The 120,965-nt window shown below is 62.5% G+C and overlaps 4 protein-coding genes and 3 long non-coding RNA genes across 13 annotated transcripts; 3 read left to right on the forward strand and 4 right to left on the reverse strand.

The window, feature by feature from the left end:
- The first annotated feature begins 327 nt into the window (after positions 1-327).
- Positions 328-17,928, forward strand: SLC6A18 (solute carrier family 6 member 18). Of its 3 annotated transcripts, XM_059173578.1 has the most exons (12): positions 328-527; positions 4,920-5,060; positions 5,734-5,871; positions 6,453-6,634; positions 8,193-8,303; positions 9,126-9,238; positions 10,122-10,250; positions 11,461-11,617; positions 12,111-12,315; positions 12,636-12,795; positions 13,823-13,985; positions 14,949-15,227. In XM_059173578.1, the coding sequence occupies exons 1-12, from the start codon at positions 368-370 to the stop codon at positions 15,135-15,137; spliced, it is 1,848 nt and encodes a 615-aa protein (XP_059029561.1). In that variant the 5' UTR covers positions 328-367; the 3' UTR covers positions 15,138-15,227. The 3 variants fall into 3 exon arrangements, with proteins under 3 accessions (XP_059029561.1, XP_059029563.1, XP_059029562.1); XM_059173580.1 differs by lacking the exons at positions 13,823-13,985; positions 14,949-15,227 and adding an exon at positions 16,661-17,928; XM_059173579.1 differs by lacking the exon at positions 13,823-13,985 and having other exon boundaries at positions 14,949-16,649.
- A 135-nt stretch (positions 17,929-18,063) lies between these two features.
- TERT (telomerase reverse transcriptase) lies at positions 18,064-38,035 on the reverse strand. 3 transcript variants are annotated; one of them, XM_059173574.1, is made up of 16 exons: positions 37,807-38,035; positions 36,387-37,680; positions 33,227-33,422; positions 31,795-31,975; positions 30,684-30,863; positions 30,188-30,346; positions 27,693-27,788; positions 27,086-27,171; positions 26,076-26,189; positions 25,668-25,739; positions 24,751-24,939; positions 21,831-21,957; positions 21,448-21,509; positions 20,208-20,332; positions 19,428-19,565; positions 18,064-18,984 (listed from the first exon to the last, which is right to left on the reverse strand). In XM_059173574.1, exons 1-16 carry the CDS (start codon positions 38,023-38,025, stop codon positions 18,881-18,883), a joined length of 3,342 nt encoding a protein of 1,113 aa, XP_059029557.1. In that variant the 5' UTR covers positions 38,026-38,035; the 3' UTR covers positions 18,064-18,880. The 3 variants fall into 3 exon arrangements, with proteins under 3 accessions (XP_059029557.1, XP_059029559.1, XP_059029560.1); XM_059173576.1 differs by lacking the exon at positions 26,076-26,189; XM_059173577.1 differs by lacking the exons at positions 18,064-18,984; positions 19,428-19,565; positions 20,208-20,332; positions 21,448-21,509 and adding an exon at positions 26,944-26,965.
- Positions 38,036-38,142: 107 nt separating this feature from the next.
- LOC131831538 (uncharacterized) lies at positions 38,143-42,887 on the forward strand. 2 transcript variants are annotated; one of them, XR_009353676.1, is made up of 5 exons: positions 38,143-38,332; positions 39,029-39,173; positions 39,456-39,832; positions 40,448-42,488; positions 42,684-42,887. It is a non-coding gene; the product is annotated as an uncharacterized LOC131831538 (long non-coding RNA). The 2 variants fall into 2 exon arrangements; XR_009353675.1 differs by lacking the exon at positions 38,143-38,332 and having other exon boundaries at positions 39,040-39,173; positions 40,451-42,488.
- Positions 38,986-40,200, reverse strand: LOC131831539 (uncharacterized). Its single transcript, XR_009353677.1, has 2 exons — positions 40,025-40,200; positions 38,986-39,242 (listed from the first exon to the last, which is right to left on the reverse strand). It is a non-coding gene; the product is annotated as an uncharacterized LOC131831539 (long non-coding RNA).
- Positions 42,888-50,223: 7,336 nt separating the features above from the next.
- CLPTM1L (CLPTM1 like) lies at positions 50,224-64,551 on the reverse strand. Of its 2 annotated transcripts, none has more exons than XM_059173581.1 (17): positions 64,154-64,551; positions 63,878-63,978; positions 62,867-63,056; positions 61,421-61,569; positions 60,427-60,505; positions 58,287-58,404; positions 57,969-58,063; positions 57,129-57,213; positions 55,928-56,031; positions 54,490-54,555; positions 53,861-53,911; positions 53,163-53,245; positions 52,595-52,629; positions 51,971-52,026; positions 51,850-51,894; positions 51,077-51,192; positions 50,224-50,700 (listed from the first exon to the last, which is right to left on the reverse strand). In XM_059173581.1, the coding sequence occupies exons 1-17, from the start codon at positions 64,313-64,315 to the stop codon at positions 50,616-50,618; spliced, it is 1,620 nt and encodes a 539-aa protein (XP_059029564.1). In that variant the 5' UTR covers positions 64,316-64,551; the 3' UTR covers positions 50,224-50,615. The 2 variants fall into 2 exon arrangements, with proteins under 2 accessions (XP_059029564.1, XP_059029565.1); XM_059173582.1 differs by having other exon boundaries at positions 61,421-61,566; positions 64,154-64,550.
- A 7,586-nt stretch (positions 64,552-72,137) lies between these two features.
- Positions 72,138-73,716, forward strand: LOC131831542 (uncharacterized). Its single transcript, XR_009353678.1, has 2 exons — positions 72,138-72,427; positions 72,691-73,716. It is a non-coding gene; the product is annotated as an uncharacterized LOC131831542 (long non-coding RNA).
- Positions 73,717-79,919: 6,203 nt separating this feature from the next.
- On the reverse strand, positions 79,920-114,172 carry SLC6A3 (solute carrier family 6 member 3). Its single transcript, XM_059173583.1, has 14 exons — positions 113,868-114,172; positions 112,582-112,713; positions 106,873-107,098; positions 100,041-100,179; positions 99,106-99,240; positions 95,006-95,109; positions 93,828-93,952; positions 91,193-91,305; positions 89,944-90,072; positions 89,163-89,262; positions 86,757-86,857; positions 85,399-85,566; positions 84,427-84,498; positions 79,920-81,222 (listed from the first exon to the last, which is right to left on the reverse strand). Exons 1-14 carry the CDS (start codon positions 114,151-114,153, stop codon positions 81,199-81,201), a joined length of 1,854 nt encoding a protein of 617 aa, XP_059029566.1. The 5' UTR covers positions 114,154-114,172; the 3' UTR covers positions 79,920-81,198.
- Positions 114,173-120,965: the final 6,793 nt, after the last annotated feature.

A 120,965-nucleotide genomic window follows, 5' to 3' on the forward strand; every position in this document is an offset into this window, starting at 1 on the left:
CGTGCCGTCACGGCTCTGCGCCACCCCTCACGGTGACAAGTGAGGCTACAGTCGTCCCGGAATCAGAGGGTTGATTAGGAAGTCAGTGGTTTTTATGAAACAACTGAATGAGCCAGTTTGGGGAGTTCTGGCACGTCCCCGACAGGGAACAGGAGGCCCTCACTGGATGCGGGCTGGCCGTCAGCCTCGGGCACCAAAGGAGGCACAGGCCGAGGGCGTGGGGTCAGGAAGGGACCACCTGGGTGAGAGCCGGAGCCCAGTCCAGGTTACCAATTAACTGGCTCCACTGGTTTTCCTTTAAATCGTGAGACCACACACGGAGGTCTGGGAGGGTTCCACAGAGCCAGGGCAGGAGCGAGCAGCGGGCATGGCGTGGGCCGGGGGAGCAGACCCACATGGGGACGGTCGCGGGGACAAGAGGCCGACGTGGGACAACAAGAGCCAGTACCTGCTGAGCTGCCTCGGCTTCGCCGTGGGCCTCGGCAACATCTGGAGGTTCCCGTACCTGTGCCAGACCCATGGTGGAGGTGAGCCGTCCCCGCGAGCCCCGCGCCGGGAGCCCGTGCAGTGGAGGTCTGGCCCCTGGCCGCCCCTTCCGGGGCTCGGGGAGCTGCCCCAATACCGCTCTTCACAAGGCTCCCTGCGGCTCCATGGGGTGCGCACGGGCCAGGCCGCCCACCCCCCCCACATCGGTGCCCAGGCCATGGCACTCCCTCCCTGCACCAGAGTCCGTGGCTGTCACCCACAGCCCCGGGGAGTGGACCCTGAATGGCCCCCAGGCCAGGCCGGTCCTTTTCTGGGGTGCGACCTTGGGGCCCACGGGGTCTCAGTGTCAGGTCAGCTTGCTGCCAAGCTCTCCTCTGCACGCGTAAGGCCTGAGGCCTCCAAAAGCCCTCTAGGGCCGTCTTCCCGTATCCACCAGGCCCCCAGGTGGAAATGGGGGTGCTGTTCCCTTCGGGGGCAATCCCCTGGCCCCCACCAGGAACAGGTCGGTCAGAAGTGAAGGTCTGTGTGTGGCTGGTGGGGAGTCATCCTGGCCCCTTGGCCCCCCGGCCGTGCTGGGTACACAGGGGTCAGGCCGCACTGGGGGAGTGTGGGCTGGGGGTCTGTGGGAGCCGCCACGGAACAGAGCGGGCGGGAGGCAGGGCCGGGGGGGAGTCCCTGGTTTATGAGGAAGCTGTTTCCTGGAAGTCTATTCGGTTTTCCTGCTTATGAGAAGTTAGAGGAGACATCTCTGCAGGAGCCGTTGCCCCGGAGGTGTCAGAGCTTCCACGGAGGGGTGGGGCCGGGCGGGCACGTGTGCCTTGGGTCGTGCCCCGGGCCTCCGAGCTGCCGTGTGCATCGGGAGAGGCACATGCAGACGCCCAGAAGTGACCTGCACACTGGCGGTCACTCCCGGTCAATAAATGTTGCTCTGACTGGAACCGGTTGGCCGTCACTGTGCTGCATCGTGCAGGGACTGTCCTGGGAACGTGGCTTCCGGAACCCGTGTGCTGGCGTGGCCTGGCTTGAGGGCTACGACCCGGGCACGGGGCACCAGGACCAGCCCATCACCACCTGCACTCGCAGGCCGGGGGAGGGAGGACCTGCTGTTGAAATACTCCTTTTAGACCCTATTTCCGGGTGTGAAGCCCTTCGTGAAATGTCATAGAATAGTCAAGTTTCAAAGCTCCCCTTTTTCCTAAACAAGCACTCTCCCGAGCAAACGACCTTTTCGCCTCACGTGGGTCACTGCTGATAACCTCGACCAAGAGATGAGCGGAAACCCTGTTGCATTTTCATTCCGCGCCAACTCATGACCCGTGGGTGAATATTTTCTCTTCTCAGTGATTACTCAGATCTCTAGGCTTCTCTTTAGTGATGAGACTTAAAAGGCAACATTGTAGCAGAATTGGGGGAAACACTCAGCACACCTGCAGGGCGTCCTGTTCCGTCTCCGCAGTTCCTGGGTGCACGTCGGCACCCACTGTGCAGGTGGGGATCCCACCAGTGGCCGGCGCAAGGCACCTGCCAGGGCCCAAGGTACCATCCCAGGAGTCATTCATGACCCTGTCCATGGCAACGCGCTTGGGGCACCCAGTAAGTGGCCTGCGATCTCCGCACGGCTGTGTTGCGACCTCGGCACCCATGGGTTCCATGGAGCTGGTGGAGTCGCTACGTGATGAGCCCAGTGTGACGGTCCGTGCAGCTGCCCAGCGGGGTGCCCGCCCTGGTTCTGCAGTGGCCGTCGCCACCCCCCGCAGGCTTCCCAGGCAGGCTGTCAGTTCCACGGAAGACGCCCAGGTGTCACGGGCATAGTGTGACATTTCCAGATTGTCTGGGGCCCAATGTCCATCTTGGCATCACCGAGTCGTCCCGGCCACAGAGACAATCCCGTGCCCGCCCTGGTCTCCGTCCTTCGTCTCCTGTCCGGGCGGTCTTGGGGGCCTCGCTCCGCGGATCGTCAGCTGTGACAGGCTCCGTCCCAATCAGACAGATCTTCTCCACGTCTTCTCAGCGGACGGGGCTGGGTGTCTCCCGCTCAGCTCTGCTCGGGCTGGCCGTGCTCGGGGCTCTCCCTGACCCGCAGCCATTTCGCCAGCCGCCCTCCCGCCCGGGAGAAATTCCTTTTCTCTCTTCCTCTGACACCACTGCATGAAGGTTGGGCCCACACCGCCCAATTCTCCCAATCCTAGCTGCATTTAACCTGTTTCTGCAGCAAGCGCGGCTGGACGAGGAAGGGCTCGGCCCGCGGTGCTGTCGCACGGCAGAACAGTGTGTCAAGACCCGGGTCCCAGGTCGCCCACGGCATCCGCCCAACCTGCAGTCAGTTGGGAGCGCCGACAGCCCTCTTTGGGTCAGAATCTTGTGGAAGGGCTCACAGAACCCATGAAGCAGTCCACTCGCTGTGCCGGGTTTTTGTAGCGAGCACGGCCTGGAGCAGCCACGGGCAGGGACGCACAGAGTGAGGGCGTCGGAGCTCCCCGCCCCCCCTCCAGCACCTCCTGGGCTCCCCTGCCTGGAGCGGTCCGAGCCCCGTGGCCTACGGTTTTCACGGAGGTTCCATTCTGCAGGCGCCGGTGATGGAGTCACCAGCCCGGGTGATGAGCTGTCTCCGGGCCTCCAGCCTGGCCTGGAAGCCGAAGCGGGGCTCCACATCCTGCCTCTCCAATCGCGTGGCTGGGTTGTCCGGGGACCGGCCGCCTCCTCCAGAGGTTTTTATCCAGGTGGCGGTTCGCTTGGGTTTCAGATGGGGCCACAGCGCCCGGAGAAAGCAGTAGTCTCCATCTGTGGCCGCAGAGCCGCTCCCTTCTCTTCTCCCGGAAGCAGGGCTGATTCGGCTGCGAAGAGGAAGGCCCCTCCCTTCCCCGGCACTGCTCCTCCGGGTGTTCCGCCTGGGCCCACGGACTGCGACCCTCCCCGCAGAGCTGGGTCCGTAGGTCCTGGCCGGCCTGAGCCTGCAGGGCCCTTCCAGGCAGCAAGTCACACGCCTGGGACCCAGAGCCCCTGTCTGATGCCCAGACACCCACTCCCAGGCTCCGGGCAGCTGGTCCCCTGTCCCTACCATGTTGCAGGTGTTTGCGTGAGGCCCAAGGGGGGCTGGGAGGTGCACACACCTGCGCGGGACCCCACAGAGCGAGGTATAGGTGGGGTGGGTGGGAAGAGCGCAGCCTGGGGAGGGGTCCCGCATCTGGACCCTATCTCCCTGGCCCGTGGCTGGCCTCTCTCCCAGCCAGGGGCTCCATGAAGCGGTCTGGGCTATATTCACAGCCCAGCACCAAGCCCCTGCCCGCAGGTGCCCTGCTCATCCCTGGGGCTATGGCAGCCCTTGAGGCCGCCTCCCAGAATGCCCTGTCGTTCTCTTACACTTCTTACGGTCTGGCCACGACATGCATGACACCAGCAAGCACTGTTTGTCCCAAACACCGGCATCCTGTGCAGAAGCTGATGCGGGCTGAGGGACTACCTGTCCTCTCCCGGGCCCTGGCTCAGGGTCAAAACCTCTGAGCGAGATGCAAAATCCCAGGGAGACCCTGGCCTCATGGAGGCCGGGCTGGCACCAGGCCGGTGCAGGGAGACTTGGGGAGCACAGTTGCTGATGTGGTCCGCCCTGTGTGTGCGGGGGGGGTGGGTGGGCAGTGGACCCACACTCAGCAGTTAACTGGGAGAAAACGCAGCTCCTGACCGCACAGCTCTCCCTTCCCCCAGCAGTAAGGGAACACGCACCTTCCTGTAGGGTGCGGGAGCCGGCACCCCACACACGCCCCTCGGTGGGCCCCTCGGGGCTGTGGGCTCCTGGGGAGGCCGGGCCCTTCCCTCCTCACACCTGTGGCCTTTCTCCCGATCCAGCCACTGCTGGCTCCCTTGGGGACCACAGAGCCTCCCACCACCATGGCTACAGGTGCCCACCTCCCAGCCTGGATGCTGGCTCAGGGCTGCAGCCCATGCCCAGGCACGGAGAGACGAGTCCCAGCCTCCGTGCAGGCACAGAGCTCCAGACACTGTTTCAAATGTCCTCCCTCTCCAACATTCTGCCAGGAGCACAGACCAGCCCCACATTAGAGCAGGGTCCATAATCGGGGTGCGGGGTGTCCCTCTAAGAACAACACTGCCCCCAGAGGCTCACGGGTGGGATGCTGCCGAGGGACTGGAAACAGCCACAGACCAGGTGCCTGACGCGCAGGCCTGTCTCCCCCAGCCCAATGCCGCACCGGGCCGTCGCCCACTGTCCACTGACCATGGTATCTTATTTATTTATTTGACAGAGAGAGATCACAAGTAGGCAGGCAGAGAAAGAGAGAGGAGGAAGCAGGCTCCCTGCTGAGCAGAGAGCCCGATGCAGGACTCGATCCCAGGACCCCGAGATCATGACCTGAGCCGAAGGCAGCGGCTTAACCCACTGAGCCACCCAGGCACCCCTGACCATGGTATCTTTGCAGGGGCCTTCCTCATCCCCTACCTCATCGCGCTGGTCCTGGAGGGGATCCCCATCTTCTACATCGAGCTGGCCATCGGCCAGTGCCTGCGGAGAGGGAGCATCGGGGTGTGGACGGCCGTCTCACCCTACCTGGGCGGAGTGGGTAGGCTGCCCGCCTCGGGCCTGGAGCTGCTGGGAGGGCGGGGCTGGGGGCCCCGTGGCTACCTTGCATCAGCTTGTCACTCCAGTGCACAGTCAGTGGCTTTGACCCTGCCGGAGAGGGTCCTGGACCTAACAGGGTGGGGAGGTGCATGTGGCCGCGTTCCCGTGGGAGCTGAGTCTGCTCATGCTCTCAGCACACCTCTTCCAGGAGGCCCGCTTTGGTTCCCCCAAAGCCCCAGGAGGTGCAGGGTGCTGGTGGGGTGAGCTCAGGGCGCAGGAGGGGGAGGCGGCAGACCCAGCCCCATGGAGCAGCAGCGAGCTGTCCCAGATCGCCCACGCACGTGTCCCTGCGGGTGTTGAGCCCACACGCCCTGGGAGCCTGAGAGTGTCCGGCGAGGCCTGGACAGAGGGAGGGAGCCTGTGACACGCACCGCACGGGGGCTGCAGCACTGTGTGCGAGGCCCGCTGGGAAGCCCATGAAGAGGCAGACCCCAGCCCAGCTGTGGATGGAGCCACACAGCCGTGGAGCAGACATGTTGCCCCTGTGTGCACGTAGCCAGCTGTGGGCCACCAGCGGGGTGGGTGGCCTCGGGGGGACAGGGAGCAGGGTGGGGTGCCATGTCTGGAGCCTGGCAGCCGGGGCAGGGGGAGGCGCTGACCGCCGCCTCCTGCAGGGCTGGGCTGCCTCACCGTCTCCTTCCTGGTCAGCCTGTACTACAACACGGTCCTCTCGTGGGTGCTGTGGTACCTGCTCAACTCCTTCCAGGACCCGCTGCCCTGGAGCTCCTGCCCACTGGACATCAACCGCACAGGTGGCACGGGTCGGGGGGTGGCACCCTGCCTCATGCGGGCCCTGCAAGGGCTCCCTGGACGGCATACCCGGAACCCTGCTCTCCCTACCCTGCTGCACCTGACCGTGGGTGGGCCCAGGGCCCCCAGGGACCCCGTGTATTCACAGCCCGGCCACGTGCATGCCTGCCCAGCAGCGAGAGGCTGAGTGGGCGGGACCTCGGCTCCTGCTGGATGGGTCCAACCCTCAGCCATGGTCTCAGCAGAGGATAGTCTCACATTCCGGGAAAAGCCACTATTTTGTGCTGCTTCACGAAGCTGTGTTAACCCTACTTCCCTTCCTGCCTCTGCTGACAATAACTTGGCCAGCCCAGGGGCAAGCCCAGGGGCAAGTCTGGGCCTGGAAGCTCCCTATACCCACCCTCTGGCCCTAGTTGTGCGCCCTGGGCAGTGGGGGGCACAGGTCCTGCCTGGTGTGCCCGGTGCTCAGGCAGCAGCCCTGGGCTGGGTTACTGCAGACTGCACTCCTGGGCAGAGGCCTTCAGAGCCCACAGCCAGGCCTGAGCTCTGTGGCCAGCCCCTGAAAGGAGCCTCCTGGTTCCAGCGTTCGAGGCCGAGTGCCAAGCCAGCAGCACTGTGAGCTACTTCTGGTACCGGCAGACGCTGAACATCACGGCCGACATCAGCAACAACGGCTCCATCCAGTGGAGGCTGCTGGCCTGCCTGGCTGCGTCCTGGGCAGTGGTGTACCTGTGTGTCATCAGAGGCATCGAAACCACAGGGAAGGTGCAGCTCCTCGGGTGGACCCCATTGCCCACTCCCTCCAGCTCGGCGTTCAAGCATGGGTTTAGAAGCTGTGCTGGGAGGGTGCAGATGTGAGGCTGGTGCACTCCCTGGGGATGGGTGCCTGTACCCGGCCACACAGTGCAGACACCGATGGGGGCGGGGGGAGGTTAAAAGAAATTTAACCTGTTTGGGTCTCTAGGTTTTAAGTGTGTTTCTCTTGATGTGCACAGAGGATCCTGAGTTTCTGGCGATCCCTGCCCTTGTTTGGCTGTTTAGACCGTTTACGTTTAGTGTGACAATCAGTGCAGGTTCTGCCGGCTGTCCTGTGATTGTTTCCTGCTGGTCCCTTTGGTTCTCCACTCTGGCTGCTCCCATTTCCTGGGTGGTTCTTGTGACCCCGCTCTGTCCATCTGTTGGCTCGTCAGTGGTAACGGTTCTCCCCTCAGGGCTGGATGAGGGGCTTGGCCATCGGTCCTTCTGGGAGCAATGCCGTCCATGGGCTGAGGCAGGAGACCCTCACTCAGACTACACTGTCTTCCTTGGCTTTCCTGCCACCGGCTCACATTTCACGACGACGGTCTGCGAGCAGCCAGTGTGTCCTGGCGTGCTTGTCTGAAACAGTTTACTGTCTCTTGAAGAGACATCAGTGACAGGGAGAAATGTGTCAATGGCTCCTCGCGTAGTTTCTGTGCAGGCCTGGGCCTCCGTCTCGCACACCTGCCTTCACCGTGCACCCTCCCCTCTCCTGGGGCTCAGACAAGTCCCTCGCTATGTGTGTCCTCCCGTTCGACGTGGGTGACATCACCCCTTACCTTCCCCACCTGTGGCCCCGACACACGATTGTGGCCCTTCTGCCCATGTCCGGGCGTGGGCATGTGCCTGCTCATCTCGGCTGGCATGTTACAGTTACTGTCCCGTTAGCGTCTTTGTGCTTGGGAGGACCAGAATTACTGCATGAGACCAAAGCAACCATTAGGCCCGACAACCCACCAGAAACTCCAGAGACCCCTGAGATGGAAGTCCCTGCAGGGCGCCGGGATGGCGGTCAGTCTGTGCTCAGGGACTGGGGCGGCAGCGAGGAAAGAGTGTTGTCCTGGGTTTATTCTGAGCAGACCCCACGTGTGCAGACCCGTGGCCACACCTGACGCCAGAGGGGACTCTGGTCCTATGCTGGGGAGATGGGTGTGGGTGTGGGTGTGGCCCCAGGGCCCCTGTGAAGTGGCCGGCTGTGGGCACTGGGGTGGAGAGGAGGGCTGGCGCCTGGGAGAGGTGCAGTGTGGGTCAGAGGGAGGCTCGCCCGCCTGGGACGGTCAGTGCCTGCCCCACAGACACAAGTGTGCACGTGACTCCACTCGTGCCCATCCCCAGGAGTGCCAGACCCTCGGGGCCTGACTGGGGCCCACACACCCCATGGCACCCTTGGCCCCCCCACTGGGCTGGAATCCCCGATGACGGATGGGGGGCCAGCCACAGAGGCACCTACCACACAGCTGCCTCTTGCGGGTTTTCTGCGGAGTGGATACCCCTGAAAAGTCTAATAATTTGGTCTTTTTTAAAGGCGATTTATTTCACAGCCCTGTTCCCTTATCTGGTCCTGACGATCTTCCTTATCCGAGGACTCACCCTGCCTGGGGCGGTCAGAGGCTTAATCTACCTGTTCACTCCGAATGTAAGTTGGTTTGAATGGAGTCCAGGCTCCAGGCTCCAGGAAACAAACGTGTCAGAGGCAGAGCCCAAACCAGCTCCCTCCATCCCCTGGCTGTGGGAATGGCCACTAGGCAGAGGCCAGGCCGCCCAGGGCCGTGTGCGGGTGAGAGCAAGGACGTGGGTGGTTCGGGGTCCCAGGGAGAAGGTCAGGGTCAGGGCAGCGAGCAGGAGGACTTGACTTGTGACATGGATCCCGAGGGATGTTGCTGGTGGAGTTCAGGAAAGAAGCCATCTGGAGGCCCAGATGTCCCACCCCAGTGCCCTGCACCCCAGACCTCCGAGGACCTTGCGAGCTGCTCGCGCTATACCCAGCAAGCTGTCACAGGACCTGGGGGCCCACACCCCTCTTAGACCTTCACACACTCTCTAGGACCCCAGCATTCTGCAGGAGCTTCCAGGGGCTGCACAGCAGCAGGAAGGGGGCACTGGCTGTGCACATGGGTCTGCCTGGGTCCGTCCCCAGCAGCAGAGACTCCAGGCGCTTCGAGTCCCTCAGAACCCCCAGGTCTGAGAGGAGCAGAATAAACACAGCAAGTCAGGCTGCTCAGACCCATTTCTCAGCCCTGAGCAGTCTGTTGGCCGCACTCCAAGCCCACGTGGACAGGAGCTGTGGACAGGAGCTGTGGCCCGTCACAGAAGAGCGCGGCTGCGCTTGCCGAGGGAGCTGCCCTCTCGGCGGGGGTCCTCGGCTGCCCACACACCTTCGGGGGAGTCGCCGCACGGGAAGCCGGGGCGGGGGGTTTCCGGGGCCGGTGGGTTCTGTCAGCGGCACAACCCTTCCCAGGTGCAGACTCTCGGGAACCCGCGGGTGTGGCTGGACGCAGCCACGCAGATTTTCTTCTCCTTGTCCCTGGCCTTCGGGGGACACATCGCTTTTGCGAGTTACAACCCGCCCAGGTAGGGACCAGGCTCGGGGTGGGCTCCCTCCGACATGGGGCCGGGCCTCCCGTCCCGAATCTCTGAGAGAGCCGCGAGCCCGTGGGGCATAACGTCCCATGTGGCCTGCTGTGAACCTGTGCTAAGAGAAGGCTCACGGGGCTCCTACTGCCGGGCCCCCACGGCGGCCACGCATGTTCCGCGGAAAGAGCCTGTAGAGTTAGTCCCAGGAATAAGGTCTCACCAGGGGTGACACCAGCACAGGCAGCACAGTGTCACGCTCGAGGCCAGAGAAGTAGAGACACAGGGTCCATCAGCTCCCTGGTCACTTGAGATGGATGCGGGGCCCACACGGGGCCACCTGTGGTGAGGACCCCGGGTGCTGGGCCCCGAAGCACCACCCACCGCCTCACAAGTCCCCGGGGCCGTCTGAACAAGCGGCGTTCTATGTGGCAGCCAGAGCTTCTCCCCTGCCAACATGCAGGGGTGGGATGGGGGCGCGGGGGGCTTCCCAGGCCTGCACCAGACAAGGGACCACCTCAGCCCCCTCCACATAACTCGTGTGGAGCTCGTGTCAGCAAAGCCCACTCCAGGCTCCATGAGGCCCCACATTGTCCTTAGCTCCTGGTCTCCAGGCCTGGGGGACAGGGTGGAGGCTGAGGCTTTTAGACCACCCAACTTCTTCAGCTGGGGGGGCGGGACAGGCCTGGTGGGGAGGGGGTCGGCCGGCAGGGAGGGGTCCACGGGGAGCGGCCATGGAAAGGGGTCTGAGACCATCCTGAGACGTGCAGGGACAAACCCAGAGCTGGGGGTCGTGGGCATGTAGGCTCTGTGTGGGGGGGGTCCTAGGTGGGGATGTGGGGATGGCCCTAAGCACAATGTGCCATGCGTGTGTGTCTGCCAGGAACAACTGTGAGAAGGACGCGGTGACCATCGCCCTGGTCAACAGCATGACTTCCCTGTACGCGTCCATTGCCGTGTTCTCGGTTTTGGGATTCAAGGCAGCCAACGACCATGGGCGCTGCCTGGACAGGTGAGCATGGCGCCCTTGGCTCTGAGGGCAGGGTGTCCACGGTGCACGGACCTCAGACGCTGGCTGCCGCTCTGGGGCCACTCAAGCACCGTCTTCTCCCCAGGAGTGGGGTGGAACAGCTCCAGAGGCCCGCGCCCCCCGCAGCCTGGAGCCTGACCCCATATGCAAGTGGGGTCTCTGGCCGACACTGGCTAAGAGGAGGTGGTACCGATCCCACACCTGTGTCCTTACGAGAGACAGGGAGGGACACACAGACACACATGGGGGAGGCCGCATGAGGAGGCAGAGGCCGGAGAGACACAGCCACGGGCCTGGGGACACTGGGGCACCAGAATCTGTTTGCTCAAAGGCTTTCAGTCTGTAGCTCCACCACGAATGCACAGGACACAGAGGCTGTCAGCATCTCGGAACGGCTAAGGCCGGCAATTCTGGTTTGCAAGCAGCCCTCCAAAGGTGGTTGAGCAGGCCCTGTGAGGCACAGGCTCGGCCCTCTGTGACGGTGCCCAGGGCAGCCCCCTATCAGCCGTGACACCTGTGCGAACACACTCAGGCCATGCTCAGGCCACGCTCGGGGGTGTGAGGGGAGAGCCTGAGCAGACGCACAGCCTGAGCTCGGGCCCTGTGGGCCATGTGCACCCGTTGGAATGTTCTGGAGAGGCTGCGGGGCCCACATGCTGAACGGCGTGGTCCCCACTGGGGAACGGCAGGGGCGGCTCTTCCAGCTCTTTCCACCGAGCACCGTGCAAGAGTCTGTGCTCACCAGGACAGCCGGTACTCGGGCCTGCACGGGCTCCCCGGCCCAAGCCAACGGAACAGATGCTTGTGACCGCACAAGGAGAAACCAGAGGGCCCCAGACCCGGGCCCCGGGCAACTTCCCAAGGCCACGAACAGCCCCAGAAGCGCCACGAGTACTCATGTCAAGGTCACAGGAGATTTCAGCAAGTAGGCAAAGGAAGAAGTCCAGGGCACCCCGGGCTTGTGTGAGCCGCGAGCCTTGAAGCTGAGGAACACCCGCTGGGGGTGGCAGGCGGGGGCTATCCGGGGACGCTACTCTGACCCGCTGCGCCCTCGGGGGAGCGTCCCCTCCAGGCCAGGCTCTGTCCCTGCAGCGAGTGCAGCCCGGCCCTCCCGAGGCGCCGGTGTCCTTCCAGGTGTTTCCGGGCTGCAGCGCCCGGCCTAGCGTGCCCTCACCCGCCCGTGTCTCTGCAGAAACCTCCTTCGCCTCCTCAACGCGTTCGATCTCCCCGACCAGAGCATCTCCAGGGACGACTACGCCGCCGTCCTCGCGCACCTGAACGCCACTCAGCCCGAGAGCGTGGCCAGGCTCCCCTTGGAAGTCTGCCAGCTGGAGGACTTCCTGGATAAGGTACCCGCAGGGCCCAGCCTTGTTCCAGAAGGCTGCAAACCTTGTCCACAGAGCTGGCCTGGGCTGGCGTGGCAGCTGTGAACAGAGGCTGCAGACCAGCCATGTGCCTCTGTGGGGCTGAGCTTCCAGAAAGCCCGTGGCCGCAAACGCAGTGTGTCTGACGGGGACCTGCCCGGGGGGCTGGGGGCCAGGCCGACCCAGGACAGTGGGTGTTGCTGGTGCAGAGCTGGGCTGTGGCCAGTCGGGCAGCTGCGCCCAAGGAGGGGCAGCCGTGAACCCCTGGATGTGGGCGTGATACCCCTGAGACCCGCACCCCAGGCCTGCGCCCCCCCTCCGCGAGCTGCATGGCGATAGGGGGACGGGTTCCTTCCCTCAGAGGCATACCTGGGCTTGCCGTGTAGCCAGAAAAGGGCAGGGCCACCACCTTGCCCCGGCGCTGGGGGCGAGGGGTCCCTTGTGGGGTCAAGCACGAGGCCCCATGCACATGTTGCAGAGCGCCTCGGGCACTGGCCTGGCCTTCGTCGTCTTCACGGAGGCTGTCCTCCACATGCCGGGCGCCCCCGGCTGGGCCGTGCTCTTCTTTGGGATGCTGTTCACCTTGGGCTTGTCGTCCATGTTCGGGAACATGGAGAGCATCATCACACCCCTGCTGGACATGGGAGTCGTGCGCAGATCTGTCCCCAAGGAGGTCCTGACCGGTGAGCAGCCAGCCAGCCCGCCCTGTGGGCCTGTCCCCATGTCCTGCAGTCTGTCCACTGCTGCCTGCTGTCCAGATGTCGCCCCTCCGTGACCGTCCCAGCGGGAGCCCACGTCTGGCCTTGCTACCCCTCAGGGCCAGTCCCCACGGCTCTGCACTCACTCAGCATCCCACAAGGGGCTGAGACCATCCTGAGACCAGCAGGGACAGACCCAGGGCTGGGGGTCTGGGCATGTACTGTGTCCTGCCCACGGGCACGACGCTGGGGGAGCCAGGGGCAGGGCAGTGGGCTGAGCCGCGGAGGTGCCACTGTCCATCCAGGCCTGGTCTGCCTGCTCTGCTTCCTCTCGGCGACTTGCTTCGCGCTGCAGTCGGGCAGCTACTGGCTGCAGGTGTTCGACAGCTACGCCGCTCCCCTGAACCTCATCATCTTCGCCTTCTTCGAGGTGGTCGGTGTCGCTTACGTGTACGGAATGCCCCGGTGAGTACGTGTCCCCTGGGGCTGCCCTCCCACTCCTGGCGCTCCCCCCAAACCCGGCCTGTGCATGAGGCTCCCGCACCCCGGCAGCTGCCTGCCCGGGCTGCACAGGACAGGGCAGGACCATCTGAGTCCCCCACCACCAAACAGACACGGGGGGGGGGTGTCCCCATGGTCCAAAGCAGCTGTGTGGGGACCCGGCCCCACCTCGTTGCTTGGGCCTCCAGCCCGTCGGGGTGGGCGGCAGACCGGCCCGTCTCCAGCCTCGCACGGCAGACCCCTGCGGCCAAGGATGGGGCAACTCTAGGGCACTGGGGGGCCTCTTGTCCTGACCCTCTGAGGAGGCCCAGCACATGCCCTGCCCATCCCCACCTGGGCTCACAAGTGCACCACACCTGCCCCCTCTGTCCCTCACCTGTCACACCTGTCCTCACACCAGTCTCACTTCTCACACCTGCTACTCCTGTGCCCCTGCTCAGACAGTCCTAGACGTCTGACCCTTTTCCTTGTCCCCTCGGGGGTCCCGGGCAGTCCCAGATGCCAGGGCATTCACCGCTGCTCTGTGGGCATCGGGGCCATGGGCTTGTCCTCTGGAGAGGGAGGGGTAAGAGGCAGCCGTCCAGTGGGGACTCGCCCAGCAGTGAGGACAGAAACAGTGAGCCCTGGGCACAACCAGCCCCGGGGCGTCAGACGGAGGCGCTTAGGAGAGGAGCTGAGGAAGGGCTGTGAGCTCCTGCCGGCTCCTGGGCATAGTGGGCATAGCTCACGCCATGGCCCAGGGTGGCTGCCGTGGCCCCTGCGTGTCCTGGCCTCTTCTACCCCCAGACCCTAGCAGAGACTGGACACCCCAGGAGCTTCCCTGCCCAGCCCTGTGTCCCAGCAGGATGACCTTTCCACATCATGACCCAGGAAAGGTGTCGGGCAACAGAGTGCTGGGGACAGCCCCTGTGGGCCCTAGCTCAGTGACACCGGCTGAGGCTGTGGCAGAGCAGGTTGGTGGGTGAGCTCAAGCCCAGTGTCTCTGTGACAGGTTCAGCAATGATATAGCCTGCATGACTGGGAGGCAGCCTGGGCTCTACTGGCAGGTGACCTGGAAGGTCGTCAGCCCGCTGCTGCTGCTGACCATCTTCGTGGCCTACATTGCTGTCCTGGCCTGGACGCCGCTGAGCTACAGGGCCTGGGATCCCCAATACGTAGGTCCTCTGGGGGGCACTGGGAGCCACTTTGGGCCTGCCCTGGCCCTTCCCTGGTGCCGTCTAGGACCCAGATATCACCCTAAGTGACCTCGTGGGCCGCCAGATGTCCAGGGTCCCCTGGGGGCATCAGAGCCGACCCTGGCAGGGACTTGGGCGAGGCTCAGTGGCAGGAGGACTGAGCAGCCTCCAGGTCCCCGGGGCAGCTCAGCTGGGGACGAGGCCTCAAGACGCGCTGCTCAGGTGCTGCGGGGCCGCCCGTGCGCACCTGCTCTGGTCTGAGTGGAGGGAAGGTGTGTGTGTCACCGGGCTGCCGCTGGTGTGCTCCGAAGAAAGGGAGCGCAGGGCAGTCTGCTGCCAGCCCTTCCCTGTCCCCTGGGCGGCACCCTGAGCTGCGGGCACCCCACCGACCTGCCACCCGTCCCATCCCTCCAAACCTCACTGAGCTGTCCCTTCTCGGGAGCACAGAAGTCATTCGTTCCAAGCCTCCTTACACAAGTGGCCCCACGTCGCCAGCGGTGGGCGAGGGAGGAACGGCACCATGGTTTTCAAGAATTTTCATGACAATCGTCCCGTCAGATTCCCACACTCAGGCCTCACAGTGACCTCAGAAGAGACACCTCACGTTGGGGGAAGATGCCACCGTCTCTTATGGAGCGGGACACGGGGTCCAGCGCCGCCCCGAGGCTGTGCAGCCCCTCAGGGTGGTGGGGGGCGCTCCACAGACAGCCCGATATCAGGCCTGGGTCTCAGGGACCCCGTCCCCACGAGAGGCTCAGCCCCAAACCTGAACCTTTGGGTCCCCACCTCCTCGCTGCCACCGCACCCACCCCCACCCCAGACGGGAGCCTCAGTCAGGAAGAGGCCGGGGGAGGCGGCCGACATGACTCAGGGCCTGCGGCCGAGAGTCAGCCTCGCCTGTCCCTTCCTCAGAGGCTCACCTATGGCCTCGTGTCCCCACAGGCATGGTTCCCGTCACGGCAGGAGAAGTTGTACCCAGGCTGGGTGCAGGCCGCCTGCGTCCTCCTGTGCTTCCTGCCTGCACTGTGGGTCCCGGCTGTGGCACTTGTCCAGCAGCTCGCCAAGCGCAGACAGAAGCAGGACACCTGGCAGGACGGGTGCCCAAAGCTGCAGGAGGGAGGGGCCAGCTGAGGGTCGGGCTGGGGGTAGCAGGGGGGACTGGCCTATGAGCCTCCTGCTGGCAGAGAGCTGGACCCCATTACACACTTGCCCAGACCTTGACCTGTGGCTGCTGTTTCCCAACCCCCCTGCGTTCCGCCGACCCTGCTCACCGCACAGCCCAGATCAGTGACCACAGTCCACGCTGTCCCTCTAGCCCCTAGGGCCCTGCCCTCTGGGGTGACACACGGAGCTATCTGTGGGGCCGCATATTGTGCCCAGTGAGTCCACATAAGGGCTGAAGGGCAGGCGGGCCCCGAGGCCACGCGGCTGGCAGAGCAGCCCGAAGAGGCGCACGTCACAGCTCTGCAGTGGGGCGCATGGAGGCTGTCCCCGCGGCGGACGGAAGGGCAGCCCCTTTCTGTGCCAAGACCATTTGGGGCATGGGCGGGTCTGTTGGGACCTGTACGGACCCTCTCGGTCAGCCGGAGCCCGGGTCTGTGTCGAGACCCAGGCCTCCTGTGTGCAGGGAACCCTCACTGCGTCCACGGCCTGGCTCCTCCCGCCCCAGGACGGGGCCTCCCCGCACGAGCACAGGAAGGTGCTAGACGCTCTCCTGACCTTATTGCCGAGAAACACCACTGTTCTTTAAAGATTTCCTCAGAGACTCAAATGTGGGTCAAGAAAGTCCAAAAAGGCTGATTCTCTCTCATCCGTGAAGCAGAGATCAGGTCTCAGGGGCTGGCCCAGACACACAGGCTTGGTCTTGACTTGCCACAGCCCGAGTGCACGCTTCATGCTGCGGGGGTGAAACCGTGGCTCGACGGAGAACGGAGCGAGGCGCTGTCCACAGTGCTGAAAGGCCGCCGTGAGCCTGGTCCATACGTGCTTGCTGGGGCTGCCCTTGTCCAGGCCACCCAGACCCCGGGAAACAGAAGCTCCTGCTCCAATGTCCCTCTCAGAGGAGCTGAGTATTAAGATGAAGCGAGCCCAAGAACACCCCCCGAAGTGTGCCCCGAGCCCCGTGGGTAGGGTGAGCCATGCTATGACCCTTGGCTTGTGGCTCCTTCCTCCAGCAAAAATCCAGCAAGGCCGGTGAGTCCTCGCCGTGTCTTTCCAACACCGTCTCCTCATGCTGGGGTTTCCCTGCGCGCAGCTGGATAATTTAGGATGATCTCCCCATCCCGAGGTCAACTGATTGGCTCCCTAACCCCACTGCACCCACAGTCCCCTGTGCCACATCAGGGAGCACTCCCAGGCTCTGCGGTCAGGGCAGAGGCACCTTTGGGGCGTCATTGTTCCACTTCCCACGGTGCCTGGGGGATTCTGGGCCCTTCACGGCGTCCTCACAGGTGAGCAAGGTGTCCAGGTTCACGCACACACCTGGGGGATGGCAGGTGAGGTCCTGGGAGCACCAGCACTCAAGCCACTCTTCCTCCTGCCACGGAACACAGCAGTCAGCAAGCCTTCCAACGCGCAGCGCAGACCCAGGAAACACCAGAAAACTGGGGTCTTTTCCTTTGCTTTAAAAATCTCATTTTCACTCTTCACCTGAGGAGGTTTAGCCGTGTGCATACTGATTTTAAGGAGATGAACCAGAAAGGGTTCTCAGCGAGCTGAGCCCGACCAAGCACCAGTCCTCTCGGGGCTTCGACACATCAGCAAGAAGGCGCGATCCTGAGTAAGACGCTGACAGAACGTCTGTACCCGAGAAACGGGACTCAAGCTGGGGACAGATGGACGGCTGACCTCTAGGGTCTGGTCCGTGACACGAATGCCAGAAATGGGCCCCTGGGGCCTGGAAGCAGGTGGGGGCCAGTGGCCGGTCAGCTCGGGAGCCTGGTGTGGGGTCCCGGCGGTGTCCCCATGGGCTCTGTCCGCGCCAGCAGGGCAGGTCAGCCCTCCCTGCTTCTGACAGTGGAGGCACCACTGCGGCCAGGCTGGCGTGCACGCTGGGTGGGGCCCGGTTCCGCTCGGCTCATCTCTGCTGCATTTTCCACCCACTGCATTTACGACCGCTGCGTGGACTTGGGTCCTCCATAAATGTGTCTGTGCAGCCCCTGGGACGCGGTGCCCTTCCCCAGATCTGCTGAAGCAGAAATCTACTTGGGGTGGAGGAACACCTGTGCAGTTCAAGCCCCCAGGACGGCTCGGGCTGACACCCACCTCACCGCCCAGGTCAACCATGAACACCTGCCTTTTCCATAGAGTTCTGTCTGGGTCACCCCACTGCTGCCTGGTCAGGCTGACCCTCTCTTGCCACAACCTGTGGGGCCGCTCACTCCCCCCAAGATCCTCCACCTAGGCCCCCACCAGAGCCGTGGCCTGGGACCCTGAGCAGAGCACCACCCCCCAAACCTGGCCCTTCCTGCAGGCCCTCACTGTCCCTCAGCCTGGGGGCTCCCCGGTGCGTTAGCAGGAGCCCCACTCCTGCTGGCTCGAACAGCCGCTCCTGCAGAGCCCGCCCCACGACACCTGTTTCCCGGCCCGAGCCCTGCTGGTCGATGTGTCCAGATGCAAACACGGCCTCTGGGCTGAGGTGATGAAGGGGGCACACAGGCACGATTGCCTGCACACGTCTGGGGCACAGGAGCGGAAGACCAGCAGCCCGGGCGGGGCCAGGGCTGGACGCGGGGCAGTGGGCTACCATCTACCTCCCAAACCCTCATGTTGCGCCCCCACTGCCCATTCCAAGGAAGCCGCCAGGAGAGCCCCGGACATGGAGAAGCCAGAGAAATGTGATCACTAGGAGACCCAGGGTTCTGGGCTTCAGGCCCTGGCTGCCCAACCCCTCCCAGGGTCCACAGTAAGGCCAGAGTTCGCCGTAGACGGGGCGGGTGCTGGGCGGGGTCCTTCTGACTCATGGTCTGGCTGCACCTGCCCCAGGAAGACCCCTGGGAACCCCAGCAGACCAAGGACCCCTCTCATGATGTGTAGACACAGGCACAGGTGTCTGTAATTATGGAAAACAGGACAGACGCCCACGCAGGCTGTGTTTAATACGAACGCGGAAAATGGAAGCCTCTAAGAGCAAAGCCTTGGCGTGTTCTTTCTGTGGCTCCCAGGAATAACCGGGAGCGGCAGGTCCAGGGGGAGGAGGCCACACGGAGGAGCACCACCAAGATGACACAGGGCCACCGTGTATGGAGCAAGAGCTGGAGGGGAGGAGTTGGAAGTGGGGGTGGTGGCAGGCGCAGCGGGCCAGACACTCAGGCTCCAGGAGGCCGTGGGGGGCAGGGCAAGGTCACAAGGATGGGCGGGGTGGGTCCAGCCCAGAACAGCTGACTGGGCCCTTGGCTTCTGGGCAAAGCTGAGCAGGCACAGACTTTGGACGCCGTGCGGGGACGGCTCGGGGCACAGACCGTATGGGCCTGGGTGCTGGACAGGCAGCGGTAAGGAACCACACCCACCACCAGGCGCCCTCAGGGACATGTGTGCAGACTCGGGGAGTCCCCAGCCAGGGGCAGGGCAGGGTGACAAAGGTCCAGACAGGCTCGGCTCGCCAGCCCAGTGCTCCCGCCTGCCCTCTCCTGGTGGTCTGTGCCCGAAGAACACAAGGAAACCACTTGGATGGGGAGAGGGTGCTGGGTAGGCTCTCCTCCCCAAGGACGTGGGGGCAGACCTCTACAGGGGGCGCCGGCCAGCAGCTCAAGTGTCAGGGACTCAGGGGAGAAAAGGTCCAGACCTGAAGGTGAGCCGGCAGCTCCCACCGCGTGAAGTCCCAAGGCCCGGGCTTGGGGGTCTTAGAGGTCTCTCTGGGCTGCGCGGACAGGTGGTCAGTCCAAGATGGTCTTGAAGTCTGCAGTCAGGCTGGGGTCAGCCGCTGCCTCCAAGGCGGCCAGTGTCGCCCTTGGGAGCTGTCGGCACAAGTGCCCTTGGGCTGGAAGGGGACAAGTGACATGAGAATGCCCTGGAAGAAGCTGACCTTTGCGCAAGGCCAAGGTTGGGCAGGTGTGGTCCATCCCTGTGCAGGCCAAGCTCGGGGGGCTGGGTGGGCTGGGGTGTGCAGGACAGACTTCCTGCTGGGGCACCCCCTGCCCATGTTAGGGCAGCCAGGGCAGAGGCCTAGGGACACAGGTTGCGAGTGTAGATGACAGCCAGGCCAGTGGGGCTGGAGGGAGTGATGTGGCCTTGGCCTCTCCCCAGACCAGGGTCGAGGTGTGGGGAGGTCGAGTGAGCAGGGAGGCATGCGAGGCCCCAGGGTGAGAGCCTGCGACCCAGGGCACCTGCACCCACCATGGGGGCTCCTGGACCCACCCACCGCCACGCAGACGTGGGCGACGTTGCTTGCGCACACACAGCAGACGGGGCGCCTCCACTTACCTGCCCGGAGTGCCCCCAAGAGACACCGGTAGGTACCACTGTGACGAGCGAGCTTGAGCCAGAAGGCCTGGAGGCAGAGCCACCGCGCAGCCTCGGAGGGAAACAGGCCGGAGGCGCCCTTGGCCCCCAGGGACATCCCTGCGTGGGGGCGTGGCGGGGGGATGTGACATAGACAGACAGGCTAAGACCACGCCCGGAAAGACCATGTGCTCCGAGGTGCCCGATGCTGCCTAGGGTCCCTGCAGCCCCGTCCATGAGCCGGGGAGCAGGGGCAGAGGTCGGGGGTCAAACGGGCAACGTCAATTCAAGATCAGCCCCGAAACAGGCCCCAGGGAACCCTGACTCCGGGCGCTTTGGTCCTGTTCTCAAAAGCAACCCACACCAAATGAAGTAAAACGGGCCCGAGGGTCGTGGCGCGGCCTGAGCTACAGACCGGCCAGCGGCTTCCAGGATGAAGCAGAGCAGGCCAGGGATGGTCCTCGGGATGCCTGGAGGAGGCCGGGCTGCAGACCGGCCGGAGCCTCGCCTCCTCTCCACTGTGGGCCTGGATCTGTGCATGAGGTCGAGGGCACCAAGGGGGGGCAGGGGGTGCTGACACCCCCAGGCCCGACGGGCGAGCTCCCGGAGCCCGCAGCCGCGCCGCGCCGTAACCGTAAGCGTGCCGGGGCCCATACACTGCCGGGGCCCATACACCGCCGGGGCCCATACACTGCCAGCGCCACAGCCGACCCCACAAAACCCATCAGCCCGCACCCAATAACCCCGGCCCTCCGCGCACACCTGTGTTCCTGGCTTTCAGGAGGGAGTAGCAGCGTGACGCGGTGTCCGAGATGATGCGGAGGAAGAAGGCGGGGTTCTTCCTCACCGGCTGGTCAAATGGAAACTGGAGCACACACGCGTGGAACCTGACGAAGGGACGCCTCGTGGCAGGAAAGCCCTGGGGCTGGGACGCGTGCGTGCTCATGCCTGCGTCCGTGTGCACGTGTGTCTGTGCGTGTGCGCATGTGTCTACGTGTGCATGTGCTCCTGTGTGTCTGCGCGTGCCCGGGGCCACAGGACAAGCCCCTCCCCAGGTGGCTCCTGCTCTCGCTGACCACCCGGGCCCCTTCTGGAGTAACGGGCTTGTGCTTTGCTCGCCCAGCACCTGACTTCACACGCACGGGAACCCGCTGAGGTGGGAGCCCTGTCCTGCCAGTGGGAGACCACAGCCAGCTTTGGAAACAAGAGTGCACGACTTTAGGTCACACAGACTCGCCCAGGCTTGACACGGATGCCCGGCCCCTTGTCCATCTGTCCTGACTGTGGCTGGAAGTTAGCGGCTCTCTGAGCAGCCAGAGGCAGGTCTCCCTTGCAAACCAGACCAAAGCCTGGCTTTGTGTCTGAGGCGACGGCAGCCACTGTGACACCTGGGTCAACAGGGTCCGAGGTGACAGTGTCTCCCAAAGAGCTACAGGAAGGCACGAGCAGGGCAGGGCCCCACAACTGCCCAGCCACGCCCCACTTCTCAGCAAGATGACCTGGAGCCATCCAGGGACCAGGAATGTTCCAGAAGCACATGGGGCCTGAGATGTTCTCGTTACAGGGACAGGAATGACAACTGGGCTGTTTGGGGGCCACAACCCTTTCTGTGGGGACATCAGAGGCTGCGGGCCCTCCCGTCCCTGCCTAATCACCTCCGCGACCTGAGCCCTGTGGCGTCTGCCTTCCCCTCTGCACGCGGACTGCCTGCACCTGCCTCGCACCCCAGGCCCCTGCAAGGGTCCTGGTCAGTGCATAAGAGTGGGGACACCCAGGCCACACTGGCCACCCACTGCTGCCTGGTGACGGGACCGACGCGTCCAACCACGCGCGGTGCACACACACACACACACACACACACAGCTGCAAGTCTGCAGTGAAAACCCGGCAAATACCGCATCCTTCAATCCTGGGACAGCAGAGGGCAGGGCGCACGGCCAGGCTGAGGGAGGGCCGGGGCCGCCGCAGTCCTGTGGTGTGGCCGTGTGGCCGGGGAACCCACCTGTAGGCCTGCAGCAGGAATATCTTGTACATGTTTGCATAAACCGTGCAGACGCTGTTCACCTGGTCACAAAGACAGACACGTTGCGACGTCTGGAATTTAGATGTGAGTCTCGCGCTTTATCACCAGGTCAAAGCCAGGCCGTGGGTGGCAGGGGCGGCGGGAAGGGCCCGCAGGCAGGGATGGGGAGGGGAGGGCTGAGCGGTCGTCAAGCCGGGGCCCCAAGCCTTGGACGCCCACCACGGGGAGGGGCCCGTCGCCCGGAATGCCCACCGCCCAGAAGGAGGGGCCGTGGTGGGGGGCCTGAGGACATCTGCACATGGGTGCCCAGGTACAGGCTTGCACACACACGCGCACACACGCCCCGCACCGGGCACGCGCACCTGCAGGTCCAGGAACAGGGCGCAGCACTTGAGCCGCAGGAGCGCAAACAGCTTGTGCCGCAGGCTCCTCCCGGGCCGGGTGCCCTGGCTGAAGGTCAGGCTCGAGCGGATGGACGTGCGGGCGTAGCTGTGGGACAGAGCGGCCCGTGCTGAGCTGCGCGACCTTGAGGCCCGCCCACCCTCGCTGTCCGGTGCATGGGGACAGCTCTGCACACGACGCCCGGTGCCACCCTCGGGGGAGGCCTGGGCTGCGGGGTCGCAGACGGGCAGGGCCCCCCACCCCCCCACCGCACACACCGGGCCACAGTCCGGGTCACGAACGAGTTCACCCTTAGTGGCCTATGGCGCAGAGCCAGTAAAGTCCACGAGACTCACGCACACGTGCCCGTCACGCGCGAACACACGCCTCCCTGTGCGGCTTCCCAGGCGAGGGTCTGAGTGGGGCGCGGGTCCCAGCGGGGCGGGGGCCTCCCCAGCTCGGAGGCAGCTCCGGCTGCGCGGGGCCTTGAAGCCACAGCCCTGTGCCTTTCGCCTGCCTGGAGGACTTCTCACAAGAGGACAGCGTCCCCCGCACGGCCTGACCCCGAGGGTGAGGCTCACGCGTGCACACGGGGAGTGGGACGAAAGTCGCCCGCTCACACCGCGACATGGGGCCCAACCACAGGGCATTCCTGCAGCCGGCCGCGGAGGTGCCCCAGGGCCCTGTGTCGTCTGCGCGGGGGGAGGCCGTCCTCAGAGCTGCCTTCGAGCACCGAAGCTCTAGGGCCACGTTCTGTCTCACTAAGCGTGTCCACCGCAACCTCAGCCATATGAGAGCTTAAAACAAGGTTAAGTCAGCTGCGCTGCCACCACGCTGCCTTAGCTCGGTGACTCTCGCTGCCCAGCTGAGCAAATCTCTGATGACGTCCGTGACTTTTGCTTCTGGAGGACAGATTTCTGGAAGTGCACTTACCGGCAAAATGTATGAATGTCTCAAGGACTTTAATACCAAATTACTGCTTTCCAGAGAAGTCACTGGTGTTTGTCCTCAGCGACGTGCCCACGTGCCCGGGCCTGACAGGAGCACTGCCGAGGGACGGTGGGCACCTGGGAAGGAAGCTTCTCTGGTGGTGGGCAGAGCCGGGCGGAAGCGCCTCCACACGCCGCCCCCTCTCCTCCATGACCGCGTCCATCGCGACCTTGCTGCAAGCCTCCGTGTCTGACCTCTGCAGAGCTCGGGGCCACGAGGGAGGCCCCATTGCCAGCCCCGGGTTTGAATCCTGCACTGTGCTGCTGGGTGACGGGGGCAGGTCCCTTGTCTGTGCCGAAATGACACATCTGAGAAGCAGCAGCGGGCCCCACAGCCCGCGCTCGGCGAGGCCACTCGCGCTCAGAGGCACGGCGACGGTCTCTGCCCCAGGCGGGCTGCGTCCTGCTCGCTCATCCCCGCGCCACAGGGGAGGACCTTCCTGTCTTCTGAGTCCCTCTGCGCGGTCTCTGCTGCTTTGCTTCCTGTGCCCGCCCAGAACTTGCTCCCGGGCGTGCTGAGACGCACCGGCGCGTCCTTGTGGGTCTTCTCAGAAAACCAGCCGTCTTCCCCTCGCCCCCACGCAGCACCGCGGCAGACTCGCTCGTGCTCGTGCACCTGGCCCGTGGCTCTGGCCGCCTCACCCTCGCCCGGGCTGGGATGTGGGGAAGACTTGGAGTCTGCGAGACCAGCCCGCCTCGTCGCGGTCCCTTCCAGGACGCTTTCCACCCTTCCGAGTCCCCCCCACCCCGCCCGGCCCCCGCGGCCGAGGCTTCAGGGCGGCATCCGTGAGCAGGCACGCCCCGAGAGGCCCTGTGCAAGCACGGCGGCTGCCGACACCCACTTGCTCTCGGGCACTGTCACCAAATGGGACGCCAGGCTGGCGTGGCAGTGCCTGACCCCCAGATGGCCCGCGCTTCTTGGGGAGCAGAGAGCTGGTCAGGGCCGGATGGCAAGGGAGGGCTGGAGGCCGGGGCATCGGAGCCGCGTCCCAGGGATGAGGAGAGACCCAGCGAAGATGGGGGTGGACAGAGCGGGAAGAGGGGGCTGGGCTTCACACACAGCAGCAGAGACGTGGGTCCACCCGGGGAGGTGGGGCCGGCAGAGCAGGCTGGGAAGAGCACCGTGGGAACAAGCAGGACAGCGGCGGCGCCGACCAGAGAGGGGAGCCCTCCGCCGCCCCCCGCAAGGCCGCGGAGTCAGGACTCGGCGCTCACACAGGAGCGCGTTCCCGCACCCACGCCCATCCCGAGTCTGCGTCCGCGCCAAGCCTGGGGTCGCGCTGGGAGTGCTCGGGCTCAGGGAAGACTGGCCATGAGGGGCTGACCTGGGTCCCCAAATCCACATCACAGCCCCAACCCACACGACACGTGGGTCACATGGGAACTGATTAAAGCTTAGGTCGTAGGTGGGCCCTGACCCTGACAGGCCTCCTTGGAGGAAGACAGACACGAGAGATGCCAGAGCGGAGATGGACAAGAGAACACGGGGAGCCCACGGCAGAGACCACGAGCAGAAACGACCCTGCCCCGCAGCCCGAGCTCACTGGGACAGGATCCCACATGCTATGTACACGGCAGGCCGCATGCACCTCAGCCGTGCTCCCCGGGGAGGCCACGCTGCGCGTTACGGGGTGTCCTCAGGAGCTTGTGCCCAGCAGGTCCCCAAACCTCTGAACTCAGATTTACAGTGTCCCTGCAGAACACACCGGTGACCCCGTCTCCTGCACAAATTCTTCTTACCAATAAAAGCCCAGAAGACCCCTCATCTAGTGAGGGCGCTCAGTCCCAAAGAGGATGTGTTGCTGCCCCATCTGCGCGGGACGCTGGGCACCCCGGCCCGTGACCCACCCATCCCACACGGAGGCAGAAATGGGGGCATGCCACGCTGCACCCCCTCTGTGGGCGCACTCACCTGGAGTAGTCACAGGACACCTCCAGGGTCTGGGTGTCCAGCAGCAAGCCACACCAGGGGAACAGGCAGTGGGCCGGCAGCTGGAGGGGAGCCGTGCTGCCCAGGGCCATGTCCTCCACGGGGAAGTTCACGGCCGTCTTCTGCAAGTTGGCTGAGCAGCCATACTCGGGAACGCCCCTGACCAGGGTCCTGAAGCAGAGCGGCCAGGTCAGCGCCTGGGAGGAGGGGCACCGCCAGGGGCGCTGGAGCACTCATGCGGGGGGACGGCCACGGTGCTGAGCCGGAGGGAGCCGGAGCCAAGGACGTGGCGGCGGGTGCGGGTGCTGCCCTGGGGAGTGGGGCTGCTTCCCCGGAGCCCCTTAGAAGTTGGGGTGCGCAGCACACTGGGCGGATGGCAGAGGGGGCTGTGCTGCACGCACAGGAAAAGAAGTGAGGCCGCGACTATGCTCGTGGGGCCTCCCTTTTTCCCTGTAGCCACGTGGGGGACACGGTCTGTCTGGACTTGCTAAACAGGGTTGCTACAAGGCCTGGGCCCATGTGGGGGTTGGATATTTTGCCAGAATTAAATCGGGCACATGGGGCCCTCAGTGCCGTCCTGCTCAAGGCCTGGCGTCCAGGGGCTTCCTTTCAAGCGTGGTTTTCCAGGGGAAGAGAAAGTGCGTAACCAAGGGGGCTTTGCTCTGGTTGCTGGCTGTGTGGACCAACCTGTCACCGCGAGCCTGGCCACGGGGGAGTCCCCAGGCTCTGAGGGAGCACGAGTCCCACAGACGCACCCCAGCACCACCCTCCACCTGGCAGCCTGCACGGGGCGCCTGGCAAATGTAAATCTGCCTCGCGACGGGGGCTCTTGCTCCGGGAGCCAGGTCAGCGGCCCCCCAGCATCGGGAGTGCCACGGGGACACGTGTGGGGGACTCACCTGAGGAAGGCCTGCGCTCGCTTCAGGTGGGGCGTGACGAGCAGGAAGTCGTCCACCAGACGCAGGAGCAGGCTGCAGGGCATGGGAGAGCCGGGCTGCGGCGGCGTCCCCGTTCACGAGGACAGGTGCAAAGTCACTTCCCCCAAAGGACTGAGCCAAAGGCTGACCTCGCAGGTCGTGGGAGTGCCGGGGGCGCACGGGCAGGGACACAGCTGCGGGTCACAGCTGGTGGAAACACCCAGGCCCCGACAGTGCTCAAAGCCACCACTAAGCCTACACTCGAGACCCACTCATGACCCCCCACGTGACTGAACATAGAGCCACAGGCCCCTGTCCACACCCAGCGGACCCGAAACGCAAGGTGGAGGTGAAAGCAAGTCGCCGCACGCGCACCCTGAGGGTCCGTACCCGTCCTGCTGGATGCCAGGAAACAGCCTGCGCTCCATGTCCCCGTAACACAGGCTGCACAGCAGGGTGGACAGGACGGAGCCCTGTGGGATCCCCTGACACTGGATGTACGACCTGGGGGACAGGACGCAGGTAGGAGGAGGCCCCCCGGGCCTCGCACTCATTACAGACACATGTGCCGCAGCCTACAGACACGCAAACCACACGCACATGGAGACCCACCACACGCAGACCAGCACGCGTGTGGACCATGTACGCAGACTGCAGACACACACGCAGACCAGACAGACACACAGACCACACTTGTATGCAAACCACATACGCAGACACACAAGCAGACCACACACGCTGGTCAGGCGCCGGCGCACACCTCAGAGTGCACGTGGATCAAGGGCCACTGTGCACCCCATGGAGCCCTGACAAATGTCTGTCCACACGTGCAACGGTCCACATGGGTCTGACCTTTTCTATAAAGGTCCCCGCAAGCAGAGAAGCAGGTGGGGCGCCTCTGAGGGAGCCCCGGGGGGTGGACACAGCAATGACCTTTGCCCCAGAGCAAGTTCCCCTCCGGTCCGGGTGCTGCGGACAAGCCCGCGGCCTCTGGGAAGGCGGCCCGCGGTACACCCGTCAGCAGTGTTTCTCAGGACGCATTTCAGATGTAATTACAGGTAACAAGTGCCACAATCAGTCATAACATGAGAATAACGAAACATTCTCTAACTAAAAAGCTTCTGATTCCCAGAGCACAGGGAATGATCCCCGGGAAGGTGCCCATATCTCCAGTTGACCTCTAACGACCTTCACCGTGAGCCGGAACCCTCAGGACCGGTGCTCTCACCCCACCCCGGGGGCCCCCGTGGGCACTCACCCAGGAAAGTCTGCTTCTGTTTCTATAAATTAAAAAATTATCTGCTGACATTTAAATGCCAAAGGACTCCCCAAGCCCCAGGAGCCGCACGGCCGCAGAGTCTGCAGGCGACCGCAGGAAGACGGCAAGGACCCCTACTCACTTGCCCCCGATCCTTATGACGTGGTTGTACACCAAGCTCAGGAAAAGCTGGAAAAGGCCGCTGCTGGCTTCGTTCAGAGAGTAGCTCTGCGAGAACAGACGGACGTGTGGGCGGGCGGGCCATGACTCTGGCCGGGATCCAGCCTGGGGATGCTGGCCCGAGGGCACGTTGCAGTGTGTGTCCCGCAGCGGCGGGCAGGAGCCCGGCAGCCAGTGAGCACAGGTCTGCGAGCCGCGGTGGCCAGCCCATCCCTGGTTCTGCAAAAGGCCACAGAGCCACGGGGCTGAGCTGTCCCCTGCCCTTGGAGGCAGTGCCTGCTCACAAGCAGGAGGAAGGCGTTTCCCCCAGAGGGTCCGTTTCAGGCGGGGACACAGGGTGAATCCAACTTGTCCTCCTAAGGGGAGGGAGCGTGTTGTCGTTCAGCCTCATGATCAAAACCGAGGGAGAAGAGGTCTCAAGCTTCCCACGAGAACTGCTGCTGCCCCGCGGCAGACAACCTGGCGGCGTAGAGCCCTAAGGGGCTGCCCCGGGGCATCTCCAGCGGCAACCGGGGGCCACCGCCGTGTCCACACCCCGCCCCGGCACACATTGTGGCCGCCTCGCCCACCTGCTCGATGACCACGGAGTCCCTGAGCGAGGTCGTCTCCTGCAGACGCTCCACAAACTGTCTCATGTACGGCGGGAGGTCTGTGAAGGTGGACACCTGCCGGCAAAGAGGAGGGGGTGAGACAGCTGCGCACCCTGGCCCGGCGGGCGGGGGTCATGTCGCAGGAGACCTCGTCCACGCCGGGGACGAGCAGGTGCCATCTGGGAACAGGAAGCCGCAGCGCTGGGAACAGGTACGGACCGCGGAGCTCGGGAACCGCCCACCTGGTCAGTCCCCTGTCTTTGTCTTTGGGGGGGGTCCTGTCTTCCCAAGACCCCTCCCTGATGCCTGAACCTTCACCGTGGGAGGTGAAGCCCAAGCAGGAGGCAGTGGGGGTCCCGGCCACCCAAGCAACCAGGATGGAGGAGCTGGTCTGGGGCGGAGGAGACTGCAGAGAAAGGAGCCAAACCGCCATTTCTTCCCTAGGCCCACTGCCTCTGGGCACTGGGAGCGCCGGGGGCTGCTGGGAAGGGCCGCTGAAGCAGGGAGAGGCCGTGGAGGGGACCCAGGCGCTCTCTGGTGAGCACAGGGGCCACGGCGGGGAGGGGGGAAGGGGGCCAGCGGCCAGCGCCATCCGAATACAGCGCTCACCACTCCCTCACTGTGGGGGGAGTCAGTCTCCTTCGCAGAGAAAACCAGTATTCTGTGAAACCTATGGTTCACTGGCTTCGTTCAAGGCTGGCCGCTCACGGACACCAGCGGCAGGAGTGACCACGAGGGAGACCACAGCGGACGTGCCGGGAACCTGCCTGCGGCTGAGGCCGCTACGGAGTGGCCGGGGTTTGAAGATCAGTCCAGACCGACAACGAACAACACAGCGAAACAAGGAGAAAGGAAAGAGGAGCCAGAGACAGAGTCCGAGAAAGCCACCCGCGGCGCTGGGAGCTGAGGGCAGGGTCGGCGGGGCGGAGAGCCCGAGGAATGGGCGAGCCAGCCGGGGGTCCCACGGAGAGAAGCCGCAAACAAGCCCCCACAGGCGTCCCGGAAACCGGCTCCCGTGCACGGAGCGCTGAGCGCAGGAGCTGCGCCCACGGAAATGCCCATGGAAACGCCCGACAGCATCGCCACCGCGAGACACAGACAGCGGACCAGAAAGGAAGCGGAGTCAGCCACCCAACCCTGCCAACCTGGCTCCGTCGACGTGAAACACTTCTGCTCGTGCAAACATCCCGCTTGTGACCAAAAGGGCAGAGACAGATGGAGAAGGCACCTGGACCAGGGGCTGGCACCAGACACGGGAAGAACCCCGAGAAGTCCCTGACAAGTGGCTCATGGCTTGTCGCAAGCAGGAGCTGACCTCACGGGCCTCTCACACACGGGGACACGCAAGTGGCTTCCGCAGGGCGCTGGGCAGGCACGTCGTGGGGAGGCTGGACCCGGCACAGTGCGGCCGCCCTGATCGCGTGGCTGCGGGCTCAGCCGACCCCCATGGCGCACATAGCAGTGTGGTCGGGCACCGTCCGCCGACGTGCAAGGCTCTGCCTCAGCAACGCCCCAACAGCAACGCGAGCTCTCGCCAATGGATGCCCCATTGGGGGAATGTCTACCCCACCGTGGGCGCCCGCTGATGCCCACCCAGCAGGAGGCAGAGCCCTGCCAGGCAGCATCAGGGCAACCCCGCCACGACCGGAGAGGGAAGGACCGCCACCCATGTTCGGGCTCGCCTTGGAGCAGAGGGAACCAGACAAGAAGGGCATGTTCCGCCCCACGTCACATTTGTGGACTTCGAGACGGGTCCCTGAGTCCACATGGCTGACGTCAGAGCAGGGGACACTCTGGAGAGGGGTAGGGGGTCCGGTGGGCACCTGTGACGTTCTGCGTCTCAACCCCATGGTGGCTGCCACCTGCGCCACACGTGTCAACCCCCCACTCCTTGCGGCTCAGGGCTTGCGACCCACACTTAGCCTCACGCCGCAGGTGCTCCCGGGGGCTCTCCCCAGACTTCCCGGGTCAGCGCCTTTCCCTTGGCAGCCTTCTAGCGCCCCCATCACGGTGCGCTCCGCAGGCCTGGCTGCTCTGACGGGTGGCGGGAAACTGCCACAAGCTGACCGGGCCGCTTGTCCTTCCCCAGGCCTGGGGAAGGGGGGAGGGGCACCCAGACCCTCAGCTCTGCTGTGTGGCAGGGGCAGCGAGTGAGGCCCAGGCGTCCACGCAGTGCTCTCCTCTCCCGCAGCACTGGCCCATGGGGCTCACTCTGCCCTCAGCATGGCCTCGGGCCAGGCCAGGCTCCCACGGGGCGTCGGCAGGGACATCAGCCCCGCCGCAGCTGGCATCCCGGGGGCCCGGCTTCTGGAAAGGTACAGCAGGAGGCAGCGGCCCACGGGGTGAGACTCGGACGTAGCAGCAGTGAGAGCGTGGGACCACTTCTGGGGCTGGGGGAGGGTGGGCAGACCCACGGCACGGACACGTCCACACGAGACACCCTCGTCAGGGAGCACACGCCCCGTGGCTCTTACATGTCTCTTGAAGGACCTGCGGACGTGCCCCTGGGCGGTTCTCCGGACCACGGCGTAGCGACGCAAGCAGTAGGTGTTTTCATGAGGCCTGAGCACGTTGGCGACGACCTCGGCCAGCCTGTCCTGGGGGAGGGCGTCGTACGCCCCCGTCACGTCCACCTGTGCGGGACGGACGTGCTGTTTACGCGCTGTGCCCGGGGGGCCTCACGGATGCAGGAGGACTGAGACACCCTGACTCCCAGCGTCTCCCGTCTCCGGGGCACACATCTGTGCCACGGCCCCCAGACTCAGCTGCAGGGCAGGCCTGCGACCCTGTCTACACCCGGAAATGTGACGGGGCTTCCCCAGGGGATGCTCTGTTAGTGCAAACTCAGGGAATGAAGGCCAGCCACAGCCCATGACGCACGGCCAGCTGGTCGGGGGGACCACTCCCACAGGCCAGACGTGCCCAGCTGGCTCACTCGGGCATGGGCTCAGGATGGAACCGGGCACCCACCTTGACGAAGTACAGGCGGGGCGCTGGGTCCTGGGCCCGCACGCGCAGCACAAAGTCGTGCCAGGCCCTGTGGATGTCGTCCATGCCCAGCACGGAGGCCCCCAGGAGTCTGGGGCGCCGGGCCCGCTCGTAGTTCAGCACACTGAACAGCGTTTTCACTTGCGAGGTGAGATGCTGGATCTGTGGGGCCGGCCCGGGGCAGAGGCAGCACCCCCAGAAGACGCCCATCACACAGGGGCCACGTCAGACCTCCCTGCCTCGGCCTGCTGGGCCCCACAGGCCCCCCAGCATCCCCCAGACTCGACTCCGGAAGGGCCAGAGGACCGATCACCCCACACATCCTCGAACCCTGGCTTCTCCCTAGGGACCCGCTGCAGGGTCTGGAAACTGCGGAAAGAGCAGCTGCAGGCGTCTCTCTCCTCCTCCTGCCAAGCGCCCACCAGACGAGGCAGGGACCCCACAGCCCACCATGGAGGAGCGCCCCTTCATGCAGACCCAACCCGGTGTCCGGTCAACATCAACAGCCTGGCTTTCTCATCCGGGGACACACATGACAAAATCACCCCCGCTCTGTGGAACCACTCAGAAAGGGTCAGAGCTCTGGTGACAGAGATGCCGTTGGCGGGGACCACGGAGTGTGCCAGGCACGGGGTGACACCTGCGGGGGAGGCGTGTGCTAGGCACGGGGGTGAGACCCATGGGGAGGGGTGTAAGGCACAGGGGTGAGATCCTGCGGGGGAGGCGTGTGCTAGGCACGGAGGGGAGGCCCTGTGTGGGTCACTGGAACCCCAGCAGGCTGGTGGCAGGTGAACAACCCAGTTCTGTCGTTGGCTCATGGCGAGTACCGAGGACCCTGCTGCTGCAGAGGTCCAGAAGCCCCAGAAGCCAGGGGCTCGGCGTGGCCAGCTTGTGTCACAAGAACCTGTGGGTCCCCGGGGTCTGCCTAGCATCCTGCAGGCCTGGCATTCCTACAGGCTCCTTGTCTAACTGTGGGCACACGTCCCATCAATGCAGCCTGACCGCCACAGACCTCCTCCTGACCTCCTGTCTACCTGCACACCGAGCCGGGGTTCCTGGGCTCCTGACTTAGAAACGAAACAGCAGCGCTGACCTTCTTGTCTCGGCACAAGGCTCTGGCTCCCGCCACATAGTCCATGTTCACAATCGGCCGTAGCCCACCGGGCTTGGGGAGGAAGCGGAGTCTGGACGTCAGGAGAGTCGCCCTGGCTTCGTGCTGTCTTCGCACCTCTGCGGCGGACAGCTCTCGAAGGCGCACGCTGGTGCAGTGCTGCCTGAAACACAGAGCCTCGTGGGCCATGGCTGGGCGGGTGCGCGGGAAGCGCAGGGTGGGCGGGCCTGCCTGAGAGCCGCCGGGCTCCTGAAGCGCCCGTGCCAGACACCAGTCACCCAGGACGCCGAGGCCGGCCACCTGCAGGAGCCCCTCCCACAGCAGGTGCCGGACACCAGGGTCCCTCCAGGCAGAGCCCTGGGAGGCCCAGGCGGGAGCAGCTGGGACCCTTGGACAAGGGTGGGTGAGGGGGTGACCGATGCGGCCCCCCAGAGGAATGGAGCCATCTCTGCGTGGGCCTGTCAGCTCCCGGCAGCCTCTCCCCCACCACAGCCCACAGGCCGGCCCCAGCAAGGAAGCGCGGTAGGCGAGCCCAACCCCCCGGGGCCTCTGATGCCCACCAGACAGAGGGACAGTTTACACAGTCCCCACAAGGACTCTCAGGAGCCATGAGATAGCTGAATCATTACACAGGCCACACTGTTACCTCGAACCCACAACAGAGGTTGCCCGACCCTCTCCCAGGTGCCGGAGGACACAGCCCAGCTCCCTCGGCGGAGATGCGCTGAGTCAGGGCACGGGCTTGGCCCAAGTGTGAGACGCAGCCCAGGAGCACCCATGTCGCCACTTTGGGGCCTTGCCAAGCCCTGTGAGGACACAGCCTCCTAGCCAGGGCTTGTCCTTCAGACTGGCAGACTATCCCCGACGGGACCCCGAGCCAGCCTGTGGCCAACACGCTCCTTCAGTGGACAGGACACAGCCCTGCAGACAAGCCGAGCAGCCACTCCGGCAAGGCAAGCTGGAAGGTTCTGCCTCAGGGGCCCCTGCCCGAAGCACACCTGTGCCGGATTCTGCCTGCACACCACCCACGGCCCAGACCGTCCCGCTCGTTCTGCGTGAATTCGAGGAGCATTTGACCCACATACCAGGGTCAAGCCAACGACCTGCCTGCGAGCTTGTTTCCATTCAGTACAAACTTCTCCCCTTCCGAGAGCCTGGACCCCAGGTGGCACAGACTCTGACATCTCCAGTGAATGAAAGGGGCCCCAGAAGTCCGTGCCCAGGGTGGGACTCCCAGTGAGGGGTACCCGGAGGCATGGAGCCAGCTGGAGGGTCAGGACAGGGGGCTGTCATCTGTGCACACGGGGGGGGGCAAGACAGGGAGCTGTCATGTGCACACACAGGGGGATGGGACACAGGGCCGTCATGTGCACACATGGAGACAATTGTGAGCGCGCGGCACTGGCAGAGACACCTGACTCCCAGGGTCTGTAACGGGCTCCAGACGCTCTTCCGGTAGAAAAAGAGCCGGTTCTTCTGAAACGTGGTTTCCGTGACGTAGAAAAATGACCTGAGCAGCTCAACCACGTAGGTGCCCATCAACCAGCACAGAAGCCTGGCCAGGACCCCTTCTCTACGGCGGTGCTCGGCGGCCGGCACACTGCAAGCCCCTGGAATGGAAAAGGCACAGACCACAGTGTCCGCTCTGCCCGTCGCAGCCACACTGGCCGCTCAAAACGGGCAGGCGGGGACTGAGGCTCAGGGAACACGATCCTCGGCCCGAGGGGGGACACATGCCATTATCACATGTCTGCTGACCGCAGGACGAGAACACTTTGGACTTGTGGCGGAATAAGACATTACTGGTTTCATGTTTCCTTTGCTACTTTATAACGTGGCTACCAGAGTTTCAATGACGCAGGCAGTCCCGTCACATTTCTACTAGACAGAGAGGGGCTTCGTCATCCGTCCTGGCTTCCGAGCAGGATGGAGAAGCAGAGACCCGCTCTCCCTGGGGGGACCTGGCCATTCAGCAGCATCGCCGCTAGGCAGCAGGGTCCAGACGTACCTGGGGCTTCCCAGACCAAACCACATAGGGGCTAAGGGCCGCCAGACACTGTGCAGCTGGGAACAGGCACCAGAGAGCCGCGAGAACTTAACACAGGACCGTAGACACGCACCACGGGAATGCGACGTCACTCCGTGCGGCCGGGGACACGTGCCACGGACCCAAACTGTCCTCTGTACTCTACTCTGTGCACTTGGCAGGAAGGGGACCCAGAATCTGGTCTGGGGGAGAGGACAGAACAGTGAGAGAGGGGCGGGGACACAAGGCAGGGACAGACATCAACGACCACTGACCAGAACATAGCACGACCTCTAACCGGGGGCATGACTAAGTGGGAGATCACATCAGGCCCTCGTGCTGCTCAGGACAAGGAACCCCGAGAGGACAGCAGAGCTCGCGGCTCCCAGCCGCCACCGGCGCAAACCGGGAAGGAGGGCGGAGTGGGAGAGGCACATGGCTCCCTGCAAACGCGGACTCGGGCGCAGGAAAGGCAGACCAACTGGGAAGAAAGATGAGGGGCGTCGGGCACGTCTAGAGTCAAGGAAAGAAGTCCGATTCTCCAGGTTAGTGGAAAAGATCGCCGGACTGGACGAAAGCCAAAACAGCAGCTGCTGACCAGCAGGGCCCAAACCGCGAGGCTCCAGGAAGGCTGGACGCCGACGCCCGCCAGGAGAGAGCTGGCACGCCACTCGAGGGCATCAGGACAGAAGTTAACGTAATGGGCGTGTCCCCAGACTGCCCCACATCTGCAATGCTCACACCTGGTACAACCTGACCGATACCATCGGAACAGAGAGGAACGGACAAACCCGCCCCAGAGGAAGACAGCACTGCCCCCAGCATCTCACCCTCAGCACAGCGACGGGGGTCTCGGGTGGCATGAATGTGATGGCCGGCCGCAGGCCTGCAGACACACGAGGACAGGCACGTCTGCCCACCTCGAGCAGCCCGGACCCCGCAGACAGGCCCCGCACAACCGAGTCACGAGTCAACAGAAAAGATCACTCAGAGCCCAGCAGCTCGCCGACCAAAGACGACATCGAACAAGAAACGGAAACTTCTCAGAAGCGACTGAAACCGGACACGGGCAGCAAACAGAAGCTGGCGCACAGCTAAGACACAGCCAGGAAGGGAGCACGGCTGATCACCAGCCGGGCACTCAGACAGGCACGCCGGCGACCCTGATGGCAGGGCGGGCGGCAGGGACACGGCTCTCCTCCCAGTGAGGACCCTACGGAGACACCAGACTCCACTCCGAAGGTCAAGGCCCCTGTTCAGACCATGGTGGGCACGCGTAAGCCCACGGGACGGGATGACAGAGCACAGCCACACAGACCCCCCGTGCCCAGGGTCAGGGAACAAGAGCTGCCACCAGCCCAACACGGGCCGGAGGGGGACAGGCTGTGGGGGCGGGGGGCACCTCCCCAGGTTTCCTCAGGAATCCATTCTGTGATGTCTAGTGACACTGGGCAGCAGATGGGGACAGCCCAGCAGTCTGGCCTCCGGGGATGGGGACAGGAATAAGAGGGCAGAGTGGCAAGCAGGATGCTGGTCGAGGCTGGCGTGACAGAAACCGAGCCCTGCCCAGATGACGGTCTGCCCGGGGAAGAGGCGTTCCAGCCGGGTAGGGTGGAAACGGTGGCCCAAGGGCCATGCCTAGAGAACCCTGGTCTCATCTGTTCAGCCCCGTGGGCAATGTGCGTGGCCACAGTCGCGGGAAGGACCAGTCCACCAGGGCCACGGCTCCAGTGTTCAAGGACACAGGGAGGTCCAGGGGCTGGGCCCATCACTCGGGAAAGCACCAGGTCCTTCCTGTGTGCGGTGCACGGGGCACGGCAGACCTCGTATGAAGCTGGGGACGGGGCCACGGAACTCAACACTTTCCACCAGGTGAGCGGTAGCCTGAGAACACCGGTGCTGTGCTGGACACCTTGGAGGGTCAACCATGCCGCGCCAGGAAGGGAGTGGCTGGTTATGGGCACACAGGCATGTCCAGTGCGAAAGTTCTAGAAACATGCTGTGCAACACGGCCCTTACGCTCTGCAACGTGTCCTGTAGACTAAACCATTCATTAGGAGGGTGGATCTCAGGCGGCATGCTGTTTTCCCACGATTAAAACACAAAACTTACATGCCCAAGTTATTGGAAAGATGCTCAGAGCCTCTCGGGGAAGCGGAAAGGGTGTCCCCTTGGAGGCCATCACAATCCCGATCTTTGGAGATGAGACGGGTGCACTTTAAGCCCTGCCGTGGGAGACTGAGATGGATACCCCAGGAGGTGACCCTGGTTCGGAGAGGGCTCGCCAATCTTCTCATCTAGGAGTCTCAGATGTCTTGCGAGCTTGGCAGGGGGGTAGATCAAATGGCAAAACCCCAGGGTCTCTCCTTGTTGCCACTCCCCACCAGGGACTGTGGTCGGTGGCTGGACCTGCATCCCCACATCTGCTCCCCGCGCGTGTCCCCAGGGCCTGCCTCAGTTCATGTAAAGCGGGCAGGAGGGGTCAGAGGCGGAGGGAGGGGCCTGGTCCTGCAGGTCCAAGCAGGCACCTGCGGCCTCTGCTGCTCACCTGGGCTCCCCCGCAGCCAGGCGCAGTCCTGCACTTTCATCTTCCACGTCAGCTCCTGTGGCGAGAGCTTGGCGTGCTTCCCCAGAGAGATGAACTTCTTCACGTTCCTCAAGAAGCGGCGCTGGTTGTGCCTGGAGCCCCAGAGCGCGGGGGGTACCAGCCGGCACAAGCAGGCCCGCAGGAAAGTGTACACCTGCCAGGGGCTGCTGTGCTGCCGCAGAAGCCGGACCAGGCGCCGAGGGTCCGTGTTCTCCTCGGGAGCTGCCACTGGCCTCTCCAAAGGGCAGACGCCCACTCCTCCGTGTGCCTGCTTGCTAGACGCCTCTCCAGGGGCCTGCGCCCGAAGGGGGCAGTGCGTCCTGAGGAGCGCGCGGTATGGGCACCGCGCGTGGTTCCCAAGCAGCTCCTGGAACAGAGGCCTCATCCGCCAGTAGCGCGCGGGAAGGCGGCGCGTCCTGTGGGAAGCCCCTGCTCTCTGGGGCCCGGAGCCCAGAAAGACCGTCTCCACGAGTTTCCGGGCCCCAGTCAGGCTAGGTGGCAGGGCGCTGAGCAGGAAGGAGGGGCGCAGTCGCTCCCTGCCTCCCGAGCAGTAGAGGAAGTGCTTGGTTTCGGGGTGCGCTGGCTGATGGGGTACTCCCTGGGGTCCCTGAGATGGCTGTGCCGTGGTGGAGCTGAGACGAGTCCCAAGGGGCCCTCCCTCCCAAGAGGCGGCTTCTGCAGCGACCCTGGCAGGTGTCACTGAGTGGGGTTTGCTGTCACCCCGGTGGGCCTGGTTAGACGGCCTGTGGGTCCCCTGCTCCGGCTCCGGGGTCACGCTGCGCCTGGGCCTCTTGGCTAGAGGCGGACTGCTCCCGGATCTGCCCTGCCGCCGCCGCCTTGCGCCAGACTTCCAGGCCTGGCGCGTGGGTCTGAGGTCCTTCCAGGTCCCAGGACTGTGGCCCGGGGACCCGAGGGGCCGAGCCACGGCGGCGGGGACGCAGAGGTCGTAGAGCGGAGGCCCACACACCTGGTAGGCGCAGCTCGGGGCCACCAGCACGTAGAGCGCGCAGCACGTGAGCAGGTGCGCGAGCACATCGTCGCCCACGCGGCGCAGCAGCAGCCCCCACGCGCCGCTGCCGCGCAGAGTCTCCGTCACGGTGTTGGGCAGGTAGCTGCGCACGCTGGTGGTGAAGGCCAGGGGCGGCCCGCCGCGGGCCCCGTCTAGCAGGGCGAAGCCGAAAGCCAGCACGTTCCTGGCGCCGCGCTCGCACAGCCTCTGCACCACCCGGGCCACCAGCTCCTTCAGGCAGGACACCTGCGGGGCGTGGGGGGCGGGTCCTGAGGGGCTGGGGACCGAGGCGTCCGGGGCCCGGGGGCCCGAGCGCGCGGCCCTCCCCCTCCCACCCCGGCAGGCCCGAGCCGGGTTCCCGGGGCAGCCCACCTGGCGGAAGGACGGGGCGACGGGGGGTGGCCGCGCGTCCCAGGGCACGCACACCAGGCACTGGGCCACCAGCGCGCGGAAGGCCGCCGGGTCCCCGCGCCGCACCAGCCGCCGGCCCTGGGGCCCCAGGCGCCGCAGGAAGGAGGCCAGGGGCAGCACCTCCCGGTAACGGCTCCGCAGCAGGGCGCGCACGGCGCGGCACCGGGGCGCGCGCGGCATGGCCGGAGAGGGGCGGGTCCGCGGGAGGAAGGGGCGGACCCGAGGGGGGGGGTCCGCACGAGGAGGCGGGGCTTCGGGGAGGAAGGGGCGGGGCCTGGGCGGGGCCTGGGCGGGGTCGCGGCGTTCTGGGGTGTTGGCGCGCAGGTGCCCCGAGGCCCCTGCGGGCTGTGGCGGTGGGACCGCTTCCACCCACGCCCCGCGACCCCGTGCAGGGAGCCGCCGTTGCAGGGGGGGTCGCACAGCGGGGAGGGGTGGAGGCGACCGTGGCTCTGGGGTACCCGCGGGGGTACCCATCGGGGGGCACCTGGTGCGCCCTGCGCCGCCTGGGAGAGGGTCCCCTGATTTGTCCCATGGGCCGGGCCCCAGGCGCTGAGGACTGCCGGGGAGTGCGGGTGGAGGGGCCGGGTAGCAAATAGGCGAGAGAAGGGTCCCCTGCGCTCCGCCCACGTGCGCCTGGGGGCAACGGAGGGCCCTGGTTCTTTGTGGCCATCTGGGTCTCCTAGACCCTGGGTTGTACTTTCCACTTTCAGTTCCTTAGGCTTCTGTTGTCTGCGCCAGAAAGGGAAAACCCAAATCCGTTTCCTACCAACTGGGGTCCATGAAAGATAGGGAGAAACCGGAGCCCCAGGGCCCGTGTGGCGGAGGGCAGGGCCCTCACACCCGCTCCAGCTGCGGGCTTACTCCCAGCCGCCCGCGGAGGGCAGGGCTGGGCAGGTGGAGGGACCTGCCTTGGCCTGGGAGCCCCTTCCAGCCCAGCCCAGACCCAGTGTTGACGGTGCTAGTCATGAGGCTGGAACAAGACAGTTCGGAATGGCCGCCCTAATGAGAGGACACCAACGCGGCCCATTCAAGCTCGAATCGCTGAGGATTAGGCAAACTCGGGGGGCTCCGGGGGTAACAGACCGAACTCAGCACACTGCATGGCTGGGTGCGTGTTGACTTTGAACAATGTAAGAAACATTTTCAGGAAATTGCTTTTATTCACAGCCTTGCATTTAAACAGGCCTCCCCACGGGCCGCGGTGTGCGGGTGAAGGGCTCTGACTGTGTCCCGCCCTGGAGGGTTCCACGGAGTCCACGGAGGGTTCCATGGAGTCCGCGGCCTCCAGGGCCATGTTGAAGACCCGCTGACTTCTCACGTTGCCACTGGTACGTTTGCCGCTGCAGGGGGCAATCTGTTCTTTTCCAACAAAGTTCCTCTGCTTCCCCGGGAGAAACCTGCTTAGGAGACAGATGTTTTTAGAAAAAGCAGAGTAGGAAAACCGAGGCAGAAAAGGACACGTGGGGTTGATACTGTGTTGATGGTGAGGAAGGGTGCCCCAGCCCGAATGGAGACCCTTCATCTCCGGGGTGATGGGTGCGTTAACCTGCCCCGGAAAGCGGGTGCTGGTCTGAAATCATTGCATCGTAAATGTGAGAGTTTGTTCCAAGGAAAGCGCTGATGCTGTTGGCTTCAGGAAGAATACAACAGAAGCTTCATTCTGAGACTTCTGGGAGGCCACGGGTGGGCTTCAACTTGACACCCGGAAGTTTCTAAACCAAGTGCGTTGGGCACCAGGAGCCAAAGAATGCTGCGGTGCTGCTGGTTCAGTGCAGCAGAAGGAGTCCCCCCACCACCCTGTGTGTGGGCCTCCATGTGGGCTGGACAGACTGACCCAAGAGACGTCTAACAGCATGTACACTGAGCGTGGGGGGCCCCCCAGGCGGTTCAGGGGGCCGGAGGGATGTCAACAGCCCACTTCTCCCCGGTCCACGAGGAACCACGGAAATGACAAGAGCAGATCTCAGGAAGCCCCAGCCCTGCCCAAGTAAGCTGAGCTTGGCCATTGTCGGTGCCCAGGCAGGGCTCGCTGCCCGCGGTCACTGGGCTGCCGGCTGGCGTGGGCAGACTGCCCTGGGGGAGGGCTAGCCCTGGGTGGCAGTGTGGGGAGGAGCTTGTGCGGGGATGGCATGTCCAGGGCTGGGCTGCTGGCCGGGCACCCTCCCAGGCGAACACACACCTCAGCTCCAAATAGGTGTCCCCAGCTAGGCCGCTGCCCAAATGAACACAGGGCGGTCGGCTGCACACAGGCTTCTGTCCGGGCAGAAGCTGCCCACAAAGGGAGCATGAAAAAGAAATGACATCGTCACTGTGGCCTCGCCAACAGAGGGCCCACGCGATCCGAGCCCCCAGGGCGCCTGCTTCTGGGAAGGGCCCACCATGGGCCACCGTCCAAGCTGCTGTGACACCAGCATCTGCCTCTATCTGTGTCTCTCTGACTCTGACCCCCTCGAATCCCAGCCACAGAGTCCCTCATGCCAGCCAAGGCCGCATCCCTGGGTTCTGGGACTAGGACGTGGCCTCCTCCCCTTGATGCTCAGCTTGACAGAGAATACAACTGTTGCTTTGTTCTGCCTCTGAGTGCTTCTCCTGGTGTCCCCAGCAGGTGACCTCCCGGAACACAGGAACCCTTGGCCAGAGCCAGTCTGGTACTGAGCCTGGTCCGGTGTGTGTACGGAGCTGGATGTCCTCTCACTGCCCATGTGGATTTGTGTGACCAGCACGGCTCTCACCATGCTGAATGGTACCACGGGCTCCAGGGTCCCCGTGCTGCCCTCCCCCTGCACTGTCCCCCGGCCTCTGACCACCAGCCTCCTCAGCAGGGAAACTGTCCTTTTGAGGCTAGAAACGGAAACACAGTATATGTGACGCACAGAGACGGGTGCTGGGCTCTGTGTCCTTCCCATGGGGCCAGCGGTCTGCTGCTTTCCATCTCAAAGCAGTGTCTGGGCTGTGGGGCACAGGGGACGTGACCACATGCTGCTGAAGGCTGCCTGGGACTCTCCCACTTTGGAGCTGTTACCTGTAAAGCTGTGCGGACTATTCGTAGACAGTGTTTTGTGCCTGATCACACGACTTGTTATTCCTGGACAGAGGTCCAGGAGGGTGGCAGGGTCACGCTGTAAGGGGGAGGCGTGCCGCCTCTGTTCCGTGGGCACTCTGTGGGCTCCTGCTTCCCTGGGGCCCTGCCAGCACTTGCTGGCCTCACTGGCTCTTCCTTTCGCCTCTCTGATGGTGTGGGCGGTCCGCAGGCTGCCCGGGAGAGGGCCGCGATGGGGCGCCCGGGCAGTCGGGACCACAGGGTCCGCCTTGGGCCCCGTGGAAGGTTCCAGCTTAGGGAGCGTAGAAGGGTCACGGGAGGAGCCCTGTCCTTCCGACCACACATGGGGGAAGGGAGGGGTGTGGAGGGCAGGTTCAGGGACCCGGGTTTTAGGGGGTGATTTCTGGAAGAAAAGAGGGGGCATAGGGAGACATCTGTGTGTGGCACCCCAGGGGCCTGAAAGCCACCCCAGGTCCCGCTGGTAGGAGGATTGTTTTGTTTGAGGGAAACATTCTCAGAGCCTGACACCATCTTTGCCGATAAGTGAACACAGGCTCGCTGTGGGAGTTACAGTAACACTTCACTCAGCAAACGAGGGAAGTCCTGGTGAGCCAGTAAGGGAACGGCACAGCCGACCCACCAGCAGACCGGTCACTGCCGTTCTAGGCAAGGCACGGGGCCCATGACGTCCGACTCCCAGGGCACACCTTCCCCTCAGGAGGCGGCAGAGCTCAGCGCGGGGTCCCCGGTGCTGGGTCGTGGGAGGAGACTTCGCTGCGGTCCTGCCGAGAGCCCCTCGGGGCAGCCCAGCCGGGCCCTGCCAGACCCAGGGTCTCACTGCGGCCCCACGGACTCTCCCTGTGAAGGGTTGACGTGGCCGCGCTTCCCCATTCTGGCCCACACGACCCGACCATGCTGAGCGGCCGAGTGCGTGTCAGCCGCAGGCGTTAGTGGCAGCGTCCCCACGCAGCCTCCCCGGCGCAAACACTTCACCGAGCTCAGAACACTGAAGTCACAGACAAGCGGAATCCTAGCCGACCACACACAGCAGGGTCGGAGCAGGGGACACGGGCTGTGTCCCTGGCAGCGGGGACCACCCACGTGGGCGGCAGCGGCTGGCCCATCAGGCCCTGGGACCGCCAGGCTCAGAGCCGCCGGGGTGGAGAACACCCTAGCGGTCCTCGGGGTCCGTGCCCCAGCCTCCGGGTGCTCCGGGGCCAGGGAGCTTGGGGGCCCAGCTGCCCTGTCCTCCCGGCCTGTGGGGAAAGCAGCCTCCACCTGATTTTCTGTGCCTCATTCCATTGGGCAGGTCTCGGGGGGCAGCAGCAGAGAGCGGCTGCCCGGCGCCCATGCCGCCCCCCCACTGCACCCCCCAGGCTTGCTGCTGGGGCTCCTCGCGGTGACGCTACAGCGCAGCGGAATGACGGCCCTTGTCGGCAACTGTCCCCATATTAGCTCGTTGTCCCTGCGCAACCGGGAAGCAGGAGGCAGGCGTCACTTCTCTCTTCCAGGCTCACGGGTGGGGGCTTCCTGAAAGCCCGATCACTGGGGACAGAGCCGGGACACAAACCCAGGTTCTCCAGGTTCCAGGCTGGTGTCCCCGGTGAGTGGGCCTGGTGCCGGCCAGACCAGCGTGGTCAGGAGGAAAGGCAGCAAGCCGGGGTGGGGAGGAAACGGCCCCTCAGGTCGGGAAGGTCGGCGGGTCCGGGGAGAGTGGGGTGCGCCCCCTCCCCCAGCGGGCGCGGCGGCTGCATTCAGCCCTCCTGACCCATTCGCGGCTCTCCGTGTCCGTTTGCAGCCCAGCCACCTGACGGACACTCAGCAGGTGCTCACGGTCAGAATCCCTGCGGGTGCGGGAGTAGGTCCCCGCGTCGTGGCCAGCGCGGCTGGGTTCCGGTGTGTGTGCGCCTCTGGATTCTGCGTCCTTGGACATTACTTGACGAAATTTAAGAAAATGGTGCGATAAACCGACCCACTCGGAGGCGGAGAGGTGGAATTTACTTAGAGAATTAAGTCCTTAATCTCTCCTTTTGTGAACAGCACGTGCCCCAGGCCGAATCCTGACTCCCTGGGGCAGCAAGGGGGTGACTGGGTGTGTCTCTGGGGACGCTCAGGGCCCGGCACCGGTGGCCATCAGTGGGAGTGAGGGTGGGGAAGGAGGTGAGGACAGCGGAGCCCGGGCGTGTGTGTCTCACAGAAGGAGCCACTCAGCCCCAACCCCGTGCAGACACCCAGATGTGCCCGACTCTTCCCCTCTGTTGCGTGCTGGACGCTGCCCGTCACCTGTTGCCCAGGCTTTCTGTCGGCCGGCCCCTCCCCCGGCGGCACGGGGCGCACCCTGCCGACACCCGCGAAGACCTGCCCACGCCTCCAGAGTACACTTGTCACTCTGGCCTCTCCCAGCCCCCAGGCCCGCAGACTTGTGCAGCATGGAGGCCCCGGAAGACCAACCAGCCTCATGTCCGCAGGGACCCTGGCTCCCCACAGGTGCCGAGGGCACAAGCTCCAGGTCCTCCCGGGAGGAGGCGTCAGCATCCCGGGTTTCAGGATTCCTGTTGTTCCGAACTCGGCGCGAAGCGCCGTGACTGAGGGCGAGCAGGGGCGGTGCCGGCAGAGCGGGGAGTCAGAGACGCAAACTCTGCGGCCGCCGGGCGCGTCGTGGCCGAGTGCCGGTTGGGTTCTGCACTTGGGACGCACAGTGGGAGAGACGGTGTGCGTGCAGAACAGCCAACACGGGGACGCGCGAGTCCGGGGCGTGTGGCGTGGGTCTCGGGAGCAGGGACGGCCGGAGTCCGCGACGAGCCGGCCCGCGGGGAGTCCTGCGCATCTCTGAGTGCTGACGGTAAATGCGGAGGAGAAAGTTCCGGAGGGGAGAGAGCCACGCGCAGAGACAGACGGGGAGGCAGCCTGACTGCAGCCCAGGGCCCAGGGACTGAACGCAGGAGGGGGAGGGGTGCGGACAGACCAGAACAACGCGAGGGGGAGAGGGACAGCGTGGCAGAGGCACTCTGGGGGAGACAGCTGCTGGACTTCCCGATTGTTGGAGGATGACCTGAGCGTCCCAGCGGGAGGGTCAGAGGAACCAGCTATGGTGTGGCCACAGCGCGGCGACGCCTTACCAGCCGTGTGGGGCTGGACCCCCAGGGAATGTGTGTCCCACAAGAATGAGGGGCACTGGGCCATTTTTATCTGGACAGACCTGGAAGAATTTTCCAACAGCTGAATTTCTGCAGAGCAGACTCAAGAGGGAAGGTCTGTGGCCCACGAGAACCCAGAGGCAGGTGCTGGAGGACAGCCCAGGAGGGAAGCTGGTGGCCCAGTGCTGAGGGTGCCTGAGGCAGGCGGCGGGTGGCCAGAGGTGGCGTCTCTGTAGTCCTCAAGGCCGCTGTTCCCCGGCAACATCTTTGACGCCAGGGCCAGGCCGGCCGCCTGTGACCAGACGGGAGGCCCTCTGTCCTCTGCAGGGTTCCGGAAGACTCTGTGGCATTGTTATCTTCCCCTCCTGCAGTGTTAACATCAGTCCGCCCACCACGCCATCCGGTCCTTCCTTCCTGGGAAGATTTTAACTATGGATTCAATGTTTTCCAGAAACAGAGGGCTGTCCGGGGCACCTGCTCCTCCGGCGTGAACGGCAGTTGGCGCATCTGTCCCGAATGCCAATGGCACGAGTGCCAAGTTGCCCAGACACGGTCATTCTGTTTGCACGTGTGGCATCTGTGCTCCTGCGTGGTCTCCTTGCTCCCACCTGGCCTGGCTACATGTTCCCTCGCTGGATCCATTTTCCCAAAGAACAGGGTTTGGTTCTTCGATTTTGTTGATACTTGTCACATTCTACTTTCTCTGGGTTTGACTCGCTCTCCAGCTTACCGGAGGTGGCGGCTCACCTCACTACCACAATGTCACGACCTTCGTCCTTCGTCTCCGATCGGTTCCAAATAGTCTCTAATTTCCCTCTTGCGTTCTGGAGGCCCCCGGGCCCCCGGGGTCTTTCTGCTTCTGCTGCTCACCTGGCCCCACGGAGGCTGAAGACACGGTGTGTCTGCCTAGAACCACTGCCCTTCGTTTGGGCCTATTTTGTGTCTTTCTCAGTAAACAGGCTCTTTGCTCCTGGGAAGAGTGTGTGCTCTGCCGTGGGGTGGGGTGTCCCACGGGTCACTGAGGCTCACGGTGCCCAGGCTTCCATGTCCTTGCTGGTCTGCCGCTGCCATGGGGCCATCAGTCACCGGGCAAGGCAGGGCTTCCACGTCTTCCTGCGCGTCTGACAACTTCTGCCTCACGATTAGTCTGCCAACTTCAACGTTCAGGATTATGTCCTTTTCATGGACTTAGTTTACCTTCATTTGGATGAAAAGACTGTATTGCCTGCTAATACCCTTTCCTAAAATCGACTTTCCCGATATTGTCAGTCCAGCTTTCTTTTTTTGAGCATCCACAGGCGAGTCTTCGCTCGGGGCTTTCCTCTGACCCTTCCATGTCCCACTGTTTCCAGGGGCGGCTTCTGTGCAGCGTCTGGCTGGGCCTCGCCTCTGCACTCAGCCGGCGGCCTCTGCCGCTTAGTCCCGTGTCTGCCTCACTGACGTTTACTGTGTCCGTTGCTGTGACAGCGGAGATTCCACTTTGCTGCCGGCTTCTGCGGTCTCATCTGTTGCGCTCCTCGGCTCACGTCTTCCCGCCTTCTCTTGCAATCGAATATTTCTTAATGTGTTTTGTCTCCTTCGTTGGCTCAAGAGCCATAACGGCTTACGCTGGAGGTTGCTGCAGGATGTATAGAACCCGTGTTTGCCTCCAGCACCCTGAGACCAACACCAGCCCCCACCCCAGCGTGAGAACCGGCGAGAGCAGCCCAGCGCACCTCCCCTCCTGATGCTGCGCTGGGGTCGCAGATGCGCCTCAGGGACCCGAAAAATATGGTCATTATTCCAGGTTTGAGTGGCTTCTTGTCCTTTAAGATCATCTAGGATAATTCTTATGAAAACAATCTCTATATTCACCCTCAAATTTCCTGTTTCTGGTGCTCCTCGCTCCCACGCATAGGTCCCATTTCCACGTGCTGCTGGAACGGCCCCTCCTAACCCTCGTTACAGAGCAGATGTGCTGTGACTCGCCCAGCTTAGCATGTCTGTAAAAACACTTATCTCTAAAATATATTCTAAAATATATTTTCTTTAGAAAGGATTCAGTTAGATTTTTTCCTTTCAGTATTTTTTTTTATAGGTTTAATTTGTTTATTTGAGACGGCACACAGGCAGGTGGAGGGGCAGAGGGGGAAGCAGGCTCCCTGCCGAGCAGAGAGCCCGATGCGGGGCTCGGTCCCAAGACCCTGAGATCATGACGTGAGCCGAAGGCAGAGGCTGTCACCCACTGAGCCACCCAGGCGCCCCTTCAAGACATCTTCCAACTTGAGTTGTTGCTGGTGAGAAGTCTCCTCTGTCATTTTGTTATTCCTTTGGATGTCATGCATGGTTCTTCTCTGGCCACTTTATCGATTTTTCTCTTTGCTACAAATCAGCGATATGATTCTGCACACCTTTTGGTTTTCTTCTTGTTTCTTGTGCTTGGTTCTTGTTGCACTTCTCAAATCTGTGGTTTTATATCTATTTTAAGCAAATCTGACAAGTCAGCAGACATTTCTTCAAAGGCCTCCCTGGCCCTGCCCCCCCCCCCCCCGGCCCCGGGCCCCTGCGGGTCCTGGATGTTTCCTTGTTTCCCTCAGTTTCATTCACACCGAGTCACACCGCTGTCTTCCGCTCGTTACTGTTACTGTCTTCTTCTGCAAGATCAGATCTCCCAGGGCCCCTCCCACATGGTAGCCTCCCCTCCAACTGCTAGGACTTGGAATCGATTTGACAACTGTTTCTGCATCATGGACTCGGCCGCAGCTTGCCGGTGTCTCCGTTGCAGACTGTAATCGGATGCAGACGCTGTGAATTTCACCTTCTTGGGTGAAGGGGATCTGTTAGCTGCTCACCGGGGAACAGAAGTCTTAGAGACTTGCTCCTTTCAGATCTTGTCTTTAAGCTTTGTTGGGAGGAACCAACAGTGCTTGGTCTGTGACTGAGTTTTTCCCCAACTGTTGAGCCGGCCCCGGAACAGTGGGGCTTCCACTCTGGCTGCCGGCAATGGGTAGGACCACTCTTTGCGTGCAGGGTTGTCCCTTCAGATCCTTTCTGGTGGCTCCCACTTGAAAGGGTATCGCCTCCTGACGCACAGGCACTGGTCTGCAACCTGTGGGATCCCGGGGACCTGGTGCTGGTCTCCAGGCTTCTCCCTGCCCAGCTCCCTCCTCTCAGGCGCCGGCCCCTCTGCTCCCCAGAGGCCCAGCCCCATCCTGTCGCCGGGACACCCGGGGTCCAGTGTGTGCCTCCCTCTGTGCCTGGTCCTCAGCGTCTTCATGATGGACATTTCACACGTTGTGTCCAGTTGTCATCCTTTTGGACCGGAGAGTAAACCCTGCTGCATCTCCTCGTCCAGAAGGAGAAGCTCCTAAAACAGAACTTTAAAGTCTTGTTTGAAAAAGAGAGGCTGAAAGTTAACGAGCCACGTAACTACCTGCAAAGTAGGAAAGGGGATATGAAAATAGACGCACTGTGTGCAGAAAGAGACAAGGAGTGACAGACCTGAGCGGAAGTCAGTGAAGGAGAAAACAACACATAGAGAATGAGCAGAGCTGAGCAGTTTCTGAAAAGATCAAAGATGCTGAAGCTGACAAAAGCCGCTGGAGCAAGAAGAAAAGGAATCACAGGGGCCCCTGGGCGGCTCAGTCGGAGAACTGCCTGCCTGCAGCTCCAGTCTTGGTCCTGGGGTCCCGGGATCGAGTCCCCACTCAGTGAGGAGCCCACTCTCCCTCTGCCTGCCGCACCCCCTGCTTGTGCGCACACACTTTCTCTGACAAAGAAATAATATCTTTTTATTAGAAAAAAAGAAGAAAGGAATTACAAGTAACTAAGCAATTGTTAGGCACTAAAAGCATTTTAGTGCAGGGCCGGCAGTTGGGGGCTTTTTGGAAACGGGGTCTCTGCAGAGGGTCGAGCCCAGGTGAGGTCTTTATGGTGGGTCTGGAGCCAACAGGACTGTATCCTTGTCAACGGGGGATCTGGGGGTGTGAACTCAGGGAGCAGGTCGCGTGAGGACAGCAGTGGCTGCCTCAGCCTCGGTAGGAGCCAGGCCTCGGCACCCTCAACCCCGGGCCTCCGGCCTCCGGGACGGAACAAATGCTGATTTCCAGAAGATGCCCTGGCAGCTTGCATTTCTGCCTAGAGGCTGCAGGCGTGCCCGCATGCCACCCTGGGGATGCAGCCAAGAGGCCCTGAGAACCGGAGAATGCTACGGGCAGGTTTAAGCCGAATGCACCAGTTCTTTAAGCGAAACAATGGAACTTCGAGAATCTCCACGAAAACGACACAAATTCTGGCAGCAGCAAAAGTGAAAGTCCCAGCAATGCCCAGCTGCGCCAGAGGCCACATCAGGAATGTTCTCAAGAACAGAACACAGGACAGGCTCTCCGCCCACCTTGTGTGGTTCGTCCCGTCAGCCGGGGAGCCCAACACAGCTGCTACCAGAAACAGGACTACAAGGGAAATAGAGAAAAACAGGCCTGTTATCCAAATAGGAGGTCCGAATGGGCAGGAAGAACAGAAGATATCCAGCCCCGTTAGACGTCGGGGGCAAATCCAGGCCTCAGGAAGGTCCCCTGCGTGCCCACCGGATGGCAACGCAAGCATGGGGTGGGTGTGACACGGGCCCTGGAGGGGTGGGTGTGACGCCGGAAGGCCCTGGGGGGTCGAGGCAGGTGTGACATGGGGGCCCCAGGATGGCGCTGGACCAAGCCTGGGGACATCGGCTCCCCTGATGCCAAGCATGCATGCGCTCCACCCGGGCGGGGCCCCAGAGAGCTGACCACTGCACCCACTGAAGACACACACGTGCGTGCTGGGTGACTTTATCCTGGCCCCAAACTGGACAAAACCCTGACATCTGCCCACGATCCCCAAAGTGTGGCTGTTTCCACAGTGGGGTGCCACACAGCAGGGCAAGGGAGGACCACGGGCGAAGAGAGAATTCGGAGCCACGGAAGCCAGACGAGTCCGGTGAGGGGCTCTGGGTGGGGAGGGACAAGCTGGGGCCGCTGTGCATGAGGGCCGCCGAGTGGTCTCTGCAGGCGGCCAGCCAGGAGGCCGAGGGGGATGCGGGAACCCGTCACTGGGAGCTGCCCACTCTGCTCCCACGGGGCTGTGTGAAAATTCCCCACAGGGGTGCTCCCCACGCAGGGGTCGGGCTGTGTCTACACTGGCACAGAAGCCTGTCTGGACCGTAGGACGAGATAAGGTGAATGAACAGCCTGGGGAGCCACAGAGGTACCCTGGGCCCTGGGCCTGGCAGCTGTGACTATGGGAAGGCCTCGAGAGGGGGCACGACTCTGCATCGCCCTGTGGCTAACCAGACCCCCCCCCCCCCCCGCCCCGAGGCGCCCCCAACAGGCAGCAGGAGGCCAGAACGTGGAGAGGCAGTTATGCAGGGAGGGGCCGGGGGCCCCCCAGAGGCTGGGAGAGGCAGGGCCTCTGGCCAGGAGCATCTGGTGGGACCCACCTGCCCACATGGAAGCTGGAGACTGGCGGAGGATGAGATGCGTCTGTATCGTAAGCCAGTCAGCAGTGCTGCCCCGGGACCCGCAGGGACCCCTGCCACTGCCCCTCCCAGGGTGGAAATGAATGAGGGTCACTTGAACAGCCCGTCCTGCTCAGCTCACACGCCCGGCTGGGAGCTGCGGGCTCCTGAGAGGCACACACATGCGGTTTCCGCTGTGAACGGACTGCGGCGACAGCGTGCTCAGCGTGCGTGGGGACAGGTGGGGGGCACGTGTGCTCCTGAGCCTGGGCCTCCTGCAGACAGCGATTGGCTCCGCCTTCTGCCCTGGGACGAGCTCAGCATCGCCGGTGTGGACACGGCAGGACCACAGCAAAAGTCGGAATTCGAAGCCAGCCCTATGGCAGATGCTGGGCACCAGCCCCAAACAGTGACAGCAGCAGTTTGCCCGTTGCCAGGGCAGAGCCTCAAGGGTAACCGCACAGAGCACACGCCTGCCTTTGCCTCCTGCCCTGTCACACCGCTCCGCTCAGCTCGCCCCGACCTGGGGCGTTCCTGAAAAACGCCACCTGTCAGGCCAGTGGCGGCCATGTGACAAATTCAACACCGGGTACATAGAAAAAAGTTTGTGATGTCAGAGCTCGAGAGGTGGCCTTCAAATTTGCCGTGTGAACCCCCACCGCACGCACGTTTCTGAGAACAGGAGTGAAGCCACTTAGATGCCCCCGCCCCCATCATCCCAGGCCCAGCAAACGTTACAGCCAGAGAAATTTATTTTAAAATAGAAACATACGTACATGAAGCTTTTAAAATAGTCAATTTTAAACAAAAAGAAAGAAAGCCATTGGATCCCAGTCTCTAAGGAATGGATCTGAAGAGCCACTGGAGTGCTCACAGGCCCCACGCGCGGCCCCTGGCCCCCCGGCGCTGTGCTGCCCACGGTCAGAGCCTGGTGCGGGACGGGCGTCCGGGCCGGGACCCTTCTCCGTGACAACATGAAACGACTCGGGAGGTGACGGGACACGTTCGGGTTTTGGCAATGCAGAAGATGGAACGTCCGGGGATTTCACCAGAAGCCTCCACAATACTCAGCCGACAACCCAGCTCTGCCGCCCGGTGGCCGACCCCACGTGGCCTGGGCGGTGACTCATTCGGCGTGGGCCTTCCGCGAAGGCTTCTCCTCATATGACTCCCCGAACTCGTTCACCCTGCTCTTATCCACGGGATAAAGCCTACAAGGACAAGATGCCCTCGGGCTCTGCCATCTGGAGGCGCTCAATCCCAGCAAGTGAGCCCCGCTGCCACAGGAGGAGGATTCAGGGGTTCCCTCATGCCCACTTGTCATGTGTGCGTTTTTACAATCAGGACCAAGCTCTGTGCTCGAGGACCATCAGGGGCCCAGGGTGGCGTCCCCCTCTGTGCTCAGCCGCGCATGGCAGGTGTCCGGGAGAGGTGCTGTTACACCATGGGACGCGCGGCCGGCCGACCCACATGGCGGCACGTAGACCAGCTCGTCTCAGCCCGGAAATAAGGGTGGTCTCCCCGCGCACGTGGTCTCCTGCCCCGGGGGCCAGCAGCACGGGCGCCCCTGCACTCCCCTGCACTCACCATCGCTGGTAAAGGTACACGAGGAATACCACGTCGTCTCTGAAGCACGCCAGCCGGTGGGACGTGGGCATGGTGATGATGAAGGCGAAGACGTCATCAATGAAGGTGTTGAAGGCCTGCAGGCCGGACGGGGAAGGAAGGAGCACGGCCGTCGGTTGCTCCCGAAGACACCCGCCCCACGCACGGCCCCGTTCACCCCCGTCAAAGACGGCAGAGCGCTGCTCTGCAGGTACCAGGTGTGACCGCAGGTGTCCCAGCGACACCAAAAGGCAGAGAATGGGCAAGTGCAGGAGGACACTGGACGCCGGGGGAGCCGACCCTGTGGCCCGGGGTGCCCAGGTCTCCCTAGACGGCGAGGCCTGCAAGGGCTGCCCCGCAAACACGGGCTGGGAACGTGGCCGAGTCCCCGCTCCTCACAACTGGTTGTGGTCCTCCAGCATCTGGAGCCGCAGAGGTGAAGCCCGCCTCCCCTGAAAACCACACGACACGCTTGGGAGGCCACATGGTCCCAAGCGCCACCGCATGGGACGCACCCTGCCAGGACGACCCCATGGCAGCCGGATGCATCTGGGGACGGGGCCCCTGGGGGCAGATGGGGTCTGCACTCTGATGCATGTTGCCAACAGAAACGTGGCTTTGATTAGAGAAAACGGCTTCGGCTGGGTGGACGCTCAGAGAACCACTGTCCTCGAGTCACTGCCACGGCCCACAGGTGCAAAGGACTGCCTCCCCACCCCCCACCACCGTGAAGTGCCACCCAGCAGGACACTGACCTTGTAGGTGAAGGCCTTCCAGGGCAGGTGCGCCACTGACTTCATCTGGGGACAAGACAGACGCGGCAAGTCAGCGGCCGGCCGCACAGGAGACGCGGGGTGCTCACGGGCCGCGGCTTACCTTGTAGTTCACAAACAGCTGAGGCAGCATGAACAGGAAGCCGAATGCGTACACCCCTGCGAGACAGATGCGGGCTGCGACGGCGCGGCGTCCGGGCAGGAGAGCCGATGCCCTATGGCCCAGCTACGGTCCCCGCCCATGGGCCGTGCGCCGGCAGCCCGGCCTGCTGCCCTCCGCAGCCCGCCACAGGCCCTGCCCACAAGGCAGGAGCCCATTACGGGCTCTGTGCAGACAGGCTCTGGCCCTCCACCGTCCACACAGAGCCCAGGCCAGGCAGGGCCGGCCTACCCCCCCCTCCCAAGGTGTGGACCCAGCCCGGGCACGGGGCTCAAGGGCCAGGCAGTGCGCTATGTTCCGGGGCCTGCCCTTGGGCAACGGGTGCACACTGGGCTGTTCCCCGCGGCCTGCAGCTGTTCTCGCACGAAGGAAAGGTACGGCTTGGGGCTCTGCGGCTGGAGCAGCCCAAGTGGGGCTCCCACAAACACATCAGGGATCTGGGGGCCTCCAAACAGAGCCCGGGCAGCAGCAAAAGTCCTGCCCGCACGACCTCGAACCGCATGGGCACATGCAGAGCCAAAAGGAGCTGCTGAAATGCCACCGGCAGGGCTGAGGCCCACGACTCACCGTTAACGAAGCTGTTGATGAGCCAAGAGTACCAGCTGGAAGGGGAGGAGCGCCGTCAGTCCGCGCCCCGCCCTGCCCCCGCCCACCGTCTCGGCCCGCGCCCCGCCCCCCCCCCCCCCCCCCCCCGCCGTGCACGCCCTGCCGGCTGGCAGCACCGTTGTGGAAACAACGGGCGGGAAACGGTGCAGGCACCCGCGGCTAGTCCTACCCCTGGAACACAAGTGCCAGGTGGCGGCCGGAGACCCGCACTGGCGGGGTTCTCTGTCAGAGCTCCCGGCAGCACAGAGACCACCAGAGGTCCAGCCGTCAGGGCTGCGTCTGCGCTCGGGGCTGCCTGGCCTGGCTTCCCCTTGTCCAGACGCATCCACCCTTGTCCCAGACACCAGGACCACGGACACCCGGGGCCCTGCACGACGGCCTCGGCGCCCTCACTGCAGACTAAGGTCCCCTGGGCGAGGCCCTGCCCACACCGCAGGGGGCACAGGGCACAAAGGTGGCCGGGTTGGGCCAGAGGCCAAGGGGTGTCCCCAGGCAGATGTGCAGCAGCGGGGGCTGGGCAGTGTCCTACCTCTTGTACTTGACGTTGAGCAGGGAGTAGGCGGCGCCCCCAATGCACAGAGGGTAGAGCAGGTAAGACAAGTACTTCATGGCCTGCCGGGAACAGGCTACCTCGTGAGCTTCCCCCGTGTGCCAGGGAAGGGACAAGCACGAAGAGCGAGCGCCCCCGGCTTCAGGCGGCGAGCCCGCATGGTGCTGGGACGGCGGGTGCCGGGAACACACCACCAGGAGTGAGGCCGGACGGGACGCGGGCGATAGGCAGCCCACCAGCCCCCGGAGGCCAACGGAACAGCTGCCGGAGACGGAGACGAAGACGCAGCCCCACCCCGCGAGCTGTGTAGGTGCACCCTGGGGCGCCTCCCGGGGTGTGTCTGGAGCTACACTGGGATCCCAGCAGGGCCCGAGGGCAAACACACACCAAGGAAGCAGAGTGGGCCATGGTCCCCAAGCAGGAAGCATGTCCACAGCAATGCGGGAGCCACCGGCCTCAGGACAGGGGCCCCCACGTGCAGGGCTCACCAGCGTCTTGGCGACACAACGTGGGATCACGGCCCCCACACGAACCACTGGGGACACCTCAGCACAGGTTCCCTACCAGACCCGGGACGCGGAGAAGCCCCAAGCCTCCCTCCCCAAGTCAGAAAGCCTAAGCCGCAGGTGTGTCCCCCTCGGGCTCTAGAGTGCCCCAGCCCCACCCTCGCTGCCTACCTGAGTGTCATACTCCTCCGTCTTCCTCTCCGACTCACTGTAAGTGCCAAACTGTCAGAAAATCCAACACGGTCCCGTCAGTCACCTGACTCCAGGCAAGTGCGAGCCGCACGGGGATGGCCACAGACAGATGGGCAGGTACGCCCGGACGGCGACCCCCAGCGACGGCGACCCCAGCCGGATGTCTCTAGGCTCCAGTCACATTGCCCATGCCCCAGAGCCACCCAGGACCCAAAGAGGTCCCCGAACGGGTCCATCATGGCAGCAAAAGCAGAGTGTGTTGAAAGACCCTCAGACCAACCCCAACCCCCAGCCCCCATCAGGCCCATCAGGCTGTCAGCGCTGTCGCGCTCCGTCCCCAACAGGGACGTCCACATGGGTCCAGCCCCGCCCAGGGATCCGCACGCTGTGGCCACTCTGGCCTCCACCAGCTGCTCCATGTACTCATCTGCTGGGGGCTACCTGGAGCCACACGCCCATAGGATCCCCAGCCCAAGGGGGGCATCTAACCGGAGCGCTGCCGGGAGACGCGGGGGAGGCGCTCTAGGCCAGGCGAGCGGCTGACTGGTGTGTGGCGGGAGGGGGCGGCCAAGGGGGAGCGGCGCGGTCCCAAAGGCAGAAGCCCCCACCTGGAGTCTGGGTATCAGGCCTCTCCAGAGCACGGTCATCTTCAAGGCTTTCTTCACCTTCCACAGCTGACGGCGGAGAGGAGCAGACATTCAGCCTCTGGGACGAAGGAGTCCCCAGAACGCACTGCGGGAAGCTGAGGGCCCACGGTGACTGCCTGCTTGGCCCCTTCAGCCCAGCCGACGGAACTCACGGCCCGCACGCCCAACCATCAGGTCCGTCTGCCCACGCGGACACCCCCACTTCCTCTCTGCACCCAGGGAACCGGCCCTCTGCACGGCCGAGCCCCCGTCCCTGCCCACCCTGCCTGCCCCCTGCTTCCCCGGCACCTTCCTCCTGGTTAGCCCTGGGAGGCCCCGAGCCTCTGCCCCAAGTCCTGCCGTTTCCGGTCTCTGGGGGACCCAACCCTTCTCACCACCTCACCGAGGGGCGACCAGCGCAGCACAGCTGCTCCTGAGCTGGGCTCCACACGGTGACAGGTAGCCATGGGAGGGTCCCCACCCTCGCTCCCTGATGGGCAGACCAAGTGCCATCTCTGACCTGACCAGCACGTGGGCCAGCGCCCGCGGGCAGGGGCACGGGAGCACGGCCGGGACAGGGCGGTAACCGGAGGCCAGAGGAGGACGTCCTGGCCTGTAACCGTCCCTCAGGACCACACCCTGCTTACAACACAGGCCACGAAAAACCACACCAGCCGGCAAGCAAGTTTCCGTAGAGCCTTAAGAAAAACGTGCACTGGCAACAGGCCTCTGGGGGAGGGGACGACGCGTCCTCGAAGCCGCCCGCGGCACCGCTCCGCCGCCTCCCCTTCCCGCCAGAGCCCCGCAGGAAGGCGCGCAGCCCCGTTCGGGCTCACTATGGGCCGCGCACTGCGGCACACGCTGCTCTTTCCTCCCAGCCGCCCACAAGATGCGTGCTCAGCGCGTAACCTACTCCGGCTGCTCTGCTGGCGCTCCCCTACTTCCGCCAGACACGAGACTGAGGAGCTGGCAGGGCGCTGGTCTGCTCTCCTGCAGCGGCCGAGTCCGTGCCTCTTTCTTCTCCCGTGCGCCATCGGGAAGCGGCATGAGCCTACCACCCCCTCTGCTGACCCCATGTCCCAGCCCCATCACCGTCCTCACGGCCTGGCTCCAAGGCGCCCACCCCACAGGACCCCTCTCCTGAGCCCCACACCTCCGGGCTGCCACAGGGCGCTGTGCTCCTAGATGCCTCGTCCCACACTTGGCTTCTCCTCAAGCCAGCACAGTGCAAGCTGGTGGCTCTGCACCCAATGGGTCAAACACACACGCCCGGCAGACGGCTGTGATGGGCAGGTGCTTATTGGGGCCCACAGTGGCTGCTCTGCCCTGCCCCGCCCGTGGAGGGCACCCCCTCCCGACCCCTGGGTATCAGACTCAGTGCGGAGCCGAGAGCAGGGCCAAGCACTGCCGCACAACTCACCTCGATGGCAGCGCCGATGCCCGCGGGGACCAGCACCAGCAGGCTCGTCTGCTCGTCCAGCAGGAACAGGAAGATGACCACCGTGCTGAAGCAGCGCCAGAGCACTGGGGACGGGGGGCAGGGCCATGCTGAGGGGCTGTCCCTGCCCCATTCACACCGCGCCTCCCGGGTTCCCGCAGTCCCCACGTCAGCCCCACACACCCGACCCACACCCAACCCTGCCTACCAGCCCCCCGTGCCCTTCCCCTGCCCGAACCCAGCCCCACACCTCAAATCCCCCCCTCATGGGTACGACCCCCACAAGCACACAGCTGAGGCCTCACGGGACACCTCCTTCCCTCCGCTAAGCCGCAGTGGGGCGCGAGGCCGTGCAAACGTCCTGCACGTGGAACACCAGGTCCCCACAGATACAGGAGTGCGCGCAGGGCCCTCGTAGACACCCCAAGGCACAGAGAGCGCGCAGGCAGGCCGGCTCTGGGCATGGACCAGGACTCGCTTCCTGGTGCTCTCAGGCCACCCTGCCCCATCTCTCCGCTGACTACACGATAAACCCCTCTCTCTCGAGAACCCCGCCTTCTCCTTTTAAGGCCCTGCTTTGTGCCCCACGGTGCTCACGGACAACACTCTGCGGCTTCCTCTGCTCTGCCCACCGAAGCAGCAGAGCCACGCCCGCTGGGGTGCCACTAGGGGGACGCAGGCATGACCTGGGGACCTGGGGTCCCACAGCACCTGCTGTCTGCCCCCCGCTCCCCAGGAAGGGCCAGAGGGGCAGGAGGACTCAGTGGGGACCCCCGTCCACTCTGAGGACACCAGAGAACAGAACAATCTGAGACATGGACGACACGGGGTCCCCCAGCGGCTGAGCCCAGCCCTAGGCATGCTGTCGCCGCCGGAGAAATGAGTTGTCTCCTGTTTGAGGCCCATGCCCCACGGCCACACAACAGCACACTCTGAGACCCAGCGTGTATCACAGCCGAGGCGGGCCCCGGCGTGCAGCCTCCATCGCCCAAGGTCACAGGCCTACCAGATGCGCTGTGTGATCCCGACACGTCCCTCCCCCAGCACCGCTAGCGCGTAGGGTCCCCAGCTGGCGCTGTCAGAGACAACCCCACACCTCATGTTCCCAGACGAGCCTTCAACGCCCGTCTTTACCAACCGCAGGACGGGCCCCGGCAGCGGCCAGAAGCCCAAGAGCACCCACCTGCTTTGGTGGACATTCCTATCATGCTCTTCTTTTTCTTCCAGAAGCTGATGTCGTTTTTAAATGCCAGGAAATCAAACAGAAGCTGCAAAGAAAGGAGCACGGCAGTGCACACCTCACCCCGCTCCCAGGCCGCCCTCCACCCAGGGACTGCGGGTACAAGCCAACCCGGGTCCCAAGGACACAGCTAGACGCATGCCAGGCACCACAGAAGCCCGGGGCCTCGTGTCCTGTCCAGCCCGCCAGAACTGCGGGCGTATGACCGCAACTGTGAGCCGCATGCCCGCGGGGATGTCTCCCTACTGCCCTCGCCGGGTCCCGTGGCTCTGACCTGGAGCACAGGGGTGGGCAGTGCCCACCTCGGAAGCACACGCGCGCTCACAGACCCTGACCAGCCCAGCCGTTGGGACTGGCTGCGGTAGGGCTCCCATGCCGGCCGGCTCCGGCCTCGCCCACCCTGGCCCTGCCTGCTCTCCAGTCCAGCACTGCCGGCACGTGGGGGTCAGCTCCCTCCACCAGCTGGGAGGCTCCTTGCGTGAAAAGGGATTCTGTGCAAGGATCAGTGCTCGGACGTTAAAATCATGGCGCCAGAGCGACGTAACAGAGCACTCGTATCGTAGAGTCCTCCGCGAGCCTCAGATTTTGGGTTCCCTTCTGCCCCAAATGGCTTCAAGACCCGCAGACAAAACCCAAGTCCTTCAGGGGGTCAGGGACCCGGGTCCAGACACCCGCCCCCTGGCCCCAGGCAGGGCGGCCTCCAACTCTCAGGCCCACAGGACACACAGAGCCTGGCCGGAGGCCGACGGCACCTGCAAAGCCAGCAGCCCCGTGACCGCTCACGTGAAATGCCGCGACGAAGAAGGTCAGCGCTAGGAAGTACAAGTTGGTGTCGACGAAAATGCCTTTAACTTCATCCGCGTCTTTCTCCGAAAACCCTGAGAGGAAAGAGGGAACGCGCTGTAGGCTGAGCAAGTTGGCGCGTGAGGTCGGTGACACCCCAGCCACAGGGACACGCCCCGAGCTTGAATGCCGCAGGCAAGGCCAGTGCTCTGCCCCAGGGCCAAGTGCACGGCGGGACGCGCCAGTGCTCTCCAAGCAGAGGGCCGCGTCGCGGGCTGGAGAGAAGGCCCCCCCCCCCCTGCCCCGGGCGGCGCTCACCGAACTGCTGCAGGGAGTACACGGCGTCCTGCATGTGGATCCAGAAGCGCAGCCGCCCCAGCGAGATCTTGTCGTAGGCCACGGTGAGCGGCAGCTCCGTGCTGGAGCGGTTGATGACCTGCAGGAGCGCGGCCGTGAGTGCGTGTCCCTCCCGCTGCCGGAGCCCGCCCACCGCCGTGCATCCGTCCCATGCGGCGGAAGCCCCCGCTTCGCGCCCGGCCCCAAGCAGCAACGGTCTGCTCTCTGAGGCGGTGGCTCCCACCTCGTCCTCACTAAGCGGAGCTTCTCTGAGTGACAAGTCCTCGTCCTCTGAGCTACGCAAACCCCACGTGTGCCTCGGAACCCAGGCCTGCTCATCCCTCCGCCCCGCCACCTCGACGTGAGGGGGCATCAAGATGCATCAGGAACGCGCTCTTGCCGATGAGCCGGGCGCGGGCCGGCAGGGTCCCCACGCCTCCCCACAGAGACTGGGGTGCGGGCTGCACGGCCGGGCAGGCCTGCCGGTCCAGGGGACAACAGAGCCTCAGAACGCGGCGCCCCAAGCCAGCAGCGTGCAGGTGTGACGAGCTGCCGGGGGTGGGTGGGGCCGTCCCGCCCCGGGGAGGAGCGCGCGCTCTACTGCCCTGGGGCGGGGAGGCGCCCCAGCACCCGGGGCACTGACCCCCACTCCTCTGGGGCTCTGGCGAGTATGTGAGCACCACGAACCACAACATCACGTGAACGCGATCCTTGCTCACTGAGCAAAGCCCTGGCGGTGAGTGCGAGGTCAGTAGCCCGGGAACCAGGTGCCGGCCCACCCCACCCCGAGACAGCGCCCCACGTGAGGGCAGGTGGGTGCAGGCCAGGGCCAAACCCTGGGGGGCCACTGCCCAAGCTCCGGTGGGCTGGCTGCTCCGCAAAGATGGTGTTCTCTCCGGCGGGCAGCTGCGTGAGACGAAGCACTAACGCCGCAGGACGGTGAAGCGAGAAGCACTGGCGGCCCGCGTACATGTTTTCGACTCCGAGGGGCAGCTCTGCATCCCATGAGGCCACTAAGGCCCCAGGACGACGGGGATAGCGCAGATGCCCACGAATGCTGCTGCACAGCACCCCCCCCCCCCCCGCTGCCCTCCCACCTGTCGGAATAGCACCTGGGCCTGGGCCAGCCCGGAGCACTGCAGCCCCGGAGCCAGGGAGCACCAACTGCGCGCTCCCGCGGGGCCGGCGTCGCCCAGGTTTGCAGAGTGCACAGCACACTCTGGGAGGCAGCGGGCGGGCGGGGGGTGGGCAATGACTGCCCGCTCTGGCCCACGGGCCCCGAAGATTCGGTCGGCCACCAGAGGGAAGTGCGGGCCCCAAGGGTCAGGGTTAACAGTGCAGAGCGAAGGCCACGTCTAAGCTCTTTGGCCAGCAGGTGGAGGTAGAGCTGGGGCAGGGGGCCAGAGAGGGGGAGCCCCAGGTCAGGTGCCTCTTTTCCTGCTCCCCGCCGTGCACCCCCGAGCACCTGAGCTCTCCACGCCCCGGTCTCATCTGCTAGCAAGGAGCACGGACTCCAGCGGGGCCACGCACACAGCCCTTGCTGTTGCACGTCCACAAGTAATGCTGATGTGTCCACGAGCCACAGGACAGGGCGGCCAGTCCAGCTGTACCCAGTGAGACTGGAGAGGCCACCTGTGACCTCAATAACCCCGAAGACACAGACAACAGACACACCTCCACAGGCCTGGGAGAAAGCGTCAGACCGTCTGGGCAGCGGTCCGCACCGAGCCTGGTGCAGTGATCTTCCACGATACCCATCACGCGGTCACTATTGCTCCCAGTTCAGCTCTGTTTCACGGAACCCCCGATCTGCCCCGGCCGACAGGGTGTGAGTTCCCTTCTGCCTGCGAGCTCAGCCCTGCCCAGAGCTGTCCTGGGGGCCAGGGGCAGACCAAAGGCTCCACGGTGGACGGTGACAACACGTGGGCCAGCCCTGAAGGGAGCAGCTGGCTCAGGACCCACCCTAAGCCACTCTGCACCTGCGAGCTGAATAGAACCACCACACAGAACCTTCCCAGTTCCTTTCAACTGAAGGAGGGCACGGGGACCCCAGAGCAGCCCCCGCCAAGTCAGGGACCCGCGGGTGAGTTCTGGCAGGGCCGGTGGGGGGGTAAGTGCTTACCATGAGGTCCTTCACCCGGTTGCTAAGCTGGTCGATGAACAGGATGGGCAGGTAGTGCACCGTCTTCCCCAGCTGGATCCTGGGGGAGCAGTTTCCAGAGTCACCGTCAGAGGAACGAGAGATAGCGCAGATGCTGGATGTACCCCAGAGAAACCCCGCCACGGCTCCATGGGCCTCTGGTCACACGACCCCCAGACACACCTTCCCCATGGAAGCAGGGGGGGTCTAACCAGACCTCTAACCAGAGGGAAACTCCAGGGGCCACGGAGAGCGACAAGCCCATGTATGCCCGGACTGGGAGGGCCCAGGGACGCAGTGGGAAAATGGAAATAAAATCCAGCTGCTGTCTGCACCTGGGGGGGGAGGCAGGAGGCTTTTCATGACCCTTTTATACCTTCTACATGTCTAATAACGCAACTGTTTTGTACATTCAATAATAAAATTTAACTTTTATAAAACAGAAAAGTCCTGTGACAACACCACAGTTACTCCTGACACGTGAATCAGGAAAACCAGTCTCGTCACAGCTGTTCCTCGGAGCCGCATGGCCATCGGTATCAGATCTTAGTTAACATGCAAGACAGTCTAAGTTGGTCAAGTGATTTCAACACTCGTGCTCACCTCGTGATGGCTCCAGGACGACCTAAAGACCGATTCTCAGTTCACATAAACGAGTCCGGTCAAAGCGAAAAACAGCGCTAACGAGGGGTACCAAGGCCGCAGACAAAAGTCTCCAGGGGCTGTGGCGTGACACAGCCTCATGCTCTGGTGGCCGTCTCGATCAGCAAGACTCCAAAGTGGGGGGACAGGGCCTGGGGTGCTCCAGGCAGCACTGTAGACCCCTGTGGGCTCTTATCGCGGGGTGGCTCAGGGAGGCTGGTGTGGTCCATCTGTTTCTGGGGTCTGCGGGGCCACACTCCACAGGCGTCCCTCACCCTCCACCCCAGCCCCCAGAGAGCTGCTCCCCGTCCCCGACGGGACCAGCGGCACTTACATCTTCATGTACCGATGCACATCAGCAGGCAAGGAGGCACCGTCGAAGACGAAGTCCTCCACCATCACATTCAGGGTCAGTCTCGGTCGCCAGTGAGAAACAGGCTCGTCCAGGGCACTCGGTGGCTTCTTCTCAGCTTCCAGCTGCTGCTACACGAAAAGAATGACTCAGCAGGAAAAGCCCGGTGCTGGGGGGGTGGGGAGGGGCCATCCCTGGGCCCGGTCTGGGGACCCAGGACCACATCCTGACACAGCACAAGCAGGGAGCAGTGCCTGGCAGAGTGTGGGGGCCCCACAGCCGCCAGCTCCGCCACAGTGACAGCCTCTCTCCCATCTCCCGACACAAGCCAAAGGGGCCCTACTGTGCACCACCGACCCCTGCATCAAGCCTTCAGCCTGGCCCGCTCCCCGGGGGTTCTGAGAAGGGTGAGTCCCAGGCCAGCTGCAGGAGGCGTGGGCGCTCGGAACTCGAAGCCCTGCTGCTGGCACCGAGACTCTGCTCCCTGACCACGTTTGTCAAGTCGTCTGGAGGACAGATGTTGGGACTGGGCGGCAGTCCTAGACAGAGCTATATTCAGCGCAGTGGCTAGGACTGCCAGGAAAATCTTCCAGATCTAACTGACACATTCTGTGTTCCAGGATCATCTCGTGAACCTCCCACCTAAACAGAGTGGTTCAGCTACAGTAACTTCTTTTATAAACCATTTTCAAGTAACACTAACAGCAAATACTTATTTAGCTCTTGTACACCCCACAGACTCCTTCACACCCCTAAGATCCACCAACTCACTGATGCCCCAGGAAAGCCCTGAGAAGCCGGGCCAAACTGTCCCCCCCCGAGAAAGGAGCTGAAGGGGTCTTTCCAAGGGGATCCCACACGGGGCGGGCTCACAGATGCTTCCTGGAAAGCTACGTGTCCGTGTACAAATGATCCCATGTTCTGTTCCAAACACACTCAAATACCAACATGCCTTTGCTTTACCCACAGCTTCGTAAGTCACCTAAGAGAATTCCAGTTTCCTCGTATGCAAAATTCTACAAAAACGAATCCCACACAAGGCCCCATTTCCCGACTGTGAACAAAGTAAAGACTGAAGAGCCGTCCTGCCCGACAGCGGGTGGGGAGCCTCCCAGCTGCCAGGGAAGCCTGTGGGTGAGCTTCACGGAAGACACGCCCCCACACCCGGCTGGGGAGCACAGACGCTCCCCAGAGCTTGAGAGGGTCTACGGCCTGAGAAGGAACCTATCCCTCGATCACCTGAACCACATGCAACCAACTTGGGATGAAAACCGTCTGCAAACCCACGTCACGCCCGTTACATCAGTCTGCTTCACTTTCCAGGGGTCGGGGCAGCTCTGGATAGAAGCCACACAGGTAGCAACACATGAACGTGTGTTCCCAGGGAACAGCACAGGCTTCGGCAGGCCAGTGACGTCACGCACTCACCTGGGCAGCAGATTCCCCGGTGAGCAGATGGACCTCTTCCGGTTTGGGGACCATGTAGGTAGTCAGAGGGCTCACCAGGTGCACCTGCTTCCCGTCATGCCACGGCAGGACGCCGGCGTGGTGCAGGAATATGTAGGCGTACAGAGTCCCGTTGTTCCTCGTCTTCTTTGGTACAGAGACGTTCACTGTCCTAAAACAAAAGAGAAGAGTCTTCCAATGGTGTCCAGGTTCGCTTACCCACATACACACACCGGACAGGCTACTCCAAGTGTCCTCATAAGTTCTGCCGCTTCGAACTAACTTCAGCTCAGAGGCGCTGAAAGGAAACCCACCTGCTGGCTTACTGAAACCCCAAGTGCCGGCCTTCCCAGGCCGGTCCCTCCAGACGCCTGCGGCTCGGCAACACTGGACGCCCCTGCCGTTCCTGCCTCCGTCTCCTGGCGCTCAGAGAAGGTAGTTCCTGGCCTTGGTCACGCCAAGGGCGGCCAGGCAGGCTGAGGCCGACCCCAGGCTCATCGCTTCCCCCGCCCCTTGCACGGCCTCCCAGGGCTCTTGCCCGGGCGGGCTGACCCGAGGACTGTCCCTCCAGCGCGTCCCAGGGCCTCGCTGCCCTGTGTGATGGCCCCGGGCACCTCCGAAGAAGGAAACGGACTCCTGACCAGCAGCTGCTTTCCTAATTACAGCTGCCCGCATCTTCACCGGAGCTGCGGGGCCACGCGCTTCCTGACGCCGCGGAGGCATGTGCACGTCCACGTCAGCTCCGCTTGGATGTTCCGCGAAGCCGTCTTCCCCGCACCGGGACCCCGCAGCTGCGAAGGCACGCGCTGCCTCCGCTCGCCCCGCCGCCCCCCCCCCCCCCGAAGCCCCCGCTCCGGAGCCACGGCGGGCTGAGGCGCAAGAGGCGCCCTCGGGCCGGCCGCGGCGCACCCGGGGCGCAGCCAACACCCGCCCGCGCGGCGCCCCCTCGGCCCGCGTCCCGCCCGCAACGGCCGCCGCGCCGCCCGCGCCCACCTCTCGAACTTGGAGTCCACGTCGAAGTCCTCCACGTTGAGGACCAGGTCCACGTTGTTCTCGGCCCCGAGGCTGGACCGGGTGGCGGTGTAGACGCTGAGCTGCGGGCACACGCGGGCCGTCGGGCGGCGAAGCCCCGGGGGACAGCACGCGCCCAGCCGCGACCCCGGGGACGCCCCGCCGCCCCCGCGAGCAGCCCCCCACCCCCACCCCGGGCCTCCGCCCGCGGCCCGGCGGCTCCGGCGGGAAGGGCCGCGCCCGCGGGGCCGCGCTCACCTGCAGCTTCGGCCGCCGCGCCAGGTAGGGCCGGATGCAGCCGCCGCCGCCGGCGCACGGCCGCGTGTGCACGATGCCGTACAGCACCCAGCAGGTGTGCGCCACGTACGCCGCGAACACGCCCACCACCAGCCCGGTGAAGGAGCCGCGGCCGCGCCACATGGCGCCGCCGGGCCCCGGGCCGAGCGCGCCGCCCGCCTCGGCCCCGCCCGGCCCCGCCTCGCAGCCGCGGGCCCCGCCGCCCGCCCGGCGCGCTGCCGGCCGCTCCGGCCGCCGCCGCTCACGCGAGAGCCGCCGCGCGCCGCCGCCACCACCGCCGCGGGGGAACGAACGCGCCGCGCGCCGCGGGCCGCCGGCCGCCCCGCATACTCCCGCCGCCCCGGGATTCGCCGTCCGGCGGCCGCTTCCGGGTCCCGGGCCGCCCGCCGGAAGCGCGCCTGCCGCGCGGCCCCCTGGGAAGCGCCGTCCAGCCGACGCCCATCACGCACGCACGCTCCCGTCCGGGCGCGTCGCACGCTGCTGACGTCCCCTGCCCGCGCCGGCCTCCCGGCGTACCTCGCGGTGTCCGGGTGCGGGAGCCTCGGCCGGAGGGGGGCGGGGTTTTCTCGAGGGGAGGGGCACGGGGCGGGGCCGTAGCTGGTGACGCGGTCGCGAGGGGGCGGTGGGGGTCGGAGGGCGGAGCGAGGCGCGGCTTGGGGGCGGGGTGGGTCGTGGGGCGGGGCCATGGGGGAGGCGGGCAGAGACACGAGTGGAGGCGGTGGAGGGCATGAGGGCGGGGACAGGAGGGGCGGTCGGGCGGGGGGCGGGCGATGGGCGGGGGCGGCCGTGGGAGGGCGCGGGGGGCGGGGCCGCGGGGCGGGGTCGTTGGGCGTGGGGCGGGGACATAGGGGGTGGGGGGCGCGGGCGGGGGGCAGGGCCGCGGAGCGGGGTCGTGGGTCCTGGGTCGAGGACATAGGGGGTGGGGGGCGCCGGGCGGGGCCCAGCCGTGGGGGGTCGCGGGGGCGGCGGCGCAGGGAGGGGTCGTGGGGACGGCGGGGGTCGCGGGGCGGGGTCTTGGGGCGTGGGACGGGGACATAGGGGGTGGGGGGCGCGGGCGGGGGGGCAGGGCCGCGGGGCGGGGCCGGGCCGTGGGGGCGGCCGTGGGGGGGGCGGGGGCGTGGGCCCTGGGGGGCGCGGGGCGGGGACATAAGGGGTGTGGGGCGCGGCCGCGCGGCGGGCCGGCCCCACAGGGGGGCGCGGGCCGCGGCGCCTCGGAGCGCGGCGGGAGGCGGAGCGAGGGCTGCGAGCGGCCGGGGCGCCCCCTGCTCCCCGAGCTGCGGCGGAGTGCGGGGAAGGGGCGGGCAGCGAGCCCACGGCCGTCGGGGGCCGGGCTTCGCTGCTCCGGTGGCGGATCCGTCACCCCGCGGGCGCGAGGCTGAGGCCGCAGCGGTCCCGGAACAGGCTTCCCGGGGGGGCGCGGGCCGAACCCCCCGCCGAGGGCCGCTGTGCCGGGGCCGGGCAGCTGCGGGGTCGGGCGGGCGCGGGGCCTTCCTGGGGGAGCGGCCGGTGCGCCTCGCGGGGCGCGGGGCCAGAGCCCAGCCGATCTGCTCCTCCGCGGCCCGGGTCGGGAGCGCGTCCGGCGCTCACACGGGCCGTCCACGCTGCTCCCGGTGCGGGGGACAGCGACCTCAGCCGGGGCGGCGGAGGGTGTGAGGGAGCGAGGCTGATCGCAGGGCCCCGCGGGGCCGCGCGCTCCCTGGATCTGAGCCGGAGGTTGGGGCCATTAGGGGCTTTCCCTGCTCCTCACACCGTCGTGCGCTTGGCTTTTCTGCCCCGCAGACCCCACTCACGGCCCCGTGGGCTCAACCACTGGAAGCGTGTGTCGCGGCAGCGCTTCTCGCGTTCGCACTGTGCCTGGCAAACCTGCCTCCTGTCCCCCTGCGCGGGAACTCCAGCCTCCGCAGGGGGACCGAGAGTCACAGAGCCCCTCTGACCCCTGGGCTGTCCAGCGTTGCGCTCCTGCCACGCCTGAGGAGCCCCCAGAGCCAGGCCGGTCCGCCCCCGGCTCCGGTGTTCACCATGCGGGAAGGAGTGCGGCGGGCCGCGGGGAACAGAGACCAGCTCCAACCGCAGAACCAGAAGGGGGGTTGTGGGGTGTACGGGACGGCGGTCTCCCGGAGTCCAAAGGCCAGCACACAGCCGAGCCTCGGGAAGGAGCTGCAGAGGCCTGGGAACTTTGAGGTTCTGACCCCTGTCCCTCTTCCTCAGACTGGGTTTTGGCCCAGCTCGAACTCTGCCCACGCGCAGAGATCTGTCGGCAAGCAGGGACCAAGGCCACACCACCAAACAGGGGTCCTGCTGCTCCTGCATCTAGAAGCTGATGCAGGCGAGTCGGGTCCAAGGATCCCGAGGGAGTCCTGCAGGACCAGCCCAGTGTGTCCCTGGGTCTGCACGGGACCGAAACGGAGCGCCAGCCAGCCCGAGATGAAAGCAGAGTTTATGGCGTGGGAGGGCGCGGGTTCCAGGAGAGTCTGGGAGACTCAGATAGGAAAGGAGGGAGCCTCCTCTTTGGGACCTGGGGTTTTTATGGGGATGGTGGTCGGTGTAAGCTCTCTCAGACATCCAGAGGTCTTTCGTGAGTCACTTATCCATTGGAGCCTGGGGTCATGGCATTAAGATGTTCAGTGCTCGTAGCCGGGAACACACATACGATGATTTCATCTTGTCGGTCTCGCCTGGTCCTTCCTTAGATGTTGTCTGTTCTAGAGAAATCACTAACTCCTTATCCTCTACAAGGAGGACATGCACTATTTATAGTATGAGGCTTGTGTAAAGCGGGAGAGCAGGTCCTAGCAAGAGAAGAAGCAGGAAAAGGAAGGAAAACAAAAAAAAAATTTTTTTATATGGAGTCATTTTCCTTATCTCAAAGTTGTAGAAAGGTCTTGCATGGCATTCTGGAAGGTTGGATCCAAACCCCATGCTGTGCAGGGACTTGGGACCGACCCGGCTTCTAGGCTGCTTCCTCTCTTGACTATGGTAGCGGAGGCTGCTGTAAGCAGAGGAGTGCATGCACGTAGCCCTTTGCATCGGTTTTTTTTGTATCCTTTGGAGCAAATACTGAGTATTGCAGTTGTTGGGTCTTAGGGTAGCTCTATTTTCAACTTCTTGAGGAACCTCTACACTGTTCCAGAGTGGCCGCACCAGCTGGCATTCCCGCCAACATGCAGGAGGGCCCCCTTTCTCCGCATCCGCGCCAACACCTGTCGCTTCCTGAGTTGTTCATTTCAACCGTTCTGACAGGTGTGGCATCTCGCTGTGGCTTCCGTGTGCATTTCCCTGGTGACGAGTGATGGTGAGCATCTTTTCACGTGCCTGTTGGTCATATGTATGTCTTTGCAGAAATCTCTGTTCATGTCTTCTGTCCGTTTTTTAAAACAGATTTTGTTTATTAATTTGACGGAGAGTCACAACCAGAGAGGAAACACAAGCAGGGGGAGTGGGTGAGGGAGAAGCAGGCTTCCCGCTGAGCAGGGAGCCCGATGCTGGGCCCGATCTCAGGCTTGGGATCCTGACCTGAGCCGAAGGCAGACGCTTAATGACTGAGCACCCAGGTGCCCCTCTTCTGCACATTTTTAATTGGATTATTTGTTTTTTGGGTGTTCAGTTTTATGAGTTTTTTATATATTTTACATACTAACTTTTTATAGGTTACGACATTTGCAAATATCTTCTCTCCTTCATAGGTTACTTTTTAGTTTTGTTGATTATTTCCTTCCCTGTGCAGAAGTTTTTATTTTGATGAAGTCCCAACAGTTTATTTTTGCTTTGGTTTCCTTCGCCTGAGGAGGTGTAGCTAGGCAAAGTGTGCTGCGGTAGGTTGTAACAACTGTAAACAATAAAGTTCCTTTCTGCTGTCCTATTGCTTCTTTGTAAACTGTCATGTGTGTCACTTCTGTGTACGCCATCAAGCCCATGATACATAGTTACTTTTATTTTAAACAATTACGTGTTGACTAAGTTAAAGGCCGGCCCCAATGCACTTTGTAGGATGTTTCTCTCTCTGCTCCTCTGTACCTATCCCGGCTTCCGGCTGCGGTTGCTCCTTTACCCTCCATTGCTTCCTTTTGTCCTTCTGATACAGATCTGGTGGGGGGGGGGGATCCTGTCCATCACTATTTGTGCGGAATGCTTTTAATTTGTTTTCATTTTCTTGAGAGAGATTTTTAGTAATTATAGAGTCCTTGGTCGACGGGCATGTTTTCTCCAGCATGTCAAAGCACACTGTTTTATTTTTTTTGCTTACACTGTTTCTGACGAGAAATGAGCAGTGATTCCCATTCCTGTCCCTCTGTACATGCTGTGTCTGTTTCCTCTGATTGTTTTTAGAATTTTTTAAAAAAGAAACCATTATTTTTCAGCAATGTGTTGGTGGTAGCTGTAGGTGGTTCATCTTGTTTGTCCTGCTAGAGGCTTAGCAAACTGATTTGTGAATTTCATCAAATTTGAAAATGTTGTAGCTAAGAAGTCTTTACACATTGTCTGCCTTCTCTTCTGTGACTCTGGTGGTATGAATGGCTGGACGCTGCCCTGCTGTTGGTGAGGGTCTTCTTACTTCTTCAGCTTAGGTTTGAGCACTTTCTAAGGTTGTATATTTTGGTTCACTGATTTTCTTGTTTCCCCCTGAAGTTTCCAAACTGCTGTTCAGCTCATCTTGTGAATTTTTCATTTCAGATGTTTCATTCTTCATTTCCAGAAGTTCCACTGGGTTTTAAAATTTTTGTGTATCCTGGAGAAAACACCCTATGGTAAATGGAGATAGTCCCTCTGTCCTTGTACAGGGGCACCTCTCTCCATGTTGTGGGTACGTCCGTGCGTTCAACTGTCTCCGTGTTTGTAGATATTTGAGTTGTTTCCAGCTTTTAGCTGTTAAATGAGGACTGTAGTGCATAACCTTGAACATAAGTCTTTTCCTTCTTTCCTTTCCTTTTCATTTTCTTTCTCCTCCTCTTCTTCCTCCTCCTCCTCCTCGCCAGCGTGTCTTTGGGATAGATCCTCAGAAGTGGAATTGTTGGCTGAAATGATAAATGCCTGTGTAGTTTTCCAGCTATCACCAAATGCCTTCTCTTGGGTGGTGTAGGGCTCACATCCAGCCCGGGAAGTAGGAGGATGTCTGTTTATCCACAGCGCTGCCGTCAGAGGGCAGTGTCGGACCTCTGGGGTTTGGCCAATTTGTTAGCGAGATGTTGTCATTTCAAGTTGTTTTCATTTATGTTTCTCTGATCATGAAAAAGAAGGGGCCGTGTTTGGAGCAGGAGCCGTAGATATTCTGGGCGCATTCTGAGCTGTGCCCAGGCTGTTTGATGAGCTCAAGGACTAGCCACCACCACAATCCCTCCTCTCAGTGCCGAGACGGGACGAGCTCTGCAGGATTCATTCAGTGAAAATAAAATCCCATTGAGTGAGTTTATGGGTTTGGGAAACTGAAAAGTGCAGCTGTGGTGCAACCAGGTACACACACTAGAATCTGGTGGTTGCCAGAGTTAGCAGGGCTGAGCGCCCAACTCTGTGCGTCTTCTCTGCTGGAACCAAGCCAACTCTGTGTCTCTAGAGGTTGTCTCAGCAAGTGAAGGAAGCCACCACTGGCGGGCCCCAGAAGCTGGACAGTGTCGTCGGATGAAGCGCATCACCTCCTCTTTGCGACAGCAGGATAACGTGCTGGTGGGCAGCATGCTTTAAGAAGGAGGGTTGGAAACCCACGGAGTGGGATTAAGAGGACCGGCTGCCTCGTGTGAGCCGCCGGCCGCATCTTCGTGGGTCGTCCGATCGCGGGCGTGTGGGCGGCCTCGGCTGGCCCCGGGCTCTGTGCAAGGCTTGCGCTTCTGTGGCCAGGTCCATGGAGAGGCGGCTTCGCCATCACACATTATGCACCCTTGGTTCCAGAGGCTGGAAGTCTGAGATCAGGCTCGGGCAGGCTGGTTTCTCCTGAATCTCTGTGCTTGAGACACCGACTTCTCTCTGTGTCCTCGCACAGTCGTCCCTGTGTGTGTCTGTGTCCTGCTCCCCTCTCCCTGTAAGGACACTGGTCCTATTGGGTCAGGACGCACCTGAATGACCTCCTTTAGCTTGATCGCCTCTGTAAGGACTTCATGTATACGCGCGGTCACGGGCTGAGGTGCTGGGGGTCAGGGTTTCAATAGATGACTTTGCAGAAGACAATTCATGCTGTAATGGTCCCTCCCTCCCCACTCGTGTTTCACTGCAAACTCTGCCAATGTGTCGCTATAATCCCTGCTGTTTTCAGGGTCGGGGGGAAATGCCAGGGGAGCATGAGGTCCTGGGAAGGGGAGACACAGACCATTCCAGGGTATTCAGTGCTCCCCTGTGTCTCTGACACTTGGCCCACACTGGTCCCTGGAGATGCCCCCCACCTGCTGGGGAGAAAGGAGGCAGGCACCTCTGTCATTGTTTGAGGGGGCTGGTGTCGCATCAGGCGTGGGGTCACGGACAGGGAAGTTTGGCCGGTACAGGCATTGGGACTGGGTTTCTTGGGTTCCACTGCCCTCGGGAGGTGCTGATGGTCCCCCAGGGTCCTGCCCTCATTGACAGTCCCATTTCCCGGGAGGAAAATCAATGAGCTCACAGGTTGCAGCCTTAGAACACACGAGCCCTATTATTATCTTACAAAAAGGCAGGCTAGCCTTCCCCCAGAGCTTTTATTAAGACTTCGTGTCAATACTGTGGTTTGCAGTTACCTTAGGAAACCCATTTCGAACAGATAGTAGATTCTGTTCTCTGGAACACAGGCACACAGGCTTTCTGGACGCCAGCATGCGGACCGAAGCAGCTCTTCACGCGGCAGGAGGGAGTCATCTCACGGCCCCTGGGTCTGACCAGTCTTCCTTGTCCCCCCTGCTGACATTTCCCCCGACTCCCAGGCCTGCGCTCCGACGGCTGACCACGAGTAGGAATGACAGCCGTGGCCCTGCCTCGTGGACGCCCATGTGCCTCGGCCCTCCTGGGAGCACAACCACACCGAGGTCCCCAATCAGCCCCGACAACAGACTCCTCAGGCCCCCGTCAGGCACGCGCTGACAGCAGGGGCCACACGTGCGGCTCTGACATGAGGTGTGGCCCCGTGGTGCCGACAGTCCTGTGTTTGAAAAGCACAAAGGCTGTCCGTCCTGACAAAGACAGCAGCCACCCGCTCTCTCCGCGACCTACCTCACACGAGCTATTTGCAGATAAGGAAACTGAGGCAGGAAGCATCTGGGGCTGGGTTCCAGGCCGCCGACCACCCCTTGGCCAGTTCTCATGCTGTGCCCGGCTGTGGGAGGGGCTGGATGATGGACACCTGAGGGTCTGAGAGGGAGGGCCAAGGATTGGTGACGTGTGGGGTCTCCCTGGGCAGGAAAGCAGGGTTGGGGGTGCCCTGGGCCCTGCCTCTCTGGAGCCTGAGCCACTTCGATGGGTTGGATGTGCCTGTGGCTGCAGGGGCCCAGGAGCTCCAGCAGGTGGAAAGCTCCAACATGGGGCATGTCTCAGACCCGGGAGCCGCAGAGGCCGGGGGAGCTGCTGGGGGGGGGTCAGCAGCACCCTCCCGCACCTCCGCACTCGGGATCCAGTTGGTGGGGAGGAGGGTGTCCTAGCCGTGCCCATGTGAAGGTGGCCACGCACATGCCACAGACTGGGCACACGGGATGAAGCCGCTGACGCTGAAAGGGAGCTTCTCCCTCAGCCGACTGTGCTCACTGTGGACTTGGGGCTCTTGTTCTAGGACTGAATGCTCGTGTCCGTGAATTCCCAGGCCAAAGCCCCAGCTCCTGCTGTGATGGTGTCAGAAGGCTGGACTTTGGGGGGCCCTTAGGCTAGATGGGGTCACAGGGCTAGGGCCCACAGGGTGCATCAGCAGCCTTGTAAGTAGAGATGCCAGTGCGCTTGCCCCCGCCCCACTGTCATCTCCATGTCCCCCCCGTTGCCCCTGCTGTCCCCCCACCCCACGCCCCCTGCAATCCCCATGCCCCCCCCGCCCCTCGCCATCCCCCGCCCCACCCCCACCTGCTGTCCCCATGCTCCTCCCTGTCTCTGTGGCTCCTTTCTCCCCAGGTGACACCCTGCCGTCCCCAGGGCCTCATGTTCGTGGGGGGCACTCAGAGCCCCACAGCCGCCATCCTGAACGGCTTCATGAGCTTGAACAGGACTCTGGGTTCTCGTCTCTTGCCGGCCCGGCAGTCACGCAGCGGCTTTGGGCCGTCAGCAGCATGTTGGCGGCTTGCTCCGTCCTAGAATATAGACATGGTAATTTCAGGTTTGCTAACTCGCCTCTTTGAGCAAAAGAGATTTCCTAACTAGGGCACAGTGTCCAAGCACAGTCACAACGCAGGCTTCCAAAGACCTGGGCCAGGCCAGGAGGGGCTGGGGGAGGCACCGAGGGACGGGGGCAGGGGAGGGGCCCCCAGGCCCCCAGGAGGTGGGCAACTGCTCCCAGGGCCCTCTGGCTGCACGGAGAGGAGCTGGCCTCAGGCGTGCCTGCGGACTCAGGCCCTCCGGTTTCAACTCAGCAGACCTCAGCAGGCAGGCAGTGGTGGTGTGTCATCCCCGGGGAAGGAACCGCAGGGGACGGATGGAAGCAGGGTGAGCACAGGCTCCGCCACTCCCCACGGCACAGCAGCCCCGTCAGAGGTGGCCACCAGCCTCGGGCCAGCTTCTTGAAGAAGCCCCTCACCTCCAGGACCCAGAGAGATCAGCAGCCACTGGCCGTGGCCAGCAGCGTGGGCCAGCATGTTGCACATACATTTGCATTTCTTGTTAAAAAGTCCATTGGAGCCGTAAGAAAACCCGCTTTTCTGTGCACTCGCCGTGATCAGCGACTGCCGCCATGGGGAGCCAATGAACCAGCACCCATCGCACAACCGCCCTCCGCCGCCGGCTCAGCAGGTCCTGTGCCCGACCCTACCGGGTGTCAGCTCCTTCCACACTTTGGACCTTTGCTGGTCAAAGGGGGCTGGGGGCGTGGTGCAGGGGAGGAGACACCCACCTCTCCACTGGGCCTTCCTCCTCCGGCCAGGCCCCCCCCCACGCCCAGCTGCAGGCAAATCCAGGCCCCCGAGACAGCCCCTGGCGTGGGGAAGATGGAAGCGGGCAGCATTCACTTGCCGCCTGGTGGAACAGACCTGTAGGCGACGGTCCGCTTCGCCTTCTCAGCTTTTAAAATGATCATTTGTGGTATCATAGAACGTTCTAGAATTCTAGATTTAGTTTTTCAGTGTGAAGAAGACTCAGCGGATATCACAACATTTAACAGCTGGTGGGTTGTAACCCACCTTTTAAAGTGTTTGTCACAAGGCACTCCAAATATTAGCCTGAGATCCAGATAGGGAGTGAGGTCGCCGTGAGGCCGTGGGAGCTTTGTGGGGCACCTGCGGCCAAGCCCGGGCTCGGCTGGGACCTTCAGCCTCTGACACAAGGAAATGTGTCTGATGGACCCTTCATCGACACAACAAATAACTTTAAGAAAGAGGAGCTTAGCTCCTGGAATAAGTGAAATGACTTAAATTCTACATAAATACATTTGGTGCATAAGTCAATATGGGCTTGGTTTTTAAAGTTCAGCTGTAGAAACGGAAGGTTTTTGCCTTCAAGCTGGAGCAGAAAGATGTCTAAGCAAATGGTGCCTTCTATTTGCGCTGTGCGCTCAGGGACCCTGGGAGGGCTGTGGCCCTCGGGGGGGCAGCCTCCCCAGAAAACGCCCCCTCCTCAAGGAGGGCGTTCTGCTGCTCGCGGTGGGATTCCCTGGTGTCACGAGGGTCTCCTGTTCATCGAAGGCCCCTGGGACCGTGAGGGGGAGTCGGGCAGGAAGGGAAGACGGTCCTTGTCCCTCGGATGTCGGCGGAGGCCGGTCGCCGGACTGAGTCCGCGTCTGAGCCCCTGCGGTCTCTGTATCACACCATCCTCCCAAGGGAAGACGCCAGAAAGGGCCCTACCTGGGACCCTGCTTGGGACCAGGTAGGCTACAGGGCAGCCAGCTTGGGGTGGGAACGGGGGTGTTCCTGTCCCCGTGTGGCTTTCTGCAGAGTGCCTGGGACCTGCAGGATGGTCTCCCAGCCTCCCCTGCAGTCTCAGCTCTGGGGGTGCGCAGGGGTGGTGAGGAGACCTGCCCCCAGGCCGGCTCCCCGTGTCCCCTGCACAGCCTCCCAGCCATTCCCGGGGCGTCTTGTGAGTGACCACAGGTCCTCGAGTTGGGCGGAGGTGGCCAGCGATCCTGGCACAGAGGCCTCTACACGTGAGCGTGAGTCCGCGTTTCGGGCTCAGAGGTCCTGTCCAACACTGGGCTTCCACGTCCTTGTGACTCAGCAGTCCCATCCACAGCGGGCTGGCCTGCGCTGGTGTCTGTGACCTGTGTCCCTGACCCCCGGGGCACTTGATTCCTGCTGCAGACAGGCAGACGCGCTCCAGCACTAAAGGTCGTGAGGCGTCCTGCCCTGGGACCTGCGGATAACTCAGCTCCCACCCTGCCCGCTGGGGCGCCATGGCCTCTCCCAGCCCCCTCCCAGACCCTCTCCCTCAGGACAGGCCCCTCAGACCTGCCTGCCCTGGGCCTCCCTTCCCTGCCTGCCGGCTTAGGCAGACGGGCAGTGCCGGGCCGGAGGGACCTGCAGCGGGGGGTGACCAACCCAGAGGGCGGGGCCCCGAGTCTGCGCCCCGGCAGATGCCAGCTCCCGTCCCCCCTCCTGCTGCCTCCCCGCCTCCGTGGCCTCCGGGCCTCTGTCTCTCTTGCTCGCACGTGCTCACGTCTGAGGCACACGTTCTACAAGACAGACCCTGCCCTTCTCAGGGGCACCTGACTCTGACATTTTCTATTTTGTTAAACTAAAAAGAAAGCGGAGCCGGCCTCACTAATGGATGTATCCTGACGTTCCCGTTCTACGTCAGGATACCAGCCAGGGCAGCAGCAGACGCGAGGGTCTCCGGCTTGGCTGAAGGGGTCTCTGGGGTCCACCCAGCAGGTGGAGGGGGAGGTCGCCACTGGCTTTTGCTTTGTTTTCCCGGCTCCGGGGTGAGACTGCCTTGAGCAGCCCGGTGAGCTGGGTTGAAGGACCGTGCTCTGCTGGGCGGGCACAACGCCCCAGGCTCTGTGCTGAGTTCAGGACCCGGGACCTTTGGGAGGAGGAGGGCAGCAGGCAGTGTCTCCCGTGGGGGACAAGAGCATAGGACTTTACTCATAAACTCATCTCAAACAAGGCGACCTCTTGTTCTGCTGTCGGTAGTCGGGAGGCAGGTAAAGGCCATGAGGTTGCTGGTCAGATGCATGCACGAGATTAGAGGGGATTGTGGAATCAAAACAAGAAAAGCCAAGCAGGGAGAATCCACTTACCCTGTAAATCACCTATTTCCCTGATGCGGAGCCTTTATTAAAATGCTTCTCTCAAAGGAAAAATCTCACGGCTTTTCTGGGCTTTAACACCCAGACTTTGCATCTAAAGGTCATTTGGCAAAGAGCATAAATCCGATGGTAAAGTGCAGTGTGGACGGGGGACTCAGACGCGGCACATACAGAAGCAGGGGGAGAGCAGACTCTCCCCTCTCAGGGAGCTTGCTTTCTGCAGCGGGTTAGTGTGGAAGGAAAACAGGCCTTTAGGTGTTTCTGAAATTAGTCCCACTTGTATCAAAAGCCTGCCGTCTCCTTGGAGAATAAATATAGCACTCGTGAGTCAAGCCCCATGGGGGGATTTACCAAAAGGATAGATTTCCAGGTGTAATACAGGACCTTCCGCTCACTCACGCACCATCCACTGTCTATGCTTGTTCTACTCACCCGTCTATGCGGCCATCCATCCAGATACGCCTCCACCCATCCGTCCACATCCGTCCCTCCGTCCATCCCTCCGTCCATCCACATCCGTCCCCACCCATGCGTCTGTCCATCCACTGCCATCAGCCCAAGCACCATCCATCCATGTACCCCTCCGCCCGCCCCGATAGCATCCACCCCCCAGGCAGCACCCATCCATCCACCCAAGCGCTGTGCATCAACCTTCCGTCCACGGCTTCATCCCCGTCCTGCGCCGTCTCTCATTCCTCACCCGTCATCCACGCAACCACTCTGCCCTCCGTTCTCCTATCCCTCCTCTGCCTAGCCAGCTAATCGCCATCTGTCCGTTCACCGAATCCTCACCCGTGTTCCTGTAAACGTCCGCCCATTCACTCATTTATGTGTAAATAGATACCGAGTGCCACGGTCAGCCATGCAGCAGGCCTACTCAAGACACTGGCAGGAGCCAATAAGACCAGTTCAGTCTTCGCTCACGGGGGAGCTCCCAGCCCCCTGAGAAGGGAGACGAGGAGTATCTCCCTGGGAGACACGGGGCCCCTGCTGGGTGTGGCTGGAGACGGGGTTCAAGGAGCACTGACCAGGGCGGACCCCAGAAGCAGGGGTTACAGCAAACCTCCAGATGTGATGTCCAAGAGAAGCTGGGGTGGTGTGAGGAGTCAGCAGTGGACAGCAGATTGTTCTGGAGAGAGGGACAGGCAGAGAAGACTGGAGAGGTGTCTGACGAGGCCGGACCCAGCCTGTGGCCTCAGGGAACCTGAATTCCCATGCTGGGTGGACCCACCTCTGGTAGTTTCCTGGGGCCGCTGAACAAGTCCCCAAGGCTGGGTGGCCGAGCATAGCAGAAATGTGCTCTCACGTTCTGGAGTTCGTGTCTGGCTTGGGGCAAGGCTGCTTCCTTCCATCCCCCCAAGACGGATGCGGTTTCAGGTGAAGTCGAGCCCAGCCTGACCCACGGGGCCTGGGGAGCGCACTTCTACCCCAGACCGCGGTGCCCGGCGCCTTTGCGCTCAAATCTATCGGCCTCTGTCAGCAGGCCGCCGCGGGCTGGGCTCGAGTCCCAGGCATCTCACGGGGAGGCTGTCCTGGGTGTTGTGGGGGTGAGAGTCACACCCCGGGCAGGTGGGGAACGGTCACACCCGGCGGCGGGAGGACATCCATGTGTGGGGGGCCCAAACCTGGGTCTGCTACTGGACGGTCAGCTTCATGGGCAACGCAAACCCTTTCCCAAGTGCATGCGCTAATTTCCTCTCCTACCCGGAATGTAGCTGGGTCGCGGCTCCCGTCTGCTCACCGCCGTGGGTGACGCGGCTCAGATCCAGCTGCTGGGGCGGGTGGCAGGTGGCCTCGCCTCCCATCTGCCTCACACCCCTCATTCCTAACGCGGCTGAGTGTCTTTTCACGAGGGCGTCCACCCCTGGGACACGCCACCTTTGCTGTGAGCCCGCCCCGCTTTCCTAACGGGTTCAGTGGCGGCAGAACTCGTCACACATATGTGTTTGTGTTTTGCCCACCGGGACCAGATGCGCGTCTTGTCGTTCACAAACCCCTTCACGCCACAGCCGGGTTTGTGCTCTTGGGGAGACTTGGGCAAATGCCTGAAGGAGAAGGACCGGTTGCCCAGGGAACCAGCCCTGAACTGAGGGAAGTCTCAGTTCCGCCCCCTGATGTCCAGGGGAGCCCCCGGGGGAGGCTGGATCGATCAGCAGTGGCCAAGCACACCTGTGTAGAGAAGCCTCCTGAAACTGGGAAGGACGGGGATCGGCAAGCGTCCAGGCCGGTGAACCAGACCGCCTCCCTGCGCCAGCACGCTGGCCCCAAACTGCAGGGGACGGAAGTTCTCTGCTGCAGACCTCGCCCTGGGATCTCCTCCGGAGGCTGGTCCGCACCCTTCACCGTCCTTGGGAAGAAACCAGTAATTCAGTGAGTGGACTGGTCTCCCGGAGTTCTGTGAGCCACTCCCGCAAATGAGCTGAACCCGAGGAAGGGACTGTGGGAGCCTCTGACTCACGGCCATTTGGTCAGAAGCACAGGTGATGCCCGGACCTGTGACCGACGTCTGCAGTGGCAGTGGGGTGCTCGCATGGGACAGAGCCCTTAGCCTGTGGCATCGGACGCTGAGTCCAGGCCGACAGCGTCAGGGGTGAGTCCAAGTGCAGGACACCCTGCTGGGCTGCACAGACTTGCTTGGGGTAGGGAACCCTGTCTCGTGTCGGAACCGGATTCAGAATCAACACTGACCACAGACTGACGATGTCCCCCAGTTTTTATTGACTTGTAGGAGTTCTTTGTATATTGAGATCACTTCCATATGTGGCTCAGTTCCGGGCAGTGTATGGCTGTCTGTCCGTGGGCCGCCTAGGCAGGAACCCAGCCCAGGCCCCTGGGGCCAGGATGCCAGTGGGACTCCTGTCGCAACCCCAGGGGTGTGGAGACAAGACCTCTCAGCCATGCGGGGTGGCCAGGCTCCACGGAAGCAGGTCTCTGGGATAGGCGGAGAAGTGCTCACACCCGAGCCGCGCCTGCCTTTCCACGAGGACCTCTGCCGATTGCTGCAGACTGTGTGTGTCTGTGGGTGTCCATGTACACATGCCATGAGTGTCCATGTGCACATCAGTGTGTGTCCACGCGCCGTGTGTACAGGTCCACGTGCATGTACATGTGTGTCTGTGTGCACAATGTGTGCGTCGACGTGTGCATGCGTGTGTGCAGCCCATGTGTCTGTGTGTTCACGTGGGGCAGATGTAGCTTGCGTGCTGTGTGCACACAAGTGCGTCCCTGTGTGTCTGGGGATACGGAGGAAGGACAAGCTGACCCCCAGGAGTTCGGGGGCGTCTTTCTCAGTCCGAGACGTCTGGCCCCACAGCTCTCCCAGGTACGTGACTCCTGTGAGGTTTCCTGCGGCGCCGCGGCCACCATCAGGCTGTTGTACTAGCTTCTTCCCGGGACCGGCAGGGGCCCACACTGCCCCTGGGGTGAGGGCACAGTGGGGACAGAGCGGGCCACGGTCCGACCTGTGCTGCAGGAGGCCGCCGGCAGGAGTCTGCGTGGACCTTGTCTGCTCCTGAGGCCCCTTGGTGACTGGTGGCGGGGGGCATGAGGACGCTGTGGCCCATGTGGCTCATCCCCTTGGGGCAGGGGTCTTGTCCCCCTCCCCGGGTCTGTCATGATGGCGCATCTTCCCCTTCACATACAGGGGCGGGCAGAGGTGGAGACCCCGTGGGGACAGGGCCCTAGGGAAGCCGCGTGGGCAGCTCTGGATGGTTGAGGCGTGGCTCACTGGCACGTGGCTGGGGATGGAGCTGACCCGAGGGCTTCATGTGTGTCCTGTGGTCCCTGAGGAAGAGACACCTGAAGGAAGCACGGCGCTCGTCGGGGGGTCCAAAAGAAGAGCGATCGCACGGGGGGCGGCACAGAGCCCTCGTGTGAGTGACCTGTCAGGATCTTCCGTCGGGGGCCAGTGTCCTAGGAAGTGGGTCATGGCCTATGGGACAGACCCGCTGCCCGAGTACTTAGGTCCTGGAGGGGCACTGGTGTCTATTCCAAACTTAGTGAGAAGCCATACATGCTTCCTCTGGGCTGTGGCCAGAGCTGACTGGTATCTAGATTGACCCTTTTGGCCCCAGAGTGGACAAGAGATCCTCTGGGGGCCAAGGGTAGGGAACCATTCAGGACCCTGGTGTCCTGTCCCCAGAAGACGGGCTTGGGTGGGGTGGCGGCAGTGGTCCGAATGGTCGGAACGCAGGGCAGGAGTGTGGACACGTGGGGCGCCTGCAGGGAACTGATGGCAGAGGAAGGCTCGGGAGCGGAGGGCTGGGGTGGCGGGGCTGGTGGGTGTGAGGGGAGTCTGCAGGCTGAGGTCCCGGGCCCGGGTCAAGCCCAGCGGTGCTCCCTCCGGGTGGGGGCAGCGGGGGAACCACAGCTTGAGCCAAGAAAGGCGCCCACACAGCTACGGTCCGTTTTCCCACATGGATTTATTGTTGCGGACGACTCACGTGAGGTGCCGGCCACGGATATAGACAAATGGACAGACAGACGCTGACGACACCGCTATCTACACAGAGCACTCAGGGTGCCGGCCCCCGCTGTCCACGTGCCGTCCACGAGCGGCCAGCTCCTCAGCCCTGGGCACCAAGGACCCCTCGCAGGCGATGGCCACACGGGGGCCCACAGCATGACCTCTTGGGGCCCGGGGCACAGGCTGCATGTGGCCTCCGGGTTCTGGCGGCCAGGTCCCCTTCAGGGCGACGCCAGCATGCAGGAGCAGCGTGGCTGCCGTCGGTTTGTGGTGCTGCCACCGTGCGCACAAATGGCAACTGGGACGTCACAGACGGGTCTTCAGAGCCAGCCCTGCCTCCTGAGGATGGGTCTCGGTTCACAGGTAGACACGACGTGAGACGGCCGTTCCCCAACACGGATGGTGCTGCTGCGGGGGGAACGCGAACCGAGGAACGGAAGCCCCAGCGGCGGCTTCCTCCCCAGGTCCCGGGACCCCAGGCCACCCACCGCGGGCACCCGGCAGGGTCAGGGCCTGGGGGTGAGGGGCACACACCCCTGCCTCCTGGGGCCGGGGATCTGCAGCGAGGTGGCCGTGACTGTGCGCGGCCCACGATGGGCAGGGCTGGCGGCAGCGTGCGCAGGTTCCCGTTGTGTTTCTGTCCGTTAGAAGGAAGTACAGAGCGTCCCCGTCACATACACTGGGACCCTGGGCAGGTTCTGCGCACACGAGGCGCATGGTGTGGGGACACGTGGTGGCCCCACTTTATTGCCTTTTGTGGTTTCCCCAGGGCACCTTCTACACAATTAGGCAACATAAGACATGTGGCTCTTCTAGTTGGAGCAAAATAAAATACCCAGGAAGTCACGAGCCCTGGGCTGTCCGCTGCCGCGATCACCACTTGTCTTCTCAGCACGCGGGTGACAGAAGACCCGCACTCAGGGGCAGCCGGCGGGGGAGGCGGTGGGCTCGGCACAAACAGAACACGGACGGACGGATGGCGTCTACCTGCAGGAAGGGGCACGGATCTATGTTACGTGGTCACAGAGACAAGCACGACGGCCAGTCCTCTCCTGGTGGCAAAGGAAGGGCGCACGGAGCCGGGAGGCAGAGGCTCCGTGTGGTTCTCGGAGACAGGAGTCCCGCAGCCGGCGGCCCCGCCGTTCCCTCTCAGCTCAGGGTCTCTTCTCTGCGGGCGTCTCTCCTGCGCTGCGGCGGCCGTCCGGGCCCCCTGCCCGCCGGCTACACCAGGAGCCAGTGGCGAAGCTAGGAAGGAAACAGGTTTCTTCAGAAGCAAAGCAGGGGGCTACCTGGTTCCAGGCGGCTCCGGCTGCCGACCCGACAAGTTCCCGGAGACGCCGTGCAGCCCAGGAAGCTCAGGTCTGATGCCCATGTGAACCTTCCAGAAACCCGCCTCACGCACACACCCTTAAGTTAAATACGTAGACGCAAACGACCGTCAGCCTGTGCAGATGCCTACGAGCAGGTCTGCGGGCACAGAGCAGAGAGCACTGCTGCTGCAAGGGCCGGCCGGGAGCAGCTACCACGGCCTGGGGGCAGGGGCACATCTGAGGCAGGACAGACGGGGGCGTGGGGGGGGGTGCCGGCAGACCAGGGGTGGCCCGAGGCCCCTTTCTGCTGCCTCCCTGGGGCCTCTGCTCCCACCTCAGGGCAAGGCTTGTGTCTCACTTGGCATGAGCTCCCAGGCACGCCAGGGAGGCCATGCTCACCACTCGGGGAGGTGAGCGACCACCGCGGGTGTGGAGGTCGCTGGCACCTGTGGCTGCCCCCATCTGCCCCTGCCGTGCGGCTGTCGCTTCTATGGGGCTCTGAGCGTGAGCCCTATGGTCACACCAAACAGTGAGAACCAAGGGTGAACGCTTCAGACCGAGCGCCACAGGCCCTGCCCCGAAACAGCTACGCCCGGGGTGGAAGTGGTCCGATCCCCTGTGGCCAGCACACGGCTGCCCCGGTCTCCGGGAGACCCGGGGCTGGGCTCCCCAGGGGCCACAGCGGGCGGGCAGCCCCCGCCCAGCAGGGCCATGTAGGGCACGCAGGTGGGCCGGAGCATTGGAGCCTTAGAGCTCCATGGGGACGCCCCACTGCAGACCGATCGAATTTCGGGAACACAGAAGTATCTCCGGACACAAGGAGACGAGGGGGCAGGGGCACGCGGAAGACCCGGACCAGAGCAGGAGAGCGTTTGCCTTGGGGGTGGGTGGGGGAGCCTCAGGTCCGGCACGGGATCAGCGTGAACTTCTGCGCGGGCAGTGGGAACGGTGTGATTTTTAGATAAAGGACTCAAAGCGGCTGTGTGTGCACTGACAAGAAGCTGTTGCACAACAGTGCACCCGAGTCACCACATTCACCCAACTCCTGAGAGAGTGCGAGAACCCAAGGGCAGGGCAAGTGTCGCACAGCAGAGCCCCGAGGGGAGCTGCGCAGGAGACAAGGTTGCGAGGCACGACTGCCACGTTCCCCAGACAGACAAAACACATGGACGTGCAGACCCCGGACACAGGCATGGTCTCCAAGCGGCAGCCAAGGGGCCAGCAAGAACGCACGAGAACGTGCGGTCTCATGGCGCCAGAGACAGCGGTTGAGACTCTCCTTCCTGAGAGGGACCAAATGAAGACATTTCTGGACACACAAGAGTGGGGAAGTCGATCGAGAGATCTCCTTAAAGGAAAGTCTGAAGGATGTTTGATGTTAAAGCCAGAAAATGATGCTCAGAGACGTAGATGTCAGAAAGTCGGGTGGAGAACTAAGCAGTCTCGTGCACGTTAACCCAGGGACAGAGCATAATTGTAACAGTGCCTAGTTTGTGGGCTAGAAAGGAGAAATGGAGCACTGGGCACTAACAGCGTGATAACCTGCGGGAGGAGTCCTAAGCCCTTGTGACATTCAGGACGGGGTTGAGATACGGTGTCACTTCATGCATGCAAAGGGAGGCACGTATGTCACAATTCCAAAGATAACTGTAAAGGAGTGACGTACAGGTCTGTAAGCCAGTACATGAGTCTGTAAACTCCAAACAGAGAGAAAACGTTTACAAAGTGGGGAGAAGCAAATCCCCCAAAGAGCAATCCGTAAAAAGGTAAGGAAGGAGAAAAGTACACATTAAAAATGGGGCAAACAGAGTTAAAAAGCATAGAATCAAGCTGAAAATAGCAATAATCACAACAGACGTAAAGGGACTCATCTTTGTCAGTACAAAGTCCCAGGCGTGTACCAGCTCTGCCGAAGAGGGCTGCGTTCTGAGATCGTGGCAAAGGCGAACACGGAAACACTGTAGAAGGTGCTTCTGGCAAACTCAGGGAACACCTGCTGCAAGTACCGTGCCAGACCAGAGGACTGCCAGCGCAAGAGCAGCGCGAGGGAGAGCGGCTGTGTGAGGTCCCAGGGGAGACGCGGCCATCCCAGACGCGTGGTCATCCCGGAAAGCAGCCGCACCATATATAAAGCAAAAAACTGGGGGGGTGATGGGGGAGTACCTGGACAAGTTCGCGACAGCCTGCAAACCCCTCCCAGTTCTCACCGGAAGCAGAGCTGAAGTCAGTGACGCGCTGCTCCATCTGAGCGGCAAGGCCACCAGCGCAACGTGACAGGCGCAAGGAGGAGCGTGTCACCAAGTACAGGACACACACGCGTCCACAGAAGTGCGTCCCGTCTGCCATGGTGGGTCAGGGGCTCTGCCACTCCGAAGTCCTCATGTGCCCCCAATAGCAGGTGACCCGATGCAATCATATCAGACACTGATCCTCCAAACATCCACGAAACATCCCCATAGATTTCGGGATTTGCAAGCAAACTTCAAGCAACTCACGGGTGGACGAAATCACATGAAAACTAAAATACCCTTAACACCAAAGCATAAGGACAAGGCTGTGCTAAGTGTGGCCACTGCGCCCCAGACAAGGCCTTGAGAGCTTCTACTGGGAAAGAAGAGAGCTTGAGAACGAGAGGCCTAAGCTCTCATTTGGGCAGTTAGCGTAAGTACAAGCGAGGAGATCCAAAGAAGGCTCGGACCCAATCCCGCCACAGGCCTGGTGAGACCTGCACCCTCTCCCACTGGAGGTCCCTGGCCTCCCGGCTCTCTGCAGCCCCCACCCCAACAGTCTGCAGCAGCCTGAGTGACCCCTGGGGCCGGGGTCTGACAGAGCACCCCAGCACCCCAACCCTGTGAGGGCAAGGCGCAGAGCTGTTTCGGGCCCTCTCCTCCGCTTCAAGCCTCTCCCCCTTCTGCTTCCTCTTTCTCCCAAGCTTTCTCATTCTGCCTTCTGTGTGCCCCCCATCCGTTCAGGGGTCCCCGGAGGGTGGCCCCAGGCGGCCCCTGGGACAGGCGCACAAGCATTCTCCTGCCTTCCCCAGCGCAGCCATGTGGCCCGCAGGGGCCCACGGCCTAGGGGCTTGGGTCAGGCCTCTGAGTCCTCCCTGCGCAGGGCGGCAGGGCGGTCGGTCCGCACTCACCCTGAACTGACGCACCTCCCCGCTGTCCACCAGCTCCCGCTCCTGCTCCGGGGTGATGGCGTAGGCCAGTTTCTGGAAGAGAAGGACAGGCCGCGGGCAGCAGTGCGCTCCACGAGGCCGGGACCCTGCTGACGGCGGTCAGAAGCTGGGGGCAGGGCTGGGCCTCCCCAAACCTTGCGGCTGAGCTCAGCGCAGGGAGGACAAGCCGCTGTCTCTGCGGCACGCTTGCCCCTGCTCTGAGCAAGGGTGCCCGGCACGCAGGCCCCCGGGAGTCTCGAGGCCAGGGGACCCTGGGGCGGGGGGCTGGCTCAGAGTCCGGCCCCTCGGGCTGCAGGCCGCACCTCCTGTCCCCCCACCCCAGGGGCCTCGGCTGGGCCCTGCGGCCATGGAGAGGCGTGGGAGGGGGGTCCCCACTGCGTGGTGCGGCCTGCTTTGCGGGGGCTCCCCCCGTCCCGCCTTCCCTGGAGCCCCTGGGACCCCGCCGGCCCAGGCCCGGCCTGACCGCCGAGCACCGCGGGGTGCGGGGGAGCCGCGGGTGCCGCCCGGGACCAGGCTGCCCGCGGTCCCGGGAAACACGGGGGTGTGCGGGGCGCTCCTTCCAGGGAGGCCGGTGCGGGGGGGGGGGGGGAGAAGCGGTGTCCTGGGGACCGGCCCCCGCCGCCCCCGTCCACGCGGCCTCGCCCGCGCCGCTGCCCGCCCGCCGCAGCCGGAGGAGCACGCGTGAGCGCAGACGGGCAGGCGCGCACGGCCACGCGCGGGAAGGACGGGCGGCCACGCACGGCCACGCACGGGAGGACGCGCACGCAGGCCCCGCCAGGCCCGGCCCGGCCCGGCCCGCCCCTGCCGCCGGCCCCTGCTCCACCGCGGCCGCTGCCCCCGCCGGCCCTCCCCGCCGGTCCGAGCCGCGTGGGCGCCCGCCCGCCTGCGCTGCGGGGTCCCGGCGGCCGGGGCGGGGCAGGCCCGCGCACGCACCTCCCGCAGGGAGCCGGGCAGGCTGCAGAACTTGTAGGCGGCGTAGATGGGCACCATGGACATGGAGGACGTGGCGATGGCCCAGCCCAGCGCGTTGGCCCACTCGGGGAAGACGTAGGCTCCGTAGTGCGGGGGCCTGAAGGTCACGATGCTCACCACGACCACAAACTGTAACCGAGGGCGGAGGGCGGCTCTCAGCGGCGGGCAGATGGGACCCGGCGCCCGGTTCGCCCGGAGGGTCTCCCCGACGCGGCCCGCTCTGGGCTCCGCGTCCTGCAGGCGGGGCCGGGGATGCCCATGGCCCACGCCCAGCCCCGTGTACGGTGCCCCCCGGGAGGTCATCCCGGGGAGACCCCGCCTGGCTTCTCCGACGTCCACACCAGCCCCTCATCCCTCCGAGCACAGCGGGCCTGGACGTGCTGGAGGCAGGCCCCAGGCGTGGGGTGGGCCTCGGGAGCACCCGAGTGTCCGGGCTCAGCTCAGGGAGACACTGCGGGTCATGGCAGCCGCTGGGCTCCGGCTCCCTCCCCCCCTGCCTGCCTGCCTCTCTGTCTCTGTGTCTGCTTCTCCATCTGTCTCTGTCTCTCCGTCTCTCTGTCTCGTTGGTCTCCATCTCTGTCTGTCTCCATCTCTGTCTCTGTCTCTGTCTCTGTCTCTGCCTCTCACTAGCTGGCAGGCGCAGGACAGCAAACCCCTCATCTGTTGCTGGTCCCAGACATGCCGGGGGTCAGGGAGACGTGCATCTCTGTGAGTAGCTCCTGCAGCTCTCTGCTCAGAGCAGGACAGTCCTTGAACGGCCCCTGGGGTCACCTGTCCAGATTGGGCAGGACACATCAGGCTCTGTGAGCCACACGAGGACGGTGTCTGCTGATGTCGGCGGGAAGCAGCTGTGGGCCATGGTAAGGGGATCTGAGTGGCCCTGTTCTAATGAGGCCGGTGGCCGGCAGCCTTGGCCCAGGGGAGAAGCCCATGGCCCCAAGGAGAAGCGCCAGGTGGCTAGCAGACGTGCTCTCAGTGGCTGTGCTGTGACAGCATCTGAGTCACTCCTGTTTTTGTCATTCGAGTCCTCAAGCCCCCCTGCCCCTAGAAGTCTCAATTCCATGACTGTCCTCAGGGGAGGAGCCAGCCACTGGCCGCTGGCCATGCTCAGCTCTGGCCTCCCTCCGTGGCAGAGCTGTGAGGCATGGGGTAGAATCCCCGCGGGTCCCCTGTGAGGTTTCTCAGCAGGTCCAGAGGGTGGGGGCCACCTTCCCGAGACCACGGAGGATTGTAAGGGACAGCCCCCTCCCCAGCCGCACAGGAGCAGAGAGCCCGGTGTGTGCGGCCTCGGGGGACCTGGGTGGTCGGGGGGTACTTACCAGGAGGAAGCAGGGGCTGACAAACTTCCAGCACAGCCTCCAGTACAGGCTGGGCCGCTGCCCGGTCATCTGCTTGATGTCCTCGCTGAACTGCCTCACGCCTGCGGTGCAGGAGCCGCGCGGCCAGTCAGGACGGTGCCCAGCCCACCCCGGGTCCTCCCCTACTTCCTGTAGCTCCTCCCCGCCAGACCTCCCTGGGGGCCTGCTGGCCGGGTCCCCATGCGTGTTCACTGCGGCCACACCTCAACTGTCATGTGCCCCCAGCGCCCTGCCCTCTCTCCCTCCTCCTCCTCCCACAGCCCTTCCTGTCATGCCCTGGGCTGTCCTGTCTCCCCTCCGCCGGAACTACTGTTTTTTCTCTTTAAAAAAATTCTGGTGAAATGCACATGACATACAAAGTTACCATTTGAGCCATTTTTACGTGTGGTGCTCAGAGGCACCGACTCACACTGCTGTACGACCGTCACCACCATGGGCCGGTCCTGGCTAGAACCGTACAGAAGCGTCATCACTGGGCAGCGCTGACACTCCCCTCCCCCGCCCCGCTGCGGCCACAGTCACACCAGCACACCACACTGTCACATTCTGTCTCCCGGGCGTGCAGTCCTATGGGGTTTGTCCTGTTACGACTGGCTTATCTCACTCAGCATGGTGTTCTCAAGACTCCCCTGTGTCCTGGCAGGTGTCAGAGTGTCCTTCCTTTCAAGGCTGGACAGTGTTCCAGGCTGGACTTGGCATTGGTACTTCTGAAGGAGAGCTACTTCTAGAAGTTCAGTGTACTGGCCCTTGCTCTAGGACATCTCACCGGTGATTTCTCCCACCACGAGTCTGGCCTGGCTTCGGCTCAGACGACTACAGCTGGTCCACTGAGCCCTGGGTGAGTCTTGCGGGTGTCACACTGGGGACCCGTCAGGAAGACCCTTCTATTCAGGATTCCCTCTGTGCACATCAACCCCATCATCGGAACCCTGGACATGGAGATGGACCAGGGGCGCACTAGAAGGGAGAAGGGTGAACCCAAGCCCAGCCCCTGGACCCCTCTGGACTCGGCCCCACGAGCAGTCAGGGCAGTCCACGGCCCCTCTGGGCGCTGGGCTGTTGGCTCGAAGACCATCAGGGACCCTTGGTGCACAGGGAGCCTGACACACTCTGATGCATCGTGCAAGAAACACAGACTGCGTCTGGGTCAGGGATGGGAATGGCCATTTGGGGAAATGATGTGGCCTCCGTCCCCCGAGGGTCTGGGGAGCGGCCGTCGCCGGCGTCTCCCACCAGCGCCAGGCTCATGACCGAGGGATGCATTTGGGGCACGTCCTCTCTTTCACTGGGGGGTTTCCTTTGGGGACAGGGGAGAGAGCCCCATTCTAAAGGATCAAGTATTAATTCCAGGTGCTAATAAAAGCACAGAATGCAATATCTCCCTTTCCTGTACAAAAGAAACTAGAATTGAAAATCTGTTCCAAAAACACGAGCTATATGTCAGGGCAGCCTCTCGAAGCTGACATGCTTCTTCAGGCCACGTTGCCCATGGCCCCGAGGCAGAGGCCGTGCGTCCGGCATGACACTAGGGTTCCCACGGGGGGGTGGGGGACCCGGCACAGCACAGCAGGCTGTGAGCTCTGGGCCGGGGCTCCCAGCCAGGGAGGGGTGCGCCCGTTCCCAGAGCTGTCCCTGCCGGCTGTCCGGAGGGGCCGGGGCCGGTGCTCTCTCCTTGCGGCGCAGCGGGTCAGCACGCGGGGAAGGAACAGGGCCTTCTCCAGCTCAGGGGCCCACGGCAGTCACAGTACCCAGGACGACTTGGGGGCACAGAATGGCCCCCAAGTGGCCCCTAGTGGCGGCAGGCGGCCCCCTCTAGCCTGGGAGCTGGCTACCCGCCAGAGGAGTTCCGCGTTCTAACTCAGGAGCCAGCGGTGGCGGAGACAGCAGAGGCTCTGCCCCTGTGAGGAGCTGGTGTGTGAGCCGAGGCGCCGTGAAGTGTGCCAATCCGCCTCCGCCTTGTGAACTGCGTTGCTGGTCCTGGTCCCCAATGAGGAACAGGCCTGTTTCCGGGTGGACGGCAGGGACCTCCCCTCCACTGGCCTCCATGAGCCATTCTCCCACAGCGACCACGAGGCCGTGGGCCCGGCACAATCGGGTGGCTACACGGAACAGTGCTGACCAGGGTAAGCATCTTGGCATGCCCTGGCTAACTGTGCTCATTGACGCGGTGAAGCAGACCCTTTCCAGCCTCCTGTCCTTGCGGTGCCGTGGCAGCCACCGCTCGAAGCTTCCCGGAGCCGACGCGTCAGGAAGGAGACAGCACAGGGACCGCGCAAGGACGCTACCGATTGGTCACAGCGACGGCACCGCGGCTAGGTCTGCTCCCTGTGGACGCACCCCGGCCCCAGAGAGCCACTTCGCCCTTACCGTAGAACCAGGCCACCCCGATGGCCTCGACGAGCACTCCGAAGAGGATGGACGTGCCGGCCGCAAAGTGGTCCAGCAGCGTGAAGACATAGATGCCGCCCTGGAAGAGGGGGTGCCCGCTGAACTCGGGGTGCCGGGCACAGCATGCCTCCCTGGGGAGCCCAGAGAGATGCTCTCCCCAAGGAGACGCCAGGCCCAGTTTAAACTGGACCCAGTTCACAGACATAGTCTATCTTACTCCCCATAGAGTCCGATAGGAGCCGCCGGAATTCAGTCTACACCCAGCTTCTCACAGATGTGCCTTTTGCATGGGAATGGGAAGGGCCTCTCCTGTCCCCCCCCCCCCCCCCCCCCGCACTCCGGCTGCAACCAGAGGTGAAAGCAATAAAAATTGGAGCAGCCAAACTTGGGAGTGACTCTGTGGGAGGGAAGGTGGCCCAGCCCCTCTCCTCATGGTCAGGGGCTGGCCCCACAGACCCAACAGGGAGGTGCTCAGCCCAGGCTGCTTCCAAGGGGGCTGTCCGGGAGCAAAAGGACCATGGACCATGGCTATGCCACATGTGGCCACAGCTGCTCCTGGTGACCACGGCCACCCTGTGCGACCACACAGTCCCACACGCGACCACGGCGACCCACACAGCATTAGCATATCACTGGTATATCATTAGCATATCATTAGCATGTCATTACAAGTCACAGTCCGCTGCGCTCAGTGCCGGCCGGGCTGCCCGACCCAAATGCTGCCGCGACCTCGCCCGGCGCAGCGAGTGCTGGTACGTACGTTGGTGACGCAGAAGAGCGAGAGGAGGAAGGTGGCCAGGACGACGAAGAGGGTGAAGAGCTCCCGGTGCCGGCGCAGCAGCTGGAACTCGTCGACCAGCCCGGTGATCACCGACTCCATTCCGCCCATCTGCGGCCAACAGAGCAGGGGCGCTGCGGGGCGGGGCGCGCTTTGTGTCCGGCCCAGTGGCCTGACAGCCTGGGCATGGACGCGAGTGGGGGCCGCACGGCGTCTGGGGCATAGGGGCCCTGCGTGCAAGCCCTCGGCCACTGGAGCAGGGACCCGGGGTGGATGCCATCCCCGACAGGATGTGCTCAGCAGCCCTGCAGCCCACGTCAGTAACGTGGCACAAAACCCCGGCCCGCCACCCCCAAACGCAGCAGCGCCTTTGTCTGCTCTTGGGGAGGACCTGGCAGGGCCCTGGGCGCAGCCTTCCTGACTCTGAGTGTTGCCGCGAGGGGGTCCTCCACGCCTCCTGCCCTGCGTGGTGACCCTCCTTGCCCTCCTCCTCTAGGACGTGCTGTTCGTGGGATTCATCCCAGGCAGATGTGTGGTCCAGGGCCGCGGCCCCCCAGCAGCCGTTGACCAGGCTGCCTGGGAGATGAGAGCCAAGGACCAGGGCGTGGGATGTGTGGTTCTCTACACTTTCCGGGAAGCTCCGGGGGACAGGGTACCCATGGACACTCACGGGGGCCCTGAGGTCTCAGCTGTTGGTCCTGAGCAGGCGGTGGGGGCCCAGGAGTCCGAGGAAGCCCGCATTCTGCTTCCCCAGCTCACTGCCCCACAGTCAGGCACATGCGCCGGGAGCACACGCACACCCAGAGGGCCGCGCCCGGGATACTCAGTGGGCGGGGCTTGGGCTGCGGCCGGAGCCCTTGCTGGCCCGCTGTGGGTGCAGCCATCCCTCCTGGGGGCTCTGGGGTCAAGGAAAGCCGGAGGGACTGGCCCTGGCTCTGGGCAGTCCTCACCACGTTCCCTGCGCTGCCCTCCCACTACTGGCCTGTGTGCGCATGTCAGGGTCTGTGGTGACCTGGGCAGAGGGCACGGTGGCTGCCCCGAGGGAAGAAAGAGGGTTTGGTCCAACACCCCACCCAGGGAGGGCCCCGAGCACTCGTGGGGCCCCTCCTCCCACCATGCGGGCCCCCCCCCCTTGGGGTCGCCTGGGTTTGCCTGCCCCATGAGGATGGTGGGGAGGGGCGAGGCCATTCTGCACAGGCCCCCTGGCGTGCGAGGTGCCAAGGTCACTCACGGCGCTGTCGATCCCCAGGGTGAGCAGCATGATGAAGAAAATGACGGCCCAGGCCGAGGACAGCGGGAGCGTGGCCAGCGCCTCTGGGTAGATGATGAAGATCAGCCCGGGCCCTGCAGACGGGTCGTCCTGTTACTGCCGCCCACAGCCTCCACTCCCCGTGGGGAGATGACCATCCCCTGCCGGCGCCTGCCCTCCTGGAGGAGTCCTCTCTCCGGGGAACGCAGGGGACACCGGGCCCGGGACTCCAGGTAATGGAAAGCTGACGTCAGCTGGAGGCCCGCACCTTGTTTCTCTGGGCCCTTCTGGTCTGTGTAGGGCTGTGGGGGCCGGGGGTGGTGGGGGTGGAACCAACCCAGAGGAGGGCGGTGGGGGGGGCACCTGCCCGCCACCCTGGACAACCTCCCGCAGACCTCCTGGTCTGTTCTCTGCACGTGATAGACACACGCGTGCGCCCACACACGTACACACGCGCGCACACAGGCTGACACGTGTACACATCTGTGCGGACACACGCATGCACACACGCACTGAGGTGCACTTAGCAATCCGTGAATATTTTTCCGTGCCAGTAATTACTCTGCGTCTGATCTTTAAGAACCACGTGAAGAACATGGAAATGCTCGGCTCCGCGAGTGCGGGAAAGGGGCAGGTTTCTGTGCATGCGGCCGCTCCCTGGGACCATTTCCTGCTGGGACACGGGGAACAGGGCCGCTGCGTGGAAGACAGGCACGTTGAAAGGTGCGCCGCCCCTCGCCCTGCCGTGGGGTCTGGGTGGGCTCGGGGGCCGTGGGCCGGAGGGGGCGAGGGGGTGGGGCTGAATGCCGTGCGGGCCTCCGCCGGACTCGCGGCCATTTGGCTGTGATGACCCCAAAGCAAAAACATTCCCACCGGAAGCTGGAATCCGTCTCAGGGTCACTTTTAAAAGATGGGCCTGCGTAAGTCACTCGCACGGCCTCCCCCGCCGTTACGCACGAGGACGGAGCTTCCCCAACCTCTCTGCACTCAGTGGGGCCGCGGCGGGAGCCAGTCAGTGGGATCGGGGCTTTGAGGGATCTTTGCAGAGAGCAGAGCAGAGCCCCGGGGCCGAGCTCAGGCCTGGGCTCTCCGCAGTTCCCGCCCACAGGCGAGGGGCACCGTCCCCGCACGTTCCGGACGGTCCGAAGCCTCGCTGCCACGAGCCGCAGACCCGGGAATAGGCGGGTCGGCTCCCTGGAACGTGAGGTCAGTGTCCTCGCCCTTCAGTTCCGTACCTGAGCTAACATTTCACCCTGTTTTCTTGAGAATTAGAGCTGTAAATGACATTTACTTTACTGGTCGCGGAAATGCACAGAAGACGCTCACTCCACTTCCAGGGCTAATAGAGTTTTCGTAAGCCGCTGCTATTTATCGTAAAAAAGGGCAGAAGCACGGGAAATGCATAAATGCAGCAGCGAGTAAATTTCACTGCTCTGTATTTATTTGCTTTATGTTCCCATTCTCCTGCTTTTATTGGATTTTTTTCCTGGAGGCAAGAATGCGGACTTAGGAAGCACACGCGCCCAGCCCCTGCTTTCCCCACCAGTCCCGGGGGGGCCGGACCTCTGCTTCCTACTTCCAAAGTGGGGTCCAAAGGCTCAGCGCGCAAGAGCCAAGAGTCACATGGAGGCTACGGGCGGTGCGCACGGGCCGGGCGGCCCGCTCCTCCCGTCGGCCCCTCGCTGAGCAGCCGGCTGGCCCCCACTCAGAAGTAAAAAGACTCAGGAGGAGATGAGTCAGTGACACCCACGTGGGCTCTCCTGAGCCTGAGGCAGCCCCAGGAGACGAGGGGCCTTTTCAGCGAGAGTGGGGGATCGAGGACAGACTCAGGGGAAGAGCCCTCCCTGCCCACCCCCAGAAGGATCTGACGCAGGCCGGGGCTTGCGGTGATCCCAGGAGACCCCGGGGTCCCGGACTGGCCCAGTGCCACGGCGTTCCTCCCACGCACGAGGACCGGGCAGCCCCACGAGCACCCAAGGGGCCCCTTCCGCAGCCCACGCCTACACCTGGCCTCCGCCCAGGGCCCAGCCTGCTCGCTGGGTCTCCTGTGCCCACTACCCCCTGCCCGCTTCTGCACGCAGACGGCTGGTGTGTGCGGCTGGCTGGGCGAGCGGGCTGGGAACAAGGGTCTCTGTTGTCCACGTGCCCACGATGCTGTGATTCCTCTGGTTATTACCAAAGCCCACCTATGTATGTTGTGATCCTGGGGGTTTGGAGGGAAAAGCTTTGGCGCTGATGAAGGGCTTGGGTGCGAATCCACCAGGTTCCTTCCCGGCCTGCCGGCTGCGCGGCTCGGAAGTGGTCAGGGCTCCCACCCCTGAGCTCTGTGGGCCCCCTCCCCAGTGTATACAAAGACAAGGCCTACCCTGAGGCCGCGAACCACAGCTGGTTCTGCAGCCCCAGGGTCTCTGCACGGAGCTGGTGGCTAGCGGGGCAGGGGTGCGGTGTGGTGGGTCTGTCGCTGCCCTGGGGGCTGTGTCCTTCTGCGCACCCCTGCCCCGAACATGTGTGACTCGGACTCAGGGCCCGCACGCCTCCCTCCTACTGTGTGGGGAGAACACTCGGGGGGACCGGGTGCACATGGCTGGGCGGGCGGCGGCCTGCCGGGGGGACTCACCGTCCTTGGCCACGTCTCCGACGGGCACGCTGTGCTTCTGGGCCATGTACCCCAGGAAGGAGAAGACCACGAAGCCGGAGGAGAAGCTCGTCAGGGAGTTGACAGACGTGGTGATGACCGCGTCTCTGGGAAACAAGACACACGTCCCAGCCCCGGGCTGCAGGAGGGGTCACTCCCTCCCTTTGTGCTAGATGCACCCCGTCCGGGGTCTGGCGGGCTTTGGAGGGGGCTCTTCCGGGGGCTCCCTGGCCCCTCCCGTGGGCGGCACTGCAGACAGGCCGGTGCCCAGGGTGGCAGGGCCCCCATCAGAGTGGCTCTAGGCTCTGGGTGTGTGCAGGCTTTGGCCCAGGCGGACCCCATGGTGGCCAACCACGCGCGTCTGCCCAGGAGCCAAGAAGCTTCTGACACCAGGACTCGGTGCAAAGGTGAGATGGTCCGCGGCGGCCGCATGAGGGCCCTGGGCGGGCGAACAGAAACCAACGGGGCCCCCACCCACGCTCAGCCCGGGATGTCTGGCAGGGTGTCTAGATGGCTTGCGCGGACCTGGGAGAAATGAGGTTTTGGGGATGTCTGGTGGGTCCCCGATGCTATGGGTCTGTGTGTTCCTGGCCTGGGGGACCCCACGCGGAAGGCTGAGAACTCAGAGGGCCAGAGGGAAGTCGAGGTGGGGGAGCAGGGCTGCTGGAGTGGAAGGACATCTGCCGAGCGCCCAGACCCTGGGGGGACTCAGGCAGAGGCCGCCCCCCGCGTGGGGTGCCCACTCTGCTACGCATGCTTTGTATTTTTACTGCATTTTCTGTCCTCGTGATGTGAAGGAAATAAACACAAGACCATAAAGGTCAGAGAAAGCGGGTCCCAGATGGACTCACTTTTGTTTTTAGATGGACTTTGGCTGCAGGTCAGCCTGCCGTGGAGCCCAGTGCTTTAGGCACCAGGACGCAGCAGCAGCCGGGGCCTGGCAGCGGTTGGAGGAGGGGGCAGAGGCCGGGGCCCTTGGTGGTGACTCTGGGAGCTGGTGAACACCTTCATCTGTTCTAGTACTTTCCTTAGGGCAAGTTGCCTGTAGCTTCCACGGTCCGGCTCAGAGGCCCCTTGAGCACGGCGTGTCCCCCTCCCTGTCTCTGGGGACATGTCTTGTCAGAAGTCAGTGGCCTGGCAGACCCTGCGATGGGACTTACCGGTAGCAGTTGTTGGTGAATTTATTGTAGCTGGAGAAGGCGATGAGCACCCCGAACCCAACGCCCAGCGAGAAGCACACCTGGGTGGCGGCGTCTATCCACACCTGTGCGGAACCAGACAAGAGAGGTGACCGCGGGGGTGCGCGGGGCCTGGGACACCAGCTGTCGCAGGGCCACCGAGAGCTCCACGGGACAGAGGGGAGCTGACACACAAGATAGTCATCAACGAGCCGTCTCAGCCACGCGATCGGGGCAAATGCCGTCTCGGGGATGCGCCCGCCGCGTCCCCGGCCCGAGAAAGGCTCACGGAGGGGCGCTGTCTGGGTGCTTCATGGGGATTTCTCCTGAACGGCAGCACCGCTCTGCGCACGGCCAGACCTGTAGGTCACGTATGATGATGCTACGGACGTGGCCGCCTTGGCCAGACGTGCCCACGGATGTCTGCATCTTTCCCATGGTGTTTAAAGCCACGGGCTCATGGTACGCACACGGTGACACCCACGGAGAGGCCGTGAAGCCCAGACAGCACGTGTGCTCGCCCAGGGCAGCGCAGCTGGGGCGCACGCCTGCCGAGTGTAAGCCCGAGGCTCCTAGTGGCACCAACGTGGTATTTTTTAAAAGCCACAACTGTTCCCGTCAGGGTGATGCAGAGACCACCCAGGGATGGGGGCACTGCCTCGCCCCTACACAGCCCCCGGTCGGGGTGGAAAGCAGCTGAACCCCCCTCACCCCCGGCATCACCCCCAGGAGGACCACACCTGCTATCTGAGGGCTCTGGGAGCTGGCTGGCCCTGGGGACTGCCCCCGAGCGTCCAGACAGCCCACGGTGCAGGCCTGTGGGTGAGAGCCCTCAGGCCGTGACAGCAGAGCTCGGCTGGGAATGCCCCAGGGTGACTGGCCTCAGTATGACCTCACGAGGGAGCCCGACAGGATGCAGCAGAGGAGGTGGAGCCCAGGGCTGCTGGGCGGTGCCACCTGCCCACAGACCAGGGCCAGCCGAGCCTCTGTCCTTCAGGCAGCCTGCCCGGGGTCTCGGGATCACCCCGCTGTCAGGGACAGTGTGTTCCAGGCAGCGGGCTAGGACTCGGCGTGCAGCCTCGAGTCGCTGAGGGGCGAGTGGGCCAAGGGGCCTCGGCTCTGCCGTCCCGCTTGCGCTGGCCATCAGTCGGCTCGCTTGGCCAACGCAGGCAGGGGTCGTAGTCCTGGGAGAGCCCTGCCCCTGCTTTGCGCCTGGCCCTCGCCAAGTCAGTGCCCACCCCTGAGACTTTGCACATGTGACGCCCCCTCTGAGATGTGCCTCCTGGACAAGTGTCTGGGCCGTTGCTCACTGCTGCCCTGAGGACCCAGCTCTGGACCCGGTCTGGGGCCCATCCTGGAACCTACCTGGTAGCCTCTCTGGGTCCACCTGGAACCGCCTTCCTCCACCCCTGGACCCATCCTCTCCTGCTGGAACGGGAGCTCTCCAGGATGGGACTCTGTCCCACCCTGTGCGACTGCCCCAAGGGCTGCAGAACCAGGGTCTGGATGCCATCTAAGGAGGCTGACCCCTGGGGGGAACCCTTGTCCATACAGGGGTCCAGAAATGGATCCCCAGGACGCAGGGCAGCCTCTGTGTCAGAACAGAGCAAGGTCCAGAGTGCCAGGAATGTGGGAAGAGATGCAGCAGATGTCCCTTCTGTCCTGTCTGCTCTGGAAGGGCCCCTGTGTGGCACCTCTGCTCCTGACCTGTCCTAGACCAGTGGGGATGAAGGCCAGGCGTCCTGCCTGCGGCAGGCTCCATCAGGTCACTCCAGACTGAACCCCAGGGGATGGGTGAGGGTCAGGCCTGGGATAGGGCTGGGGAGCCCTTGATTTGATCAGGGCCAGCTCCTGCAGCTGTGTCCCTGGGGGCATCTGGGGTGCCTTCCTCCAACAGTTAAGCCCCAGAGAAGGATGCCTAGGGCCACTTGATCTCTGAATGGGGCCACCAAGAGTCTGCAGGGTGGAAGTATGGGCAGCACCTGGGCCAGGAGGAACCCCGGGGGGACACCCCAGGATGACCACCAAGCCAGTGAGGCCCCACCCCTGCCCTATCCAAAGGTCAGCCAGGACCCTGCAGCAGGACAAGGAATGGCTCCACCCTCTGGACGGGGGGTCACATGGGCCTGTCCCTTTGGGACCTCAGGCTCACTGGAGCCCAGGGCTTGTAGGCCTGCTCTGTCTTGGTCTATGCCCCTTCCTAGCCCCGAGCTAACAGGTGGTTGGAGAGGACGAGACACACTGGTTTGTCGAAGATATCCGTCATCAGCCTCCCATTGGCCATGGGTTCATCCATCACCTACCTATGCACATAGTTATCCAACTGTCTGTCATCTGTCCATCCGTCTATCATCTATGCATCTGTCTGTCCATCTGTCATCCACCCACACATCCATCCATCATCTGTGTATGCAGCCATCTATCCATCCGTCCATCCATCATCTATCCATCACCCATCTGTATGTCCATCTGTCCATCCATCCATCATCTGTCTATCCATCATCATCTATGTATTCACCCATCTATCGTCTATCTGTCCATCTGTCTGTCCATCCATCCATTATCTATCTCTGTGCACCTATTGTCTTCCACCTTCTACCTACCCTCTATCGTCTGTCTAATGTCCAACAACCTCTCGTCTGTCATTTACTCTTCTCTGCTTCACACGTGAGCATCTTTGCGCACACACGGGCACCGGTCTAGCTTCCTCCTGTGCGCTGCCTGGTTTTCCTGCCCAAGCACTAGCTTCCTTATGTTGCCCTCCTGTCATTTTCTTTGATTTCCTCACCACGGCCTCTGGCCACTGACCCCACAGCCACTCCCCCTGCAGGCATATCTGCGGCAGCCCTTGGCTTCCTGGCGCATGGCCACTGTCTTCCCTTGCCGATGCAGAGCATGCATCTGCTGCTCTCTTGGCCTCATTGCCTGTCCTTGCAGGGACTACCCAGTGTCATTTCCCTGTCTTTGTCCATGGGTGCCTACTTCTGCTGCTCCCCGACTCCTGGGGACTTCCTGGGGGTTACAAGCCACACCTGTCTCCCCTTCTATCTGTTCCTACTCATTTCCACTTCAGGGCGGTGCCTTCCTGCGTCCTGGCGGGTGCCACAACTGACTCCCCCACACCTAGTGGCACCGGGTAATGATCCTTCAAACATCCCCCTGCCCCCAGCTTTGTGCCCCCCACACCCCAGCTACCCTTCCCCATTATGTCCCATGGCCCTGCCACAGTGAGTCCCCTGGGTAGCCCACCATCCGCCAAAATCGAGGGCACCTGCGTTTTCCGTGACCTCCTGAGAATGCTACTTTTTCCATCATCCCTGCTGCTTCCGGCCAACGGTCACTCACATTTCTGGGCTGTTTCCCTAAAATGCTGCTGCCCCTTCTCTCCCCCTCTCTTGGGAGAACTCTGTCTGTCCCATGGCCTGGCCAAGCCCCCTCTCTTCCATAGGCTGTCTCTGAGAATTGTGGTACAGAGTGATTGTTCTTTGTTGAAGCAGCGTGTGGCCCACCTGCAGACGGAGTGTTTGCTGTGAGTGAGTTAACTCGCTCCCTCGCGCCATGGGCGCCATGAGCGTCTCACCAGCGAGCTTTGGCTTCCTGGGGAGGGAGCCCTGGTTCACGCAACCACGATGAACCAGACCTGTGCTTAGACCTGCGCTCCGGGTGAGCGGCCACACTTCCTGGCACAGGCCGGGCAGCCCAACGGCGCTCATCAGAGGAAGCTGAGAGGGTTCCTCCGGGAAGAGGGATGGGTGGAGGGAAAGACGCCCACTGGACGCAGCCTTCCGGTCTGCTCTCACGGGAACAGAGCAGGGCTCTCCTGCCTTAACTTTCTCATTTGGTCCACTCAGCGCCCGGCTATGCCCACGTCACCCGACGGTGAGCCCTGCTTGGTGGGGTCCCGCGTGCAGCCGCTCTGGCCGGGCCACCTACATGTGCCACATCTACAGGCTGAGTCAGAAATTCCGGCCCCGCTCTTGCCTCCGGGATCTCCTGAGCCTGCCCCAGAACACAGCAGTCCCATGGTGTGGAGCCTGCCCGTGTGTGTGGCCCGGTGGGCTGTGGGCGGAGGGCATACTCACAGAAGACTCGCAGAGCCGACGGAAGTCTACGCTCAGGTACGCTCTGATGCCATCGATGGCCCCAGGGAGAGTGATTCCTCGCAGAAGCAGGGCGAAGAGGACCACGTATGGCATGGTGGCCGTGACCCACACAACCTGGGAGAGCACAGCATCATCAGGCGGCACCAGCCACCTGCCGGCAGGGCGGCTTCACGGTCACCCTGGTGGGTGGCCTTTTGCCGGGAAGCCCATCATCCCAAACATTTGCAGGGTGCTGGCTTAGCAAAGTCCCTGCAGAGGGTGTTGCTGCTCTCCATCCCGAAACTTTCCCAGGGACTGAAATGGGACAGATAATCTGGCAAAGAAGGGACATTCTTCTGCATTTGGTCTGCAGCAGTGGGCGGGGAAGGGGGTGCTGAGCTCCTGAGGAGTGAGACGGACTGAATTTCACGGGTTGTGCAAATACACACCCATGTGGTGTGTAAACGGTGGGCCCTGGGCTGGGGCAGGGAGTAGCCTGTCCTTACTGAGGCTCTGGGTGCTGGCCCTTCACTACCCGTATAGAGCAAGCAAGGGGCACATTTTGGTCAGAATTGCTTTGGGTGCCCAGATAAAAACCAAAATATTTTCATCAGTAAAAAACAATTTATGTTGTGCTTGTGGTCGTGCTGGAAACACCCTGCTGTGAGTGCCTTCCCTTGACACCATCATTAACCACGGCCAGTGGTCGCTCCTCAGCCTACCACGGCCCAACTCTCCACTCCCCAACCTATGACGGCGCCCGGTCCACTGCCCAACCTACCACGGTCCCCGGTCCACTCCCCAAGCTACCACGGCGCCCGGTCCACTCCGCAGCTGGCACGGTCCACAGCCCAGCCTACCACGGTCCCCGGTCCACTCCCCAGCCTACCACGGCGCCCGGTCCACTCCGCAGCTGGCACGGTCCACAGCCTCACCTTCCCAGAAGTCTTCACTCCCTTCCACAAGCTGAAGTAGAGCAGGATGATGACCAGCACCAGGCAGGACGTGAGCTGCCACCGGGGGGGACCCAGGTCATCGATGCCACGGCTCTCGTGGAGGTGCAGCACGCCGCGCCTGCGGAGGAGAGGGTGGGGGAGGCGGGCCTGTCAGGAGTGCCCCCCCCGCACCCGCCGAGAGCTGTTTGCCCAGGGCCCTTCCCTCCCCCCCACCTCGGCCAAAACCCAAAGAAGTGTGTCCCAGCCTGATGGGACTGGAGACCCCCACTCCGGAGGGTCAGGCCCACCAGCCCCAGCTGAGAGGCGGGGTCTGCACGCTCGAGGGAGCCCTCACCTCTCACCCTTAGCACCCCTGAACTCTGGAGCTGGGAGAGGAAGGGGTGCTCCCCGTCCGAAGGAAAGGAGCTTCAGGGACCGGATGCAAGGTGCCCAGGGATGCGGGCACCGTGGGGTGGGCCAGGGTCCCATGTGCAGGGCCGAGGCTGAGCAGACTCAGCAATAACGCAGGATGTGCCGATGCCTCTGAGGCGAAGAGCTGACGGCGCTGGCCCCCGGCCCCCGCTGCCTCAAGGCGGGTCCGCGGGTAACAGACCCAGGAGGAGTCTGCTCTGGGCTCGCTCAAGACCCGCCTCCCGGAGGGCATCCATCACGAAGACAGAACATGAGGCCATGAAGACGGAGCAGGGCGGCGGGCTGGTGGAGCACGGCCTGTGCACCCGTATCCCCGGAGATCCCTGCGACCACCTGGGGGGGCCTGGGTGCCTCCCCACATGGTGTCCCCTCGGACCCCCGACCACCTGCGGGACAGGTGGCGGCACCATCACCTGCTGCCTCACCTCCACAGTTGGGTTCTGAGTCGAAGCGGACGCCGGCTTGTGCTGCTACTCCAGGAGGTGGACGGCCCCATTATGATAGGAGCCGTCACGGCCCAGATTTGTGAGGTAAAGAAAATAATCCTGACACCCAGGTCAGAAAGCTCCAGATCCCAGAGCTCCCCACTGGCTCTAGGCATCACGGGACCATGTTGGAGGGATTCGGGTTTTCAGACTCCAGAATCAGGCTTGTGGCAGGGGAGGCGGTGACGGGCGTGAACAGAGCCAACGGCACTGTCCGAACTGTCACATCAACCTCCCTCCTTTCTAGAGTGTGGGTCACCCCCCGAGGCGACGAGAGCCCCCGCCCCCACTAGACACACGCATGCGGTGTGAGGTCAGGGACCTGGAGCCCCCAGGGCAGGAGGAGGAGGAGGCTCCTGCTGGGACAACACTCAGGCGGCTGTGCCTTGACTGTCCCGTCCAGGGCTTCACCGCCCCGGTCCTGTCCTCCCTGGGCCCTCCTCCGGCAGCAGACTTCCCAAAGCCTCTGAGCCCCGTCTCTGTGGGGGGGTCCTCCCCTTCCATGTCCTGGTTCCCCAGCCAGACCTCGTCCCCAGCCTCCTGTCACTGACAGAAATCTCCTCAGGACGACCGTGCTGGGTGAGGCCACATGCCCAAAGGCCCTGCCACACCTTGGCCTCCTCACAAGGCCTCACACACGCGTGTGGGTCACACACCTCAGCCTGGCGGCAGGTGGCCACTTACTCATTTGTCCAGGAAAGGAGCCCAGCGGCCCGTGTAGCCTCCTAGCCGGGGGCTTTGCTCGGGCTCCACAACCCCACACACACTGCGTTCACTTGTAAACATTTCAGATCGACTCTGGGATCAGCGTGTCTGCACAGGTTCAATTCCCTCCCGAAGACGAAAACTCATCTGGCTCTGAACTTACTTGAACTTCCTCAGACAGTTTAGGGGACAGGATGCTGCAGAGGGCCACTGGCGGGGCACAGGAGCCAGCATATACCGACCCTGCCTGGGGACCGCCCCCAGGGACTACAGACAGTCACGGGCACAGAGCGGGAACGACCCAAATTAACTCAGAATGGGCAGAGGACTTAAACTTAAAAACTTATAATTGCAGGTTCTTGGAAGAAACAATAGGGGTAAACCTTTGTGACCTTGGGTTTTTCAATGGATTTTCTGATATGACAAAACAGGTAAATTGACTTCATCAAAATTAAAAAAAATTTTTGTGCATCAAAGACACTATCAGCAGAGTAAAGAGGAAACTCACAGAATGAGAGAAAACATTTGCACATCATATATTAGACACGAGACGAATATCCAGGATAGACAGAGTTAAGACTCTCGAACAGAAAACCCCTCCAGAAAGCTCAGCTTGAAGACAGACAAAGCGGGTGCATCTGACCGGGGAGCTTCTGCACGGGGAGGGGAGCCCCCACCCAGAGGAAGTCGGCCTGCCGATGGAAGGAAACACCGGCAAGTCAGTGTCAGTATATACGAGGTTAGTATATACGAGGTTAGTATATACGAAGTTAGTATATACGAGAAACACATACAACTCCACAGCAGAAAACAAACAATCTGATTAAAAAAGGGGGGGGGCAGATCTGAGCAGACAGTTCTCCAGAGAAGACATGCAGCTGGCCAACAGACACAGGGCGAGAGGCTCAGTGCCCCTCACCGCCCGGGAAACGCAGCTCAAACCGCAGTGAGTTAGCCTCTCACACCTGTCAGGACAGTTTTTATAAGAAAGTCAAGAAACGACACGTGTTAGCAACAAGGTGGAGACAAGAGGCCTCCATGCACAGTAGCTGGGAATGCACACTGGTGCAGCCACCCGGGAAAACAGTATGGAATTTCCTCTAAAAATTAAAAATAGAACTGCCCCATGACCCACAATCCCACTTCTAGGTATTTATCTGAAGAAAATGAAAACACTAATTTGGACACACATTTGCACCCTGTGCTCACTGCGGCACCGTTTACCACACCAAGATGCCGAAACAGCCTGTGTCCAGGAACGGATGAACAAAATGTCCGTCCGTCCGTGGAATGTTGTTCCGCCTTAAAAGGAAGAAAACAGACCTGCTACACACCTGGAGGACATCAGGCTCAGTGACATAAGCAGACACAGAGGACAAAGGCTGGACGACTGCTCTTATATGAAGTCCCTAGAGTTATCAAACTCATCGAGTCAGAAAGTAGGACACTGGGTGCCAGGGGCCAGGCTTGGAAGGGGCGGAGAGGGAGTCAGTGCTGCACGGGAGCAGAGTTTCCATCTGGGGCACGGGAAAGTCCTGGAGACGGATGGTGGTGACGGCTGCGCAGCACCGGGAGCGTGCTTAGTGCTGCTGAACACACGTAAAAATGGTCCAAATGATACGTTTCATGTTGTGTATAATTTATCACAATTTAAAGAAATTCCCCCAAATGAAAGCAAAATATGTTTCAGGAAAACGAAAGCAGAGAAAATTCGTTGCCAGCAAGCCTACGCTGTAAGGCGTGTTAAAGGAAATTCCTCCGATGGAAGGAAATGAAGCCAAAATGGCAATCTGGGTCCACGTAAGGATGGGAGATCACCAGAAATAGCAGCCACGCAGGTAAATACACAAGTTACTCTTGTATTTCAAATTTATTTAAAATGTACCTATTTAAAGCAAGAAGAGGAGCAACATAGCACGGAGTTTATAACATCCTGGAGGGAGAAAACCCAGCCAGGGACGGGCTGGGAAAACGGAACTGTGTTGCAAGGCTCCTAAATTACATGAGCAGTGGGATGATGCCACCTGACAGTGGACGATGAGAAATTAAAGATGTGTGTTGTAAACCCTATAAATCACCACAAAAGTTACAATAAAGCTTATTAGCTAATAGCATAGTTAAAACGGGGGCCTAAAAATTACTTAATTCAAAAGGGGGGATACATAGAGGGACAAGAAACAAAGAGATGGGACAAATAGAAAAAAGTAAGGATGAAAGACTTAAACCCGACCATCGGGTTAATTCCCGACTGGGAGCCCCAAGAACTAGCCAGACATTGTTCTGCCGAATGACGAAGCAGGGCACAGCTCCACACGGTCTACAGGAAATGCACTCACGAGACAAGCCTCATGGGTTAAAAGCACGAGGACGGGAAAGGTACCAATGCAAACACGATCCATTGGGAGACAAGGGTGATCACTCTGCTGCCAGGCAGAGCAGTTTCAGGGTGAGGAATGTGACCAGGAGCAACATTTGGAACTGCAAAGGGGTCCGTTCAAAGACGTGAAGTCCGTAAACACACACACACTCTGTAACACCACCCCAACATGCATGAATGAAGTCGACACTGATAGAGTCGGGAAGACAGAGAGGCAGATGCACAATCACAGTTGAGAGTCAATACTCCTTCTCCGCAGTGGGGGGGACAGTGGACAGTAAGGTGCGCCCACCATCCTGCACACGGGGCAGCTGCTTCCCCGTGACAGCAGAACACCTGTTCTTTGTAAGTGCGCCTGCCGTACTCCCCAGGATTAAACACAGGCCGGGCACCAAAGGTCTCAGGATGTTTTGGGGATAATGAAGCTTTACAAGTATAGTATGTCACTCAGTCTGAATTAAATCAGAAATCAATAATAGAAGCATATATAGAAAACTTCCAAAGATTTCAAAATTAAGTGGGAAGCTCCCCAAGTCTCCCATGAGTCAAAGAGGGAATCACAAGGCAGATCAGAGAGTACCTTGAATTGAATGGAAGTGGAAACAGCACATGGAGCTTTGTGGAGGCAGCTAAAGCTGTCTCTTGGAGGCAAACGTGTAGCTTTCTAGTTTACCTTAGAAAGTAGGCAAAGGTGTGCTAAATGTCTATAGAACTGGGGGACATTTGAATTGGTTGGAGTTACATGGCCTGTTTTGGGATTTCCAAGCCCACAGGTCCTGTCCTGACTCAGCTTCACATCCGTCCAGCAAGTTCCCTGCACCATCTCTCAGCCCTGGAGCGACAGCCATGAGCCTCTGGTTTCGGCTCTGAGCCTGCCGTGTCTCCTTGTGCATGCCCACTAGGGACTGAAGTTGGGGGTGTGGGCAGGAACTGGGGCTGAGGACAGCACTTCTGCGGCAAACACCAAAGGCCCCACTTTCTCGGGTAAGACGTAACGAAAGTAGCAGTGACATCGTGCTTCTCCGTGGAACCCTTTCCAGACTTCCAAACAAAGACAGGTGGTCCCAGTGGTGTCACATGGTGCCTTTCAACCTCTCTGTGAGATTTTCATCTCAGAACTGTGAGACGTCCTCGCTGGAAACCTGAGTCCTCATTTTGTTGGTGTAATGACGGACGGAACCCAAGCCAGCCCTGAGCACCTCTGAGTTCCCCTTGGTGCGGGGGCCCTGAGCACGGACCCCCAGGCGCTTATCTGCCACTGCGTCTGCCTCTCCACTTTCTGGGACGGAGGGTCCCCGCAGACCCCTTCCCTCTGATCACAGCCAGGCTGAGTGCAGCCCAGGCACGGTCCGGCAAGGAGGCGCCTTACACCTGGTCAACAGCAGAGCAGTGTTCTCCACCAAGAAGAGCAAACGGCTTTCTCTTCCTCCATTGTCACCTGCTCCGCACAGCAATTCCCACCCACACCCTTGAGAGCTTCCCTGAGTCTCCCTTTCTCGCAGCTGCTGTCTTTCGGGCAAATCGAGAGGGACAGATGGCAGGCGGGCTCTGCTGGCCTCTGAAACCAGCCTGTCCCTCCCGAGCGCTCCGTCTGGCTCACGGCCCCTGCCTTCCCCTTCCCTGTCCCTCGCACACGTGCGCTCTCCTCCAGTCCCAAACCAACAACCACATCTTCCTAAACACCCCAGCACGTCCGGTGGCATGTGACCATCACCCTGCCCTGGCCGCACTCTTTCTGACCACGACTCAAGGAAACCACCCGTGCTCCCGGCTGCAGCTCCAGACCGGGCAAACCTGCCTCCCACGTTCCTGCCCCTTGATGCCACTTCCCACCATGGAGACACGGCGCCCACACAGGGCACAGAAACAAAGCATTCGGATTCTCAGAGTCTGAAACATAGTGTCATTCCAGGTGCTGAGTGTCTACCGGTCCCGTGAACACCCACCACCCAACACCGAACCCCCTGCCGGCAGCGCATTGCCGGATGCTGTGACCGGGTTCGGCATCATTTCAGGAGGGCTCCTGGGCAAGTGTCCGGATTCTGAGGGGAAACTACGCACCCACAGGGGCATCAACAGCCTTCTAGCCTCAGCCACCCAGATGGGGACAAGGGGAGGGGGCCAGGAGCCAGTTCCGAGAGGACCCAGAGAAGAATGGACTTGGGGAGAGCCACGCACCCGCAGGTCATGGAGGCCACGTGCTGTGGAGCCTGGGGGACGGGAGGGCCCCGGGAAGGCCCCTGGATGTGGGGGCCGAGGAGGGACTCGGGCAAGAACTGATGCTGGTTTGTAAAGAAAGAGGAACTTGTCAGGAAAAGCAACAGTGGGGGCCCCTGTAGGGCCGGTCTGTTTGGCAAGGCTGGAGGGTGTTTTCTGTGCGCAGGCCCGGTAGGAGGACGGTGGGCGGAGCCGGGCGCAGGCGGGGGGGCGGCCCTGCGGACTCCGGGCGGGCTCGCCTTCCTGCCCCAGGCAGCCTAACAGCGGCTGGGGCTGTGCCACGTGTTGTTCCAGTGGACCCGCGCAGGTCCATGGAGAAGGACGGTCCCGGTGGCATTGAGCTGCCGTGGCCTGTTCTGCTTCCCCCGGCACTGAGGCGTCCCCCTCCAAGGGCGCCTCCGGGCCGCTGGAAGCAGGATTTGGGAACGCGCCTCCAAGAGCCCAGAGGACCACAGCTCGGGCGCGGGACAGGGGGACGGGGGGGTGGGGGGACAGGGGGACAGGGGTCCTCACCGCACCCTCGTGGGGCAGCAGGGGGAGCGCGGCGCCGCCCCGTGTCCCTCCCTCCCTGGGGCCGCCGACACGGTGAGCACCGCGGCCCCGGTCCCCCACTCACTCGAAATACTCGGTGGCAGGCGTGGTCCTGAAGGTGTCGTTGGGGCCGGAGCTGGAGTTGCCGGCGTGGGCGTCCGAGCAGTTGGGGCTGTTCCACGTGTTGTTACAGTGGACCCACGGCAGGTCCACGGAGAAGGACGAGAAGAAGTAGTGCAGCGCCCAGGCGATGATGACGTTGTAGAAGAAGCCAACGTACAGCGAGATGAGGATGACGGTGAAGCCCACGCCTGGGGCGGGAGAGCAGAGCCGTCAGCCGCGTGCCCGCCCGCCCTCCTTCAGCCCTGCTGGCTGTGCTCCCGCACCAGAAACTGAGCCATGTCTCTGCACACCCAGAGACAGCTCGCAAGAGCAAGGGTGCCAGGCTTCATGCTGTGATCCCAGACAAGGGGCTGCACCCCAACCTCCAAACCTACCGCGGCCATCTGTGTGCACACAGATCATCTACGATCACCCTGGTAGAAGCAGGTCACCCACAGACATACAGGGTGACTATTGGCCACATGTGGCCCTCCACCACCACTCACAGCCACTCGGCATCAACCAAGGCCATCCAGGGCCACCAGGCCATGCAAAACCATCAGAATCATTTATGGCCACCAAGAGTCAGCAAAGATCACCCCAAACCATTCAGGGTCACTCAGGGACATCCAGAGCCACCAAGGAAGACCCAGATCTCCCAGAGCCATCCGGGGCCACCAACGGTCCTTAGAAATGCAGGTCCTCAATGGCCACTGACAGCTACCCAGAGCCATTCAGAGACATTTATGAACACTCATGGCTGCTCATACCCCCTCAAGACTACCCAGGGCAAACAGTCACCAGGGTTCATTTCACAGCTACCCAGAGCCACCTGGAGTCACACAAAACCATCCCTGACCACTAGGGGCCACCCAGAGGCATGCATGACTGACCAGGGTCACACAGGGCCAAGCATGACCGTCCAGGGTCAGCCAGAGCCATGCATGACCGGGACCATACATGACTGTCCAGAGTCACCCAAAGCATGCATGACTGTTCAGGGTCAGCCAGGGCCACCAGGGCCATGCATGAACATCCAGGGTCAGCCAGAGCCATATGTGACTGTCCAGGGTCAGCTGGGGCCATCCCTGACCATTCAGTCTCCTAAAGCAGGCCAGGGCCTTGCATGGCGACCTTTCTAGGATCACAAAACCTGAGATTTAGGATCAGTCATTGAGGGGCTCCTGGCTCCCGGGGAACTAGAGCAGAGTGGCAAGCACTCTTCGGGGCTGTGCCATCCTGCCTGGTGGCAGGTGGCTCTGGCCCCTCCCACTGGCCAGGACTCTCTTGCTCAGTGCTTGGTAAGCCGCACTCCGTTGCCCGCTCCGGGCCCACCAGGCTCCACACGCAGCTCTTTGCATTTCAGCTTCCTTCACGGCTTTGCAGACACGGCTCGATTGGCCTGGAGCTTTGATTTGCTCTTTCAAAGCCTGGTTAGGTGCTCTGCCCGGTCTTGCTCGCTCCTGGCTGAGGCCGTGGCTAGGGGAGGACCACGCCTTCAAGGCGATGTTTATAGGAAGTGGCTCAGGTGTCTTTCCTGGATGTCCCCCCGAGGAGAAGCGATCCTCGCGCTCGGGACATCACTACAGATCTCTCCCTGCTCTGGAATCAAGAAGAGAAGCCTGACATTTACTCGTGCGTATCCATCAGACAGATCCTGCGTCAGGAACGTGCTAGAAATGAGAGCGTTCTGGTACGTAAACCCTCTCGGAAAACATGTGTCGTAAGCAGCGATGATTCAAACAGCAGTTTTCTTTGCAAGGGCCCCTCCGGAGTCGCAGTGGTCAGCTCTGAATAACGGGACGCTGTTCTGCTCCCTGAGTTCCTGAGGACAGAGGCTTGGTTGTGATTCACAGCAAACCCACCCAAGCAGCCGTGTTCCTGGGAGCCGTGCTGTCGGGGAGCCGTGTTGTCAGACAGCTGTGTTCCTGGGAACCGTGTCGTTGGGGAGCCGTGCCATTGGGGAGTTGCGTCGTCGGGGAACCGTGATCCCGGGAGCCACGTTGTCGGGAAGAGCATCACGGAAGGTCTTCTTGGGCAGTGCCCGACTGTGCCTGCCTGACTTGAAATCGTTTTAAGGTTTAAACTTTGTGTGCAAGACCTCAGCTTGAACACGGGAAACTCAAAGCAGCCTGTGAACCAACAGCAAAGCCGATCGGAGTCCACTGTGTGACCCAAGAGCTAAGCCCTGCGCTGAGTGCACGGCCCTCTGTCTGCACTGGTCAGGGTTTTTTGACCTTCACTCCAGGGAGACAAGGTCGCCCCCAAGAACACATGGGCTCGCTCCCTGGCTGCCTGGCACCAGAGGCTCCTGCACACTAGCTGCTGCCCCCAGGGGCCCGTGCCTCAGGGGGAAGGGCATGGCTGCCCAGGACAGCGGCCACGAGTGGGGTGGACAGAGCCTCACGAGCTCCCCTGACGTGTCATTCCTCACAGGCCGGCTCGGGACAGTGACCCGCCACCCCAGAGTAGCGGGCTCAGCCCTCCCCTGCGTTCCCATGGGGCCTGCTCCTGCCGGATGCCAGCGGAGCCCGGGCCCACGCGTGAGTTCCGGTCGTAGGTCTCATCACCAGTTCCCAGTTCCTCTTTTCCTTAGTATTTCTTTAGATTAACTGTAGAACCTTTAACCTTCACGTTAATCTGGGTGTATTTTGTCTTATTTTAAGCCACTTTAAATTCTTTTTAGAAAGAGGAGCTTGATATTTCACACTAAAATACCATTGAGTACAAAATATCATCCTTATTTTATATTCATAAAACAGGGTGGCAGGGCGCCTGGGTGGCTCAGCGGGTTAAGCGTCTGCCTTCAGCTCAGGTCATGATCTCAGGGTCCTGGGATCGAGCCCCGCATCGGGCTCTCTGCTCAGTGGGGAGCCTGCTTCCTCCTCTCTCTCTGCCTGCCTCTCTGCCTACTTGTGATGTCTCTCTCTCTGTCAAATAAGTAAATAAAATCTTAAACAAACAAACAAACAAACAAACAGGATGGCAGGGTTCCCATGGCACACATTAGGGTCTGCATGGGGCACAGAAAGGGGGCACCCTGGGGAAGCAGGCACTCGGGCCTCGCAGGTGTGGCCACCCTGTCCCTCCGCACCACCTGCCAGAGCCGGGTCACACCAGCAGCAGCGTGGACACCGGCTTCAGGAGCACATCAGGGATGCCCGCCACGGAAGATGGTCCTCATGGAGCAGCCCGGCCTTCCTGACAAGGGTCACTGCGTGTCACCGTGAGGAAGGCACAGACTCCTCTGTCAGGCTGGGCGTGCTTAGCCTCTGCTGGGTCTGCACGCATGCGCCCGTGCAGGAGGAGAGAGACAGATAGGGAGAGACAGGGAGAGACAGATGGAGAGATAGAGATAGCGAGAGACAGGGAGAGAGAGAGAGCCCACCCACAGGGGCTGCGCGGGCTGGGGCACAGCCCTCCACGCGGACAGGTTTCCACAACTGGACAAAGCTGTCGGGCCGTGTGGAGCGTGGACGTGGCCCTGTGGCACGGGGTCGGTTTCTGAAGCAGCCAATGCTGGCCGCGGGAGCTCAGGAAAGAGGATTCGCTCCGGGTGGGGGTGCAGGCTCGGTCCCGGGGAAGCCTGGAAGCCCACGAAGCGGACGCCACGGCCCGCAGTCCGCCGGCAGCAGGGCCAGCGTCCCCCCACGCGTCCCCGGGGGTACCCGAGGATGGCGCACTTGATCTCGGTCTGGACGGAAATGCCTCCGCAGGGAAGGCGCCGAGCCCCCTGCAGGCTCGGGGCGGCCGGGGCGGGGGTCCCCCGCGTGCCGTCCCTCGTGCCCGCGGCCTGTCGCGTCCCTCCGGTGGGGGTTTGCGGAGGACGAGGCCGGCATCGCGCACCTCATTTAAGCTTTGACTTCCGCGAGCGACCCCGTGAGAGGGACTCCCGGCCCCTGGCGCGCAGATGGGGTCGGCCGGTCCCGCTCCGGGGACGCGAGTGGCGCAGAGGTGCGGAGGCCGCGCCTGGCTCCGACTCGGGGCCGCAAGCGGAGGGAAAGGCGGCGGGGGCCGGGGTCGGCGAGCGGCTGCTCGGAGGAGGCGCGGGGCCCGGGAGGGGCCTCACGGCCCGTCTCGGCATCTGCTGCGGGGGAGCCCCGGGGCCCCAGCCCGGGCACAGCCTCCGTGAGCGACGGCTGTCCTCTCTGACCTCGACATCCACCCCCCAACCGTGCGTCCTGGGAGACCGGGAGGGCTTCCGCCGGCTGCAAAACACACGGACCTTCCCGCTTCGGAGGAACTGCCACGACAGATCTTACAGGAAGTTTCCTCAGGAAGCCGGGGGGTGCGGACCACGCCATGTCCCCGGCCTCCCCCACGAGGCCTCCCTGGGCCACGGGCTCCTGCGACGCGGCGTGGCCTGGTGGGCAGGTGCACCCCGGAGGTGGATGTGGGGCTTGAGCCGGGTCTGGAGCCCGTGCCCTCTGACCCTGACGAAGGACAGGGTGAGCCCCTCAAGCCCACTAACCCTCGGTGCCCGGATGTCCAGAAGGGGGACAATGTGGTGTGGGTCCTCCCCGGGGCCCCCACAAGGATGGGGTGAGATGACCACGGAACGGCCGGCCACGGGGTAGCCCCTTGGCTCAACACGACGTGTGTCTGCTTCCTGGTGCCGCGACTTCGTGGCAGCAGACGGCGGGCTTGGTGAGTACCCAGAGAGCTGGCCCGCCGCTAGGAAGCCCCAAGAGAGCAGAGGCCTAGTCTATATGGCAGACAGATGACCGCGGATACAGACAGACAGACAGTGGTGGACAGAGGGACAGATGACAGGTGGACACCCGATACACGGACATGCTACGACCGCTGCGGTAACAGACAGCTGATGCCCCGCAGGTGACAGGGGGCCGGATGGATCCGGAGAGGACAGACAGACAGAGAGCACCACGGCTTGCACCGTGTCCCTCCAAAGCTCGTCTGCTGAAGCCGAAGCCCGGTGCTGTGTGGTGCGACCTCGCTGGGAGGCAGGTCTCCGTACAGCTAGGCAAACTAAGGCGCGGGTGTCGGGACGTGCCCTTGTCCAGGGTGATGGGTGTCCTTAGAGGACAGGGACATCTGGTTCCAGAGACACGCGCAGAGGAAGGGTCTGGAACGGAGCCTGTGCCCCAGCCCTCTGAAGGAATCAGTCTTACCAACACACCTGGATTTTGCATCTCTAGTCTCTTGTCAAACAAATGTGCCCTGGTTAGACCACCCAGCCTGCGGCGGTCCTGCGGCAGCCGGACAGGCAGCGACAGATGCGTGGGGGAGCGCAGAGGACAGACTGACAGACGGACAGAGGGCTGGCCTATCTGCCTTATTGACAACGACACCACTGGCGACTAGCACGCCGGCCTCACCGGACAGCAGGGGCTCCCGAGGCCTCCGTCAGGCGGCCTCTTACAGTAGGACCCAAATGGAAACGGGTCTGAGCTCATGCCCTTGTATGGGAAGGAGACGGACAGAGACAGGGAGACAGGGAGAGACACAGACACAGCGACAGAGGCAGAGAGACGGAGACAGAGAGACAGAGAGAGACACACAGAGAGACAGAGACAGAGATAGAGACAGAGTTAGGGACGTGGACGTCCAAGGGCACCGAGACCTAGCGAAGCAGGACCGAGCACACACAGCAGGTGGGGGCTCGCTCTGGGAGCCCTGAGCTGACGCAGCCTGTGCCACAGGAGGGTGTGAGGAGGGTCCGGGCTGTTACCTTTCAGGACGGGGCAGATCTTCCAGACGCCAGCAGCCCCCTCCCTGTTGAACTGCCCCAGGGCCAGCTCCATGTAGAAAAGGGGCATTCCGGCAATGACCATGAAGAGCAGATAGGGGACCAGGAAGGCACCTGTGGGTAGGACAGCTGGCTCAGCCCGGGGGCTGGGGAGGCCACCTGTGATCACCAGTGATCGCCACATCTTGGGCACGACCGTCTGCTTCTCCGGAAGCTCCCTGCACGGTCACCCTCCAAAGGGAAGTCCCGGGCTGTGTGGGGCAGCCTGTGACCACCACGCCTGGGCCCCTCCAACATCAGTGCCCTGACACGTCCCTGCGGAACCCCAACCACCCCCTGTGCCAAGTCATGAGATCAGCCTCGGAGCAGGGCAGGCCCCCCGACAGCTCGGCTCCTGGGGCTGCCCACCCTGCCTGGCCCATACACCTGGGCCTCTGTCCCTCTCGAGCTGTCGGTCCTCTGGGCTCTGAGGTCCACGTCTGACCCTATGGGGGTTGTGCCACCCATCCCCAGTTCCCCGTCTTCAGCGTCCACCTCGGTCCGAGGCTGCAGTGGACAGGGGCGCTGGAGGAGCTGGAGTCCCCGCAGCATGCCACCCCGTCCTCCTGGAGCTGCACTTGCCCCAAGCATGAATGCAGGGCCCCACGGCTCTGCGTCGGGTGAGGGGTCTTTGCTGCATCTCCCTTCCTGGGACGGGGAGGGGGCGGCAGGGAGGCCCCGCTGTTCTGCTCAGGCCTCGTGCTACCCCCTCAGGGCGGGTGTGCTGGAAGGCCCTCCCCGGGGGGCTCCTCCAGACCCTCCTCGCGCAGCCTCGAGGGACTGACAGGCCACAAGAGCCCACGGGGGAGCGAGCACCCGCTGAACTGGCTTCAACGTGTGGGTGACGCGGTCCCTTGTTTTCCTGCTCTGCCTGGAGCCTGGAGCCGGCTGGTGTGGTTCTCGGGCTGGGCGCGTTCGGGGAGCGAGATGAGGGCTCTGCTCCCAAGTCGAGGGCCTCCGTGCACGCTCATAACACGGACTGAAGTTGGCCCAAGACTAAGGGTGTTCGAGGACTTTCTTTCCAGAGCAACAGTCATCTTTGGAAACGGAGGGCAGAGCCCTAGTGCCTCCCAGCACCTCCTCCTGGGCTCAGCGTCCCGGCTGGGGAGGGCAGGTCCTGCAGGAGGCTGCGGGGCCTCTGCTCCTACGTCTGCGCGGCCCCCTACCCCAAATGTGGGCCCCGCCCGGGCGCAGGCAGGAGCCGCGGCCTCCCAGTGGCCGGGACTCACCGCCGCCGTTTTTGTAGCACAGGTAGGGGAACCGCCAGACGTTGGCCAGGTCCACCGCGAAGCCGATCACGGACAGGAGGAAGTCGATTTTCTTGCTCCAGGTCTCCCGCTCCTGGGTGCCCAGGGGCGTCTGCGTGGGGTTGGCGAGGGTGGAGTTCGTGAGCTGCACCCCATTTTGCTCCTTGACCAGGACGAGTTCCACCGCCTTGGGGCCCATGGCGTTGGGTTCCTTAGCAGGGGCCGCAGCGGACGACATCGGTGCCGCCGGCCGCTTGTTTTCGCTCATGGGTGGACGGAGCCTCGGGCTCCGCGCTCAGGGCCTGCAGTGGGAAAAGAAGCACATACAGAACTGCGATGGGTTAGGAGCCCGAACCACTGCGGCAGAGCTCGGAGGCAACTCTCTCCATGTCTTTGGGGCAGAATCCATTCCAAGCAGCTAGACTGACAGAGCCAAGGTGGAGGCAGCAGGAGACGGGCTAGATCTCGCGGGGGCTGGGCGGGGGTGGGTCCTGGAAACCTCACGACAGATGCCACCTTGCTCCCTCCTTCCCTGGCGGCCCTCTCTGTGCCAATTACAGTGCAAAGCTGTAGACCCTCCGGTTCTGCTTCAAGTAATGCTGCCGAACGTCACCTCCACCCTCCCCACATGGCCAGGGATTAGTTTCGCAATCTTCACCTAGCGCCCAAATGTAAGTCTTTCGGGGCACCCAGGTGCCTCAGTCAGTTCAGTGTCTGCCTTCGGCTCAGGTCATGATCTCAGGGTCCTGGGATCGACACCCACGTTGAGTCCAGCTCCCTGCTCAGTGGGGAGACTGCTTCTGCCCCTCCCCCTGCCACCCCCCACCCCACCTGCGGTGCTCTCTCTTCTGTCTCTGAAATAAATAAATAAAATCTTTAAAAAAAAAAGTTTTTACAACAGTGCGTATGTATTCTTTACACACAGCAGTAAAAGCAGAGAGCAAATCCTTATAACCCAAATCAGCCGCAATGATGCAAGTTTCAAGACAGCGATTCCAACAGCTTCTTCCAGGAATGCCCACAGGGTGCACTCCTGTGGCCCAGGGATGCCGTGCCTGCCTGGAGGAGGCGGGCACAGCAGAGCACTGACCCGCTTTACCTGCGGGCAGACGAGTTCCTAGGTAGTAACTCTACCAAGGAATTGCTTCCGGGCACCTTCATAAAGCCGCGTGTAACACAGTCCATGAGAGCAGTTACATGTGGACCGGCCCAGAGAGCTTCAAATAGCACTTCCGGTATGCGGACCCATCAACACTGCCTCAGCTGCAAACACACGCATGTGCACAAGCGCACACACAGACACACACAGACACACACACAGAAATGCATGACCCCCCCCCCCCCCAGCCCGGCTGAAGGAAAGGAGTCATGGACCGCCGCTCTACTGGGGTCATTTTCTTCTGCATCCGAATTTGAACGACTCACCATAGAAGTGATTTTACCCACTGCTTCCCTGCAGCCCCTTCGCCTCCAGAGCGGGCTGGAGCTGCGGGCATGGGGAGACTTTCACTCGGGCGGGACCCCGTCATTCCCTGCCACGGAGGGACACTGGGATTGGCGGTGAGCCAACCCAACTCCTGAAACCACGGCCGCTGGGGCCATGTTTGGGTACAGAAAGCAAAAGGTCTCAGAAAGCTTCCTTCTGTGCCCCGAAGGACAAACGGAGCGGCTGATGAACTAGCCAGCGCTGCTCCTTCCCCGCACCCAGCCCGGGCGCACACGCAGCGTCTCCCAGACCAAATCACAAACACCCGCAGGATGAAATTCACCCCCACGGGTCCGCCGCACCGCGCGGCATGGCTCAGCAGGGAGGAATCCGCCACAAAGGCCGATGGACCCCCGGAGCTGGCGCCCTGGGGACCCCAGCGACGACCGCCCCTTCCCGCGCCGCCCAGCGCGCAGGGCGGCCACGGGACCAGGGGACCAGGCGCTCGGCCCACAGGACCGGGCCAGGGCTCACCGGGGCGCGATCAGTCCCTCACCCCTTCCCGTGCACACCCCTCTCGGCCACCGGCCTCCCTAAGACCGTGAGTGGTATTGTCGGGGCGCGCTGCCCCTGTCAGCGACTTTTGGAGACGCGGTGCCCCCGACGGTGCCCGCCCCAGCCTGGCGCCTCTGGGCCACAGACTTCGGGTCCGCGGAGGGAGCGCAGCGCCCCGAGGATGCGCGGGCGCGGCTCGCCGTGCTCTCGCTCACCTGCCCGCCCCGGCCTCACCTCTGCGCTGGGGTCCCGCCGCCAGCGGCCGCAAAACCTCCGGCCCGCTCCCTTCCCGCTGCGCTGGGCGGTCGCGGCCTCCGGGCTCTTATGGTGTCTCGCGCCCGCCCCGCCCCTCCCGCCGTCGGGGGCGCCCGCCCGCCCCGGCTCCGCCCCCGCACCGCCCCGGGTGGGCGGAGGACCAGCCCCGGCCGCGCCCCCGGGCCCCGCCCGCGGACCCGACAGCCTGGCGGTGGCCAGCGGCCGGCGGCGGGTGCCAAGTCCCGCAGCATCCCAGGTCCTCCGACGCGTGGGAGCGGGGACACCTCCCGGGCCCAGGAGTCGCAGGACTGAGACGGCGGGTTCGCGGCGGAACCAGCCTCGGCGTCCCTGCTACCCTCGCCCGCACCCCCGGGGCTGCCCGCTCCTTGAGGCGTCTGCCTTGGGGCTCCCGGGAGCGCTCGACGCTGGACCGCGGAGATGCCCCGAGGAGCAGCTGGCGGCGGAGGGGGCAGCGTGGCGCGCGCGCTGGGAACGACGCTGGGGCGCGCGGTGTGAGTGGGGCCCGCCGATTCCCTCCGCTCTCCCCAGCAGTCCAGCTGCACCGACCCTCCCCCTCCCACCGCCCTTCCCTCGTCGGGCGCCCTGGGTCTTCTCCCCGCCGAGTCTCGCCCCAAGCAGGGGCGGCTGGTGACGAACCTCAACTCAAAGCCGGCCCCGCGGGGGCAACCCTGGTTCCTGCTCTACCTCGCGGGCCCCGCACCCCTGTGCAGAGAGCCCCCCCCCCCCCCGCCCCAGGCACCTGATGGTCGCCTGGGTCCTTCTGTGGCCCCGGGCTCAGCCACCATCGCGGTGCCATTACCATGGTTTGCCCCTAGTACTCGAGCTCTGACCGGAGCCACAGGGACGGAATGATGTGCGGAGGAAAAGGATTTCTCTGACAAGCCTGGAAAGCCGCCGGCGGTGGATAAACACTCAGGGAGGGAACAGACTGGAATCTTTGCCAAAATGCCTCCTACAAGATTTTACATTCACGGAGTCCACAGGCCACCAACCGAGGCCCAGGAGGTGTGCAGAATGGTGTCAAGGTGAGTGACCGTGCACTGGCTTTACCCTCCGGGAGGCCCAGTCTCTGGGTGTGAACCTTCCTCTGAGTCTCCTTTGGTCTTGCCGCTGTGTGTTTGCTGTGGTGGGGCAAGCGCACAGGTCCCCCCGCTCCGCAGCCTGTCTAGACCACTCACTGTGGCTCAGCACATCACAGAAGCTGTGTCCCTTTGTCAGGGGACCTCGGAGTGCCCTTGCTCCTCAGTGGCCTTTCCCCTACTCACGCCAGCCCCACCATCTTTCTCCCAGCCTCCTGCCAGCCCGGCTGTTGCCTTAGACAGGAACCCTGCCCAGGGAGGCCCCAGGAAGCGCTCCAGGCTGAAATAGAATCGAGCAGAAAGAACCCTTGACTCAGTGTCTCCGTCTGCTTTCACTGCAGTAATAAAAATCCGAAAGAACTGGAGGTTTAGAAACAAAGGAGGTTGTCACAGTTCTGCAGGTGGTAAGTGCATTGACAGTCTGGTGAGGCCTCCTTCCTGGTCGGCGGGGTCTGGTCTGTGTCCTCCCCGGGTGCAAGTGGGAGAGACTTGTCTGGGTCTCCGGTCCCATTCCGGAAGGCTTTACCCTCGGGACCTCACCTCCTCCCAAAGGCCCCACCTCCGGTACCCCTGCACGGATGGTAGATGTCAACATGTGAACTTTGGGGGGAGATGCGGTTCAGTCCCTAGAGCTGAGGGAAGTGACAGGGATTTCAGAAGACGATGACGTACACCTTGACTCTCTAACAGCAATGGCCATCGTGCAGGGGCTGTGTCTTCCCACACTGGCTCAGTAATTCAGGTGGTAAGAAAATAGGGTAATCTCATGGCAGCGCTTTAATCCACGACGCCGAGGAAATAAATGGCCACCACAGGAAGATTTTCTTTTAAATAAGGGAGCCCGGGTGAGAACTGATGAGGTCTGGTCTGTATAGTAAAAACACTTCCACACATTTATTTTTCTTAGTTCTGGAGGCTGGAAGTTGGAGATCTGGGTGCCGTCGCGGTCTGGGTCTAAGTGAGCCTCTCCGGGCTTGTCTTGGCAGGGTGGGGGAGTGGTTCTGGGCAGAGGGGAGACAGCTGCGGGCTGGGGAGGTGGAGAAAGCCGACGCGCTGGTCTCTCTTTTTAAGGCACTGATCCTAACACAGCCTACCCACACGCGTTCCTCTACACGGAATCCCCTCCCCAAAGCCCACCTTCCAGTACACGCGGGAGGGGTGAAGGCTTCCTCACGGGAACCGTGGAGGGGCACATCCGGTGTATGTGATGCTTGCCGCTTCTCGTGTTTGTGTCATTTCAACTGAGCTGTGGTGTTCTAGGATTTCATTTCCTTTCTTGGGATATTTTGGTGTTCCTTGAGTTAATTATTGCCTATTTTTTTGTTGTTTAATTTTCCACATTCCTTTAATTAATTCAACTCCAAACTCTCCAACAATTATATCAACATCCTTCAGATTTGCTAAAACCCGGGAGGCAGTGACTAGAGTCTTCGGCCTCTGCTCCCTTAGGGACACTGGCCCTCCCGTCTCGCCGCCCAGCCTTTGTCCTGGCATTTCCCATGGCCGTGACTCCGGGAACCCTTGCGAACGCTTTCCTGCGTTGAACCCTTGTTTCTAGGATCCCATGCGCGCTGCGTTTTGGCCTCACCGCCACCTGCTTCTCAGATCTCCTCCGCACCACAAAGGAGAAACTAGGAAGTCTCCCCCCTAGGATCCCTGCCCCATATAGTCCTAGGTTAGAATTTAGCAGTAAGAGACACTCCTACCAGATCAGGTAGTTGGAAGAGAAGTGGAAGCCATTATTGCACGGTTCCCAGAGGCGTGTTGTTGGCTCTGATGGGAGATGTGAAATTCTTGGCAGCCCCCCTGGAGAGCTTCTCAGCTCCAACTTCAGCCTCTGATCTCTTAACCCGAATAACTCAACTCAAATCCTGGTCTATGCAGCTATCGGTGCTGTGAATGCCTCCCCCCACCCTCCGCCCCAGTGATTATTGAGAACGACCGTAAGACCAGTTTCCCTTCACATGGCAGGGACAGCAGCACCGCCCCCATCTGATCTCAGTGCTCTGTCCACTCTCCAGCTCACTGTCATGCCCAGTCCAGACACATTTATTGTCTGCCAACCCGCAGCATACAGCATTGGTCTGTGACACCGGGACGTCATGCCGAATCTACCTGGCGAGCAAGAAATAAACAACACCAAGACACCGTGGTAAGACACGTGCGTGCTAGAGATCGGGGAAAACGTTATGTTTGAATGTAAATACACATGTAGATACATATTCCGAAGCTTGCCATCTTGGTGAAGTCTCTGTGGGTCTGTAGAGATTCGGGACTGGTCAGGGTCCACAGTGAAAGATAGCTTGCTGCCTCCTGCTCTTAAGGAAGCATCACCATACCTGCGAGATTCTTTGGGTTTGGGGGCTTCTAACTGGGAATGCTTCTATGACCCATTCACTGAGTTATCCACAATGTGTTCAGTTTTTCCCCAGAGCAAGAAAGGTTCTGGAACAGTCTGGCTTATTCTAAACTTAAGCATGCATGTAAATCACTTAAATAAGCCTTAATGTGTATGAAACACAGACTCACCCTGTCTCTGCTGGTGACCCATAGTGAGGAGTCTTAGAGTTTTGGAGAATAGTCTAATATTGTTCTGGAAATACTTATTCTCCTTTTCAATAAGCATGCCCCTGAGCCACAGTAGAAAGTTACGGGACTCCAAGTTACACAGAACCAGAGCAACCCATCATAAACTAACCCACAAACCCAAAAAAGTTTGGTATTGACAGCAACTTGCCATCATGAGATGGAAGCAATCTCTACAAAATCAGGCTCGAGCAGGGGCTGAAGACACACCAGGCTGCATGAACAAGTGTCCACTCTTGTTGCACAATCACCACCCCTTAACCCCGACCTCCAGCGTCATGGCTGCCCGAGGAAGCATATGGATCCCGTATGTCGTACCCTCTCTGCTGAGCCCAACAGTGTGTAGCGGGCTGCAGGATCACAGAGGGCACCCAGAAGGGGAAAGCAGGGAGATGTTCTCAGTGGGTCGGGAACCAAGCAGTGTGTCAGGCTATATTTTGCGGAGAGCGAGTGAGCGAGCGAGCGAGAGAGAAAAGTCTCAACTTGCTCACAGGCATTGGCTAATGGTGTGGCTTGTATAGTAACAGACTTCAAAGAAAATTAAGAAATTGGTGACAGAATCTTAATTGGCAGACTGCATAATTATGGAGAAAATATTAAGGAATCCTCAAAACAACTACTAGAATTAATAAGTGACTTTAGTAAGGTCATGGGATATAACGGAAGTCAGTTATATACCAGCAGCAATTAACTGTAAAATGCAATTTAAAATAATTTCTTTTATGGTACCCCCTAAAAAAATGCTTAGGCATAAAATATCTACCAGACGTGTGTTGAAAACTAGAATACATTGCTGAGAAACTACAAAGACCTAAGTAAGTGGAGAGGTATACCATGTTCATGGTTGAAAGTCTCACCGCTAAGATGTTATTTCTTCTCAAATTGATATACAGATTCAGCTCAAGCCTAACCAGAATTCTAACTTGCTTTTTAAAAATTTATTTTTATTTTTTATTTTGAGAGGGAGAGAATGCACGTGAGAGCGTGCATGCATGAGTGGGTGGGGCAGAAGGCGAGGGAGAGAGAGACTCTCAAGCAGGCTCCATGTCCAGTGCGGAGCCTGATGCAGGCTCAATCTCACAACCTTGAGATCATGATCTGAGCTGAAATCAAGAGTCAGACCATAGCCAACTGAGCCACCCACGTGCCCCGATGTGT

The sequence above is a fragment of the Mustela lutreola genome, chromosome 5 (assembly GCF_030435805.1).
Source record: "Mustela lutreola isolate mMusLut2 chromosome 5, mMusLut2.pri, whole genome shotgun sequence".
NCBI lineage: Eukaryota > Metazoa > Chordata > Mammalia > Carnivora > Mustelidae > Mustela > Mustela lutreola.

Bases quoted from the DNA above. Each gene is read 5' to 3' on its own strand.
- SLC6A18 (XM_059173578.1), top strand. From the start codon at position 368: ATGGCGTGGGCCGGGGGAGCAGACCCACATGGGGACGGTCGCGGGGAC. The intron at 5,061-5,733 runs GTAGGCTGCCCG...CGCCTCCTGCAG, and splicing joins ACCCTACCTGGGCGGAGTGG to GGCTGGGCTGCCTCACCGTC. The intron at 12,316-12,635 runs GTGAGCAGCCAG...CTGTCCATCCAG, and splicing joins CCCCAAGGAGGTCCTGACCG to GCCTGGTCTGCCTGCTCTGC.
- TERT (XM_059173574.1), bottom strand. From the start codon at position 38,025: ATGCCGCGCGCGCCCCGGTGCCGCGCCGTGCGCGCCCTGCTGCGGAGC. The intron at 21,958-24,750 runs GTGAGTGCGCCC...TCTGTCCCACAG, and splicing joins GTGTCCTGTGACTACTCCAG to CTACGCCCGCACGTCCATCC. The intron at 21,510-21,830 runs GTGCGCGTGCCC...CTTTGTGACCAG, and splicing joins CCCTGTTCCTGGACCTGCAG to GTGAACAGCGTCTGCACGGT.
- CLPTM1L (XM_059173581.1), bottom strand. From the start codon at position 64,315: ATGTGGCGCGGCCGCGGCTCCTTCACCGGGCTGGTGGTGGGCGTGTTC. The intron at 52,630-53,162 runs GTAGGACACTGC...CTCCCCTTCCAG, and splicing joins CTCAACGTCAAGTACAAGAG to CTGGTACTCTTGGCTCATCA. The intron at 50,701-51,076 runs GTGAGTGCAGGG...TTGTCCTTGTAG, and splicing joins GTGTACCTTTACCAGCGATG to GCTTTATCCCGTGGATAAGA.
- SLC6A3 (XM_059173583.1), bottom strand. From the start codon at position 114,153: ATGAGCGAAAACAAGCGGCCGGCGGCACCGATGTCGTCCGCTGCGGCC. The intron at 89,263-89,943 runs GTACGTACCAGC...CCCCTCTTCCAG, and splicing joins CGCTCTTCTGCGTCACCAAC to GGCGGCATCTATGTCTTCAC. The intron at 85,567-86,756 runs GTAAGTACCCCC...CCTCGGTTACAG, and splicing joins TCAGCCCCTGCTTCCTCCTG to TTTGTGGTCGTGGTGAGCAT.